The sequence below is a fragment of the Malaya genurostris genome, chromosome 3 (assembly GCF_030247185.1).
Source record: "Malaya genurostris strain Urasoe2022 chromosome 3, Malgen_1.1, whole genome shotgun sequence".
Lineage (NCBI taxonomy): Eukaryota > Metazoa > Arthropoda > Insecta > Diptera > Culicidae > Malaya > Malaya genurostris.
Genome location: NC_080572.1, coordinates 42119573 through 42263751, shown reverse-complemented (window position 1 = coordinate 42263751; position 144179 = coordinate 42119573). Strand labels below are relative to the sequence as shown.

The 144179-nt window shown below is 37.1% G+C and overlaps 2 protein-coding genes across 6 annotated transcripts; both read right to left on the bottom strand.

The window, feature by feature from the left end:
- Positions 1-40396: 40396 nt before the first annotated feature.
- On the bottom strand, positions 40397-98821 carry LOC131436684 (uncharacterized). Of its 4 annotated transcripts, XR_009230657.1 has the most exons (5): positions 63492-63950; positions 45679-45798; positions 41562-43850; positions 41012-41501; positions 40397-40830 (listed from the first exon to the last, which is right to left on the bottom strand). XR_009230657.1 is itself a non-coding variant. In XM_058605545.1 (4 exons), the coding sequence occupies exons 2-4, from the start codon at positions 45775-45777 to the stop codon at positions 41280-41282; spliced, it is 2610 nt and encodes an 869-aa protein (XP_058461528.1). In that variant the 5' UTR covers positions 45778-45798; positions 98720-98821; the 3' UTR covers positions 40397-41279. The 4 variants fall into 4 exon arrangements, 3 of the variants coding, with proteins under 3 accessions (XP_058461528.1, XP_058461529.1, XP_058461527.1); XM_058605545.1 differs by lacking the exon at positions 63492-63950 and adding an exon at positions 98720-98821 and having other exon boundaries at positions 40397-41501; XM_058605546.1 differs by lacking the exon at positions 63492-63950 and adding an exon at positions 97416-97505 and having other exon boundaries at positions 40397-41501.
- Positions 98822-103649: 4828 nt separating this feature from the next.
- LOC131437874 (uncharacterized) lies at positions 103650-127126 on the bottom strand. 2 transcript variants are annotated; one of them, XM_058607513.1, is made up of 5 exons: positions 126361-127126; positions 106680-106837; positions 106405-106619; positions 104285-106338; positions 103650-104218 (listed from the first exon to the last, which is right to left on the bottom strand). In XM_058607513.1, exons 2-5 carry the CDS (start codon positions 106812-106814, stop codon positions 103962-103964), a joined length of 2661 nt encoding a protein of 886 aa, XP_058463496.1. In that variant the 5' UTR covers positions 106815-106837; positions 126361-127126; the 3' UTR covers positions 103650-103961. The 2 variants fall into 2 exon arrangements, with proteins under 2 accessions (XP_058463496.1, XP_058463495.1); XM_058607512.1 differs by having other exon boundaries at positions 103650-106338.
- Between the last annotated feature and the right edge of the window lie 17053 nt (positions 127127-144179).

Sequence of the window (144179 nt, the reverse complement as noted above, 5' to 3'; positions counted from 1 at the left end):
GTTTTCTTGTACCAGAATGTGATATGAGTACAACACTACATTTTATATATGAATCAAATAATTTTTACTGGATTTTTGATTAAAAGCTCCATTTAAACCTACTTGAAAAGTAGGGTCTGACCGCAACATCTTAGAGCTAAGGCAGTGTGTCTTATTAAATATGTTATAAAAAAGTAGGGTGGAAAATATTCACATAACTTTTCACGTAACTATGATGTGATAGTTTTTTTTAAATGAAGAAAAGAAATGTTTTTCTGGGAAAAGATGCCAGTTGTCTGGTCCTAGGCGCGAATGTCAAAACCCCTTGAATCAAATTGTTTATTTTTCGGAAAAACTGTTTTGCAATAAAAAATGCTCGTCAACGTGTAAACATGTTTATGTGTAATTTTGAAGTACAGATGGTCGGGTAATCGATCAGGAAAAAAAATTTACTCGTACCCGACCCGTACCTGAGTGAGCAGTAAAATTTTTTACCCGTACCCGACCCGTACCCGACTGAAAATAAAAATTTGTACCCGTACCCGACCAAAAACCAGTCGGGTACGGGTCGGGTTTCAGGTAAAATACCCGAGACCCGACCATCTTTAGTGTTCATCATCAGAACCCACTTATCGACCTTTTGAATTTATAGGTGGTCATAAATGACTTGCCGAGTGACATTCAACCGTCTTGTTTGCGATTCATTTGGGTCAAATAATGATTGTACGATACAATATTCCTAAACGCAGAAAATCATGGGAAAAGCCCGGGTATGTTACTTCGTACTTGTACCCCTCTGAATTTTTCTAGCCAGTGAGAAGTGTATCGTTTTCTAGACTTCATTAGCCTAGTTGCTCAAGACTAACAAGCAAAATTAGTTACTTTTATAAGAATTTCTCAGAATTAAGTGAATAGTTTGATTTGAGGTACATATACTCATTTATGCGGGTGTAATCTGGCTCGGAGTGCACCAACCTGGAAATCTGAATCTCAAAATAGGTGAGGCGAAAAAGGCCAGTCACATTTTGACGCAGTAAACACACGGGAAGACCGAAATCAGCATTTTGGCGAAAAAATTAGTTGATTTTCTGATTTTAATTAGTTATATTTTGAGACAACTAAAATAATCTTACTTTTGCTAATTTAGATTTTTTATTTCTGATTCCCTTAATAATAATAAAATATTTTTTGAAATGGCGTAACCCGGAAGGTTGGAAGATACAAAAAACATCATTTGACATATACAATTAGAGTGCAACATTCGAAACTCTCTTCACTGTTCCGCGCAAAAACATGATTTCGCACAATCGCTTCAAATGCGCACAAATTCTGAATAAATACACTTTCCACTAAGAGTTTACGTCATTTTTACAAATCGAATCAGAAATTTATATATGGATATATCGTAACACATACGAAAAACATCAAAACAATTTGCAAGCAGTTTCAACAAGACTGTCCTTTTTAGGTTTGGCTTTTTTTCTCATGGGTTTTTGGCTAATTAATCTGTTGATTAAACCAATTTCATTTTTGTGTTCTTTGTGCTGTCCTTCAGTAATGATGGTGATAGATAAATAGAAACAAATTTTCTGATTTTAATAACAAATTAGTTGTCAATGAGAATTTCGTGTTGGATTGAAATATTGCTGGTTTGTGTCCAGGATATTCGCCAACTAAACAAATTCTCTAAAAGTAAGAGTTTCTTCCAGCAAAGTAAATTCTCAATTTTAACTAATTTCATAGTTATTTTGGAAATTTTGTTGTTAAAATCAACTAATTCAAAAACAGTAATACGAATTAGGCACAGAGCTAATTTCGGTCGTTCCGTGGCAATAAGACATATCCAAATATTGTGTGTAAATAAATTTTAATGTTTTTTTCATATCCTATAACTGTTTCGTACATGGAAATTCTTATTTCAACTGAACATTACTGTTATTGTGAGATAAATATGAGAAATAATGAACAAAAAATTGAATAAAATGGAATTGTTTCTGAGTAAAGACCAAAATTAAAAAGAAGAAAAAAACGTTTTACTTATAATTTGAATCGCTGGCTGCCTCAGAAAAATATTTCACGCATGTTAAAATGTAATCGTTTGTGCGCATACAATCTGGGTGAGTTCCTCGGGAGTATTCAATGTAAACTTTGTAGCGTTGATTATTAATTGATTTGTAAACAGTAAACGCAGCATTTTGAATCTTCGTTTATCTTTTGTGCTGCCGATTCCGAAAGTGCTTTGGAAACGTACAGACGTCGTCGGTAATATTGTATTTGTGTATTATTTGCTTCGCGTTTCGCCTTCGGCTCATCAGTGCTTAAAATAGTTCGAATAGAAGTGCCATCTCGAACTGCTATGTGCTTTTTGCACAAACTACTAAACCCCAGAATGTTCATTATATTGGTGATCATCGATAACGCCCGAGATTTGCGAATTTTTGAACTATTATATTGGGACCTACTCAAAAATTGAGTCGAAGCTTCATAAAATCAGCAAGTTTTCTGAAAAATAACGGTCTAGTGGTCATTTTCTCACTAGCAAGAAGTGGTGCGTGGTGCGACCCGAGAGCGACCCCAGGTTGCTAAAACAAACATTTCAAAAGTTGTTTGGTCGACTCTGGGTCAGCTCTCCGGCTGCTCTGATCAATAAACGAAAACGGTATTAGTGTTCGAATTATTGCGAGTGGCCATTTTCGTTCCGCGGTGTTTTCACCCCGGTCTCCTCTATATGCTGATTGCCATATCTATAGATCTACCATGAATATAGAACGAAATACTTCCGATCAAGAGTTATAGTCATGATCTCATGAGAAGATGAAACTATTAGCTAGTTAGAAATCACTACATTTACAATATGGTTATGTAGGTTTCTTGGAAAGAAAAGTTGAAGATCAGCTTCCGTGGAAGGCAGATGAGCGCAAAAGATATGATTTAGATGAACTCAAAATGAACATTACCAAAGTGTCAAGATGTTTTTAGTAGTCGAATCTCTTTTTATACATTTTCTCATTCATCATTTTATCCATCATTTTCCATTACATAATACAAACTTGGCCACATTTTATTGTCCATATTCATACCATTGCAGATCGCGCTTACTCACGGACCGATTAGTATCATGTAACAAATGAGAATATGCATTGAACATGACGAAATTTGTACTAGTCTGACTTTCGTAGGTGTTGACGCTGGAGGGTGATCCAACTAGCTAGGAGCATCATCCAATCTAAGCAGCGCGCTCCGTTCATCTTCGAGTTGCATTGGTGCTTCTGACCATGGGCACAGCCGGAATGTGCCGTTCGGTACCAATGCAGCAGCCAGACGGTCTGGAAAATTGCTTTCCAATAAAATTCATATTAATATTTGCACCTGATGGCTTCGCTTCGACATATTGCTCGTTGGATGGTTTCGATGGGCAAATCGTGATACGGTACGGCACAAGCGCATTTGCTATTAACCTTTTCTGAGGCAAAGTGGTTTCGCCAATAGAAACAGAAGCACCGTTGGAACGGAATGGGCGCTGTGTTTTCAATAAGCGGTCAGGCCCCGGGGGCGTCTGTGGAGGTGCGCTGTGTTGGAACTTCTTCCTGCTTTAAAATGCATATTTTGTGTTTCTTTGGTTGATAGCTTCATTTTATTGCTACTAAAATTCGGGGCCAGCCGCACACCATGAACCAGGGAAACGTGAAAGAGATTAATTAAAACTGATTGAACACGTATATAAAAGTTTGATGGCAGGTACCCAGAAAAAAGGAACCGGATATACGTAGAATATGTCTATGTTGGTATGGAATTTTAAATAATCTAGAACTCGTCACAGCTTAATGAGACATTATAATGTTAATTGATAATTAGCAACTTTATTTTGAAAAAAAAACTTCAAACTACAAATCTTTGCCAACAAACATAAATTATTTCGCGGGTCTTAAAACAGAGATAGGAACCAATGTTGCGCTACAGAAACCAGAACATTTCAACTATCCGTTTTACCATCGTGTGACACCTACTAAAAGCTGAGGACCGTCCCCCTCGACCGTTATTGAAATAACACCGCACTTCTTTTCCTTTAGAATATATGCAATTAAGCCGCGGCGAAACAAATCGAACAATCCGTGCCAAATTTTGCCGCCTTCGTGAAGGAGCGTGTGAAAAGTGATTACTTTTGATGATCTTTTGTGAAAATTAGTACAAGCAAACGGAATGCTGTAAAGAAGTGATCAACGCACGTTCGAAACTGCTGTTTTCCATCGAGTTATAGCCTCCTTCAAACCACCGTGCCGTGGTTGGAACTGCCTGTGAATGTGTGCGAGTGATTGTTTGGGAATGAACACTAACCGGCGGCGTAATTTGGCCATCGCGGTCGCTAATGGTTCCTCTTTAAGGTGACGTGAACGGTTAGTTTTCGAAAAATTTTCGCCTATTTACTCGTACAAATTACGGATGCCACCTGACTAGAGCACGGCCAGTGGGAGGTGACGGCATTCGCGAATCTTTACCGACCGGTGTAATGCACTGCTAATGCCTTCTCTAACTGTACGTAATTGGAGTGCATCAGACTGGGGCGAGATCATGTTTCGAGGCAACATGCTTCGGATGATGCGATCGTGTGGCACCAACTCGTTTCGATGCGATGCCAGTTTAGTGTCCCGTGGCGGATGAGACAGTCTCCATATGGGAGCACTTTTTGAATCGACCGATGACTATTATTAAGCTCACCGATGAACATTTTTCTGAAGCTTCTTTGCACTTATTTCTGTGATGCAATCTTTTGAAATTTAGGTTGGCTGGTGGTTGTGGCTTAACACAATCCACCTCCTGGCTAGATATATAGACTCTAGTATTTGGTATGGAAAATGGCATTTAAACGAGTTTCTGTGCCATAAATTTGTTTCTAAACTATTTTGAGCTTTTCCAGCAATTTTCGCAAGCCTTTCACGCATATTTATTTGCGATTAAGTTGAATTATTTACTAAAAAATTGTTTTTGAAAGCTACATTTCAAATTACAACAACAGCAGCATCCTACTTTACGCTACTGGTATTCAATATTGCAGAAAATATCAATTCGAATGCCACGACTTCAATATTCCGTTATGTAGTTTATCGTGGATAAGAATATCGATTTGTTTCTCTAATATTATTTTAATTAAATGATAAATAGCCCCTTTCTTTGCTCTGCGACCAACGATAGTAAAATTAATATAATTCGGGAAGTCGATACAGTTCTAAAGGGTGTTTTAAGAGGTTTATTTTTTCCATAGGGATTACTCTACAGTCTGAAAGTTGTTTTAACAGTGTAAAGTGACGTCTCTACTCAGTATTGTTTGGCAAACCATCATGAATTATTTAACTCCAGAACAACGTGGCAATTTATTTTCAAAATAGTGAAAATTTATTTGCAAAATCAGTGTTGAATTAGAACAATTTACAGAGCACTGTCCGAAAAATATTCATATTCAAATGTTTAATATCCGAAATCATATTCAAATGTTCAAAATGGCAAGAAATTATCTACCAAATAAACAAAATTTTGCCATTTCTTAATTTGGCATGTGTTTCACTTAAATTTCAAATCAGCAAGCTGTTAAAAAAACACCATTTACCATAATATCAATCGGTGAAGTGTTCTGTTCGAATAGCTATTTGTTCCTCGTAAAATCCTGATTTCCTAGAGTTGTTTCGATTTATCAGTAGTTTGAAACCGTAACTATATTCTTGAATAATTAATAATTAATCAGCCTTTTTAAGGCTATTTGTATATTCATCTTAGCAGGCGCGCGTGTCGGTCACAAATACACTCCAGTAGCGCGTCGAAGTTTTACTAATGTAGCACCAAATATTTTTCATCATAATGAAAGGTTCATTTTATCTCTAAATTGCTGTTCGATAATAACTTGCTATGGAATCATGAAATTCAAATTGTTCAAACTGAATGTACACAATTGTCACAAACGCTGTAACCATCGATGTCGTTTTCGTTGAGCGTTTTATGTAACGTGAACAGATTTGATCTAAATAAATGATTTTTTCTGCATTACCATTTTTGCTTTGCTTTTTGTCGTTTTAGTTTTTCAAATATCGAAGCTTAAACAGTTGACCAAAAGCTTTTAATAATAATGTGATTTTTTTATATATAATGAATACTTATTTACTTGTCATAATGGTATCCGATTGTATGAGCTTTGCCAAACATACATTTCTTAGACAAAGCGTACAAATCAAGGGGAGGACGCTTAGAACAATTACAAATACACTCTCTGGTAGAGAAAATATGCTTCTCAAAAGAAATAAGTTTTGCATCCCACAAATATCAGCGAAAAATTCACAGAATTCCTTCAGCATTTATTATTGATCATATTAAGTCAAAATTTTTAGAATGGAGTATTTTTTCGATATTTTGACTTATTGTTATTGTCCATGAAAATATTCTGGAACTTTCGAACGACATTGTAAAGGGTGATTTTTTAAGAGCTTGAGAACTTTTTTAAACAATAAAACGCATAAAATTTGCAAAATCTCATCGGTTCTTTATTTTAAACGTTAGATTGGTACATGACATTTACTTTTTAAAGATAATTTCATTTAAATGTTGACCGCGGCTGCGTCTTAGGTGGTCCATTCGGAAAGTCCAATTTTGGGCAACTTTTTCGAGCATTTCGGCCGGAATAGCCCGAATTTCTTCGGAAATGTTGTCTTCCAAAGCTGGAATAGTTACTGGCTTATTTCTGTAGACTTTAGACTTGACGTAGCCCCACAAAAAATAGTCTAAAGGCGTCAAATCGCATGATCTTGGTGGCCAACTTACCGGTCCATTTCTTGAGATGAATTGTTCTCCGAAGTTTTCCCTCAAAATGGCCATAGAATCGCGAGCTGTGTGGCATGTAGCGCCATCTTGTTGAAACCACATGTCAACCAAGTTCAGTTCTTCCATTTTTGGCAACAAAAAGTTTGTTAGCATCGAACGATAGCGATCGCCATTCACTGTAACGTTGCGTCCAACAGCATCTTTGAAAAAATACGGTCCAATGATTCCACCAGCGTACAAACCACACCAAACAGTGCATTTTTCGGGATGCATGGGCAGTTATTGAACGGCTTCTGGTTGCTCTTCACTCCAAATGCGGCAATTTTGCTTATTTACGTAGCCATTCAACCAGAAATGAGCCTCATCGCTGAACAAAATTTGTCGATAAAAAAGCGGATTTTCCGAATGGACCACCTAAGACGCAGCCGCGGTCAACATTTAAATGAAATTATCTTCAAAAAGTAAATGTCATGTACCAATCTAACGTTTAAAATAAAGAACCGATGAGATTTTGCAAATTTTATGCGTTTTATTGTTTAAAAAAGTTCTCAAGCTCTTAAAAAATCACCCTTTATTTGTTTTCCTTTTCTTTCGAATCATGTCTGTTTTGAACTACTACGTATAGTGTTACAGATATGAAGTGGTTACTAAACTTTATCATATAGTATGTCACTCTACCAGTTTGCAACCAAAAACAATCAATTCAAACTTGTTGTAAGAACTCGGTTACCGAAAAGTTACGTTGGGGCTTATTGTAACTTAGATGACTTTGACTTAATTGCACAGTGGTCCGGATATACAATTTAGGGGGACAAAAACATTTGTGGCTTAGCCTTATACTTTAGAGCTATGATGTCTTCAGAACAAATGATCAGTTAAAGATAAGCCATATTTTGAAGCATATGGTATTAGGGTGGTTCTTATTATTAGGGTGATTCAAAAATTATTTTCCGTATGTGTTGAGATAGAGGACTGCACCGACGACACGACCTGCCACTCGTCTATCGAAACTGTATCGCAAATTTAACTACCCCTCAGTAACTGGTAATGTCAAAATGAAATCTCTCAAAATACTATTGAAACTGGCAACACAGGTTGGTGAATTATTGATTTTGAATAACAGTTACCAAAACCTTGGTTACTGCATATTGAAGTCTTGAAGAATGTAAACAAAATAAACTACTTCGAGTGGATGATCTTATATCGCGGCAAGTTTGCCGTATGTGACCAAAATCTTTTGTATAGGATACTTTTGTTGCGCTGTCGATATCACATAGCGTTCCATTATCCGTCGATGTTTGTTGAATAATTCATAGTTTCATAATGGTAGCAAACTGCAAAAGTCATTGAACCGTTATAACGTGTTAGTGCGAATCCTTTTATCAATCTGACCATCGAAATTTAGTATCGTAATATGAATGATAAAGCTGAGTCGATCTGGTATATCAGTACTATTATACGAGATGCAAGTATTTCGTTTGCAGCAAATCAAAGATACTTCAATATTTGAGCTTTATTTTTAAATCCATTCAAGAATCGCACTTCATATGCAGGTCCGAATAGACTTATAAACAGAACTAAATTTTTTTTATAATGACTTTTTCTAAAGTATTCGTCAAATTTATGTATATTCGCCACTTCTGATTTTCTTCCAAATCATTCGACCTTAATTGCTAATCAACGTACATGTAAAACAATACGCTTTCATATTTTGGACATTCGAGAAATTCCTTTACTTCGCAAAACGGATGTAAAATTTGATGAACCTGAGACACTTGAGAAGTACGGGTTCTTAGGATATGGGATCTGATCAGGATTATGACCTGTAAAAACAAATTTTCTTTGAATAATTTGACACTCATCATGAATGAGTTTCATGACTACAATACAGGTAGAACTCCTGGGTAGCCCTTGATGATGATATAGCATGACGCCTGTCTATAGCAGCATTACATATAATGTCAAATTTGCATTTTGTGCGTCCCGGGTTGGCGGTTCAATGCATAGGACGCTGGTCTTACAAGCCAGTTATCGAATGTTCGAGCCCCGACCTGGAAGGATTCTTAGTGTCAGTAGGATCCATAGTACTAGCCATGCAATGATTCTGTACACTAAGAATCGGCTGCGAAGTCTGTTGAAACAGAAAGACCAAATTCCACAAAAGGAATGTAATGCCAGGACTTTGCTTTGCTTTGCACCCAGTTCAATTAACTTGATAGTATCTTACAAATTTAAAATTCGTTGTGGTACATGATCAATTATTGAACTCTGGTGCAAAATAATTCTGTAATTCGGGATAGATAAAAAATTTCAGTTAGTCAAATTTTATTCTTCGTACCTAGCGTGTTGTGAAAGCGTCTAACTTCGTCGTATTAATAATTTCATTTTTCAGAGATACCAGTTCCCGGCTCTGCGCTACCTTGTGCAGCTTTTATTCTGATTTTCCTTCGAAGTGCCTGGTCGTGTCATCGACTGCACCCTTCGGCAAAATTGTAGGAAAGCTTATATCAAGCAATTTTGCCGAAAATACTATTGTAGTATCTCTAACGGTTTTAGTGTTACATCTATTTTAATAGAGCAACTATTACAGCTATTTTAATAAGTAACTTAAAGCTATTTTAATAGGGTGTTGCTAAAAAAATCAGATTTTTTGTTCTAGCTTTCTTATTTTTCACATCTCGTTTTTGGTGCCTTTGAATATCTTTTTGAGTTTATTGAAACCAATTTTTCTGACTAGTGCATTCAGGTAGCGTTTTCTGAACCGAAGTTATGAGCAAAACTAATTCAGAAACAGATCATTTTTAAACTGCTATATCTAACATTGGAGCAAATGAAAAAATCTGTTTCTTTCATTTGATTGAAAATACTTTCGAGCATGTTTATAAAAAATTGAAAAATTCAGAGCTTTCCCTGAGCGCTTGCATATGTACCAAACTTGGGAGTGTGTGTCTGTTATGTCGTTTAATACTTTCGTATCGTTCATGTAGATCACAAGCTTCGTTGATACAAATACTTCCCCAAATACTGTGGAAGAAAGCTCTGCAATTTCTGCATTTACTTTGTCCACTTCCTGCTTTGTTAATTCCGTGTTTTCCTTTTGGAAGATGATTATTTTGGGCGCAAAGGGAAACAGGGGAATAACTGTTGTTCCAGATTATCCAGCTCAACAATTAATCGCAAGGGAACCAAACAGATAGCAAACAATGTACAGTAAGGAAGCGCAAAAGAGTCGAAATAAATCAATTCGCAAGTATAGGCAGTTCCATCCGCAGAAATTCAATCGTTTACTGAATCTAGAGGATGTATTCAAACGATTTTTTTCAACGTCTGATCCTGTAATAGCATTATCGAATAGAGTAACAACCAACGTGAGTGTACTCCATCTTCCCGATTATGCAGCTGAATTAGTTTCAACACGCTAGAAGACAGCAATACTTTATTTTAATATATATATATATATATATATATATATATATATATATATATATATATATATATATATATATATATATATATATATATATATATATATATATATATATATATACATATATATATATATATATATATATATATATATATATATATATATATATATATATATATATATATATATATATATATATATATATATATATATATATATATATATATATATATATATATATATATATATAGCTGATAAATGTCTTACATGGAAGAGCATTTTTCAATGAACCCAATGTTTGAACACAATTTAAAAAGTTTAAAAAATATTTCCTCCGCCATTTTTTCATAAACATGCTCGAAAATGTTGTCTATCAAATGAAAGAATCAGATTTTTTGCATTTGCTCCAATGTTAGATATAGCAGTTTTAAAATGATCTGTTTTTGAACTAGTTTTGCTCATAACTTCGGTTCAGAAAACGCTATCTGAATGCGCTAGTCTTCAAAGAATTGGTTTCAATAAACTCTAAAAGATATTCAAAGACACAAAAATCAAGAAGTGAAAAATAAGAAAGCTAGAGCAAAAAATTTGATTTTTTTAGCAACACCCTAAGTTGTTCCATTGGAATAGCTGTAACACTAAACCGGAAAATAATTTTTGGATCACCCTAGTAATAAGAACCACCTTAATACCATATGCTTCAAAATATGGCTTATCATCACTGATCATTTGTTCTGAAGACATCATAGCTCTAAAGTATAAGCCTAAGCCTCAAATGTTTTTGTCGCCCTAAATTGTGGATCCGGACCACTGTGCATTGTCATCATCATAACCCGACTTGTTTCGTCGTGGCCATTATCCGATCATTATGCAGCATATTCTATTTTCAATGATTCAGTTACCCCAAGTAGCTCGCTATTGTGACCAAAACATTTATAAAACCAAATACCAAATAAAAAAATTTGCTGGAACTTGTGTTTTTTTTTAATTCTGCGGACATGCCTTCTGCAGTAGATAATTTGAATCATTATATAACTGAATATAGTAACATCTATCAGTTCCAACAGAACATCTAAATTCAGTTCATATGCTTATTCGTTTGAAGAATATTCGTTGACGGCAATTTTAACTTTCTCGTGATAACTCTGAATTTACAAAAGATTGATTTACTCTTCGACGAGCTGAACATTTCGCCAAAGAAGCTGATCAAATTAAATCATTACTCAAACTTTACTGCAAACTCTGGAGAGCCCTTAAGATATTTTCAGAACAACAATCCATCTTTCAGAGAAGTAAGTCAAATACTTCATTCAATCGTCGAAGAACTCAAAATTTTGCTCAGTAATTTGAAATTGTACATAATTTTAATTTGAATGTTGTACGTAGTACTGAAATCTATACCTAACGGAAATATGAGCATTTGTCAACACAAGTATTGTTACAAGATGTCATTACTGAGATAAATGTTGTCAGTATGTAATTAGGAATCTTGAAAACATGAACGCTTTTGGTAATAAAGGATTTTTTTATATTCATATTAAATAGTTGTTCGGTGTTGCTCTTGGTCAAAATTTTCAATGAGTGCTTCGCATTAGATAATTTTCCGAACAAATGGAAAAACCCTAGAGTAATTTGTACTCTCTAACCCTTCAACAATCCAGTATAAACATACAATTATCCTATTATTTCTTCTATTCGTAAACGTTTCTTGAAAAATATCTTATGTTTTTTGTCGTATTTAGAATTTTTGTTTCATGTATTCAAGCCCTCTAGTCCTTGTTAGAATGACGAACATGACAAAACAAACAAATCTTCTGTTCTATCCACTGTATTTACTTTTCTAGACATAGTAAAAGCATTCCATAGTGTTTGGCACTAACGTTTGGAAAAATGTCCCACTTGCAATTTTCAATACAACCAAAATAGCAATTTTTCATTGTGTTTACCTTAATCAGCTAAAAACGTTGATGGAGATATTCAGTCTTATAAATCTCCCAAACAAAATATCTCGCTTTACACAGGTGCAGATAGCCTGCCAAATAAGATATTTCATTGCGGAACTTGACATACCGTAGCGAAACACCAACGATTTGACAAACGGTCTATCAGGAAGTAAGTTACAGTAGTAATTGTTGCAATATTTTCGTGTTTGCCTTCTAATGAAATTGAAGATTCAAATTTTTCAAACGATGTTAATAATCAAATTTGACAAAATTGGAGCAAGAATTTGGAGTCGAGGAAATTTTTCAAACTCTCAGAAATATTTAACAAATAGTAGCAAACAACGCGTTTTTCAAAATTTTGCTTACCGAAGCTCAATATAAAAAAATGAGTGACATTTTTTTCTTAACTTACTAAATCACGATAATTTCCATTTGTGTCTGAAAATTGTTAGTGATAGACTTCGAAGTTTGGAAACAAAGAAACAACTATTTTCGTTCCAAAATCGATAGTGGAGTTCTGAAGTGTGTCATTTATCACAAAGAATTTTGCTGCTTTCGACAATGTAGCTGATTCGGTCAAATATCGGTTTCCCGAAATAAAACAGAAAGGAAAGATATTTCAACCGTTTCACCACTGTGCCATGCACTGTGTCGTCGGTGTTGAGTAATATAAAAGATCTTTCATCACTTCAATTTACGATAGCAACAATGATAAATCATAATGAACTGAAATATTGTAATTTAATAATTCTGGATAAATTTAATGCTCCCGAGTACTCATGGTAAGTCATTTAAAATTACCTGTACGAGAATCAAACAGTCATTCAAAGTATTCCACTCTTATTCCAAGAGGCACATGAAGCCCCGGTATAGCAAGGTTGAGACTTGACATTGGAATCGTCTTACTTTTCATGAACAACAACAAAAAAATAACAAGATCTTGATTTGCCTCTTTCCATTTTAGAAGCGCTTCTAAAGCGAGACTCGAGCTACGAACGTACCACCGGTTCATATTGACAACCTGCATCAGGATGTTCGCGTGGTAGATCGGCAAACGAAAGGTCACCCACCGAAGTACTCTCCTAGTTTTTGCTCGGATTATCTATTACTGCAATTATTAAGGTGCTGACAGACTAGCTCGATTTTGATAATCTGTGCAAATGTTACAGCCCCGTGTGGCGATTGCGTGGTATTTATTCATTTGCCCCCAAGGGTCAATAGCTTCCCATCTTTGCCACCGTCAGCTTCGACCGAATGGTAGCGATTGCCTCCCGCGATGTTTTGGAGTAGGTATTGCTGTTTTAATTATATTGGTCCCCAGTGATGTTACGGCTGCTAGTCATGAACATCCAACGATGCGTACAGACCTCGATGCAGTCCATTCACTTCTGGAAGCCTGTTTGAGATGAGAGACAAGCGAGAAATAGATCACAAATCAGATTCAAGAGCAAATGCGGGTCGGTTTTAGGCAGAATCGTTTTCACACAAAATTATTCGTTTGGTGAATTCCTAACTGCACTGGTGCTAAGTCGTGACGAATAGTCCATCATAGCCTGCATAAGTGGAGCAATTTATCATATTTGTACTGGTTCGCTTGTTTGCTAGTTAAAGTGTTGAGCTCGTCTTACCATTGAAGCAGATCGCGATCGATCTGCAACAGTGATTTATTGTTCTGCAGACATTGATCGACAGTGAAGGATGTGGTCATAATATATTTTGTTCTTTCAAGGAGCTTCAATCGTCTTGGTTTGGTAGTCGGGCAGCATTTTTACTATCATATCTATCCAATGTTTTTTTTTAAATTGTAATAAGATATTGAATGCGATTAGCTTGGATGATGTGAAATATAAGACACATCGGAATGTAAAGAACTTGTTTACACCCTAAGCGAAGCGTAATTGATTCTTAGCCTTCCCAGATAGAGTTAGGCAGTTTTTCATATTCGAAAAACAAATGATCACAAGGTTAAAACTTCTGTAAATATAATAAAATTGATAATTAGCAATATTGATAAAAAAAAACTATTCTATCCTAGTCGTGTAATGAGAAAAAAATTCGGACATCAACTTAGAAGACCTACACATCGAAGCCGTCTTGTGCATTTTAAATCTCCAATGACTTATTAGTCTTGTTATCAGTATCCAACGAGGAAAACGATTTACTTGGCCTTCACAGCATTCAATTGTAGTCCTATCTATGTGGTCTCTGCGGTAACATTTTCGCGGTTTTTATTACATTACATGCATTCGCACGTCATTTTTCCAATCTGTTTTCCTCGTTAGATACTGATCAAATTTAACAAACCTTGGACAATAGAAGAAAATTTTGGCTAATTCAAAGAGTTTGATTCGTTTTTTCCTTTTTTATGAATTTAAAAAATAGGTATAGAATTCGCTCAAACTTTAGAAAAAAATCCATGGCACGGAAGATCGACTCTCATATAAGAAGTGTATCGAAAATAACCAATCCACAAATTTTTTTTTCAAATTATGATAAAAACGATATTTCATTCAAACTAAAAATTGATATATCACGTCATTACACTCTCACAAAGTCACTATTTTCACAGTCACTATTTTTTCGAAGGTGTATCAAACGTTATAATACAGATACGTATTTCGGAATGCTATTTGCATCCTTCTTCAGTGTATCGGTTTTATAAGTTTATTGAAAGAATGCTGCAATGAAGTTCCTTTTATACAAACTTAAGTAGGTAGAAACGTAAGTAGGTAAACCACAAAATGAAAGGTAAAAACAGGTAACAGAAAACTGGAAGAGTTAAGTGTTTTCTATGTTTGTTTTTATCTTGGATATGGGTAGTAACTGGAAAAGCCAAGAAGATCTATTCCCTTGGTCTCGGTTTAATAAAGAGATGGAGTTATTTTTGAAAATTTCTAAACTTTCTGCTGAATCTAATTTCCATGGATTGGAAATTTGTCTTAAGATTTTTATGTCATTAGTAGAGAGTTCATGATCTTCAAAAAAGGCATGTTCTGCTACTTTTGACTTGAAGTGATGTGGTAGTCCCTTTTCCAATTCTTTGGATGCTTTCGCTATTTCTGAGATATGTTCCTTGAAACGAATGTCCAGTGTTCTCTTTGTTTGTCCGATGTATATTTTATCGCAATGAGGACACGAGATTTTGTATACCCCAGACTTTTTCAAATTCTCTGTAGGATCTTTTGTAGCATCCAAAGAATTGGAAAAGGGACTACCACATCACTTCAAGTCAAAAGTAGCAGAACATGCCTTTTTTGAAGATCATGAACTCTCTACTAATGACATAAAAATCTTAAGACAAATTTCCAATCCATGGAAATTAGATTCAGCAGAAAGTTTAGAAATTTTCAAAAATAACTCCATCTCTTTATTAAACCGAGACCAAGGGAATAGATCTTCTTGGCTTTTCCAGTTACTACCCATATCCAAGATAAAAACAAACATAGAAAACACTTAACTCTTCCAGTTTTCTGTTACCTGTTTTTACCTTTCATTTTGTGGTTTACCTACTTACGTTTCTACCTACTTAAGTTTGTATAAAAGGAACTTCATTGCAGCATTCTTTCAATAAACTTATAAAACCGATACACTGAAGAAGGATGCAAATAGCATTCCGAAATACGTATCTGTATTATAACGTTTGATACACCTTCGAAAAAATAGTGACTGTGAAAATAGTGACTTTGTGAGAGTGTAATGACGTGATATAACATAGTGGAATTCAACGGTACAACAACAGTACTATTAGTGACAACATTCTACTAACAGCTCAAACAGAAATTTAGTAAAAATTGATCCTTTATTGTACGAGGTTAAACTCGGGCATAATGAAAACCGGATGAAATTTAAGTTGTTACTTCACGAATTTTCGAACTTTTGATCGAACGCTCTTCATCATGTTCCGGACAAGTGTTGCATCGAATTTTTCGGTCGCTTGAGCCCAAATATTTTGAACTCCTGCATGTTCCCAGCTGTCTTACCAGTCTTCTTGAAGGCCCTCTTCACGATTACCCAGTAACGTTCGATGGGTCGAAGCAGAGGGCAATTTGGTGGGTTGATATTTTTCTCAGCGAAATTTATACCCCTTTCCGCAAGTCAATTGAGAGTGGTTTTGACATAGTGCGCCGTCGCTAAATCCGGTCAAAACAGGTGTACTATGCTTCTTATATAAAAACCGCAATACCTTCTGTAGACACTCAGATCGATAGATTTCTGGATTTATAGTTCCAGTAGTATAAAAAATGGTTGACTTCAAACCACAGGAACATATTGGTTGCCATACCAGTACCTTTCGACCGAATTTCTCCACTTGAATCAACCTGTCCGCATCACTCACATCCTCTCCAACGACGACAGTAAAGTATTGTGGATCTAGAAGAATTTTTGAGTCCTCCTTTACATAAGTCTCATCGTCCATCAAAACGCATGCATCCGAACATTGCAAACGCGAATACAATTTCCGGGCCCTTGTTGCTGCTCGCTTCTTCTGTTCTACACTTTGTTTGGAGATTTTCTGCTTCTTGTAGGTCTTCAGTTGATTTCGCCCTTGATACGCTGGATCATTCCGACACTCGTTCCTGTTTTTTTTGCCAAATCACGTCTTTACATTGGTTTGTTCTTCATGATTAGAGATACCACTTTCTGGTCCAGTTTCGAGTTTTCTGTCTCTTCCTGGTAGCTCATCCAAAGAATAGTGTTCCCCAAACTTATTAATGATGGCTTTAACTTTGGCATAATGCATTCCAAACCGCTTCGCCAATTTTCGCATAGTAATACCCTGTTCACTTAGCCATGTGTCCAGAACCTTAATTTTCACTTCCTTTTCAATATCATCATTTTTGAGAATTTTTTTCAGAGTTATCGTGCAACAAAATAAATTCAAATTTTTTGCATGATAAAAAGCATCATTCGACCAACATTTTGTAATTTTTTCGTGGAAAAATATTGAGAAATAAGTCGGTGAAGAGGTTCGAGAACGCTTCTTAATAATCAGGATTTGCGGTGTCCACTGTATCTCAGCGCAGACTAATCAGAAATCAACAAATCAAAGCAGCATAGTTAGAGTAGAAGTTTTTATAGAATTTTTGGTGGTTGTTCAAAGTGAAAACTACGATTTTTCACGAAAAAATTAGCCATTTTGTAGCTGTAAAACCTCCCCAAAGTAACAAACAAGGAAGGGGTCTGGTTTTTCACATATAGAAAGTGTGTGCAAAATTCGAAAAAAATTGGTTCCGTAGTTTTTGAATGACGATGGACACGGACTTTCATAACCTGCTTTCGGGAAAAACGCGTTTAAAGTTTTTTGTCTATAAAATCAATGGAAACAATGTATTACTCAAGGGAGCCCGTAGGGTCTAACATTTTCACAAAATCATATTTTTTCTTTTGTATTCTTGTATAATGAAACATTTCAAGAATGATTTGTCAAGTTTTTAAGTCGATCGAAGCAGAAATCTTGGACCTGTGTGCCGAGCTCTTATTTCTTCGCAGTATGAGATAAGCAAAGATAAAGGCCCATAACTCGCCGAGTTTCTCTCCGATAGAAATGTATTACTATGAGAAAATACTAAGAAAATTATAAATGATTTTTCAAAAGTGTTAGTCAAATTCAACAAGCCGTACACAACGGTCATCATTTTGCCAGAATCTGGAATTGTTCTATTATGCGAAACCGGTGGTAGAGTGGTAAGAAGCCAACAATGCTGCTTTTGTATCGAATGAGGTAAAACCGCTAAAAACCTTGCCCTATAGAAAAATTCAGAGCGATTACGATGGGCAAGCCCCAGGAAACAGGGAAGATAAAAAATGACAAAGATTTGAAGAGAGAAGGGATGAAAGTGTGTAAGAAAACTGACGCAGGTGTTGCATATAATTTGAACGGTACACACAAAAAAAATTGAATTTGGTGACTTAATCTCACATATGACGCGATTCGTTAAGACCTAATATGTCAAACGACGGGAAATTTCATTTGTAATGAGTAAATTGGAGTTTGATGAGATTGAGTTTTACTGGTTACGTATGTAATATCCATTCGGCTAGCAAATGCCACTGCACTAGGGTATATGCACATTCATGTAAACTGCGACGCTCCATTTATGCGCATCTTATAAGATGTAAAATTATAATATTTTTAAAAAGTCCCAGTCTCAGACATTTATCCTAGGAGGGGTGATTGAAAAAAGTATAAAGAAACGTATACATTATTTAAATGACCGTTGTAGTTTTGCAATAGTCGGACGAACAACAGCGGCACCTTAAAAATCCAGATCTCTCTCATCTTGTTATCGGCAGTAAGCTGGAAATTGCACAACTACGGTATTCCGTATTTTAAACCAATACAACGAACGTTTAACTGTTGATGTGAAGAACGCTCACAAGTGAGTAGTTCAAGCTTTCAATACAAATCCATATAGTTCTGTAGGAGATGGGACGAAAAAATTGCATTTGAGTAAAACTTTCGTGCAAGGTGCGAAAAACCGCAAAGGACTACACAAGTGCAAAATTCAAAAGGCACCGAATCGCAATGAACGGCAGAGTACGGTGTGAAAATCACGTGCACGGATGTTCTACACCCAGATCTAGACAAAACCGCATTGTCTCATTATGGACAAGACGTACGTGAAGGCAAACTTGAAAGCAGCCTTCCGGCAGCTTGCAGTACTTCATTTTTACTGATCATCATGAGTTAGATGTGCCAGAAAAAAGCAGGAAAAACCATGATTTGGCAAGCAAATTACTCATGTGGAAAGCGGAGCATTCTATTGGTGACAGTCAATACGATCAACGAACAGGTATACATGAAGGAATGCCTCTAATAGTGTCTACCAGTGCTGTAAAACTTCATTCAATTCAATTGAAACTGAATGTGGAAAACATTGACGATCACTCTAATGCAGTAAACTTCACTCTCTGACACACACAATGTTTGCTGACGGCCCGAACGGGCAGCATTCAGTCATCACTCGTTTCTCTTCATTCGTGGCTCAGTTTAACCACCGTCAGTTGATCTCTTGAAGTAACAAAATATCTCTTTCAATAGTGTGAGAGCGGCCTTCAAATGAGGTTCATGTAAACATTCGAATTGGTTCAAGATAATAGATGGAAGACAAACCAGATAGCTGAAATATCAATCACAGAATACACATAAATTAATTGTTTCCGCCTTCAGTTTTCATTTTTAATACTTTACTCCATTTCTAATTCTATTCGTTCGAACTTGCTTACTACCAAAAGCGAAGGCAATGAAGGAGCTACACTACTTGGCACTTGAAACTGAGCAAGCAAAACTTCAAATGACTATCAACGATTAATCAACTGACGATGAATTCCGGGAGCTTCACTTGAAAATGGCAGCAAAAGTCAAATGAATTAGTAGGGATATGCTGACGGTCAGCGGCCATAAATTTCATTTTCATCTTATATTATTCGATTGAAAATGAAATTTTACCGCACTGGTGTCTACTTCCACTTTTAAGGCCAAACAACGATCCTACGCTTTCCTGGTTTGACTTTAATCCTCCGAACGCACCAGAACTGCGGTAAATTGAGAAGTACGGAGCCATCATGAAGCTGGGGCTTCGGAAACATCCAAAGGAAGTAAAATCTGAGGAAGGTATGCAATAAAAACGGATTTATTCGTAAAAAAATGTTAGTAGAAACGTTGTACAAGACCTTATGAGAAGTGTTAAGAGGAAGGTTTGACCACTTGGATATGGTATTGGAATTCAATAAAACGAACATGTAAAAAGTTAAACAATATCATTGATTTGATATCCTGAAAGTTTTGAGATGATTAAGATGATGGTTAAATGGGTGAATTTGGCCGAATATTTGCTAGTGATTCCAATCAACTTTATAGCACCTTGCGTCAGGGAACACTTCTCTGTTGGTAAACCTCATGGTATTATACTGAGTGCTCAATGAATCCCCAAATTCTGACAAAAAATCATTATTACATTATTCCAGCATTCACCTATTGAATGATTTTGGCAATCGAACAACGTAATTGAATCGACTGCAGACTATGAAAGTTCAAAGCCATCTCTCACATTAATCTGCTCCGTACGACCGCTTTCCGCTTGCAAATCGACGTAATGGGCCAAATCAAATCAACCATAAATCAACTACAATCGCACATTTACTTAGGTGGATGATTCAGCCCGAAGAGTATAAGGTTCAGAAGCAGCGAATAAATCATTTCCCGGCCGGGCATCGAAGTTAACCACACATGCATGGCCAAATTGCAGTGACGCGGACGCCAGCTTGTCATCCTCCGGCAACCAACACTCATTCAGCAGAACCGGCTGGCCCTTATCGGAAAACTCAAACGAAGAGATAGGGTTCTAATCTACGAATTTCGTTTGATGATGACGAAGATGTAAACAACGAGAACCCCATTAGATTCCATGTGAAGTGTTTTGTTTCAAACCGATTGAATCAAGTGCAAATTAGTTCCTGAAGTGCGCTACGAAGTAAGCTGTAGAAGAATGTTATTCATTTGCTACGGTAATTATCGTCCAGCAACAAGATCGTACGAATGTGCTTCCTCATCAATAGTTACTAGTCTACCTAAGAAGACTTGACCGGTTCGTGTTACGTACGAACCTGTCATGATGAAACTGGTATTTCCGATATTTGCCTTGAAGTTAGATTATTGGGTGCTCGATAAAAAATGTCAGATACATATAAGTAGTGCAAAGTGTATAAAACAAACTTTTGTATGCTTTTCCAGAACTTTCGGAACTATCAAAAAACACTGTGAATTTTTAACTAACTGGTAACTTGTTTTCCTTGCAAATTAAATCATAACCACTTTCGTTGGTTCGTCGAATTGATGATCATTTGTCAAAAGTTCCAAACAATATGTCAAGCATGCCCAACAGAATGAATTAATCATATTTCTGTTTGAAAATCCTAATCAATGAAATCCGACGTGGACTCGATAACGATTTCCGTGGCCAGCGGCAGCATCCATTAACTGCCTTGTGAGAAGAGCTCATCACGTTAAGCTGATTCCGAAGTACACCAACTTTTTACCCCTGGACTGGCGAATCGGTCGCTGAAGAGCTCGTTGCGCACGTGAGCTATATTAGGGGCCAAGAGCATCCGTGTTCGGTTTCTAGGGTAAAAACTGCAACTTGAGTCGATGGCATAGGATGTAAATTGTGCCGTGTTTTTTTTTCAACTCCTTTTTAAAGCATGCTACAAAGCACGGACTTAGCTCATCCTAGATACACAACACTCAGCTTCTCGAGTCACTTAATTATATCATTGTCGTATTGATCGATTTAACACACTTTTTAATTTTGCGCCTTGGAACGAACCTTCAGAGTACGGACGAAACGGTTGCCTTTGGGCTCAATACGTGTGAAGAAATTAATATAATTTTGCGATTGGCATTTGAACCGACGCTTCGTAGCCTCCATCAATTGAATAGGGTAATTGAGTCACTAATTGTGAAACGAACTTGTCTTGCTTTGGTGATCACGATGCCTTTTCCATCTCTGTCTGTCTTTATTTCTACACACTGCAGCTCCAGTTGGAAATAAAACCGATTCGTCTTCAGCTGGAGGTTGGCTCACGATCTGGATCTGAGTTCATTTTTTTTCAATTAGCTATCCACCAGTAGGACTAAAAAAACAATTGAAAGGGCTACTAACGGACGAATTCAATTGTATCGTCCGAGCAGATCTTGCTTCGAGTTGTGCTCATTGAAGCATCGAATGGTGATATCTTCATCGATGAATGCTAGACCTTCCGCGACTGTAGTGCGAGCAACTTGTCATAGGGTCTTCTGCTTGGTATGAGGAATCAGTTGAACAATGATGAAGATTCTGTATCTTCAGAGCCATATCGCTGGTTTGCATTGGTCAATGTTGTATTCTACCGGCGAAAAAAATAAATCCGCTTTCGAGCTCCAACGCACAATAAGCTGTTCATTTATGCATGATGCTTATCGAGTTTGAAGGCAAATATCAATTAAAATGTTCCGCTCATAAAACAATCTCAGGCTGGCGTTATGTTTGTTCGACGTTTGATTTGTCGATCCAACAGATAACACTTACTTGGACACGAAATGGAAGAAATTGATCACAACGTTTGTATTATTTCTAGAATAAGTTTGATGAGCCTTTGCTCTATTCAGATTTAAAAAAGTTAAAAATCTATTTCGTCGAAAGTGTAACTTTCATATATAAGCAAACAACGTTTGCCATGTGAACAATAAATGTGCTTTGCTTACAAAGAATTGTGCGAAAAATTAATTAAACCGATTCTGATACTGATTCAAAAGTATTGCTCTGTTCGTACAAGAGCAATGTTAATATTTTGAGATAGCAAAGCAAGGCAATTGTTAGTTCCTTTTTTTGTATTTGATAACAAGGATCGATGTTTTGCACGGAAAAAAGTTCGTGAAAAAAATGTTTTTTTTTTCGAAGGCAGGATAGCACAACGATACAATGATGTATGAACAGATGAGGTAGAGTACAGGACCAAATCTTTGTAAACATTTACAAAGAACGACAAACATGGTAAATAAACATGCTTTGATTCAATGGAAACTTTATCGAGTGGTACGACGAATGTAAATACTTGGCTGGCTGAAGTAAAATTTATCTCACAAAACCTAATGTTCTTATGTCGTTTTCGTTTTTAAATTGCAGCGAAAGCTGCACTGAAACCGTTCGCTTTCACCAATTGCACTACACCAGTGCTACACATTTTCTGCACCGATACCACTGGTATAGCACTCGTCAAAAGTTTGGTGTAGCTCTGTGCAATGGAATCGTTTATTGTAGTCAATGGTTACTGTTTATGTTTTCGTCATTTTTGTTCGTTTATTCATGCCTCAGTGTAGCACTGCACCGGTGTAGTGCAAATTAAAAACGAAAACGCCATAAGTTTGCCTCACCTGTTTTACCTTTTGTCGTGTATACGACTACTTTACTTTTACGGCCTTATCAAAATTTAACCCCTGAGAGAGTGATAAGTTTTTGATCGTGAATATCTCTTGTTGTATCTAACGTATCAACATAATTTTGCTACATGGGTCAGAATTAGTAAAATCGCCCAGAAAAAAATTATTATTTTTATTTCTTGTTCTAATACTGATAATTTAGAACTATTTGATCATTAAAATGACTTGACAAAAGAAACACTCAAAAAAGTTTTGTTTGTACAAGTTATTGCAAATTGAAGTTTTTTGTCACTTTTTCAACAAAACTGTGCCATTCTTCAACGAATAAACATATTTGAATGAAACTTTGACATATCACATATAATACAATAAACTCAAACTTATTGTATAAAAATCATGAAAAATATTTTTTTCATATTTTTTTTGTGTAATTTAAAAGAAATTATTTTTTCTCATGTTCTGCGCCTTTGAGATATCGAGAAAAAATCTCATAATATGTAAAAATCTCCAAGGCTGAAAGAATGTCTCGCGGCATGATACTTTCACACGCGCTCGATATTTCGCAGCGCACGTTTTCAATGAGCTTTGATATGGGGATCTTTTTTCTATTCACAGAAGATGAAATAATGGAATCAAAAATTGTTTACATACAGTTAACGATATTTCATCTTTATTGTCAATTGTTAAAATTTATATTATCTACAGTAGTTCATGAACGAAAACGTTGTTCGAGCTTGATATTTCTTTTCATGTGAGTCTACTGGTTCGTGTACATCCAAAAAACACGCAAAACGTTTTCGTTCCGAACCGAACAAGCAAACTACTATCACGAGTATGAATTTGCCTATGGCGTCGTTCAAATGCACAGCGTCGAACAAAGAACCGATGCTTATAAAGGGTGATTTTTTAAGAGCTTGATAACTTTTTTAAACAATAAAACGCATAAAATTTGCAAAATCTCATCGGTTCTTTATTTTAAACGTTAGATTGGTACATGACATTTACTTTTTGAAGATAATTTCATTTAAATGTTGACCGCGGCTGCGTCTTAGGTGGTCCATTCGGAAAATCCGCTTTTTTATCGACAAATTTTGTTCAGCGATGAGACTCATTTCTGGTTGAATGGCTACGTAAATAAGCAAAATTGCCGCATTTGGAGTGAAGAGCAACCAGAAGCCGTTCAAGAACTGCCCATGCATCCCGAAAAATGCACTGTTTGGTGTGGTTTGTACGCTGGTGGAATCATTGGACCGTATTTTTTCAAAGATGCTGTTGGACGCAATGTTACAGTGAATGGCGATCGCTATCGTTCGATGCTAACAAACTTTTTGTTGCCAAAAATGGAAGAACTGAACTTGGTAGACATGTGGTTTCAACAAGATGGCGCTACATGCCACACAGCTCGCGATTCTATGGCCATTTTGAGAAAAAACTTCAGAGAACAATTCATCTCAAGAAATGGACCGGTAAGTTGGCCACCAAGATCATGCGATTTGACGCCTTTAGACTATTTTTTGTGGGGCTACGTCAAGTCTAAAGTCTACAGAAATAAGCCAGTAACTATTCCAGCTTTGGAAGACAACATTTCCGAAGAAATTCGGGCTATTCCGGCCGAAATGCTCGAAAAAGTTGCCCAAAATTGGACTTTCCGAATAGACCACCTAAGACGCAGCCGCGGTCAACATTTAAATGAAATTATCTTCAAAAAGTAAATGTCATGTACCAATCTAACGTTTAAAATAAAGAACCGATGAGATTTTGCAAATTTTATGCGTTTTATTGTTTAAAAAAGTTCTCAAGCTCTTAAAAAATCACCCTTTAGAAAAAGAACCGATGCTCTGTGAATGAGTGTGTTATTGATCATTCGAACCGAGTGAAAGTTGAGCAACTGGCTCGTGCATGTGCAATTCTTGTTCACTCCTGTTCTCCTCTCGAAAATGCCTGCGCCACACGCGTGCTGTAACCCCTTCAATTTGGCGAGACACAATCGTATTTACAACGGTGGAACAGGTGTTTTTCAACTTTGGTCGGAAAATATGTGTGCAATGCATGCCGCATGAAAATTTAAAAGAAGAATATCACTGTTCCCTTACAGAATTTGCAAGAAAAATTAGTTCCAATTTAGAATGTCAATCTGATGAAGAAACATCTAATAGTAGTGAATCGGACGACTCTGATTTGGACGGTAATGGCCTTGATTTAATTTTACTCTCTTTCCGTATATGCAATCATGCAGTTTAATATCATTTTCAGAAATATTTATTTTGAGTGAAAATAAAACAGCGCAACCACAAAAATCATCCGACCTTGAAAGAGATCTTGCAACGGCAAAACAGATAAAAACTGCATTATCTAAACTGCTCACAAGAAAAAACTGTCATTATTAACCACCAATAATGACCACTAATTATGCTAATCGATCGGAATACAAAAAAAAATTCAAAAAATGTTGGGTGTAACAAATTACATGGCTAAAACTGCTCTGAAAATCCGCAAATCGTCAGGGTATGGTGCAATGCCTAGTCGCAAGATTCGTCGCTCTTTATTACCGAGTACTACCGTCGGAAACATAATAAGTTTCTATCAGTCTGATGAATGCAGTCGTGTTATGCCCGGAAAAAGGATTGTTTTTCCATAATGATGAATGGGAAAAAGGAAAGTGTTCAAAAAAGATTTCTTCTGACCGACATCAAAGATCTGCACGTTAAATTTTTAGAGTGATATCGAGACATAAAAATTAGTGTTTCAAAATTCACAATGTTGAGGCCAGCCAATTGTGTACCTGTTGGTTGCAGTGGTAGCTACAATGTTTGCGTCTGCAAAGCTCACCAAAACATGAAACTCAAAATTCATGGGTTAAATTTCTTGTTCCAATCAACTGGCCAAACGTATACTATCGATAACTTGACAAGTAATATTATGTGTCCCGATCCAAAAAAGTGTTGCAGCTTATTAGAATGTGATGAGTGTCCAGATTTCACATCGCTATCGAAAAATATTGGTGATCGCTTCAGAACCCAAGGTGTTATTGAAATTCGTTTCAAAGAATGGACTTCTACTAATAGGTGAATTTTTCATTTAGTTTCGTGTAGTATTTTGAATGCCGAATATCAGATTAATTATAATCATAACATCGGAATTCAACTTTTTTTTTGAAGATGCGATTTAGTTGAAAAAGTTGAAAAATGTGACGAGTTTCTTGAGAATTTAAAACAGAATTTGAAGACGTATATGAAACAAAAAGATGATTGATTACTTGAACTCATTTTTGGAAGCGAGAATGTCAAAAAGATATTCTTCTTTTCCGACGGCTGTGCAGGTCAATACAAAAACAAGCATAATTATACAAATCTTCTGCATTATAAAACAGATTTCGATATTGAAGCCGAGTGGCATTTTTTTGTGACATCACACGGAAAGGGTACGTGTGACGAATTAGGGGAACCGGTAAAAGATTAGCCTCTCGCGCAAGTTTGCAACGTCCTATCGAGAATCAAATATCAACACCTTATCAGTTATTTCAGTGGCCAGAAAATGCTTTTGAGAATATTGTTTTTGAGTTTTGTTCTAAAGACGATCACAAAAATGAACAAGCAGCATTGAAAACTCGTTTTACGAAAGCTAAAACTATTAAAGCTACACGAATGTATCATTCATTTCAACAAGTAGACTCTACGAAAATCGCATGTCAAGAAATATCGAACTCGGACAACGTTTTCGTTCATGAGCTACTGTAGATAATATAAATTTTAACAATTCGCAATAAAGATGAAATATCGTTCATTGTATGTAAACAATTTTCGATTCCATTATTTCATCATCTGTGAATAGAAAAAAGATCCCCATATCAAAGCTCATGGAAAACGTGCGCTGCGAAATATCAAGCGCGTGTGAAAGTATCATGCCGCGAGACATTCTTTTCGTCATAGTTTTTAAAATAATCGCCGCTCCACATTTTTTTCAACTGATTTTGATTCCTTGGATATTATTACATATTATGATATTTTTTCTCGATTTTTCAAAGGCGCAGAACATGAGAAAAAATTTATTTTTTATACAAATTACGCAAAAAAATCATGAAAAAAAATGATTTTTCATGATTTTATACAATAAGTTTGAGTTTACTGTAATATCTGTGATATGTCAAAGTTTCATTCAAATATGTTTATTCGTTGAAAAGTGACAAAAAATTTCAATAACTTGTACAAACAAAACTTTTTTGAGTGTTTCTTTTGGCAAGTCATTTTAATGATCAAATAGATCTAAATTATCAGTATAAGAACAAGAAATAAAAATAATATTTTTTTCTGGGCGATTCTACAAATTCTGACCCACATGCCATCGGAAATATGATCAAGATTTTATGATAAAATTTTCAGTCGTGTGACATAATCTCAAAAAGCCTTAGTATTACATTCCTGTAGTGAAAATTGACCTTCTATTTCAACAGACTTCGCAGCCGATTCGCACCTTCCGGCCACACAACGAAACCGCACTAGAAGCCTGCCAGCTGAAGTCATCAGTCGTCAAAGAAGAGCTGCTCAGTTAGGTTGTGGGAGCAACATCGAAGACTTCACGCTGAAATGCAGCGAGCGGTAGTCAACTCATCACTCTCCAATACGAACGCCTTCATAAAAGGTTCTTTTCAGAGCCACCATTATTTTATTATAAAAAACTGTACTGGTTATTTAATAATGTTTGTGTTTCAAAATGTTTAATGTAACTTATCTAAACTTTAGTTTAGGTTCATCGTTTCAAATTCTAGTATTAAAAAAGGGAAATACATCCAGTTATGTCTCTGACATTACCCACCCGTTTTTTTATAGAAAGGTAATAGAATTACTGGGAAAACCGACCTTCAAACGGAGCCTTGAAGAATCAAAATGTTATGTACCATTCCATTCAGATTGGTGAGATCGGAAATGTCGGTGTGTGTGCTCTTTAAAAAAAATTACCGCTCCATTATTTCGGAGATAGCTAAGCTGATTTCAATAAGTTTTGGCTCTTTTGAAAGCAACTATTGGACCACGAAATTGGTTGTACGAAATTTTTATTAAACGTTTCATGGAGGTCATATATACCATTAATATAAAGATCAAATGATTGCTATTGAATCAAACAAGTATTGCAAATATTCTTCATATGAAAATAGTGAATGCGATGGAGAAGTATAACAACGAGATTACAATATAAATATTCAAATCATATTTCTAGTCAGACAGTAATAAATGAAACATTCCTTATAGCTATTTTATGATATGTAAAGACATATCCTTGCTGGAAGTTGAATGAGCTGATCAGTGAAAAGTATTCAGTAGATCTGCCATCCCCTTCAAAGTAGTCCCTTTGTGCAGCTACACAACGATTCCAGCACGTTTTTCATGCTTCATAACATTTCTGGAACGCTTCCATTTCGATGTCCGCGAATACCACCGTCACGGTTGCCTGGATATCCGTAGTTGATTCAAAATGGGTTTCTTTGATAACCATGGGTTAAAATTTGTTTGACATTTTCACGGTTCATATCCAGTTCTGAGGCCAACATTCGAACACACGCACACGTTGCGAATTCGCGTCAGCTCACACATCGACTGGTATTCCGCGTCATGTCATCGAAAAACCTGGAAACGACTATCATCATACACCTTCAAAATTTTAGTTTCCAAAGCTGTTTCGTCCAATCTAATGCAAAACTTAATCGCGACGCGTTACTTTACATTCAAAAAAATATTTGCATCATAATTACGTGAAAAGTTATGTGGATATTTTTACACCTTACATTTCACGTAGGTTTTAATGGACTGGCAAAATGCATAGAAGATGTTTAATGCATAATCCAGTAAAAGTTATGTGATTCATATATAGAACGTGAAGTCGACGACACGTCTATCAAAACTGTATCGTAAATTTAACTACCCCTCAGTAACTGGAAATGTCAAATCGGAAACGCCAATGATTTTTTTTAAACTGGCAGCACAAGTTGATATATTTATTGATTTTGAATAACAGTCACCATAACCTTGGTTACTGCATATCGAAGGCAAGATGAATGTAAACAAAATAAATTTCAGATCGGTTATTATATTACGGAACATTTTAATGGATTTACCTGACTCGAGCGGAATGTAAAAATTGAGGAGTATGAGTTATGTCTTTTATAAAGCCAAGTTCAAAATTCAGGTCTTGACATGAAACCGTTGTGTGAGAAGGAAGACATGGAAATGACCGACAACGAGCTGAGCGAGGCTAGTGCTCTGCGGTACCTGCATAACGTACGGTAAAATGATTTCTTTGTGGAATTCCGCTAGTAATCCTCGAATAGTGGTCAACAAGGTGAAATACTGTTTCCACTGCTGCGCAATCAACCGACACAAAACAATTATGACACCGGCATATTACATCGAATCCTACTGCCCAGAAAAGCTAGCAGTTGAAGTGTACGGATGAATCGTTGGAAGCAGATCATTGTCCTCGTTCGTTGGTTTCATCCATAGATTCGATTAAATTCCGAAAATCGAGTTCATTTGAATGCATTTCTGCTTGATTTGGACAAAGTTTCACACTAATAGAAATATTCCACCGCTTTCAAAACATGTTTATTTGTTTTGGGGTTCCTTGGTAACTAGTCCATAGCAACTTAAACAGTGTTGCTCGAGAAGATTATTTTTATCATTTACAAGGGGTCGCTAGATTTGTGGTAACTGGCGGTGAATCGTTAGCGAACAGTTTTAATGCTGATTTTTCTTCGGAGTGCCTGGTCGTGTCGTCGGTGAAGTAGTGTTCATATCACATTTAGATACCAGATAATTGTTATTTTAAATATTGATTGTAGTCACATGGAGATTTCCCCAGATTGTTATTTAAATCAATATATTATATTCAGATATTCAGCATGAAAAAATAAACATTTTTTTTCCAGAATAATTGCATAGAAGTTCAATGGCTGGAAAAACCACCAGCAACCGATTACATCGTGGGTGTGGGTTTTGTAAAGCTTACAAAACCGACATAATTGGCATATTAATTTAAATCGAAATCACAATTCTTTTTGGTTTGTAGTAAAACATTGTAGCTAAAAAAAATGTCGCAAATTTTCAAACTGTTTACACTTGAAGGACTCACTGTTTCGAAATCAATTTTTTCAATACGGAAATTCACGTAAATTGCTTGACGTTTGGCCAATTCCCGTAAACCTTATGTGATGATTCTGTTCATTTTAAAGGGTGTACACATAACATTCATTTTTGTCACGTAAAATATTCAATTTGACATTTGAAACCATCTTAAGTGATTTTTCAAGTAAATCAAACGTGAATTTATATTTGAGTGTAGATCTCATTTCTCCATTTTCATGACGAGCACCACCATCACATGTCTACTCATCACGACGCAGCAAGCGAACTAAACATGCTAGAGCTATGGTAAATATGTCAATGGAGAGGATAAGGATTCCGGTTTACCACTAGCGCGGCAATAAAATCAGTCTCATTAATTAATTGTCACACCTCGTAAATATGAATCCCAGAACATATCAAAGTAATTTATTTCGTACATTCTTACTAGAGATCATAAGTTTCCATATGACTTCTATGAATTATACAATGCATGCGATTCATATGCCAAATCTAATGAATATAAACAAGTGTAATAGTATTTCCACAATTGTTTTTATTCGAAATGAAATGCTGTGCGCAGCTGAAATTACTTTCCATGCGCAATTCAAATTTAACACGTTTGAACGTACAAGAGGTTTTGGAATTCGTGACATGTCACTCTAAATTTAAGTCTAACATGACGAAATTATCCTAAAAAGTATTTGAAGTTTATCCTTCACATACGTTCAGAAATTGTAATCAAAATTGTGGGTTTTCTTGGAAAATGTTAAAAAATATCAACTCTTGTCTGTCTCATGTGCAAAGTATCCGCATTGAAACATAGAAATATTAGTAATGTGTTGCCTATATTTTGTGCAATAATATCAAGATTTCGCATTTTTTAGCACAAAAAATCAAAAAATTCGTCAAATTGTCGGTTTTTGACTGATATGCGAGTAAGGTTGAGGATTTCGATACTAGGATCTTTTCGTTTCGGTTTTGTAGCGCAATCTTGTTTGGCTTTTTTTTCGGTTGCTGGCTTCTAAAAAGACACAATCAAATCATTAATAGGTAACTTGTGTGAAATTTTTTTCTCCCTCTTCCTAAAAACATGCGGGACCTTTGAAGGGATCAACGGAAACACACTAGTCGTTGACAAGCAATCATAACGGATTTCTTGCCTTTCAGGTGGCGCTTGAACATTTGTACAAAAGAGCGCACGAGCAGTGAATTTTTCGAAACAAGCCTCTCTACTCGATGGAATCAATTTGACATTCGATATAAATAAATTTATCACTGGCACTTTTGTCGACGATTTCGAAAGATACAGTTTTTCCTCATAGACAATCATACAAGGTGCGGGAAAAGATTGAATGTTTCCTAAGAAGCGAAGATGCATTCCTGCTTGTGACAGTGCTTCTCAGAATTATGAGGCTCTCAAAGCGGAAAATTCAGTGTTGCCAGAGACGATTTCGTTACATATGTTTGACTTGATAGTTATATTCCTCTTGTAGTATTAATATTAATATGCTTAGTTAGGATTATAAATGTTGAATGAACCTAGATCTTGCTAATATTATAATGATCTGTCACTCACACTCAATATACAATCAATTCTCAGAACCTATGGGAACACCAAGTGTTGGAGGAACATAGTTTAGCATCACTGTCGCTGCAGCAGCATTCCGAACCCATTTCAATTAAATGCTAACCTAATCTCAGACATAAATCAATCGAGCACGAAAAAGGCAACCAACGAACCACCTCCGCGGGTTAGCAGAGCAGTTTAATTCTTCGGCGCTGTTGGCTGTGTTTGTTTTCCTCCGTCGAACGTTCGAAGTGATATCTGGGAGGAGTTAGACTGCCAAGCGTTCTTCGCTCCCAATAGTGGTGCGATCCTCACCGATCTTGTTCCATGTCCTGGGGGAATTACAAAGAGTAGAGTTATTGCACAGGAGAGGAAGGAGACAACGCGCGTGATCACAGCCAACATCAACGGGTGTGTGCTGCTCTGCACCGGAGAACCCTATGTTTCTTGATCCTCCGATGCCGAATCTGGTGGAATTTGTTTGAAATTGTTGATATTTTTCAAATGTCGCTCCAATAATGATGCTCGATGATGATGATGATGATTGTAATGACGGCGATGACAGTAGAAATAAACGTTACTGTGAGATATTACCGTAGGCATCATGCCATACCAAATTCGTACCCGAACACGGAACAGCACCTCTCACGCGTAATGACGGCAAATGAAGCTCTGATGCTTCAAAATATGGATGGTAAAAATTCGCTATGATGGCATGCAACCTGTACTTGGTCGTGATCATAGTGACTGGGCAGGTTTTGTAATTGATTGTCTGGTAGCATCTTTATTCCTGTGATAGAATCGACATACCTAATAGTTTTGCTTTGCGGAACTGAATTCCTAAGTCAGCGGGTAGTCTAATTGGGGATGACTTTTGGTGGGTGTTGTGAAGACGAAGGATTGTTTTTATTTCTAAACCGAACGAACCATACCTAAGCCTAAGTTTTGCCATTTGATTTGAATGTTTCGATAAATTTACATTAACTTAAGTGATTAATATATTTTAACGACAGTTCTCATATATTTCATTGATCCTATATGTATTCTATACACTTATTAGTTACTAAACTCTAGTGTTTTATCTACAGCTACAAAACGAATACCAAATCAGAGAATTTAAATCGAACTCATCAGTATAGCCGATACTAGATTTTTCGAGAATGTTTCTAATCTGTAAAATCATATTCTGGTGTTTCATTGTTTGCTTTTTCAGAAACATGATGTTTTGAACATTAAATTTCAAAATTTAGTTTTGCGAAGTAATCATTTTACGTTCCTTATGAACTAAATCCCAAATAACGTAATCTTTTTCAACGTAGCTAATTTCAAAAAAGGTAATTTTTTCACAAACCGACTTCTTAAAGAGAAGTTTTTGCGTTATAAGAAAATATGTGCTGTGACAATATTCGTATCTTATATTTTAAAAATACAAAGTTTGAACTCGGTTATGATAGCGATTTCAGTTCGCTTTCACATCTCATCCAAGTCAGTCGATAAAACAGAACCGCTTACGTTCGGGACGGAAGAAACCAAGTACAGTATTGTGTAGTGAACAGTAGAACGATCTCGGAATGAGTGAACCAAACGAACAAGAGCTACAACCACTACGAAAGAATATAATTATTGTTGACTTCAGGCAGTGCAAAATTCGACCTTCGATACGAGATCTCAAAGGTTTGCTTAAAGAGCAAATGCATCTTGACATTAAACGTGTGCATTTACTTCAACGAATAATGTTGTTTACATCCAGTTTTACAAAGAGTTGGATGCAATTCAATTCACAAAAGACAATAACAATGTGTACTATGTGGAGCACGAAAACATTAAGTACAACTTTCCAGTATATATGGAAGAGAGCACTATAGAAGTGCGAGTGCATGATCTTCTCTCAAGCATCATCGATCCTTATATTCGAAAAACTATGTCCCAAAACGGAGAGATTCTCTCTATCGAAAAAGAAAAGTGGAAGAACTTTTTCCCCGGTATTCTAAATTACGTACGTTTGTTACGCATGCGCTTGAAGAGACCTATACCTTCTTATGTGACTTTCGGTCAGGATACAAGAATCCCGTGCAAATCACTTGTTACCTATGACAATCAGATGCACACATGTCAATATTGTCAAAAAACTGTTTACTACGGTAAGCCATGGGATAAACTGAACAAGGAGACAGTTACACCAAATGACAACGGTGCTTCCTTCATAACAATCCCAAGCAACCTCAGTACACTTGTGACAGCCACCAACAACAGTGAAGTATCCCTCAACGAAACCATCAGTATCTTCTATAGAACAAAGTACACCAGCTGCAGTTTACAACCTACCCAACGCCTGTCAAATAAGTAACGATTGTTTAGCCAATAACAGTGATGCCGAACCAATGGACGGGAGCGTAAATAGCGAACCACTGCTCCTCCTTCATTCGCTAGATAACAGAGAAAGCACCTATCCTCCAAGGAAAAAAATGCTACAAGATTCAGCAAAAAAATAGTTTTTTATTGTAAAACGGCCGCGTTAAGCTTAAGTGCAAAAGAGCCAAATAAAAAAAACTATAAAAAAAGACAGCGATTTACGGCTTATTGATATTCCTTGAAAACCCTCACAATATGGGTATTTTTGTAACGGATTCGATGAGTAGATTTCAGAAAACGAAATTACGAAATCCGCCATGACTTCTAATCTATCGATATTCTTTGAAAACGCTTACAGTATTCATAGGCACGCATGCTTAGACGAGTAAGCAAAGGAAAACAGTGGTTTTAGTTCTACTTGATTAATTAGTTTCAAAAACACCCAGATTTTAATTGTAATCGGTATACCTGATGTGTATACTTTGGATATTGAAAAGATTTCAAATGCCATTTTCATTCTATACAGCGTATTCGTTCTGAAACTACCCTTATTGTAAAGGTTTTCAACATCGCTTCCGGCATTTACTTATGAAATCCGCTACGAAAATATCGATAGTATAGGGGTTTTCAATGAATATCAAAAAAGCTGATGTCGTCATTTTGGATTTTGGAACGATCTTAATTATCATTTTCCTTCTGTTCATATCCGTTCCGAAAACATCTATATGATTAGGTTTTACAATATTCGCCACACCAAACTTTTTTTCACGAGCCAAATTCCAAATAACGTAAACTTCCAAATAATGTAAACTTTTTCTTGAGAACTTAGAATTATTGGTTTAAGATATAATTTCTTCGTTCCAATAACTAAATTTAAATATAAATGGTGTGCTGATACAAACAAACTCGAAATAGTTTATGAAATTATCAACAAAATGTATAAAAAGTTCAGCTTATCTTATAGCAGTTAATCGTTTGGTTCAAATAATGATGTTTAAAAAATAAGAGGAATATGTTTTATTAAATTAAAGTAGTTGAGACTATATTAGGATAAGAATTCAATGTACGGCGAAGATAAGGATAAGGATAAGAATTCAATACTACGGCGAAGAAATGTAAATTGTCTTAAGAAATAAACGTATTTATGGGAAAAAATATTTTTTTCGTTTATAAGAAGACGCTAATTATATTTGCTTTAAAAATTATTTTGTTTACCAAGTTTAAATGAAAATATTGCTAAAAAATAAAACAACTTGAAAGTTTCACATAAAACTTACATTGTAGCAGTAATATTGGCGGAAGGCTCTTTCCTCTTAGAGTCCCTCCAATTGAAGAAACGGCAAACTCCGTTTACAAGAGAAGCTTCTCATAACAATTTCAGGGCTACATTCATATGGAAAAAGTGCATACAAAATACAATCCATCTGTTAAAATATGGTTTACCATATTGCAGACGTGGGAAAGTTTCATATTAATCGGAGTATGATGATTTCATGTAATGTAATACCGTTTTCGTTTTTGAACCTAGACGCGGGCTACTCTGACTCCGAGTAAAACGAACACGTGGTACGCGCCCTAAACAACAACTCATGAAAAAAAAGAAAAAATAAACAAACTCGTCTGGATGCGTGGTGCGACCCAAGAAAATTTTCAGAGCGAAACTACGCGATTGGAGTCCGATCTAGAGCGACCTCAGGTTGCTAAAACAAACATATCAAACGTTGTTTGGGCGACTCTGGGTCAGCTTACGGGCTGCTCAGATCAATAAACGAAAACGGTATAAGTAAGTTAATTTCTAGATGTCAAAGTTGGCGATCACATCTTCGGAGAGTTTGTCACATCATCCAGAATCTCTGTCGCATAATTCGGGAAGCCATCTCGAAGCATTATTATTTTTACTGTACTTCAACGATGTTGACTTTTATCTAGAAGGTGCTCGTCAGCCTTGTTCCTAAGGCAATTGGTAATTTTCACTGAGTGGTGCAAAGCAAACTGCATGATTGCAAATTCAGACAAGTGCTCTACTATTACTCCAATTCGAATCCCTTTTGGAAGGATCCGTTCTGGGTTGATCGACTACCATTAAACATCTCGGTGTTTAACTTGATGAATAACTGGCATTCTATCAGTTACATTATAGCTAAAGCTTTCGCCAGTCAGCTATCTTTTGTACCATTCACAATGTTTGAAAAGTTTATGTGGTAATCTCTTCATAATAAATATCCACTTCTATGTGAACCGTAGTTGCTAGTCCTCCACTTGCTACTCCCAATATCAAGCATTCTTTGACACAGCCTACACGCTAACCTTATCATACTCAAAGTTATTGTGGCTACCATGTAACTCAGAGTAACACAGTTCACATATTTAACCTTCCATTGTTTTCACCTTTCTCATATACGACGGCGGAACAATCACAGTGTTAAGCGATATACACTTTTCTCAGAGATGACTAAACAGATTTTCACAAGTTTAGATTCAAATGACAGATCCTGTAATTCGATAGTCTGCTGTTGAATTTTATATGAATACAAGCTGCGGCTTCATGGTTAGAAGCGTAAAACTTTCAATTTCAATGGCGTGTTTCCATGAGTAAGTTATGAATTGAAGCGAATTCCTTAAAAAATGTAAGTAAGTTAATCTAATTTGCAGGACTTGTTAGATGCTCGTCGAAACCCCATGCTTCGAATATTCCGATTCTCGGTAGTTCCGGAAGTTGTGGTAAAACGAGTTTGGAATGAAACTCACCATGATTGCTCAAAGATGTATGAACCGACTTTCACTAACTTAGATTACAGCTAAACATAGTTTTGCTAAAATAAGTCTAATACAGGGTCCGGCACTCGAAGTGTAACCAATTAAAAAAGCCATAAATTCAGTTTGGAAAATTACTTTTACTTAATTCAAAGAACAAAATGTGTAAAAATAATACAAAATTCAGAATCAATTCACTTTTGCTCGATATGACCACCTTTTGCCTTGACTATGGCCTTGAGACGGTCAAAAAACGAATCGCAAGCTGCCCGAATGTGACTTGCAGGTGTATTTTGGCCCACTCGCGGACAATAACTTTTTTCAGCGCCTCGAGACTGGTGTATCTTTTAGTTCGGACTTTGCTCTCCAAAATGGCCCAAAGAGAATAATCCATTGGATTCGCATCTGGTGAATTCGAGAGCCATTGTGTGGACGTGATAAAGTTCGGAACGTTGTTTTTCAGCCATTCTTGGTTCACTCGAGCTTTGTGAGCCGAGTCCTGCTGAAACGTCCATGGTCTGCCACCGAAATGTTTGTCTGCCCACGGCTTTAAAGCAACCTCCAGAATACTTTCCCGATAATATGTCGCTTTTACCTTGACGCCAGGCTCGAAGGTCTGAAGTTGGTTACACTTCGAGTGCCGGACCCTGTAGAGTTTGTTTTTATCTGAACCCTACAGTCAGCTCCGGAATAACAAGTTGTTGAGTGTTCAAATTAGAAATCGTCAACTGTAGAATAATTAAATCGTCTAAAAGAGTCCTAAAACATTTCCAATTTGCTAACCTTTTCGAGTGATACCCAAACACACTCAACTCTGTTACATCTATTTGAATCTAGTTTGTGAATATCAGCATTTTTCAAGATGCCAAAGTGGATTTTGTATTCCCATTTTCAGCACTTCCGGAACCGGAATCCAAGGACCAGTATAACCAAAAACAGTTCTAAGATATATTTTTACGGTTTTTGGTAACGTTGTTTTATATACGGTTCAAAATTTTCAACATAAAATTCAGAATTCTTGTATGGGTTTTAAATCTTTTTTGGATTTTTATGGTACCTATGCAACTAAAATCCGAAGATCGTGTAGCCGAAGTCGGTTTAAATTTAATTGTTACCTATGAGATCCTTAGACCTTTCATTTTGTTCTAAGTTTATGGAAATCGGTGTAGCCATCTTTGAGAAATAGGAGTGCGTTCCAATTTATGGATTCTGATTGAATGCGTTCCAATTTAAAGATTTATATTAAATCTAACACGTGATATTTTTTTATTTTTGATCATATATAACCTAAATTCAGAAACTTTGTATGGGACAAACTGCTGCTCTGCGATGAATAAAGTGTCTAAGGAGGTCGGTCCAAACTTATCGGAGGGAGTTATATAATTCGCATGCACTAAATTCAGCAGCTTAAAAGTTCTATATGGAAGATCTATAAGAGAACAGAAACTGGAACAAACGTATCCCCAGCAAGCCGTTCCAGTTTTATTTATTCGACCAGTTCTTCTGTCAAATTTAAAACTGGTCTACGATGCCGTTCTATTTTTTTTTTTGTATATTTGAAACACGAGTAAAACACTGCAGAGGCTGTCAGTTTTTCTTGTTATAAAAATCAGATTTAAATTTTGTAACTGACATAAATTATGAATCTAGAACTAGAACACTACTGAATATGCCCTTAGAGCAAATTAAGCAGCTAGAAGTTCTATATGTAAGATCTATAATAGAGCAGAAACTGGAACAAACGTATCTCCAGCAAGCCGTTCTAGTTTTATTTATTCGACCAGATCTTCTGTCAAATTTAAAACTGGTCTACGATGCCGTTCTATTTTTTGTATATTTGAAACACGAGTAAAACACTGCTGGGGCTGCCAGTTTTTCTTGTTATAAAATTCAGATTTAAATTTTGTAACTGACATAAATTATGAATCTAGAACTAGAACACTACTGAATATGCCCTTAGAGCAAATTAAGCAGCTAGAAGTTCTATATGTAAGATCTATAATAGAGCAGAAACTGGAACAAACGTATCTCCAGCAAGCCGTTCTAGTTTTATTTATTCGACCAGATCTTCTGTCAAATTTAAAACTGGTCTACGATGCCGTTCTATTTTTTGTATATTTGAAACACGAGTAAAACACTGCTGGGGCTGCCAGTTTTTCTTGTTATAAAATTCAGATTTAAACTTTTTTCGGTATTTTAACGATATCAAACTAACTAGAGATTATAAGAGGAGAAAGAATATGAAATCATAGAGCCATAGTACTCAAGGAAGAGCAAGGATGTGAAGAATAAAGTGCGGAAAAGTGAGACGTGACAAGGGTCATTTAAGTAAGCAGAAGGCTTCTCGTATCTAAACTTTTACCTTCTACCAGAGGAGTCGAACTTAGGCATCTTAAAGATACGAGTCATCCGAGTCTCTGATATGTCAGAAAGTAAAGGCAAAGGTCGTTTGCCATTTACTGTCCGAACCGGCAAAAGTAAAGTTACGAGAAGTTGTCACATTCTGCCCACGACGGTAAAAAGTAAAAAAATTTGATGGGATTCCATCACACACAGCGATGAATGGAGCGCTGTCCGTGCGCCGCTTGCACCCTGGGACGCATAGCCATACGCTACAACTCCAGGCACTCAAGGAATAGTTTCGGACAAATCTTCCATTCCGGTGTTATAACTAACTGTATAGAGATGAGAAAATATCAACACAATGAAACACATTGTGTGAGAAACCGTCGTGGGCAGAATGTGACAACTTCTCGTAACTTTACTTTTGCCGGTTCGGACAGTAAATGGCAAACGACCTTTGCCTTTACTTTCTGACATATCAGAGACTCGGATGACTCGTATCTTTAAGATGCCTAAGTTCGACTCCTCTGGTAGAAGGTAAAAGTTTAGATACGAGAAGCCTTCTGCTTACTTAAATGACCCTTGTCACGTCTCACTTTTCCGCACTTTATTCTTCACATCCTTGCTCTTCCTTGAGTACTATGGCTCTATGATTTCATATTCTTTCTCCTCTTATAATCTCTAGTTAGTTTGATATCGTTAAAATACCGAAAAAAGTAAAAATTACTGACTGACCAGAAGTCATAAATAAAAAAGTAATTCAGATTTAAATTTTGTAGCTGGTATAAATTATGCATCTAGAACTAGAACACTACTGAATATGCCCTTTTATTCATCCTTTATCCTGTATGAATTGAGCTTGAAAGAAAAAACATGATTTTTTAATAAAACAGTTGAATTGATTTTTTTCCATTATTTTTTGACCAATTTTTGAACAGAACACACGTTATTTGCAATTGCTGTGTGACATAACAATCCAACATGAATCGTTTATTTCCCAAATGCACACACATTAACAGATATCGAATACCGTAAACGAAACTTAATAGCCAACATACCAATGGACTGAAAGTGACAATCAAGCTTCGCCATAATAATATTTACTCGTTTCACAAAAACCAGTTTAGTTTTCTAATATTTTCCAATCAATGAAACATGATTTTTTGATAACATTAATTAATTTCTTTATTCCGCTTTCGTTTGCTAACTACATGAAATATTTAAAAGGTACTGAACTATTTTGGCTTAGGTCGCGTCAATACATATCTAGCGGTTGAAGGTTAGATATATGTACGTGCAGCGTCTGACATTTTTGTCATAATAATACTTTTGATTTTCCTTCGATTGATCACTTCGCCTATCCTTACATGCTACTGAATGATCCGAAATGATGCTATGAGGAATATTTGTTTCGGGGTCTCGAGTCGATATTTTCTATACATTCAACAATAACAAAAATCAACAAGCTTAACGGTGGAATATTAATGATAACAATTGCACAGGTCCCTCAATCACAAAAGAGTACCCTCGGTTCTGGTGGTACGCTGGTGTCACAGAAAATGTCGAGTAGCAGCAGTGTGCTATTAAATAACGATACAATTAAATAACAAATGATGGTGAAACTACATCTAAAAACAGAATGAAACGAAAAAAGATCAACTATTAACAGTAATAAAAACGATAATGCAAATATTAACTGCTCGTAAAATTCGTTCCGAAAGGTGAAATTAGTTTAATTGGTTTTAAACAAGTGTAAATTTTTGTCCGATGAATTTAGAAAAAATAAACGATTCAATTAATACTACCTACTTTCGTCGTATCGTCTTTATCGTTTTAACACTAGAAGCTTATTAAACTGACTTAGCGCGGCTAATGCATGGAAGCTTTTTCTAGTAGAATGAAATCGCTCTGGTGGAGAGTAGCTAAAGCTCTCGCTTGCTCACCAGTAAAAAGCTTTCTTCTCGTGCTTCGCAGTGAATATTCGATTTTATGTACACATTTTCCTCTTGGCTTACGAGGAACAGTAACAAAATACTTGTAATAGCTAGTTCTAACGGGTACAACACTTTCATTGCCGCTATTTCCTAACTTCGTGGGACGAATGTACACTTTCGTAGCTAACTTCTGCGTGGAATCCTTTTTCATCGGCGGTGTAGCGAACGTTCTGAACTCGTCCGTCCGGTAACAGTATGTGATATTCTCCGCGTGTAACACCGTTGTCCCGATTCTGCACATGCCCGAAGTCATTTCCAGTGTGAAAATCACGTACTCGATATCCGAAAGCATATCCTTCCGAGTCCTGAAATGTAAATCGTATGGAAATATTACAGCAGGAGATTCTATCGCATTAAGTACTTACATCTAAATCTTCACTGGATTCATGATGATAGTGATCGGGCTCACTATGCGGATTGTATTCTTCCTGGTTCAGCGGGTGATGGTGTTGAATTTGTTCGTGGTAACGGTGGTCCAGCTGTCTAGTTTGATATTGCACACTGACCGGCTCAGGGGTTGCATGAATCTCATGATATTCCTGATATGGAGACGATTCTTGGCTGTTGGCATGCACTTCGTAACTGCTGGCTTCTGCTTGGGGTGTAGCCGACGTGGATCCTATAATGTATGTCGCATGAGTCGGAGTAGCTACCGTTGGGCCTACCAGATCAGTATCCGATATATCGGATACCACCTCCTTGATGGGGGTGTAATCTTTCGTCATAGGAACCTGAAGCTGTGGGTTCATTTGTACCGTGTGATACAAAGTGTTTGGATTGGGATCTTCATACAAAATTTTTGGACCATTTTCGATCTTAACACTACGGTAGCCGGGTGTTTTCTTTGGTAACGGATTCGGTGTGGTTGGTTCTCCTGGGAACATGACAGGAGCGGTACTATCTTGGGGCCGAATCCGGGTTTTCATTGTCTGCAGAGGTTGTTGATTACCGATCGGGATCGGCATGTGTAGGAGATTATTAAGCCCTCTCAGTTGCGCAGTCGGCCTTTTGCCGATTAGTGCCGATAGGGCTGCTATACTACTTCCAGTTTTATCGTAATTCTCGGAGGAGTGCGATGATGATTCTTGTGATTTTGAGTGCTCCACATTGTTGTGATCGTAGTAAGAAGCATCGGTCTGTTCTTTGGAATCTGGAACGACGATGTTCAAGTTTTGATAAGAGTCAACCTGTTCCTTTTGTTGCTCGTATCGTAGTTCTACAGGTCCGTACGGATTGTTATAGTTAGATTGATCTTCGGAAGAGGTTGCTGGAGCGGTTGGCTCTTTGTCATACAAAATAGAGATCGTTGGTTGAACGGTAATTTTTGTTCTTGGTCTAACCGGTACGGGAATTTCTTTGATTAGGTATTGAATTTTTGGTTTCTCTTGAATTTCCTTTGAAGCTCCGGAATATTGATGGGACTGTTCGTATCTTGGTGAAAGGTCTTTCATTTTGTGACTTTCCATAGTCGGTTTGTATGTTTGGACATACTGTGGACTAACGACTAATGGTGGATATACCGTTTTTTGCTGAAGTCTTTTCGGTCGTTGAACATTCGATCCAGACCACCAGGTTCCGGGAGAAGATTTTTCTGGTTTCAAATTTTCACTAGATTCGCTTGAAATCGGTTTGGTTGGTACAAATCCTGATTCCATTTGAGGATTATTGACCAATTTTGATTCTTGCGAACCTGCCTGATTTGTTTTAGAGCTTGTAGTAGAGCTATAAGGCTTTTTGGTTTTAGGTTTCTTATCACCAAAATAATATTTAGTGCCCCTTGATGGCTCCTCTGTGGTCTTACCGTTCATTCGTTCATTTTCCTTTATCGCAATATCAATCGCTTTCTGAACACCCAGGGGTAAATCTTCATAATTTGCCATTTTTTTCTTATTGGCCCTGGAAACCTTCACCCTCCGAGATTCTTCAATGTTCATATCCGATTCCTCCATCGCATCATCCCGTTTATCTTTCTTACCTTCTCGTTTCCTCAATTCAGGTCGCTCAACAATCTCGTCATGGACGGAACCTTTCGTGAAGGTATCAGATGTAGTGAAAGGCATTCTAAGGTTCGGATTTTCTTCCATCATCTGTTTGTGGAAAAGTTTTGTATCCCGATCGGGCGTCTTGGCGTCCTGCAGTTCAAAAGAAACCATTTTCCGTCCTTCTTTGCTTTCCGCATCCGCCGAACGTCTTTTTCTAGTGCTATGCGATTTATTTTCTGTTTGCAGGTTTGGCTTTTCCGTCATCGCGTCCTTAAACTCGAACCGAAAAATCTCACGGGGAACTGGCTCAATTCGTTTCGCGTTTCGTTCGGTACTCTGTCGTTTTGTCCTAGGTTTTACTTTTTCGATTGCAGATAGATTCTCTGGATCTTGGTGGTCGATCATGACATCGTCCAAAGTAAACCGCAGCATCTCTCTTGGAATTATATCAACCTTTTTCGCGTGACGTGGTGCTGATGGAAGATCCAAACGCTTCCTTCTAGGGGAAGCGATTTGCTTCAGATTTTCCAACCGAATGCGATCGTATTGCGTTTCTTCGAAATTTTGATATCGCTCGCTGGATGTCGTGTAGGGATTGTACTGAGGAGGCACCAGGTTGGTGAAGCTGTCACGCAACTGGCGGTTGCGGCGATTCAGGTATGCTTGCATTCCCTGGAATAGTGAATGGTAAAATTAGTGACAATTGAAATCAAACGATCGCGTCTGATGCATAAAAGCGTGGACACAGTCAAACAGCTGTTAGTCGAGCTCAGTAGCTCCTTGAGAGGTTTTTTTTTTCTAAATGATGCTATTTTGTTTATGTTTGAAAGAGAAAGGCTGCTGTGTAATGCATGAGGAAGTCAAAGAAGTACTTCAACGAGTAGGTCAGTCATTATAAATAGGTTGGTAATCATTTAGGGGTTATCCTATGTTTGAGCTTAGGGCACATAATTGAATTTACTTTTCTTTACGTTTCGTCTTAGACTATCTTTAAATGACTATACCTGAATCGGCCAGTATAAGCTGAAAACGATGTTTTCGTTGGGCACGTTAGTAAGGACGTTTCACGTCGGAGCAAAACATAAATTGTTTTGAAAACAGTATGAACATTACTTCTGCTTAGCGGTTTATATTGAACTGCTGGGTGGCACAAGAGTTTAACATAAACTGCCTTAGTAGAAACTTAAAGATAAGTAGGTTGGTAATGTCGATAATACTCCTAATCGAGCGAGTGAACGCAATGATTCGCGCATTACTCAATTTTGGTTTTTCAAGAAGGTGTTGTAGAATTAAAAGCAAAAGGACACATAAAACGGAATGATTCGTAGGAGAGAAATGGGAAATAAAGTGAAGTATCCGAGTACTTTAGAAAAGTCTACGTTGAGCGAAAACGTTCGAAATTTTAAGAAAACTAAGTCGAAACATTTCAAAACAAACTGCTGCCAAAATATTCTAGGATACAGATTTCAGATTTTTGAATTAGATGTCTTTCAGAGTCGTAAATTATTTCAATCATCGATCTAGTTTCCACTTGCTACAATTATGGCCTCCACACGCTTCCGGAACGTATGACAGCACCGAAGGTGTAGCCTGGATCCATTCTGCTCCCGGTACGAGTCTATGTTTTTCGGAGGCTTACTGTAATCGGGTGGTGTTTAGGACAGGCTCGGGTTTTCATAACGCGGCATACCGGCCATAATCTAGCGGAATAAGACCGATGCTGAATTCACATAACTTTTGCCTAGAACGACAGATGTTCCTGCAACAATTCCTGAGTGCGATTCAAGGTGTGACACGGAGTCCCATCTTGTTGAAATACACCAAACTATTGATAAGTGATACACCAATAGAACCGGTGCAGAAAAGTGCAAAAACAAACGGTTCTAGTGCAACCTTAGCTGCACCGGTGTAGCGCAATTTAAAAACAAAAACGCCAGAAGTAAATCGTTTTCTTTTATACATAGCTTACCATTGTATGAATAACCTTACGTGCATGCAAAGAAAACCAAAGAAAATTGTATGCAAAGGTAAAACAACAATCTTATTTGTAAGATGGTAGGTACAGATTCACAAGAATGGCTTCATCACAGTACTGATCTGAAATGATTTCCGATTTTTCAAACGGTCCTCAAACGTTCCTTACTCATTGATTCATTTATAAAATTGGAAGCGCACAGACTTGGTCGCTTGTCAAGCAACGAACTCTGCATGACCAACTGTAACTAAATTGAATTTTGATGATGCGAAATACGCATGCCAATCGACGCTGAAAAAAACCTACTTCATTTGGAGTAATTTGTTTCATAGAAAACTAGGCGCTTAACTTAATTTATTCTAGGGTTATGACAAGGGCAATTCCAACGAATAGTTTTCAAGTTCAACGACATGTTTTGATTTTGAGTTCGTATTTTTGAAACTAATAACAACTAAAATCAAAGTCCCATTACGCTTCAGATACAGCATTAAGCATTGATGTTGTCTATAGTTGATGAGCACTTACATCCTGGTTTCCTCGAGTAGTGAAGTACGCATTAGTTGGTCGACCCAGCTCGAATACATCTTCAAAAACAGCGGCCGGCGGTCGAGACCCGTACACCATTGGCAGCAGAAGTAGAAGGAACTGAAAAAAAACGGAAAAAAGTTACAAACATTAGCTTACTATAGCAATTAGTTAGATGATTCATTCGTAATTTTTGATGCGGTGCCTCGTTGACGACGAGACTCCGCTTTTTTATTCTGAGTAACAGCAATAAGTCCGCTTCGGCAAAGCGAACTTTGAAATCACTTCCCGCGAACACTTTAGCGAACGAGATCTTGGTGTTCCTTGCCTTCAGTCCGAAAAATTATAAGTGGCACGTGTGAAAAATAAAAAAAAACCGTTTGGCTTCATTCGACTTCAGGTGCCCAAACAACCACAACACAGTAGGAAAATGTTTGCCGTATTGACGTTTGCACCTAATTCCGCTTTGTGCCGGTGTTTATTGTTGCTTCGGTTTCAAGCTGCTGTTGTTCGGAAGTGCAAGCGCAGCACATGACCACCAAACGGAAGAGGGTATCCTCTGGAGGTCGTTTCTTTGTTTTGTTTCGGTTTCAAAGAGAGAAGATGATGTATGAAAATGATACTTGTTTTTCGTTATTTCTATCACGCGAAAAAGAGAATTAAAATGCAATGCCGAATGATAACCATCAACAGTAGCATCGAATCATAATTGAAGCTGGTGCACGTAATAATGCATGGATAACTGGAGCCAATGTCAGTGGGGCACATAACATTGGCTGATCACCGGTTCGTTGTCTGATGAGCAGATATTTTCGGCTTCTTGAGTGACGTAAATGGAACCGGCGAGTGAGTGCATATGCTGCTGGTGGAGATGGTGTAGTTTGTTCGAGTAACGACGTGTTTGCTGAATAATTTCTGGTTGTTGCAAAAGTGTATGGAAAAAGTAAAAAGCTATCGACGGTGATTATATGGTGATGTTTTAGTGCTATGCGATCTTGTAGGGGCTAATAATTGTTAAGAAACATGCTTCAAGGCTGTAGGAATAATTTGCACGTCGGTCATAATACTGTGAAACAAAGAAAGGGATTAGATCGATGAGTTGAAGAGTTTTCGTCGATTGGTGGCAGTGTTGTTCGGCATAACGCGGACTAATCGACAACGACATGATTAGTCTTTGATTGTTAATATTGATAATATACAAATTAGTTTAATATTTCATTCTCAAATGAGTTTATTTTGGTCACATTGATGCGAAATTTTGAATTGGTCGTCAAAATGTGAGAAAATTAATTTTTTACAAGTTCTTATCTCATACCTCCTCGTGTGTCTATGATGACATTTGGTCAATAGAATGGCCTCGACTAGGTACTATCGCCTTCGGCGTTAGTAGCAGAATGAGAGGGTGCGGAGTATTTCGGCTTGACGACCTATTGCTGACATGTATTTATATCCTTCGATGTGGTTTTAAATTGGCTTGAATTTATCGAGACTTTTTGTCAATTTGTTTTCATAGAAAACATCTATAGCACTTCTTGCTTTGCGTCGATTTTCATCTCATCCTTAAATATTTCGACTTAGAAAGCAAAATATGTCTTATGAGTAAATGTAACTGTTTGTAAATAATCTTTCTATTCTTATTATTAGTGTTTTGTGTAGCAGCGTCTATAGGAAAAGTATTCATATTGGATCCGAGGACTGAAAATTTGGATACGATTGAAAAAAAAACAACATTGGATGCAAGCCGGATTATTGCTAAGATCGGAAAGTTTCAACATAAATAAAATACACGTCAATGCTAGCCTTTTGCAAGCAATCGAAAGTCTATTATCCGACAATAAAGCTCAAAAGCAATCGTTAGGAGTTTGTCATGATACTGCCAGTTTTTCTTGTTATAAAATCCAGCTTTAAATTTTGTAACTGACATAAATTATGCATCTAGAACTAGAACACTACTGAATATGCCTTCAGCAAGCCGTTCTAGTTTTATTTATTCGACCAGCTCTTCTGTCAAATTTAAAACTGGTCTACGATGCCGTTCTATTCTTTGTATATTTGAAACACGAGTAAAACACTGCTGGGGCTGCCAGTTTTTCTTGTTATAAAATTCAGATTTAAATTTTGTAACTGGCATAAATTTTGCATCTAGAACTAGAACACTACTGAATATGCCCTAATGGTTTTCGTGTATGAGATGACCACTGGAGCTGTTACACTACAATTGCGAGTTGATTTTTCGTACCAATCTGCCTCTGGTAGAAAAAGAACCGACAATCGAACAACTGTCATGTGTCTTCACTGACGACAGTCCGACAGCGTTGGGCTCAGCAGAGAAGCAGCGATGCTAGATTGTCTAATTGTAATTTCCAGTGATTTTTGTTTGATAAAAAATTAATTAAATGTGTCTAAAGCTGAGTTCTTTCTAAGATATTCTGTTTAAATTCTCCAAGGGCCTTCTTCAAATCACTCATTGTGGTATTCTTTGAAAAATTTCTTTGACTCTTGAAAGAAAACGAAAAAATTTGTTTGTTCATCAGCTAGTATAGCCTACAAAATGAATAAGTTCTCAGATTAGATGGCCATCTATACCAGAAATAAATGCGTTTCACTAGTGCAGGTACTTTCGGAACAGAAATCCGGTAACCGGTATAACCGAGACCGGTTCGTATGGTTATCAACTAACATGACCTACAAAATCGTTTCCTCAAAGAAGGCCAAATCGAATTTCCTGAACAAAAATTCAAATTAAAAGACTTACAAAATTACTAAATTAAATAAATTAAAAAGTTTGGTATGCTTAAAACTAAAACCGTTTGGAGTTCGCATTGGTTCTCAATGTAGTTTATTCAAAATCATTATTTTAGAGTTATTTACAAATCCATGTAAATTACTTGTTTCTAATTAGGTAATATACCGTAATTATTCTACTTTGCAAATATATAGGAAACTCGACTCGACCATCCTTAATATGCAAACTCTCAAACCCGAACCCGACCCGGGTATACCTCTGTATAGATAAAAAATGACGTGTTCACATGCTTAGAGCCTGATTTGAAGCGTAACTCCGAAAAAAATCGAATCCAACAGCGGACAGAAAATCAATCACAGTAAGCAAGGCCGATTTTCATTGTTTTAAAATATTTTCAGTCGAGTAGCAACTATGGCAGAGAAAAACGAAATAACGACGGAAACTGCGAAGATTCCAAAGAAACTGGATCCGGCTAAACAGTCCAGCATAGTGACAACCTCCGGAAAACGGTTTCAAAGGTATCAGCATCGAAAGTGTCCTAGTTCATCACTCCATTCAAGTGGAAAAACAGTGGAAACTCCAGAGAAACGAGAGCGACGATTGAAGCGGCAGAAGGAATACTACCAACGCCTTAAGCTGGAGAAACGGATGATCGAAAATAATCCTGCTATTTTAGAACTGGTTCGGGAACGGAGACTGCAGTATGAGCTACAGCAGCGGTCCAAAAACCGAAAAAGTCAAAAGAAAACACAAAAAGTAAAATAAGATGTTTTGATTGAGTTTAAATAGAACTAATGAAATTCTTTCAATTCTGTTGTTTGTATTTCAAGCACAAATTTTAATCCTTTTTCGCTGTACGGTTTGATGGATGGATGGAATTTCAAATATCCTCAGACAGGGTTGCAAAAGTCTGTACATCCGAAAAAAAATCTGCAGTCAGCAAGTTTGTCTTACTGGCAGCAATATCGCTATAAACTGAAATAGCGAGCAAAAAAGTGCAAAAAAACTCGATTTTCAAAAGTGTGCGAAAGTCTGCAGAACAAAAAATGTCTATATATACTATATACGAAATCTGCAGATTAACAGACAAATCTGCAGATCTGGCATCTCTGGTCTCAAGATTTTCAATGATTTCAACTAAATGGGACATGTTGGTCGGTCGGCGATAAAAGGAGAACTCGGCACAATACTTAAATAAATCATCGTACTGCCAATAACGTGAGACTTTCAACCTAATTGAAAGTACGTTTTGAAATTCTCTAAATAAGTCCCTTAGAACTGCGTGTCAATCGCATTTCAGCGCACATATCAATGCTGTTGAGGTACTAATCAGACAATTATTCCTTATTAAGTACAATTCAGACGATCCATCATCTCCCGTCACCATCTCCGGAATGTCTAGATGTACATCTCCTTCGAATTGGACTTTCCGAGACAAATCATTGTGCTTGGTTATCGCGATATTGATCATGTCGAAGGTTATCGCGATATTGATCATGTCGTTTGGCCATGCGTGGAGTATCGTGATATCAGATCTCAACTACCAAATTCCTTGCTCACTCAAGGTAGACTACCCAATGTCCCAGTTCGCGACATTCTTGCTTGTCGTGACCTTCCTCACATAAAACTTCTTTATCATTTCCTTAAGTCCATTTGAGTTCCAATTTAAATTTTATTTTATGTTAGACTCCTTTCTCTTTCATGAGTTCAGCCAATAGCCAGCTATAAAAGTGATGAACTGATACAAACAAACCTAAATATTTATAAGATCATGTACAAAATAAATGTATTTTATTTGATGTAATTTACAATAGCAAATCGTTTGATAAGAACAGTGTTTAGATTAACTAATGAATATCAACATACTAATATGATATTCGAAATGCATTAGGTTTAAAGTACTATGTATTGTGGATGCCATGGCGAAAAAACTCATGTAGGGTAAGGGCTCCCTATTTCATCTCATTTGTAAGGACGTCGCCTTCAAACCTCGATTTAGCCACTAAAATCACTATAACTATTTCATATTACTGCTTCATTCGCCTTGCTCCACATTGAGATTTGATTCACATTTCTTGGAAATTAAAATAATGTTCATAAAACAGCAAAAAACACTTATGAAATGTTCACTACTCTGCTCCTAATTTCATCTCAATGGATTTTTATCCATCCTATCGTTGATCCTTTATTCATCCTATAAATTAGCAATGGCGACAGCAATCAAAACGAAATATTCCACTATTACACTCTCAGGTTCAAAATGTCAGAATTCTTCTTAAAAACGGCCTAATGCCAACTATGAGACAATATACGATATTTTTAGAACCAGTTTGAAATCATTTCAACGTTTAAAAATTTTTCAGTCGTTTCCGTTACCTTTCGCTTCAAATTTAAAATTTTACTGAAAAGTTAAATAGGTGAACTTTAAATAAAAACAAAATTGTGATTGTTACTATTTATTCATTAGCCCTTCTTAAAACAAAGTGTAGAGCCAGAGATGCCATTTATATAGATTTATATGTATTGTATAGATTTTAGCGTTCGCATACTGGTTTAAATCAAAGTACCGATTTCGTAAAGATTTCCTAAATTTAGTACAGATTTGTACAGGTTCATAGAAAGAAAGAAGTAAAAAATTAGACTTTTCTCTCTGAGTATCTATTAGTATTTGATTGCGGTGATTCTTTAAAAGTTTAATAATCAACGGACAAATCACATGTTAAAGTGGAAATCTTTTATGTAGATAATTGATTATGAACACTGACAAACAAACAAATTTGGAACCAATTTGAACTATTTGAAGCCAGATATTTTCATAGAATATGTATTACGTTGCATAGAAAGTCTATATCTGGTCTATCTGTTTTCATTAATAAAATGATGTTAACAGATTTTATATGTGAAAACAGATTTAACATCATTTTATTAGTGAAAACAGATAGACCAGATATAGAGTTTCTATGCAACGTAATACATATTTTCTATGAAAATATCTGGCATCTCTGTGCACAGCCGATGAAACACACACACTTCACAGCGTTATGTTGACGTATAGCGGAATGAAACCAGTGCTACTAGATTTGCCACAATGGTTATTTCATTAGTATTTAACATGCTCTTCCTGGTAATATTCGAAGCCAAAACAGTTTTATTGAAATATTAATATCAATAATATAATTAAACTAATGTCACGGATACCAAAAAACATACTTTTTGATGAGATTTTGAAGAAGAAAAACAATTTTTGTTTTGTAACATTATGAGATAACTTAACAACTTTGCGAAACCAAATAAGATGAAAACAAAGCGCAATCAAGTGAACTAAGTGAAAAACTTTCATCTCATATTTTTAAAGACTTTTATTGTTTGTCGGGTAGTTTTTGAAGTATCGAATCGTTAATTAAACAAGTAGCAAGTGAACATTACTAATTATGAAATCATCCAGCATTCAATGGTAGTGTAATTGTGCGAAAAAGTGATCATGTTTTGAGACGAATCGATTAGTAGATAATCAGAAACATGACGAACTGTAAATCTTGAGACGAAAATGTGTCCTAAATTGAAAAGTGAGTTTATTTGAAATGAAAAAAAAAGATAACCGAAGAACTTAAAACCATTTCTTTCAATAGGAAAGTGTGACAATAGCTTTTATAATCATTTTAAAACATTTCACAGTTTGGTTCAGGTAGGTTTTAAAATATTATTCATGTTCAAAGTCATGAGGTGAAGGGATGAGATGGAAATAGGAGCACAGATGAAGTAGGGAGCCGTTACCCTATATTGCCTATGAAATAAACGTATTTATGAAAAAAATTACCGGAACGTCAGCATTCCCACGTATTGGACGTTACAACTTTCTGTGCCGGTGACTTTGTGTGAATGTTTCCAAAAGAATTGCATGCAACCGTGGACAGGACCAAATAACTAATCAAATATTCGACTTTGACATTGTTACTGTAAGGTGAAATAAAAGTGTTGTCAGGAACACCGGCAATACATTTTTTTTCATTAGGATTTTTTATTTCGGCTCATATGCGCTTAAGCCGGACGTGGCCGTTTTACATGATTGAAAAAAAAAATGTTTCTTATGGCTGGATCTAGTTGTCATCCTTTTCACTGGAGGAGAGGCGTTTTCTTTGCTATCCAGCAATTTAATGGGAAGCAGAGGTTTATTTGTCCTGGGTTGGCGGCTCAATGCATAGGGCACTTGTCTTATAAACCAGTTGTCGTATGTTCGAGCCCCGACCTGGAAGGATTCGTAGTGTCAGTAGAATCGTAGCACCAGCGATGCAATGCTTTGTTTTCAATGTGAGAGAAGCTTTGTTAGATTACTGTTTTCTATTTTCTGTGAATTAGGTGAATATGAAGTGCAAAGCATTGTTTTGCAGCCATTACCGCACGAGAAATGCAGAACTGTAGTATCTATTTTTCCTTCTGTTCTGGAAACAACGGCCAGGAACAACACGCGGAATACGAACATTTCAACGCTTGACTTGTCCAAAAACACGATTTTCGTATAGTTTGGTCCAGAGATCCAAGAATCGATGTTGGAGATATCAATTTGGACAGAACGCCAGCAGAGCGTTGCCAGAACGCTTGGTCAAAAATCCTACATGTCACTGAAGACCGGTGATGAATTACTTGCTGCTAAATACCGAAAAGGTTAAAATCGGGTATAAATAAACGACATTAATAATAATAAATACCGATGTTAAATCACTGGCCCTTATTACCGTTCTCACTTCCACTTTCACATTCACTTCACTTACACGTCACTTCACTTGATTTTACCTATTACCAGTATCACGCATAGTGAAGTGATCGCTGTGGTGGAAAAAAACTAATTTTTTCAACAAAATTTTGATGGCGTGATGTTCATAATGACATCTAGTTCATCCAAGTAATTACTTTTGTCTCTGAAGCGACTTCCGTAATAAGGACCTAAATTCACTTCTTTTAATTTCCACCGTGAAGTGATACCCATAATAAGGGTCACAGTCACTTCACTTGGTTTTCACCGTGTAGTGACACCGGTAATAAGAGCCACTATTCTTACTTCTTGTCAAATTCAGCCACCGCTAAACTCAATAGGGTAAAGTGTTATTATACGACCCCCTTAAGAAAACATTGAGATATTTATAAATGTGGGTATTTCATTGCAATACACCTGAGGAACATAATTCTAAACCAGTTCGGTTTCACATCTCATCCAAGTCAGTCGATAAACCAAAACCGCTTCCGTTCGGGACAGAAGAAACCAAGTACAGTATTAAGAAAACATTGAAATATTTCTAAATGTGCTGATATATTTTCATCCAGAACGTAGGTATTTCTTTGCAATACGCCTGAGAAACATAATTTTCAATGGTTTCGGTAGAAGTGATGAGAATTGATTGATACAAACTCATTTTCCAAAACGACCACATTCTCAGTTTTTTCGCTTGCTATATGCCTCACAACAAACCAATGGTATGCCTCAGAACAATGATGCAATATGCTCCTTGAAATGTCGATATAGAAAAAAGGCAGATAAAGAAGATATTCTATGCTTCAGAAATTAATTGCATAATAAATTAATTACAATTACAGGGTGATTTTTTAAGAGCTTGAGAACTTTTTTAAACAATAAAACGCATAAAATTTGCAAAATCTCATCGGTTCTTTATTTTAAACGTTAGATTGGTACATGACATTTACTTTTTGAAGATAATTCCATTTAAATGTTGACCGCGGCTGCGTCTTAGGTGGTCCATTCGGAAAATCCGCTTTTTTATCGACAAATTTTGTTCAGCGATGAGGCTCATTTCTGGTTGAATGGCTACGTAAATAAGCAAAATTGCCGCATTTGGAGTGAAGAGCAACCAGAAGCCGTTCAAGAACTGCCCATGCATCCCGAAAAATGCACTGTTTGGTGTGGTTTGTACGCTGGTGGAATCATTGGACCGTATTTTTTCAAAGATGCTGTTGGACGCAACGTTACAGTGAATGGCGATCGCTATCGTTCGATGCTAACAAACTTTTTGTTGCCAAAAATGGAAGAACTGAACTTGGTTGACATGTGGTTTCAACAAGATGGCGCTACATGCCACACAGCTCGCGATTCTATGGCCATTTTGAGGGAAAACTTCGGAGAACAATTCATCTCAAGAAATGGACCGGTAAGTTGGCCACCAAGATCATGCGATTTGACGCCTTTAGACTATTTTTTGTGGGGCTACGTCAAGTCTAAAGTCTACAGAAATAAGCCAGTAACTATTCCAGCTTTGGAAGACAACATTTCCGAAGAAATTCGGGCTATTCCGGCCGAAATGCTCGAAAAAGTTGCCCAAAATTGGACTTTCCGAATGGACCACCTAAGACGCAGCCGCGGTCAACATTTAAATAAAATTATCTTCAAAAAGTAAATGTCATGTACCAATCTAACGTTTAAAATAAAGAACCGATGAGATTTTGCAAATTTTATGCGTTTTATTGTTTAAAAAAGTTCTCAAGCTCTTAAAAAATCACCCTATAGAAATCAACATTTTTGATCCTCCCAATGCTACAATTTGGTTTAATAACCGTTATAAATCTTCAAAATAATAATTTAATTCGAAGCATACTGTTGAATCGAAGGTAGGACATAATGTCCGTTGAGTGACTGTTATGAGAAAATTCGTATTTCAAAGAAATGGCTTTGGTTCTCTAGACTATTATACTGTAAATAAAGACATTAGTACTGCTTAAAGTAAATAACTAAGGAGCAACTGACCATTAAACGTTTTATACGGTTAAAATGCTTGTTAAGTCGAACCAAAGCCTTACATTGATAAGCTGTCTAATGATATTTTCAGTTTTTTTTTTATATTTTCCAGCAAACGACACTGCCAAACTTGCATAGCAGAAAGATCATACGAAAAGATAGAGTAAGTGATGAAACTTATCTTTAGAAAAGTTTCGAATGCTTAAAAAATTAAGGGAGGCGTTTTGGCCAGTAGGGTCGATTCGTAATACTTTCCTAATTTACAAAGGATCTCAGATGACCGATATTACCTTGTTGTACTGTTGTGTGTTATAACAAATTGAAATGATTATCATATTAAATTTTAATTTATTGGCTTCTAAAAACATATTAAACCGATGATGATAGCTGAGAAAAGATAGAAAAAAAAAAACATTAAAAGGTAGCTGACAGTGATCCCCCATTTTCGTGCACTATTATTCCGAAGATGGTGTATAGTGAAAGGAAACCATCACAGTCACAACGAAGAGCCGGTGTTGATATGATGTTTGACACGATGATTGGACGACGTCGATCTAGGTGCCTAGTCGGCGAGAGAAGATAGTTTGTTTATTTATTAGCGAAAAAACAGCCCTAGAGGAACTAATCGGCCAATTACGTACGTTGGTTACGGCATATGGCATATGCTTGGACCTGCGAGGGTTCCTTGAGGCAAAGGAAATCTTCAATATCAACTACGTCAACGGCAACTGGTTGCGATGGTTTAATTGGAATTTGTCATGCTTCCTGATTTGGCCTGGCTGTCGTTCGTGGCTCGTCGGTGAGATGTGCTGCTGACTTAGCAGGGCATTGCCAATGACAGACGAACGGGCGGCCACGGACAGCGATTTCGTAACCAGTCCGGGAAGATCGTTGCCCTGCAGGTGTTGACTGGGGGCTTTCGGAGGTCGGGTATGTGTGTTACGTTATGAAAGTTTCCGCCATATAATTTGCATGCAAATGCCGAGGTAATGGTTTCGTCGGTATCATGTGATAAAGATTTAGCAAAAAATGAAAACAGTTGACATTGCATAGCTCATGTGAATCTCAAAACTCGAAAAGCTCTCATTAGATTAGAAGATCCTTCATGGTACCGACGAACAATAAACTTTATAGGGGAACGGGTATAGCGTGATGAATAAGTCGATGCCTTTCACGCAGCCCACCTGGGTTCGATTCCCAACCCCGCACATAGGATCAGAAAACTTTTCTGGTCCGAAGAGGTGAATGACAACAATGTTAAAACCTCTATAATGGAAACAAAAAAAAACTTTACAATGCACCATATTTGCGAGTAAAATGAATGGTTTTCACTTTCTTTGAACTGGAACTCGTGCTAAACATGTAAACATATGCAAAATAATCGAGACACACAAGTAAATGAGAACCCAATGCAGATATTCTCTCCGGTTGACACGAGTTTGACAAAATTGTCGCCTCATTAGTATCTAACTAAGAGACAGCGGAAAAAAAGGATGAAAATAAAATAATGATAACAGAAATTTTTCGAAATTTCTAGGGGCCCTTAGAAAATCTTGCACGAGGGCCTCCGAGACTATTACTACTGTTCTGGCTGTAATTACTCGTCTTATATGTTTCATTCAATAAACCGTTTTATGAAAATCATGACAAAAATGCTAACGAGGGAGGAATAATTTTGGATCAGAAAACATTAATAAATGAACATATTCTATTATGTTAGCCTCGAAGCCAACTGTTAAAATTTACTTTGAAGAGGATTTTTCGAATAGCCGTCATGTATCCTGAATGTATCATAACGGGAGGGAAATAATTGGAACCACGAGTTATATTCCTTTTAGTTTTGAAATATCGTATTAGGAAATTCGTCATTTATTTTTAAAACTACTTATTAGAATATTGTTTGAACCAAACGATGAACTGCTATAAATTATAAAATAAGCTGTTATTTTTATACATTTTGTTGCATCAGCATCATGCATCATGTATCAGTGCATCATTTCTATTCAAATTTAGCTATTGGTTGAACTAATGAACGCGGTTGGAATTAGAAATAAGTCTTAAAAGGGTCCCTTAATAAAATGAAACTCCGCTTGTCTTTATGAAATGATGAATAAGTTTCATTTAAGGAAGATCACGACAAGCAAGAATGTCTTGAACTGGATAGTTTACTAGGGTATGCGAAGAATTTTTTAGTTGAGATCTGACATTACGATACTCCACGCATGTCCAAACGACTTGATCAATATCGCGGTAACCTTCGCCATAAGCCCAATGTTTATTCTCAGAGAGTCCAATTCGAGGGAGATGTGCGTCTAATGTGTAGTGATTGGACATGAGTCTGGACATCACACGAATGAAATCCCTACTCACATCCAACCCCCCGAACCATGCCTTTGTCGATATTTTTAGACTTCACCGAAAAGGTTAAAATTGAGTGCATCGACCGACCTAGAACATCTCTATCACAAAAAGGTTGCCAGTGTTCTTTGGCGAGATGCGCTTTAAAATTCGTAGAAAACAATCGGTCGCTCATAAATTTTACCCTCAATAGCACCACGTTTGGCTAAAATATCGGCTCTTTCATTGCCTGGAATGGAGCAATGATCTGGAACCTAGACTATAGTGATTTTATAATATGAATATGTCGTTCAGGCACTGTTTTATTGTGCTCTAGAAAAATGGTTTATTTTTGCCAACAGCGTTTAAGCGAATGGTTTCAATTACACTCAGACTATCTGTGAAGAGAAAATAAGGGTTTGGATATAATATGACGATTACAATCAAGCTATAATGAACTGCTGCTATCTCTGTTATATAAACAGATGCAGGTTCTTGAAGCCGTAATGAGATTGAAACGTTATTGTTGAACATACCAAGCCCAGTACCCTTTTCAATTCGTGATCCGTCCGTGTAACATATTTTCTCAGAGTCAATATGCCTGAACTTACTTGAAAATATTTTTGGGATTTCCATCGAGCGTGGGTGATCCGGGATTCCGCTCACATAGCGCTGCATGGATGTGTCGAAAAAAAAAGTTGAGTAAGGGACATTTAGGAGGCTGACACGGATAGGAATATATTTTAAAGGGTTGATTTCCTGTGACATATGGTTAAATTATATTGTCATGAATCTTGTTTGAGATTGAAGCTAAACTAGCCTTTCGAAGCTATTAATGCATGCAGCCTAAGGCAATTCGCAAACAACAGTACTGCATACGCTCTAATTTGATAATATGGGAGTTTGCAACGGAATGAAAGCAAACGCATTCCATCACTGAAAGTACGTTGTCTGATACAATTTTATTAGATCTTATAGAGGGGCACCCCACCAAGATCATGTTATTGTTCGAAGAGTTTACTCTTTGTTGGCATTTCGTGATTAAATACCTAAATATGACATCGCCCCCCCCAACGTGCATTTGGAATCAAACCACACCCCAAAAATATTTAAAAGCCAAATGTGGGTAAATTGCAAAATTTAAAAAAAAGTGCGTCATCCTCAATATTGACACTGTAAAACTAATTCTGAGAACAAAGTATGAATTTACACTCTTATATAATAAGTACTCTATTGATCTTGAAACTTTATTTTTTCAGAAATGTTACCGACTATTTCGGTAGTACCACAAGCTGTGGTACCTGGGCCCACGCTGTTTTTATTGTACATCAATGATTCACCGTGTCAGCTGCTGAATTGTAGTATTCATTTGTTTGCTGATGAGCTGAAATTGACATCGAAACATGCACCAATTTTTTGTACATCTTAATAGATGTAATATTCTGTCATCGGCCAAGAAATTACGGCATGCTGGAATTTGAAAAATGTCAAATGTAAGTAACATTTTTTCAAGAGTGCATATTTTTATTCCTTTCAATTGCTAATTCTCATCACAGTACAGTGTTCCACATCAAAACTTGAGTTAGAATATAAATAACATTGAGATGAAGGGAGCCTCTATGGAAACAATGTTCATCTCAATTTTCACTTGAATTTATAATCTGTGTACAATTTTTCGAATCTATTTATTCCAACACGTAGAGTGCACAAGCCGAGTGCATTGAATACATAAATATCCAAAACTATACTAACTAAACATCAGCTAACCGTCTCTGACCTACCACAAGCTTAACCAAAACAAACATTGTGATTTACCCATTACTGTTGTTACATTTAAATTGAAAATCGCTCGCGTTTCGCACTCTAACTAACCATTTAAACTTAAGCCTTGCGGCTGCCAGTAGCTGAAGCCAAACAAATGTACCGGCTTGTAATATCATATCTGCGATACGTCGTTCATACCATCTCTGTTTCTCTTCAGCGACCCCTTCGCGGGAATTGTTTGGTGCTTTTGCACTCACAACATGTGTACTGAACAAACGCGAATTACTTTTGGCACGTTTGTATGTAGCATGAAGCGGTGGAGAAAGAGAGAAACAGAGCTTGATAATTATCGTGCTCTCGGGTTCATAATCGTTTTGGATCGCTCGGAAGTATCTTCTGTTTGGGAGGTGTTCCTTATATTTTTGATATCATGCACGTTACAACATACATGCTGAACAATGCTTGGTTTTTCTGTCTTGCTTTGCTTAATAATTAGTTGAATTCACCTCTGGAGTAGTTTATTTGTGCTTAAATTGTTCATCTCTATGGTGCATGTGTTCGTTGGCTCGGAGATGTGTTCACCTTAAAGTTTAATTCGATTTTAACTTTTATTGTACCTTTGCTCTCATCTTCCGTGGCAGGGAGTAGCTAGCTGGCGTTCAATAGAGGAAATGTTTAATTTCAATGTCGTTTTTCCGCTTTATGTACCAATGAGGAAATTCTAGCTTATTGAATTGTGATTTTTTTGTGTGTGTTAATTACTCTCTTGGCGTTGTAATTTCGTGCACTTTTCAGAAAATTGGGCATTGGCAGCTGAAAAGAGTGCTATTGCTACCTGTTATTCTGATGACAAACTTGCTATACTAAAGGGTAACGTTGCTTTGTTCCATGAAAAAAAAATTTTTAAACTCAGAAAAATTGTTTTCGGTGCTAATCACAGGTAATATTGAGCCATTAGGCCTGAGGACCGCTATCAGTCTAATATTTACGCAGTCAAGTGGTTATAGTGGTGTCTTAGAAACAACTCATACACAAAAGAGAATTTTTGACTCAAATTACAAAGATTCAAAAGTGTCTCATAGATGAGTAGAAAAAAAACAATTCAGAACTCATCATTCAACCGGATTCAAGGAATTTAATCGTTCGGCTTCGACCAGACTTTGCACTCGATATTTGGCATTTTCGGCTAGAGCTAAAATCCTTCCGACATTAGGAATATTTTTCGGTCGAGGCTCAAACATGCGATGCACTTGCAAAATACTATGCATTAAAAATGAAAACATTGTGCATTAGGAGATATGAACTGGCATTTTGTTTATATTAGTTATAATTTAATTCAAAACACAGAATACTGATAGTGGAATACTGATTTATTATTTGTTAACTGAGATCCAAAACAAAAATTCGTCACTTCTAGGCACTAGTTATTGGAATAGACATAACTATAGTGAAAAGGCTCATCAGTGAGATATATGTTAGTAAAAATAATGTCAGTGATCTGTTTTAACTACACTGATTTGTGCATTTACATAAATTTTTATGCACATATTTATAGCAAGGAATTGAATGGAAAGCTACTTTGCAGTTCTTCATTTTTCAATATATTTTGAAAGCAAAACTATGCTTGTTTTTTAAATATATAGTCTTGTCCATTGAAAAATCCAATTTAATTTTACATTAATCAACCTGTCAAGTTTAAAATCGGATTTTCGATTCAACTGATGTTTATTTACTATTGCTTTACATGTCGTGTAAATTTTTTTTTCTATGTAGTATGAAAAACAATTCATTTTTATCTTAAAATTTGGCATACGATTTTGCTCTCTTACAGTCGAATATTAGGGATCTGAGAATAACGATCGAGTTCTACTGAGAAGTATTATTTTTGACATCAGAAAACGTAACTACTGAACTGATAGATTTCAACTAAAACAAAGATTTCAAAGACACAGAAAAAGATCTGAATTTTACAGGTGACTGTATAGATTAATATGTATTATCACTTATTTAATAAGCAATGATTCTATGGGCCTCTATGATTCAGTCGATTAACTGTCGTGCTTTGTGATCTAATGTTTCTCGACCCAAATCGCTTTCAAATCACACAATTTTACATGTTCTTGAAAATAAATTTGTGTGAAAGACGACATCCTTGAGTTTCTGATTTGCACCCCTATATAGAAAATAAAGATGTGTTTCATATAAAAAATCATCAAATCATAATCACTAGCGCAGATGATCGCTTGTGATCGTTCCCAATAAAGATCACTACTTATCATCATTGATTTACGTCTAGAATCGTTGATCCCGATGAGGGATGAGTAAAAATTTCTGAAGTGCTCCCCCCCATTTTTCACAAGGTAACCGATTTTTTAATAAATGTTACGAACATGTTCAATTTTACTAAACTTTTTACTTAAATTTTCCAAAAAAATCGACATTAAAGTATCTTCTTCATACGATTTTTGTTTCTGTTAAAAGTTAAAATGATGCATATATTATTGGTTTTCATAATCAGCAAGAAATTTTTTGTGCTCAAATAGGGTTTTTGAAATCTTTGATTTTTTGTGTACGCGCGCTGTATGCAAAGTGCACCGCGTGAGCGAATCGGCATGGTGTGGCATGGTTTGGTAGGGTGCGATGTCGTCGGTGCGACTGAAGCGAACTGCGACAGGTTTGGACAAGTAGGCATAGAAAATGATTTTTTGCCTTGCTCATCTCAACTGTTTTAAATTGTGGTATTTCGATGAATTTTTGCTGTAATATTTAAGAGAATAATTTAAGAAATTAAAACAGGGTTTTCTGTTAGTTATGTACGTACATCAGGAAATTTATTGATCACATATTTTTTTACAAGTTTGACTCTAGATTATTCCATCTTTTCTGGTGGTTTGAACAGAACATTTACAACAAATTCCTCGTTGTCGGAAAAAATCTTATATTCTCGTGTAGTTTTCATAGTCATCACGTTTCTGAATCGATGTTGCTATCCTGAATGAAGACATTCGTTTATCATGCAAAAATCAAAGTTTATATTTTTGAATGAATCTTTTGCTCAATTGATTAGATTATGCGCAGTTGGAATTCAATTGGTATAGATTTGCTGCAATATAACTTTATACGCGTGTCTTTTCACGGTCTCCCTCTTTCCAAAGCAAACTTTTTTCCCATTTATGTGCATTATAAGATGTAAAATCACAAGATTTTTTTTGTGTACTTTACTGAACAAAAAAGTTTCCATATCCAAAATTTTTGACAAAATAGCAAACCAGTCAAACCATGGTCTGGGTAGGAATTAAGTTTAGGTTTTATTTCAAAATTTGCAATATTTTGCCAAATAGCAACATAAGGGTGAAAATTCCTTACGAAATGAAACAAAAAACTAATATGGAGTGCAAAAACAGGATACCGTTTTTGCAATTCTTTCGTTTGTAAATAAATTATATTAAATTAAATCTTATTTGGCCCACCTTAAAATTTAGTTCGGTCATCGGGGAGTTTCTTAGTTTGATGTTTTAAGTAACTATGAAATCCTTCACGGTAGCATCAACTAATCAGTACATCAGAGGCTTAAAAATAAGTTCTTTGAACCATACCAAGAATCTATAAATATCCAAGAATCAATTTTTTAATCAATCATTTACTCATTCGCATATTCGTCTACTGAACTATCATCTGCAGTCATTGCAAAGTAATTCTGTAGCATCTTAGGTCAGAGGTCGAGAAACTTTTAACTCAGAAAAGTTAGAAATTATAATTTACCAAATATCAATACTTTTCAATAGCAATCCAAAACTTAACCGAAAAAAGTTTAATACTCTGTTATATATTTGGAAGATGCTGCATGTTAAAAAATAACTTGTTAGGCTTTGCCACTGCTTCAATAAAACTAATACATGTTATCTGACTATTCCTTGGGTTGTGTCATAATAGCAAGAAACCGAATTATCAATCCGTTGAAGAAAACTTCATGCAACCATTCTGTCAGAACACTCACGATCTAAAGATACATATTAATCGCACCCTGACATGAACATCAAATTTTTTAACAACTTAAAGATCATATTGTGCCTTTTTTAATCGCACGTGGATCTTTCTCATAATAATCATTAAAGTAGCTTGATGTTATCTAGGTTGCATCACCCCTCACTAGAGAGATAGATCACTCGGTCTTCTTTGATGCGGTGAATACTACGTGCTCAAAACTAATCTATAGTCACTTACACAGCACTGCCTCATCGCTCTTCTTTGGTGGTGGATTTGGAGCGATTATCTCCAAGTAAGCAATTTTCCAGTGCAGACTGCGATGTTGACACACTACCGCAAGATTGTTGTGCACATAAAAAATTTGGGGAAGCACCCCTCAGCAATTTCCTAGCATAGATTCGTGTCAGAATGTCGGCTCAGTAAAAGGATTCCTATTTGCTGAAATCAATCACTTCCACTTCACATTAAATAATTCACTTAGATATTCGTTCTGTTTTGCTCAGATCTTCACTGTTTTCCTCACAAGGAAAAGAACTTCAATTTCACTTGTTCTACTTTTTAGAAATCAGGAAGATTTGAATGGAATCTTCACGTGACCACAACAGACCGATTTTTTCTAACGCATTCAAAACAAATTGTGACCATTCAAACCGATACTGAGACGCGTCCGTTCACTGCTGCAACCGATTCGATACTGAATTTAAAAGAAAGAAATGTTTACTATAATATCCATCCGCGCTGGCCAGAAGAAGCGTGGCCGGTTGGTTAAACTCGGCTGCCAAACAAAATCGCGCGCTCTTTCTCTCGCGCGAATTCGCGGTAGCTTTTGGTAACTCCACGGGCCGAAGCGTAGGGTTGTGTGTAGGTAGTGTGGTGTGTACAGACTACAAAGCTCTCACTAACTGACATCCTCTGCGGAAGGTGAAGAAATTGCGACACGGAAAAGTGTAAGACTCAAGCCGTTGGTTGGGTTCGTAGCGAGAGTGGCTAATACTGGCTGAGATGCAGTTGTTTTTGCACGCGATGTAGATATTATGTTGCGGACTTTGGGGATGCTCGGTTTTTCATGCATGAAGATGAAGTAAAAATAAATGTGTTTAGTTCTTCATGTCATAAGATTTGTACTGTCAGCAGCACAGGATTTGTACTGTCAGCAGCATATTCTAAGATCCGGCTGACTGTTAAAAATAAAACAGAACGTCAAGTTTTACAACGAAGCATAATGTTTAGCTTTGATACTTTTTGATGATACTTTGTTTGATGTTTGATGACGATAATCTTTGCACAGCTCTATCTCAAAAACCTAACCTGAAACATTTTTTTTGTAAATTAAAAATCATTTTGTGGTTATCAATATCAAATTTCATATAACAAAATATTCATATGGTCAAACGCAATAAAGATCAAAATTGTCATTCTTATTTACATTTCTATTCGCAATCAACTGAACGTTTTTTGCAGGTTTTCTTTTACACAACACATTACAGTTATAAAATAAGATATCGTTAATTTTATAATATTGAGCTTCTTACGTTTATTTTTAAATGTTAATTTTTGTATAGTCTGACTTGACAATCCCCAGTTGTCTTACATAAACATATCAGATGTTTTTTTTCGAGTATGCACGCTAGAATATTTTTTTGTTGTCCGATGTCCCCAATGCACAGTGAAGAAAAATTAATCAAAGCGCGACGTTAAGAAGTTAAGTATTTTTACGTATTCCCCGCGTAAAAAAATAACTTTGGCGTTTGTTGTTGTGGTACATTCATTTATTACTGTTGATAAATGTTTCTTTTTACTGACCTATCGTTAGAACTGTTATCTTCGATAGTTTGACTGTTGAAAACTCGTTGAAATCTATAATAATTACTGAGTAAAACTAATTGTGTGAGGACACAGAATACAGAGTAACATGATTCGTTTCATTTAATCTGTTTGGGATCTACTTCAAGGGTTTTCTACGTAATATTAATCGACTTTGGTCAACAGCTAACAGCTTAACTAATGATATGAATTAAGAAACAAATAGGAGTAAAATGGTATGAGGGGCCGTTCATAAACCACGTAGATCAAAATATGAAGCTTATTTACACCGAAGATGTAATATTTCTATTTAGAAGTGACAGTAGTACAGTTCGAATTCTCAGTCAACCGATTTGAAACCAACCGAGTTCCTAGTAGTGCAACGGAACGCGATATCAATTATTTTATAAGAACAATCTACGAAAATTGAAAACAGATTGGCACCAATTTCTAACGAAATGTTGGCTCATACCTTTTTTCCTTAATCTCGAAGCAGCCGGTTACCGAGAGAAATATGTATATATTAATTGACGACTAATATGTCCTAAGCTGTAGTGCTATTATAATGATATAAGAAATCGATAGCTAGTATAATTAAATTTATATTTGATTATCTATTTATTTTCGAATGAACTGATTCTTACGAACAACTATCGCTCTAGTTTAGTGGCCCTCGGTTTATCTCACAGTGAAATTTTTAGTTCTACAGTTACTCTTATCCCAAAAATTCCAATACAAATTTTGCACTTGTTTTGTTCTAATCTTCTACCTCATACCTGGCTATCACAGTAAAAGCCATTCACAGCCATTCGAAGGATCCGAGTATTTAAGTAGCCTAATTAGTAAGAATTATATATGTGCTAGATCATTAAAACTACGCACATTGTACTAGTGGACAACATGCAGACGGCTAAGAGATTGCATTAGAAAACTAAATTCATAACTGAATTGAAGTTAGTAATAGAGGCGCATGAAATATAGAAAACTGCAAATAATAACTAAGCGGAACACTTCCAATGAAAGCACCGCTCACGAATTAAACCATGAGAAATAAGCGATGAGAAAAGCATCTGAATTGAGCTCACTACTACCAATAGTGTAGGAGAACGAGAAAAAAAGCATGAGAGTAAAAAAAAATTATTTCTAGAGTAGACTATTCTTAAAAGCTCGAAAGAATAGATTAAACGTTAACGTGAAAAATTAGGAGTAATTAAAAACACTTTGTTGAACCAAATGACAGTTAAGTAAAAAAGTATTGTATGTGCTGAAAGTAGGAAGAAAGGTAGTCCTGTAATTCTAGGCTAGTAAGCAGGAACCCAGTGGATCTACTCTTGGTTATTGGCTAATTTATTTTTTGACGCTGGATTTCATATGACCCTTATGTTGGTACTGTCTAGAGAGAAATAATAGGTACTATCTTTCTTTTTTTGGACCCCAGCCCCTACGATTGAAAAATAAATAAAACAATAAATAAAACTGTAAAACTTTAACCACACACTTAAAAAAATCCTGTGATTTTACATCTTATTAGATGCACGTAAATGGAGCGTCGCAGCTCACGCAAACTCCATGACATGAAATTCATTGAAATAAAAAAAATAGAATACTGATTAACAACCTGCGAGTTGAACCAAGAATCATTGGATCGCAAGTACGTCTGTTAATCGACTGAGCCACAGAAGCATGCATCTGCTTGGCTGGTAAAAGGTGCATTTAAATTTATACAGTCGCACCTGCTATCAGAACGCAAGTTACAGTCGAAACCAGTAAAATTCAAGCTCATCTAACATTAGGTCATTACAAATAAAATTTTCCGTCAATTGACAAATTAGGTCTTCATGAATTACATCGTATGACGGATTAAGTCACCTGTAAAATACAAATTTTTTGGAAGTGGTGAGTATTTCGTGAAAGCTTTGAAATTGTGTTACTAATGAATATAACCGGTCAGTTGTGTTAACCTTTCGTGAATATCGTCAAAAATATCGTGACAGTACTGAGCGCAAAAACTAGACAATACGTTGTTTAATCTTTTTTGAGCACTATAGTCAATAGCAGATCGAAAACAATAGCCCGTATCCTGACGACGTTGTTCAAATGAAATGTTTCGCTTGGTATTTTCGCCGTTCATTTTCATAACTGGAGAGACAATCAAAAGTGATTTTTCTACAAGATGAGACAACATACTGTTTGTGCTGAAAGTTAATTTGTTACATTGTTTATTTTGTCACGTTCTATACTTAAAAAATGAGATACTATGATTCTCAAACGTCTTTATCGGATAAACGATGGGGAAGAAAATGCTTTTTCTTCGAAAGGTAATTCAAGTGAAGAATTTTATGAGAAAAAGATGTAAAATTTGTGCTTCCACAATACTAGACATTTATCTTTTTTCGTGTCTGTCGTTAGTTACGTAGTGTTACGTGATGAATTTTTTTTCTGGCTGGGTGGACTGATTGTAGCAGTAAATTGTTTTTCGAATAACAAAAAATTATGAGACAATGTAGACTTTGAACAAAGTGCAAAACTATCTGTAATCAGATTTGTTGAGGTTTATACTATGCATAGAGCAATTAAGGCCAACCCTTATTGAAGAAATTGTTTTGGGGCGAAACAGGATAGAGTAATTTGCGGTTGATTTGAAATCATTCACATATCTGGAATGCTTTTTAATAAGACGCACTCATTTTTTTTTACTTTTTCCAGTTTCAGTTTTGAAATAAAATCATTAAACTGGAGAAGCAAAACGGACATGGTAGTGGAATTTGCGGTTTTTCTAATTTTCTTTGGAAATATTTTCTTGGATTTGTACAACATTATTGAATAAAGGGGCGTTTTAATCCTCCTTTCCTCACTTTCCAATAATTGTTCTAAGTACCCTTGTTAATAAATTATTCACGATCAATGTTATGTAAAATAAGCCTCTTAATATATCTAAATTAATATTAATTAATTTTTTTCCGATAAAAATTACTATTGTTTTTCAGCTAAATAAAACTGCATTTCTCTTCTTCCGTGATTAGGATTTCATGTACGCTTCCTATAAATAAAGGGTGATTTTTTAAGAGCTTGAGAACTTTTTTAAACAATAAAACGCATAAAATTTGCAAAATCTCATCGGTTCTTTATTTTAAACGTTAGATTGGTACATGACATTTACTTTTTGAAGATAATTTCATTTAAATGTTGACCGCGGCTGCGTCTTAGGTGGTCCATTCGGAAAATCCGCTTTTTTATCGACAAATTTTGTTCAGCGATGAGGCTCATTTCTGGTTGAATGGCTACGTAAATAAGCAAAATTGCCGCATTTGGAGTGAAGAGCAACCAGAAGCCGTTCAAGAACTGCCCATGCATCCCGAAAAATGCACTGTTTGGTGTGGTTTGTACGCTGGTGGAATCATTGGACCGTATTTTTTCAAAGATGCTGTTGGACGCAACGTTACAGTGAATGGCGATCGCTATCGTTCGATGCTAACAAACTTTTTGTTGCCAAAAATGGAAGAACTGAACTTGGTTGACATGTGGTTTCAACAAGATGGCGCTACATGCCACACAGCTCGCGATTCTATGGCCATTTTGAGGGAAAACTTCGGAGAACAATTCATCTCAAGAAATGGACCGGTAAGTTGGCCACCAAGATCATGCGATTTGACGCCTTTAGACTATTTTTTGTGGGGCTACGTCAAGTCTAAAGTCTACAGAAATAAGCCAGTAACTATTCCAGCTTTGGAAGACAACATTTCCGAAGAAATTCGGGCTATTCCGGCCGAAATGCTCGAAAAAGTTGCCCAAAATTGGACTTTCCGAATGGACCACCTAAGACGCAGCCGCGGTCAACATTTAAATGAAATTATCTTCAAAAAGTAAATGTCATGTACCAATCTAACGTTTAAAATAAAGAACCGATGAGATTTTGCAAATTTTATGCGTTTTATTGTTTAAAAAAGTTCTCAAGCTCTTAAAAAATCACCCTTTATTATGAGTTCTCAAGTGACGATCCGTATGACAAATCTAATGAACACTGAAGTTATCTCTAAACAAATTTCGTCGACTTTTCGCTTAACTTGTGTATGATATTTTTATCAACCTCAAAATGGCTATAAAGATTAAAAATCTCATTCGACATCATGCAGTTTTTAAGTGCATCTTCATTGAAAGCTATAAGTTTTCAAATGCATTTTATGAAATATCATCTGCGACGCATTCAATATACATAATGGAATGAAATAAGTTCGATCTGGTTTTCATATAAATTGTATGTGATATTCCTTGATGGTGATGATGATGGTTACGGTGACTCAGACTTCGCGCACATTTTTGATTAAGATTATGAGTTTCCATATGAATTCTGTGAATTATACAATCCATACGTTTAATAAATATAAATATAAATATAAATAAGATTTTTATTTCAGTGTAATTGTAGTTAATCTTTTCTAATAAGTCGAAATGCTCTTTCGATTGTAACACCTCCTAATGATTTATTTTGGAAATAAAACATTCACAGAATTATTCATTGAAGTGTTACAGAGTTTTGGAACTAATGTTTTACAAAATAATCGATAACATGTCAAAGTGAAACATCGCAAACCGTATGAATTTTGAAGTGTGAAACGAAGCTCAAAACCGTTGACCGTATTTCACTTTGCATCGGCGGCTAAAGCATCTTTTTGACCAGCGGCGGCGGCGAATTGGTGAGACGCCACTTCCTGAAAATATCGGCGGCGGTGGCGGCGCGATTCGGCGTAATCAATTATAAACATATCATTGATTTTAATATTGATTCACACAAGACAATTTTTCTATTTTATTATTATAATTTTGTTTTTTATAAAAGATATTTTTATTCAGGCCTATTTGCGTACAAGCTATACGTGGCCGATTGAGCTGAGTTTTTAGGTGAATTTTATTTTGTATTGGATTTCGTTATCACCCTTTTTCTAGGGGGAGAGGAGCTTCCATTTCTCTTCTGCGATTGAGGGGCAGTTTGTTCGTGGTTCGTCTCGTCATCCATTGCCGTGGTATTGTTGTTGATTTCGTTGCTAGTTGCTGTAGATGCGCCTTGTTGTACATTGTTTGCAGTTGCTGGTTGGTTGGATGGTAAGCTGTTAACTGCAGCTGGTGTACTTTGTTCTATAGGGGATACGTTGGATGGTTTCGTTGAAAGGGATACTTCACTGTTGTTGGTGACTGTCACAGGTGTACTGGGGTTGCTTGGGGTTGGTGTGAAGGAAACTCCGTTGTCCTTTGGTGTGGTTGTCTCCTTGTCCAGTTTAATCCATGGCTTGGCGTAGTGAACAGGTTTTTGGCAATATTGACATGTGGCCATCTGATTGTCATAGGTAACAAGTGATTTGCACGGGATTCTTGTATCCTGACCGAAAGTTACTTAAGAAGTTGTTTTGGTTTTTCATATACTGGGTTTCAATACATTGGTGAAAGAATGTGTCAAAAATACATTGAAACACGAACATATTAGGACTTTTATAGGCATCCCTACGGACGAATTATTACGTCGCCACATAAGCTCCCCATGGGATGCATCAGTGTTGACCGGCAGTGTACTGAACGATGCACTTCAGAGGACAAGTAACCTTTCTCTCACTGGTACTACTTGACATGCATTCTTCTCCTCGTACGACCAGCTGAGCTTTTTTTTCGCTCACTCACAGCGCAGGGCTGATCATCGCCTTCGTCATTCAGCAATACGGTTTTGATGTCCACACGCTCTTTCTTACCCACTCCGAGGGTGCTATGATTCAATGTTCCATTTCTTTTCGTTTTGCTCTACCGTGCTATCCATCTATTGAAATCGGTTCCTCATTGTCATGTTCGTGATCACAATCGATCGTAGTCCGTTTGATTGTTGATGGGTTGATGCTGTGATGGGTGGCATATTAATGAATCCATTTCATGGTTGGGGGGAATTCAGCAAACGAAAAAAAAAACATAATCGGCAAATTTCTTCGCAAAGTTCGTGGACTAATACAATACATTGTATAGATCGCGATCGGTCTGAGTCGAAGCTATGGACGTTGATTGAGACGGGCAAAAAAATGTAAAATAAAATAAATTGAATAAAAGCTATCAATTGATTCCAGTATTTTTTTTCGTTTAATGAAATGATGATTATATCACCGAACAACTGCAGTGAGGTGTTGATTTTAGATGGAACCTATCTGCCATAGATTATAGCTCTGCCCGGGTCTATATGAGGTCTATTGTTTAGATTCAATTGACCATTTCTTGCGAAAGCGTACAATCGTGGTAAACGGAGCGAAGACGAATAAAAGTGAGATTAATTGTTAGGCAGATTTTGGCCACTTTCCGCTATGAATCGTTCGACCCACAAATAACCTAAATAAATAAACAAACGAATTGTATTCCCAGTGATACAGGGGCAGTGTTTTAATAATTAGATTCAAACATTTTAAAAGACATGACACCATTTTTGAGCATGGAACATTTTATTTTTCAGCAAACGCTTTGATCACTTTAACCTCAATATGAGCGGCTGGATGGAATTGTTTGAAAAGATAGCCTTTCGATAAGTTTTTCTTCAAAGTAAGTGGGAGAATATGAGTAAAGATCAACCCGCACGAGACCGACCAGACCGACCCGACTCTGACTTTTTTCTTCTTTTGCTATGGTTGAGCTTTACATGCAATGCAATATTGATCCGAGTCCGAAAACCACTAGAATAATTCGACTCAGCTCGAAGAGATGTGAAAAAAAAATGTCTGTGTATATGTGTACCTAGTGCCCAATTATCCCGGAAATTACTGAACCAATTTTTCCAAACTTAGGCTCGTCTGAAGCTACTTCATTGGTCAAGTCGAAGATCGAACGGTTCCGGATATATAATGATACAAGTGACGTAACCGACTTATCACTTTGTTTATCCGCTCAGTTGTCTCGGAGATGTCTAATCTGATCTCAATAATTTCATAGTCATTTGAAAGCTACTATTGAGTCGTCGATCAAGCTCCCGAATCAAATGGGTGATACTTCCGATTCCGGAGATATAATGGTATGACTGACCTAATCGAAAAGACCCTTTTTTCTATCGGCTCTAGCCTCTCGGAAATGGTTGTAAGGATTTCGATAAAGTTGGGCTTATTATATTACTGGTTCGGGAGATGCCTGACCTGATTTTTGAAATCCAAGGTGAATAAGAGAATACATGAATATTTCAAAATTTTAATTTAATTACTGGCTAGATTTCTTAGAAATTTATTAAGTGCCGAGATCTCGTGTAATTTAAAAAAATATTTTTTTGATTATAAACGATTTAAGGGGTTACACCACTATAGAATTTCCAAAAATTGGAAATTCTTTTTCATTGCAAAAGGTCATATATGATCTTAAAAATAATATTCCAAAAGATGAAAAGCGGGAAAAATTTCTAGGCGTCTTAATTTCGAGTTTAACCTCAAGACTCCGACTATCATACTCCGAGCGCCTTTTGTGTTCGCGCGCGTCATCCTTCTCTGCAGGTGCGACCGGAGGACACGCAAGCTAGAATCGACTTAAAGGCCCAACAAGAGGAGGATATCGACAACGAAGGCGAATTGTATGGTCCAGGCATTGTCGAAAACTTTCAACGCGTCAAGTAAATCTTGCCCAAACGATTCAAAAATTTAACAGAATATTCTCGATAGTTATCTCCACAGGTAGGGGTTTTTGGAAATAGTGAATATTTTTTTATGAGCAATTTTGTTATGAAAAAATGCGGTTTTATTTTCAACGTGCTGCCATTTTACAGAAAATCAATTAATTAAAAAACCCTACGTACCGCTATGCACACTGTAATATGAAATAAGGAAATGTTTTGTTTTTTGTTCTAGATCGAAAATGGCGGGAGCTGAATTTCCGGCCGTCAAAATGCAGCACTTTCGCGTAAATGCCGCCAAGCCGCTATTTTGTTTTTTAATTTCTTAAACTGATCATTTTTTTGTACTTAAATATACATACTAAAAAGTGCTTTATACAAAATTCGGATTACTCCATGTTTTGTAATCCTAAAATAATTCCCCAAAAAAGTCCTTCTCAATGTTTTTTACGGTGGTGTAACCCCTTAATCCAACATAATCTGCTATTGCAGTGATGAGCCGAAGACTAATCATAGTAGGAATAGGTGATAGGTGATGCGTATCGTTGTCGGTGTTCTCAGATTAAAGCATTTTGGAAATCTCTTATGATCAGAGATGCCAGATCTGCAGATTTGTCTGTAAATCTGCAGATTTCGTACATAGTGCTGCAAACATTTTTTGTTGTGCAGACTTTTGCAGTGACACACTTGCGAACTGCAGATTTTGTTTCGGAAATAGAGACTTTTGCAAACCTGCCTGAAGATTTTTGAAATTTTTACCTGGTATCTCTGTTTGTGATCGTTGTGCCAAGGCAGTCAAACCTGAAGAAAATTTTATCAAATACTCGGATTCCTGCAATCATGTGGTACATATGAAATGTGTTAAAATGAACAAGCCTTTCCTGAAGGTTCTGACTGAAAATCTAAATCTATTTTGCCTGTGTGATGAATGATGCAAACCAAACCACGAGTGCTCAAACTTTGTTAATAGTGATGCATAACGCTCGTTTATTTTTTTTTTTTTACGAGAAACAGTTCATTTTGTGCAAAAATAAAAAAATACAGTAATTTGACTTTGAAAATAAAAAAGAACATTTCGCAATACGCATTTTCTCTAACTATAGAGAATAAAAAACAAAAGCAAATAGTTATCGGATAATTTATTTTTATAATCTCAATAATTTTTTATTGTTTCCTTTTTAAAGGTAATTTTTAGTTCAATATAAACTTTAAAAAAATGCACGAATTAATCATCAAACATTTTTTGCAAAACAAATCAGTTTTTTGAGAATCGGATGTTTTACCTTTTTTGGCGATAATTTTGATTTAGTGTATTGTTGTTACGCGCTCTGATAAAAAAAGAAAGAGGAAAATCCATTTATTGTTAGAATGTACGTTGTACGTTAGCATGACGTTTTGTCTTGCGACAAATCGAAATTCGATGCGTTAAAGATTTAAAATTCTGTATTAATTTTCTGATATGAAAAATACAGTACATTTCAAGAGCATCAATGGGAGTAAAAAGTCTAAAAAAACAAAAAAAAGTCTAATTTCAATGTGTTGTTTGATATGTATAGTTGAAAATTTGGCTGCAGCGGTTATTTTGAGTGATAGTACAGGTGTGCCAAGTGTGTGTTTAGTGGTGAGTGTGCTATTTATTTAATAATATTGATTCTCAAAACTTAAAATGCATAAGCGGCGGAAACTGAGAATTTACTGCCCCAAAGTTCAACGATATTAGGCGATCGAAGTGCCGCCTACGTGTCATTGTCGGTGTTATCAGATTTCTATGGAACGTGTGTGTTTATTTTATTTTTTCAGCAGTCGTGTTTCATCTCGCGTTGTCGACAGCAATGCGAATAGGAGAAAAAGGATACTGGTGAGATCGTTCCTTAGAGATATTTTATATTTTTTACTTATAATGCCTTGTTATATTTCTCCCGAGTATCGAAAATCAGCTAAGAGTGAGTGGGTACTGACAGTGAAAATGATTTGCTTCGCCCAAGCTTCATTTTCTTGGTTCATTGTACATTTTCTTTCATTCGATCAATCACGAAGTACAACTACGGGCGACCTACTTCAGCTCAGCTGCAAAATACAGTACATTTCAATGGGGAAATACAGTACAAATCAAAATACAGTACATTTAAGGTATAAAAACAGTACGCAGTATTTGGGTCAAAAATACAGTGCAATACTGTAAAATACAGTACGGATGCGAGCGTTAGTGATGCGCCATCTCATGTCAAATAGTTAAAGTTTTGTTTACAGCAGATTCTTGAACTTACGTTCGCTCACTGTTTTCTTACACTTAAAACCACGTTGTTGGATAAAATTCTAGTGGAAAACACAGAATACTACTGAGATAGATTCTCCAAAAATATTTCATATCAACAATGCCACTGATCTTTCCTTCCTAAGCTGATCTGCATTCGGACGTGGACGGCGTAGGTATTGATCAGCATGCAGGGTTTAATGTACTTTGTACAGTTTTTTTTATTCAATATTATAGTATAATTTTAAGGCACACTGCTTAAGCTCTAAGATGCCAAGGGTATTTACTAATCTTAATTACGACTAACTTAAAACTAGAAAAGTATCATTATGTAATGTAGCGGTAGCGGATTCTCGAGAAGCTATCGGTAGTGGCCGGTGAATTGAATATCGCATGAGGGTCTTCCATATGCCGTTGGCGAAGATCCATGTTGGCCGCATCCTTCGGTCCGTGTGGGTCCGCGGGAAACACCCCCAGGCTACGAAGGCCCGGCGGGTGGCCCGCATGCTGGTTTTCGACTGGGGCGGCCTTCCGTGGACGATGATGGTGATGTTACGGAAGAGAATGAAAAAAAAAGTAAATATTGTGGAAACGGGGTAAAAAGGGGATGTGGGAACAAAATGTTTGAAAACGATAAAGATCTAATTAGTTGCCATCGAGATGGTGAAGAGACAGGGAAGGGGTAACGAAAAAGTTAGTGACAAAAAAGATCTTGTTAGTTCCAATGAAGATGGTGGACAGGGACGGGGATCGAGAGAATCGGGCGGATGTTAGTGTCGAACCTGTAGGTGGAGTTTATACTTTCTGAGCGAGGGATAACACATTACACTTGTATATCAATGTGTTTAAGGTACTGGTATATGAGAAGCATATATAAACTATCCCGACTCGCCAACACATCCCGAACCGGAACCTCAGGCGGTCTACCTCGGGCCCTAAGGGATTCCAGTAGCTTCGACCTGGCGTCACGATACTCTACGCACGACCACACGACATGCTCGATGTCCTGATAACCGTCGCCACAGGTGCAGAGACCGCTCTCCGCAAGCCCAACACGCCGGAGATGTGCGTTGAAGGTGTAGTGATTTGACATGAGCCGCGACATAACACGAATGAAATCGCGACTCACGTTCATCCCCCTGAACCAAGGTTTCGTCGATACCCTAGGGATAATGGAATGTAGCCATCGTCCCAGTTCGCCATTGCTCCATGAAGTTTGCCAACTTTCGAGAGTTTTCTGACGAGAGATACTGAAAAATTCATTGAAGCAGATTGGTCTTTCATAAATATCACCTTCTAATGCGCCCACCTTAGCCAATGAGTCTGCCTTTTCATTGCCTGGAATGGAACAATGCGAAGGGACCCAGACTAAGGATATTAAATAAGACCGTTCAGATAAAGTTCGCAAGTGTTCCCGTACTTTCCCCAGGAAATATGGGGGATACTTTCCTGGCTTCATTGCCCGGAGAGCTTCTATTGAGCTTAGACTGTCCGTGACAATGAAGTAATGGTCTTTGGGCAAGGTTTCAATGATCTCAAGGGTGTACTGAATAGCAGCTAATTCTGCGACGTAAACTGAAGCCGGATCATTGAGTTTGTGAGAAGCGGTGATGTTTTGATTGAAGATGCCGAAGCCTGTGGACCTGTTGATGTTTGAACCGTCAGTGTAAAACACCTTTTCACAGTTGACTGTTCTAAATTTATTATAAAAAATATTTGGGGCCACTTGAGGGCGCACGTGATCCGGGATTCCACGAATTTCTTCTCTCATGGATGTGTCGAAAAACACAGTAGAATCAGAAGTATCCAAGAAATGAGCACGATTGGAAACAAACGAAGAAGGATTAATATTCTGAGCCATGTAATCAAAATACAAGGACATAAAACGGGTCTGAGAATTGAGCTCGACAAGCCTTTCGAAGTTTTCAATCACCATCGGATTCAAGATGTCGCATCGGATTAGCAATCGATATGAGAGATCCCAGAATCGGTTTTTCAACGGTAAGACGCCCGCGAGCACTTCGAGACTCATCGTATGAGTCGACTGCATGCAACCTAAGGCAATACGCAAACAACGATACTGAATTCTTTCCAGCTTGATGAAATGAGTGTTCGCCGCGGATCGGAAGCAAAAGCATCCGTATTCCATCACGGACAATATCGTTGTTTGGTATAACCTGATCAGGTCTCCTGGGTGGGCACCCCACCATGATCCGGTTATTGTACGAAGAAAATTGATTCTCTGTTGGCATTTTTGTTTCAGATACCTAATGTGACATCCCCAGGTGCCTTTGGAGTCGAACCAGACCCCGAGATATTTAAATGTGAAGACCTGAGCTATGGTTTCACCCCCTAGTTGAAGTTGTAATTGTGCTGGTTCTCGCTTCCTTGAAAATACAACCAGCTCAGTTTTCTCCGTAGAGAACTCGATACCCATTTGAAGAGCCCATGTCGACAAGTTGTCGAGGGTATCTTGCAATGGTCCTTGGAGATCGGCAGCTTTGGGTCCTATAATGGACACAACGCTGTCGTCGGCAAGTTGTCTTAGCGTGCAAGATGTGTTGATACATTCATCAATGTTGTTCACGTAAAAGTTGTATAAAAGGGGGCTTAAGCATGAGCCCTGAGGAAGACCCATGTAACTGAATCGTATTGTCGACAAATCACCATGCGCGAAATACATGTATTTCTCGGACAACAGATTATACAAAAAGTTATTCAAAATTGGTGAAAGACCATGCTGATGCAACTTCTCAGATAGGATGTTTATGAAAACTGAATCAAAAGCCCCCTTGATGTCTAGGAAAACTGACGCCATTTGTTCTTTACGAGCAAATGCCATTTGAATTTCGGTTGAGAGCAACGCAAGACAATCGTTCGTTCCTTTGCCCCTGCGGAAGCCGAATTGTGTATCTGAAAGTAAGCCATTAGTCTCGACCCAATTGTCTAGACGAAACAGAATCATTTTTTCGAACAATTTCCGGATACAGGAAAGCATAGCAATCGGCCGATACGAATTGTGATCGGAGGCTGGTTTCCCTGGTTTTTGAATGGCGATAACTCTTACTTGTCTCCAGTCATGTGGGACAATATTATCCTCAAGAAGCCTATTGAATAAATTCAATAAGCGCCTTTTGGCAGAGTCAGGCAAATTTTTCAACAAGTTGAATTTGATTTTGTCTAACCCCGGAGATTTATTGTTACACGATAAAAGCGCAAGTGAGAACTCGACCATCGAAAAAGGTGTTTCGTTTCTGTTTGATGAAGCGACGCGCATGATTGTCTGTTCCGGAACAGAGTCAGGACATACTTTTTTAGCGAAATCGAATATCCAGCGGTTAGAATATTCCTCGCTTTCGTTTGTGGTGTTTTTGTTGCGCATTCGTCGGGCTGTGTTCCAAAGAGTGCTCATTGATGTTTCTCTCGATAATCCGTCTACGAATCGACGCCAATAACCGCTTTTCTTCGCTTTGATCAAGCTTTTCATTTTAGCGTCTAATGCCGCGTAGTTTCTGAAATTATCAGGTGTTCCGTTTTTCCTAAACTCGACAAATGATGAAGTTCTCTCCGCGTTTAATTCTGAGCACTCTTTGTCCCACCACGGGTTGGGGGGACGGATGTTAGTTTTCGCGCCGGGTACACGTTTCGTCTGAGCTTGAGTCGCGGTGTCGAGAATCAAGTCAGCCAAAAACGTGTACTCTTCCTCCGGAGGAAGTTCTTGTGTTGTTTCTAGATTCTCAGATATCAAATTTGCGTAGCATTTCCAATCAATGTTTCGTGTGAGGTCATACGAAACATTGATTGTTTCCGATGGTCTTAATCCGGTGGCGATTGAAATTACGATAGGCAGATGATCGCTACCGTGGGGATCAGGGATTACCTTCCACGTGCAATCCAACCGTAGCGATGTCGAGCAAAGGGATAAGTCTAGCGCACTTGGTCTTGCTGGTGGTGCAGGAATTCGTGTCATTTCTCCCGTATTCAAGATTGTCATATTGAAGTTGTCGCAGATATCATGGATCATAGTTGATCTGTTATCGTCGTGAAGACAGCCCCATCCCGTACCGTGTGAGTTAAAGTCTCCTAAAACCAACGTCGGTGCGGGAAGAAGCTCTATGATATCATTGAGCCGCCGGTGCCCAACCGAGGCTCTTGGAGGAATGTAGATGGAAGCAATGCAAAGGTCCTTGCCTTTGATTGTAACATGACATGCGACAACTTCAATACCTGGTATCGAGGGGAGGTTAATGCGATAGAAAGAATAGCACTTTTTGATCCCCAAAAGTACTCCTCCATAGGAATCATCTCGATCCAGACGAATAATGTTAAAATCGTGGAAGTTTAAGGGTATTTCAGAAGTTAGCCAAGTTTCGCACAATGCAAATGCGTCACATTTCAGATTATTTACTAGAAATTTGAAAGGATCTATTTTTGGGATGATACTTCTACAATTCCACTGTATAACAGTGATTGTATCCGTGACCTCGGTGGGTGTCTTAGCCATCGAAGGATACGATCGCTGAAAGAAGGGGCCATTTTGCAGTCAACTGCTTCAAAAATGTTTTAACTGTAGGAATAAAAGCCAATATCAGGCTTTTAAGAGGTTCAGAAATATTGAAAGTAGACATGATCCAGTCCACAATATCAGAGAATTTAACAAACCCAGTATTTGGTAAATTTTCTGACTGATCTTTAGGGACTTTCGGGGGTTTTGAAGTCCCAGGAAGTGATGGAAATTCTTGCTCGGAATTTAATTTTCCAAGGCCTGGAGCTTTTTTCTCTGGTTTTTTGCCATCACTACCAGTTGTTGTAATTTTTCGGAACCCATCAGAGGACATCTTCGAACCCTTACTAGGGAGCTTTTGAGAAGATTTATTTCTTCTCTTTCTAATTGATGAGCTATGAGGGACAGCCGAAGATGTACCTTCGAGGGGGTCATCATATTCGCTCTCGTCAGTTGACAAGTAAGCGTAAGGATTTTCGGTAGGTGGCGTAGCACATTTCAACATTTCTGCAAAAGAGCGTTTGGAATGTTGCTTGAGTGAACGCTTCATTTTATCCTTACGCAATTTGTACACGGGACAATCAGAGAGGTCATGCGGCCCCTCCTTACAGTAGAGACACTTTTCATTGTCTCCACTGCAGGAGTTATCCGCATGACTCCCTCCACACTTTATACACCGGGATTTATTGCAACAATGGGATGCTGTATGTCCCAATTGTTTGCAATTGGTGCAGTTCATGACCCGCGGCACAAAAAGACGAACAGGTAAACGGACTCGGTCCAGGAGGACGTAATTAGGCAAAGCCGAGCCAGCGAAAGTCACCCGATACGAGTCTGATGGGATATAGGACTTGGTCCCATCCTCAGCGGTCGATACTGAACGCAATTGCTTGCAGTCCAGTATCTTAACGTTCTTGAGTAGGGGGTTTTTAAAACCGCCTGCCCCATGCTTAAGAACGTCCTCGCAAGTCAGACTCGGATCGGTGATCACGCCGTCTATCTCGACTTCGCGAGCTGGTACGTATACGCGATACTCCCGCGTGAAATGCTCACTTCGAACGATCTCATTAGCCTGTTTTGCACTGGCTAACAAGACCCTAAGCTTGTCCGGGCGTACTTTCTCAATTTTTTGTACAGTATTGTATCGCGAGGACAGGTCATTAGAAAGTCTTAGAAGGTTCAATTTTTTACCGTTGGCTTTGGTCCGGATGTAAACCGCATACGGTCCGGCCGGGAGTGCAAGCCCATCGGGATAGCTTCTAATGCGAGATTTATTGCCATCAGAAGCATCCATTTGATCATCTAGGGGAAGGTCAGGCAATTCTGTGCCTTTTGTCATGGCACGGAAATGTGTCCGTGCGGGTAAATATTAGGGGGCAATAAAAATCTAATGGTACTGAACAACAGGGAAAAAGAAAAAAATACTTAGCTTTAGCTCTCGAAGGGTGATCGGCCGACAAGGCCCGGTCCTAGGCAACCGGTGAATATTCCAGTTCAATAAAGTGCAAAAAACCTCTTTGAGGAAAAAGCACTTTGTTTTTAGTCTCTCACTACACTGTCCAATGAAACCAATCTTTTTATCACTATATATATTTATCACTGTTTCTAATGTACAACGATATATACGCAGCGCCCAGCGCTGGCGCTGGCTAACGGTACCACACGCAGTGCTGCTTTACACAAGCTCACAGTCGGCCTTGAGAACGGATTAATTAGAACTATCACTCGACCGCACTGATGCACACAATAGAATACGGAATGACCTTGATAACGGAATAAAACAATTCACCACGCGATTGGAGAAAGCAGAATTTACGTCCGATCGATCCGATAGTCACGGCACGAATGTACTTTGTACAGTTGTTTTAAGAAAAAAAATACCAGATCAATTGAACCTAATCAATAACGGAGTAGCATCACAGTCTCAAATGAATACCAACATACTTATATGATATTTGAAATCTATTAGGTTTAAAGTACTATGTATTGTGGATGTCACGGCGAAGAAAAACTTATGTATATTGCTTATGAAATAAACGTATTTATGAAAAAAAAAAAAGCATTTGTGCATAGCTTTGATTAATAAGAGATGACCATTAATGGTTCATATTGTGAGCTGTAGCAGTCAAAGACTACATTGTGAGCTGTAGCAGTAAAAGACTGAAAATGCATGTCTATTGTCATTGAAAATGTCCAACTGTTTCGGCACATCATTTTAGTACAACAGAGAATCAGGGATCCAAAATGGTTGCATTGCGGAGTTACTGGTGAAACAAGAATCTACTCGGATTCAGAGTCATTTATTTAATCAACGAAAAATATCAGAGTTAAATCCTAATCTACGCAATGCAGCGTTTGTGCAAACATGTCTAATTTTATCGATCGCAACGGAATGATCAATGTAGATACACGGAAAGAAATCCGTTGCTGATGTCATGATTATAAAATCATGAAACCAATAATTTTTTTTCTCATGATACCATGAGCAGACATCGAAAAGCAAGAACTAAAGAAAATGTTAACATAAAGATAATGAACCGAAAATTTACATTATTAGAGACTAAACACGTTAAATTTTGTATGAATATATCTGAATGTATTCTAGCATATTTGATGTGACTGTTGTTAGAATAATATTCAGAGAGCTAGCGTAAGCCGAAAAATGAATTCGACTATGAAATGGAACCATCTAACGAAAATAAGAAAAAAAAATTTTTTTTCAACCACTTTGAAAAATTTGTTTCATAGATGTAACAACACAAGCTGTATTGATTCACCTAAATATTTTTAATAAAACGATTTTGCAAATGATCATTCGAAGAAAAAAAAGCAAAATGATTTCACGGTATTTGCAAGAATTCGACATAGAGTTTGTTTTTAAGAGGGTTGATTCACTCGTGCTTTTTCATGCAGTTCGTTTAAGTGATTAGATTCTGAAACAAAAAATCAAAACTGAAGCAATGAACGCAAGTGAACACGTTATTTTAGGCGTCGTCGTTTTTCAAAAACATAATATTTTAATTGTTAATGATTCTGATTAGAAGAAATTTGTCGTGCTTTTCACTGTTTGGCTCTTCAAACGTATATCATTTGAGACATTGATTAAAATCGCCCAAAAAATCATCACACCATTCCATTTAATTCATATTAAAAATTTTCATATTTTAAAACATAACGCCTGAATTTATGTTACAAAGATTATCATCGTAGCACAAACACGCCTGAAGTTATACCCATCAACGTCAAATGCGTTACGCTTAAATTTCAGCGAAATCAGTCCAAATGGTTCGAGAACTTTTAATCATGGTGTATTATCATAATATGAAAATATACTCTTTTCCCCAAATCATGACTCGTTTTGCTCATTTCTAGAATCGGATTTTTGCCCGTGTAATGTAACGTTTCGGCATGCACCTATGTAATGTCCCTGCAATGTTCCACTTTATAAGTAGTTGAAGATTTATTGAATAGCCTTGGAATAGCGTGATATTTTGGTTGTATTTATGGTATTCTTTTTGAGAACTAGGTATAAATACAAACTTGTCTGCGAAACTGAAGAAATCTTCAAAATCTCCACAAATCACACATGTTTAGAAAAGTATAAATAATAATTTTGTGTCATAAACCATAGAAATTTGAGTAGAGCATTTACCAAAAAATGCTTAGAAAAGTGACGTTCTATTTTGCATATAAGATTGCACATATTTTGTTGCACTTTATCATAAAACAGTCACATCCAGTGACTCTTCTCTCAAGCGAATCACCTAAATAAACACGTCATAACGTTCGCTTTTCCAGTGGCAACTAATAAAGCCAGCCATGCAATTGCAGTGCAGCATAAAATGCACTAGACAAACCTACTAATGGCCCGTGTAATGGATCGGTCAACCAATAAACATGCTTTTTATTGATATGCTTCTTCTTCTCGATTACCTCACAACTTCACTTCCCACTTAACAGGAGAGCTCTGCTTAGTAAAAACATACCAGCAGAGATGCAAATATACGCTCACACTGCATCCATGCATTGAATTCCACTTCACCTACATTTAATCGTAAAGAAGAGGAACGGCGTACTTGGGAAATTATTTAATCGCTATAAAAGTTGGCTTCTTCACCATCCCGTAGTACACTGGAACAATTAAACGATACATTATGGCATCGCGAGATCGCGTTGGTAAAAAACGATCGAGCCACATTTTTAGTGGCGCTCCCTTACTACCGCAGTCCTTTCACTCTTAACCCACAGCCTGCGGCTTCTGGTCGGAGGGACATTTGCATATTTGGGCGTGAAAATTATACCGCAGATACATATCTGTTTGTGCATAGGATTTTCGACTTACAATTGCAGGAAATGAAAACAGTCATTCTGGTGCGGTAACAATATGCGAAGAAAAATCAATAGTACAAAGGGAACGTCTAGTTTGAATAAGGATCGATAAACTCATCGAAAAGCTGTGCACGAATTTACCGACACGATTTCGCGGTATAATTATATCAGCTTCGAAACGAATTGAAATGCAAGTCCCGCATTTAAACGATGATGTTGACTTTCATTTTTATTATCGATGTCCAAAATGCGATTTTCATCAGTAATGTTTTGCAGTACCGTTTTCTTCCTAGCTCATTCCGATCGTCACCGTGCGTCAGTTAGTTCGATTATGACATGATAGTAAACCGCAATCCTGTTTACTAACAAGCTTAATAAGCCGATCGGCCGGACCAGACCGGTTAATCGACGATGAATACACGTTCACAACGGTTCGGTCATAACGCACCCAGTCAACATGTTGTGGCAAAAATGAGGATGTGAATTTAAAACAGAATTTTTTGCTTGACTGAAATCTCTAGAAAAAAAATCACCATTCCTTGCCTTATTATTGGAAACCCATTGCAGTATTACATTTTTAGTTTAGTAGAACTATCATAAATACACAGTAAAAATTATTGTAAATTAATTAAAACGGAATTTCCAAATCCACTTAAACATTGAAGACGGAAATAGGTATCAGATAGAGTTTTCCATTCAGTGTAATATAAATTTCTGAATATTCCTTTATATATCAATATTAATGTTTTTCAATTTATTTTTCATGTAGCATAAATTTTGCTATAAGGAAAACGGGTAGGAAAATCAAAGCAATTTGAACCGCTAAGCAGATGGCAAAAGCAGCACAAAATTTGGCTAACCAAATTGAGTGGCCAAACCTGCATCGGCCAGAAAAAGTCGAAAACTCGTTTTCGCTCAGCACGTCATTGCATTTTGATGCTAAGAAAAAGTGTAACACATGGGCTGAAAAGTCCCAGGCCGAACAAAGAGTTTTTTTTAATTAAAAATTAGTTTTATTCATCAACGTAATCTCCATCAAGCGCAACGCAATTATTACTACGCCGCTCTAACATTTCAATACCACTTTTGTAGAATCTTTTGACTCAAAATAGACCTCAGTATCAGCGATAACCTCTTCATTCGTGTAAAATTTTTTACCAACGAGCATTTTTTTCTAGTCTGCGAACAACCAGTAGTCGATGGGAGGCAAATCTAATCTAATACGGTGGATGTGGGAGCAATTCGAAGTTCAATTCATGTAGTTTTGTCATAGTTTTGATTGACTTGTCTTGATGAAACAAATTTTTTTTGTTTGCAATATCCGGTCGTTTCTTTGTAATTTCAGCCTTCAAACGCTGTTATTGGAGCGTTATATAACATTCACTGTTAATGGTATTTCCTTTCTAAAGATAGTCGAAAAATATTACATCACGCACATCCCAAAATACCGAGGCCATAATCTTTCCAGCCGATTGTTGTGCTTTCTTGCGCTTTGGACGAGGTTCACCAGTTATTGTCTTCTCAGATGACGATTGTTTTGATTTCAAAGTGAAGTGAAATATCCATGTTTCATCCATTGTCACATATTCACGCAAACAATCCGGGTTATTGCGTTTAAACATAGCCAAACACTGCTCGGAATCATCAACACGTTCTCGTTTTTGATCAACAATGAGCAAACGCAGCACCCTTTTCGTTCATTCAAAACGATTTTGTGGATTTTTTTTATGTTTTCTTGTGTTACCGCCTCATTTGGACGTCCACTGCGTTCTGCATTATCGGTGTCTCTACGACCACGTTTGAAGTCAGCAAACCAACGTTTTATTGTTGTTCCTGATGGAGCGGAGTCTTCATAACACTTTTCAAGCCATTGTTTTGCTTGAACGGCATTCTTTCACATCAAGAAGCAGTGTAAAATTAAAACACGAAATACACAATAACTCACAAATTTATAAATAGAATATCATGAAATTCTAACAGCTGTCTTAACTGGAAAAAGGTGACTGCAATAAAACTAGTACCATCTATGTGTTAAGACCGGGACTTTTCAACCCATGTGTTAGCATAATCTTTACGTCTGCTTGGCGGTTCAAATTGAACTGCCGAGTTTTGCATTAAGCAGTTTAATTTAAACTACTCTTCACTGATGAGTCAAAGACGAAACGTAAACATATAAAAAAAGGTTTTGTGCTCTAGCAAAAAAATTGGCTAACTCCTGAATGAACATTATTTAGTTTGAAATAAGAGTTAAAATATCAAAAATCATCAAAGTCTGCATGAGAATATAACAATCAAATTTAAAATGCTGTCATTGTAATATCAAACCAAAAACAAAATATTTATAGAAATCAAATTTTTCAGTTATTGATATTCTAGCACTCAGAATAGAGTAATATCATAAGCATTCATCTTATCTGGTTCTGATGCAGTTTATTCAATTGTATTATATTGGACTATTGGATCATTTGTACATAATGAAATTGTAATATCTAATCAATAACGAATTATGATATAATGACACATTTTGATGCTAAACAAATATTCTGCAATTGCTGGTTTCCTTCGATGAAATATAAAGAAAATATCAAGTATCGCTCTGACTGTACAGAAACATCAAGACAAGATATGATGACAAATTTATGTTTGAGCTGTTAGTAGAATATTTTCACTAATACACTCTCACAAAGTCTTTATTTTCACAGTCACTATTTATCCGCAAGTGTATCAAACGTTATAATACATATACGTATTTCGGAATATTATTTACATCCTTCTTCAGTGTATCGGTTTTATAAGTTAAACTTAAACTAAGTTAAACTCATAAAACCGATACACTTAAGAAGGATGTAAATAACATTCCTAATAACGTATCTGTATTATAACGTTTGATGCACTTTCGAAAAAATAGTGACTGTGAAAATAGTGACTTTGTGAGAGTGTAATGACGTGACATAGTGGAATTCAACGGTACAACAACAGTACTATTAGTGAAGATATGATGATAAAATTTGTTATTATTTTGGTTAGAGTGCCTATAACCGGAATGCCGACAGCGCTTCGTTTGGAATGACAACTTCCAGTTCCAAACGATCTGTCAATTACAATGTAAAGCTAGCGACACTGCCAACATTTCGGATTAAATGTTTTGAATTGTTGCCAACATTACGGATGAGAAGTCGTCACTCTGGTTATATACACTATAATTTTGGTCTTTGCTTACTATTTATATCTACCCGGTAACATACAAAATTGACGATATGACATTGAACGGAAAATATTGTACTTTTATGAAATTGAAATTGAATGTTCAGTGCAAAAGTCTTGTATGAAAATTTAGAATTGCGTTGATTTCTATTTTAAAAAGAGATTTGATTGTTGTGCTCCAATCATTATCAACTGTTTTTCCGACTTCGAGAGATTAAATTTCACCTATATGCTTAGAAAACAAGTGAGTATAGGAAAAATGAGTGAAGAAAATACCAGTTGGAAAAATGAATAATTCAATTCGAGACTAATTCGTAATTCAAGTCAAGTTTGATAGCGTAACTGTTATCCAACTTTTAGAAGAAAATGTCTTAATGCCGAATTAGTGGTAGTGCAAACAGAATTGGGTAAGAATAAAAACGGGTGGCATACAAATTGTAAAGTGATGACGCTTTGTTCAAACGGATTGCCTCTGAGTTATGGTCATACACTTCCCAGGATACTTAAATTGATAGAACAGTTCTAAGGATAGGGAACGGCTAGCAACTTATTTTATTATCCACTGAAAATTGCTGAGCATGAACTTATTAGTTAATTGTAATCACAGGAGTAGTCTTAATATTTTCCAAGAAAGCCAACAAGGAAAAGAGCTCAATGAAACGCTCGCCGCTACGCTACCACTGATGGATTATCACATATTTATTCATGCGATCATTGTCGATCGGTAGGTTTAGCCTGTTGCATTTTTTTCACACGCACGCATACAAAATGAACTAGACTCATCGAGGATCCTCAATGGGGCACTTGAACGGTTCAGGGGGTGATTGCAAACAGAAAGCAAGCCGTTCGCGGTAAAACACAGATGTTTGCTTCGCTAACCACGTTCGATCATATCGATTTCGATGACTGAAGGAGCTTCTTTTCTTTAGCGACCAGTCGCCATTCGTCGCGGTTCAAAAGCCCGTCGGATTACGTGAACAAGTTGAAAAGTTTTACTGTTGTGGTTCGTACCACGATTTGGTAATCCAAGCCGACCGACGCATGTTTCATTGACCACATTCTGCATCTGAATCCACATGACATGGAGCACCACCCAATTGGATGATTGATGAGTAAAGATGCAAATTTGTAGGTGATTAGGTCGGTCGAACTGTGAATGGTCTCGCGATTGGAGCTTGGTTTGTTTTCATTCGCATTGTGTGTGGAAAATGTCGGTCAAACATTGTAAAGTATCACCTATCGAGAGGTGAATGATAGTGGGTAAATTACATCACTTTTAATCATGAATGTCCTTGAGTAGATTGAATGTTGACAGTGTTGATTCGAAGCAATTGAAATCGGTTGGATCTTGAACCAATCTGTAAAGATGTAGTCCGATAAGTCGCACATGAATTGACACAGTTCAATCAAATTATCTTTAACTCTTAACGTATTCGCTACTTGTCGCATATTTCTGAAATGGGCCTGGAAGGAGATTCTTTTAGTGGAAAATTGTTCACGCACGTTTTCTTTATTTGCCTTACGCGTACACAGATCTAGCATGGAAATGAATGCGGATCTCTTGAACGTAAGCAAACCGGATTTCTCAGGCACACATTTTCCGCCTCGCTGAAACCAGTGACGTTCCGGTTTTACATAATCGTAACTCGAGTTGATAAACCGGCGCAGAAAACTCTAAGGGAACCCAAGGAGGTAAGTCTGGCAAAGCGATACCGCTTAAATGCTGGTTATGCGAACGTACAAATTCGGGCGTGAACTGTTTGATAAGTTGTTTTTCTAAATGATGCACAGTAGTTAGAAACTGGAACCCCTTTCGAAACCGAATTGCATGTTGGAGTAATGAAATCTTTTGCACACATTCCTATGTAGTTCACATTTGCTTGATAAAACAAATAATTAAATATATAAAAAAGAATTGATTTGTGTGGTGAAATAAAATATGACAGCACCGAGAGACATTAATAACATTCGATATGAAAGTGGTGAACATCTCTGATGATTTGTAGACAGCTTAGCTTAATTGACCGTCCGTGAGTTTCCCGTGGTTGATCAGAAACCAGTTGAAATTGCAACATAAACTGACTAAGAACATGGACATGATCAATAACGTAGATGACCACGCCCATGCAGGTCAAAGGGGGACGGGAAAGGATGTTAGTTCAACACTTGTTGCTACTAGTGACCGAGGAGTTCTCTCCACAAGTGTCACAGGAAAAGAGCGGTGTTAGTGGGGAGAGGGAAAGATCAAGATTTATCGTGGTAAATAATGTCATCTACTTATTACTTATAATATTATCATGTATTTATTGCTCTGGGTAGCCGGCTACCGAGATTATGTTGCAATTTTATCCCGTTTTGTATAAATTTGTGCTTCCTACTAAAATACGAAATTCTTCCGAAACTCGTAAAACTCCGGTAAGCCGGCTGTCGGGAGGTTCGCTAACACATCGTACATTTAATTCATTGTTTTCTTTTTGAATAGATAACCGTAATACTGGCAATCACTCGATCATCATCAATCGAACAACAACACCTTACGCGATACGAAGTATTGTACATATCCGCTCTCTAACCAAAATAAAAAAATACCAAATGGATCTTCCTTGTAGTCTAAACTATATTTACATTCGTCGTAGTTAAGCACGGTCGCAAAAAAATATTTGCACGGTTATAAACTTCTCACCCGTATCTAAAACTTACCGTTTAACCCAAACAAAAATAGTTCAAACGTTTCCCGAAAAATCGACGGAGTTTAGTGTAGCCCGATATTTAGTAAGAAGAAATATAACAGGATTGTAAATAAAAAAAATCTCAAAAAAAAGATCTCCTGCTTTTCCTAATCGCATTGCTGTAAACAACGCGAATAAATCTGATAACACCGACAATAATATGCAGATGGCCCTTCGATCGGTTGACTTCGTTTAATTTTGGGCGTTAAATTCGCTTAAATATTTTTTAGTTTCGCGAATTAGTAATATTCAATAAATAGATCTTACAATCTCTGGAATGACCTCCGGTTCCGGATTTACAGATTATTAAGTATAAACATTCAATTTTCAAGAGCATGTTTTTATACATGACATGGAAAAATCGAACCAAATATTTTCAACTAGCCGTATAACTCTTCAATTGGAAGTGCCGGAAAATTGATTGTGAAATCCAAAACGAAAATCACTGCAATTTCGAAAAAAAAAACGGTTATGCTAGTTTCTGGCCAAACGAATCGATTTCTGCTATACCGGTTCCCAGTTTCAGGTTCAGGAAGTATCGGAAATAGTGGTCAAAAACTCAAAAACGGAACTATGTTCATTTTATCAGAGACGACCAAGTCGGTTTTGACAAACGTAGACTCAAATGAAAAGTTTCGTGGTCTGCTTTTAACATTTGCATGGATCCGAATTCCGGTTTCGGTACAACAGGTTGAAATGTGTTTATAATTATAAACCGTTATTAAGAGCGGAAATGCAAAAAACGAAGAATTCCTTTGAACTTGGTTCAAAACCAGGCCCGTACCTAGGATTTCGTTTCGGGAGGGGCCCAAAGATAAAAAAAATAATGCTACTGAAGATTGCTTATGTACCTAATTCTCGGTGTGCTTTTTACGGGTGTTTTTAACAGACACTTTAAACTTTTCCATTGGAACTGTTATTGTATTACATTTCTTTACGTTTATTGTCTTGTTGTTCCTGTAACACATGTCTGAGACCTTCTAAATAATTATATATCTGTTTTTGATTACGGGAGGGACCAGGGCCGCTCGGCCCCCTCCTCTGGGTACGTGACTGCTCAAAACTGTTTATAAATTGAAAAGATTATGCTAGTGTATGTCCAAGTAAACTCTTCTGTACTGGTTTAAGATTCAAAGAAAGGTGTTTTGAAGAATCTTTTAGTAATATTTATCAAAACATGAGCCATATGAGAGACGCTATATAATAGTCACTGTTGATGGTTTTTCCCTTTTCAAGGTAGTCGATGAAAATTATACCATGCGAATCCCATAACCTTACCGGCCGATTGTTGAGTCTTTCCACGCTTTGGGTTCGGTTCATCGCGTGCAGTCCTCTCAGCTGACTGTCGATTGGACTCCGGAGTGAAGTGACGGAGCCATGTTTCGACCATTGTTGTATATCGACGAAAAAATCGGTTTTATTTCGATATAACAGCTTCAAACACTGCTCAGAATCATCAATTCGTTATTGTTTTTGATCGATTGTGAGCTCACGCGGCACCCATTTTGCACAAAGCTTTCTCATATCCAAATATTCGTGAACAATATGTCCAGCACGTTCCTTTGATATCTTTAGGGTGTCAGCTATCTCGATCAACTTCACTTTACGGTCATTGAAAATCATTTTGTGGATTTTTTTCACGTTTTCATCGGTAACAGCCTCTTTTGGACGTCCACTGCGTTCATCGTCTTCGGTGCTCATATGACCAGTACGAAATTTTGCAAACCACTTACGAATTGTTGCTTCGCCCGGTGCAGAGTCTGGATAACACTCATCAAGCCATTTTTTGGTATCGGCGGCACTTTTTTTCATCAAAAAGTAGTGTTTCATCAACACACGAAATTCCTTTTTTTCCATTTTTTCCACAATAACAAAAGTAGCTTCACTCAAAATACAATATCTCACAAACTAATAATCAGACAGCTGTCAAATTTATACACGTATCTTTTTAAGGTTGGTACTAACTGAAAATGGTATGAATTTAATTCTAGTGGCGCCCTCTCATAGAAACGATACGAACTTTTCAGCCGATCTGTTAGTATAATCAATTTAAAAGTTTAATTTTTAAAAAGTTATAAAAAATAGACAGGAATACCCTAACATATTTTAACACAATGAATGGAGCCAAAAATACCCCACGAAATCGTAACACAAATTCAATCATATCACATGCATTCCGCCTATTACTCAATCATCGACGACACACCGTCATCCGAAAACATAAACAGCCGGAATTGGCAGTCATTGGGCAGCAACGATTGTTGCAAAACCGGTCAGAAAATCTGCGCACCAATGATGGCAAGGAAAAACCGAAACTATCTCAGCATATTACGTTACGGGTTGCCATTTCATGATTATTATGCATGCGGATCCCAACACCCCGGCACGCATCAACAACTCCCTCTTGCCGACGAACGCCGATACGCATTCGGCGTGGATTTGTGCTGTAGTAAACAAACCTGAACCGAACTGAACACGGAGGAATGAAAAGCATAACATCCAGCGCGGAAAGTCGTCTGGACAAGGCAACTACCGTGCAAATCCTGATTTGAATTGATTATCAAGAATCGATGCATTTCTGCAACCCGCTATGCAACTTTGACAAGTTTTTTCAGCGAGAAAGTGGTTTGACCGCATCCATGAAGGAGCAAGTGGCTTTTGGCACTCCCTGGATTGTGTGCAGTCGAGGTGAGATTCAGTTCAGACCCTAGACGTAATAAGAAAGTTATGTTATAATATAAATCCATTTCAGTAAAACATTTGCTGCTACAGACTTCAACTACAACAGAAAATACGTGTTCTCGGCAAAAGGTTAATGTCATTGTTGGCACATGGTCTGACAGTAACAAAAAATTGAACTGAAATAAAATGCATACCGTTTGGAACCGGCTTGATCTTGCACTCGACCGAGACCTCCCGTGCATGGTGCGGTCGCAGAATAACGATAAATTATCGAGTGCACTTTTGTAGACCCTGGCACGGCTCCACGCGCGTTCGATCGTTGCCGCAGAATAAATCGCGACTGCCGCAGACCTATCCGAGTTCCGAGCCAAGGTGTGCGATAATCGCTCTTTGTTTGGCCCGTACCAGGTATTTCGGCTGAAAGGAAGAAGAAAGAAACATCAACAATCACTCCGCCGCGCAGTAGATGCCGGAATCGAAGAGCCCCTAATAAGCACGTTTGTTAATCGTATCCAAGAATGTGCCAAGGATGTTTCCGCGGATGTTCGGCAGAGTTTTGAACGATCGTGGCTCGTACTTTCGTTTTGTTTCCTTTGCCTACGGGGTACGGAATCAAGCGATGCCCACGGAAGATGTACTGGAAAGTTTAGCGTTCAGCGTGTTGGAGACAAATATGTAATGCAACAGTACGGACATGGATTTAATTTTCAACTAATTATACAAATCAATTAGAACAACTCGTTATTGAATTTAATTTTTCACTTTTTCACCCGCATAGCGTCATTAGCAAGGTGACCGAAGGCTCAAGACACTGGTGTTTACCATAAATTGCAGAATATGTGTCACCGTGTGTAGTGGAACCGAACGCTAAGGAAATGTTGAGCCTTTAATGTACTTTGTTCCATCCTAGCACAGTTGGTATGACTTCAACCAATTCGACATTCATGTGCTCGCCTTTTGAATGCTTCGTGGTTTTAGCTTAACTGTTGTTGTTAAAGTCGAAGGCGAAACGCGAAGAAATCGAAACAAAATATGTGTTTTTTGCAAAAACTAACAAACCCCTAAATATTAACATTAATTTATTTGTTCGTAACGTTAACATTTGTTCAAACGTAAACATAATTTGAAGGCCTGCCATTTCAAAATGATTCGAAATTATCACAATTTTAATTATGCAACGCATCTTTCGATTGGTAGAATCATCTTTTGCTTAGTTAATTCTAGAAGACTTCTCCATAAAAAAAAATATTTCTTATTAGCAGCTGAACCTGATTCTTCAAAATTAGGCCTACCATTCGACTCAGCTCGCAAAATTTGTATGTGATAAAAAATGAACTTAAGGGAAGGTAGGGTCTAGCGGTTGAATAAAAACGTGCTTGATCGACCTAGCAGTGAGATGATACTTTTTTTATTATCATCCGCATGTGTTTTAGTTTTTATGACATTATTTTAATGACCGTCGTTTCAATCGGTAATTCAAAGTTCTATTCACTCATTACCCCTGTAATGTCGAAACTGCAAATCGGATCGAATTTGAATCTAAACGTGTAATAATCGATTGAACATTCCGTGAGATGTCGAAATAAGCTCCACTTTAGAATTTACGGTTATGTACGGTACTCCCAGAACCGGTATTCACGATAAAAAAAAACGATTCGTATGGCCATAAATTAATATGACGAATAAATTGCAATAGCTTTGAGTCCAACTTTGAAGCATTTTCGGATTGGCATATTCTATATTGGTATGAATTTTAAAAACTCATCACCCTGTAATTCCAGAATCAGATAAAATTCATTAATTTTTAAATTAAATTCGATTTGGCCTTTTTTGAGAATTGATTGATTGAGCTTTGAGAAACGATACGATACTAGAACCAGAATTCTAAAATCGGTGTAGCCAAAGTAAGTTAAATCCACCTCAAGAGCTGTATAGTTCACATTTGATTCAAACTGTTTGAAAATCAGTGTAGACATCTTTGAGAAATCGTAGTGCGAATTAAATGTTTGGGTACCTTCCGAATCGAAAACTGAAATAAGTTTATTTGATTATCGACTATCCAAATCCAAATCTACAAACCCGATAAATCTGATAAATTTATGTGAAATGGACATTTTTATACTAATCACCATGTATCACCTAAACCGGATGTTGGATCTGACTAAAAGCGAGATGTTTTAATGTATGGTTCCTAGATTTCATTTGAATCTTAGATCGGTTTAGCCATCTACGAAAAAATGAGTAACACTATTTTCATTTCGTTTCACATATCATCCTGTAGTTCCGGAACCAGAAGTCGGATGTACACAGTCTTTTTGGTACTTAGAAACAATTGTATAAAAAATCGTGTTCCACGTTGCTCCCAAACATTACTTTGTCATTCAGCGCTCAAAACTCTTACTACTGAAATGAGGCGAAAAGTCGTTTACACAATAATATCGATATCTCCTTTAAAAATGCACGGATTCTGACAATCTATGGCTTGTTGGGTAGCTATTACCGTGGGGAATCTTTTGACCTAAAACTACAAGGATCAGCCCCATGCAGTTGCCATTGATGTGGAACAAGGCAACCAAAATTTCTAATGATCTACAATCAAACAGTTCAATCAATCGTCACACGATCGTAATTGCACCAGAGTTTGCTTAGATCTTGATTAGGAACCAACACCGAACATTGTTTGTTTTATAACCGACGAAATTACACCAATATCCCAAACGTATGCAATTATATCTTTGTGAATACTTGCGATACGATTTTGATATTTAAGCTTCTCTTCGCCAAGCTTGTGGTCAAATTTTGTATGCAAGCAGTTATTTTTATAGCGTTAAGTTTCTCCACCATTCTGCGATCGGTTGAAGCGATAAACTTTCTCTCATTATCAATCAAGTTCATCTTATATAAATTAGAAATAAATCTTAAGCACTCAAAATTTAACATGGAATTTCACCCGAGCTTGCATGACACAAGATCAGAGCATCCCAAGTAAAGCTTCAAATCGTTTTATGGCACTTTTTATCTTGCTGTCTAGCAACAACCTACCCCTAGCATGCTACGCGTAGGACTGAAACGTTAGCTATAATTTTGCTTCTATTTATAGATTCGCGTTCTTCAAACAGCTTCACTTTGCATCGATTGACAATCAGAGCGATGCTCTTCCTTTGATATATCGCTTAGTCCTTCAAAACCGTCGACTATAGCAGGGAAATCCGATATGCCGGAGATGTTTAGCAGACAAAATAGGACACTGCTCGCTACTAATCACAATTTCAATCATTTATAGTTGAAAATACGTGGCTTGATACATTCAAATCGAATCTTAGAAATATTTCCAATCAAATAATGAAATAATATTAATAATTGATACAAAATATACTGAGCTGTAAGTGTTTAAAACCTGACCACATTTCTACGTGTACTTTTTCTTGAGTTTCTGATTTGCACCCCTATATAGAAAATAATGATGTGTTCCACATCAAAACTTCGTATAACTCAAAAAGTAAACATTCCATCTCAAAACCATTCAATAGCGTTCTGGGTCACGGGGAGATCTTTCATTTGCGACTAGTTTGATCAAAATCGGTCTAGCCATCTATGAGATCTCGACCTCTTTGTTGACAACACACATACAGACCCACACACATACACACGGACATTTGTTCAGTTCGTCGAGCTGAATCGATTGGTATATGACATTCGGTCCTCCGGCTCTCGGAAAATTTTTCTAAAGTTTGAGCGAATTCTATATCTATTTTTTATATTTATAAAAATAAGGTGTAACAGCTGTAAACCCTCTCCTAAGATTGCTGACAGATTGAGCGCGGGAAGCGAAGCGTCGAGGCGCGCATGTGAGCTAGTTGCATTTGATCAAAGCAAACCTATCAGAGTGAATTCGATTCGAAAACAGTACATGGCATTGAATCGCTTCGCTTCGGTCTGCATTCCGCGCTCACTCTGACATCAACCTAAGGGTGATGTCAAAGTGAGCGCTTAACGCAGAGCGAAGCGGAGCGGTTCAACGCGATGTTCTGTTATCTCATCGCGTTTACTTCAACAGGTTTGCTTTGATCAAATGCAACTAGCTCGCACGCGCGTCTCGACGCTTCGCGTGACGCTTAGGTTGCTGTCAGAGTAAAGGCGATTTTCAAAGCGAAGCGAAGAGTTTTGATGCGAAGTACTGTTATTGCATCGCGTTCACTGTGACATGTTTGGTTTAATATTTGGCAAAACCTTTTTTTTGCGTTACTGACGTATTTTACGAAAAAAAATTGATATTTGAATTTCAATTCTTTCAGAAACTTTATTTTGCCAAATCCTTCGTTCATGAACTAGCTATAGCAAGGTACAACCTTACCTTAATTTTCGATTTATTGGTTTTAGAGATATCGTGCTCACCGCAAATGACCTCAGAAGAAAAGTCGTTTTGGGGCAGGGGCTTCATAATCTACAATTTTCCACATTTGACGATAAAATCGTTTTTACAAATATCAATCAATTCGAAATAAATGTCGAAAAGTTGACGTCAAACTCGAAAAAACAATATGCTTTTTCGGGTTTACAAATTTCCTGACTTTCCGCCTGGCGGCACCACGTACCCATAATCGATTGAGCTCAAATTTTGCATAGGGACTTACTTGTGGTGCTAAAAAATAGCTTTCTTCCGGAAAGCTCATAAAACACTGTAATCTATCAAGCTGATGTTGACCATGAAGCACACATACTAAAAGAAAAGGTATTTCGATATTATAATGTCATGCTATTTTAACTCAACATCTGTCAACAATCTTTCTAATCAACGACAAATTAAAAGCCTAGTAAGCTGTACTTCGATTACGTAGGTACATCTTGTGACGTTTTGCGTAACGTCTTATAGTATTATGAGATATGTAATAAAATTGCTAATTTAGGTCGGCAGCCGATAATTGTTAATCAGTTACTATTTCATCTTGTTAAACACCTTTCCACATTCCTTAGCCCATCTTTGATAAGTTACTATGTGCCGACCGACAGAAGAAATCCGAAATTGGAAAGACTACAACATTACCCATCATTTAAACTTCCGGACTGCGTTAAACCAACAAATCAGCAATTCATCAACAAGATCACTCTATAAAATCACACGATCCGAGCGTCGGCAATTTACTTCTAACGATCAAATCATTCGTTCAAACCTGATGCTCGTGACTGAACAGACCGTTGTAGATAGAGAGCTCATCTCATTCTCATATTATTCCGGCGAATTACGATCCAAAGACCACGGAGAATCAAAAGAAGCTAAATACCCTAGCTCGGTGCAAGATGAAACGTCCGACTATTTTATGACGCCTAACTCGCAATGTCCCCTCGATAATCCGGACAAAACGGATACAAACCTTCGCCGTCACATACGAAAACGCTGCGATAGTGAGATTACGTAATTGATCATCGGGTTGTTTTGCACATGGGAGCTCTACTCCAGCTTATATTGATCATGTTTTCCTTCCTACAGTTTCACTCACAGGCGAAAGAAACGGGTTTCCTCGATCGTCTGTCGACGGAGCCACAGAGCAGGTGTCCAATGAGGAAAACAGCTCATACACCATTTAACAGTGGCTGTCATTACTTGCAAGCGAGGTGCGAGCGGGTACGGAACAGACAAGGCGTGAAATAGTGCCCCATAAGTGATCAGTTGATGGAAGACGGCACCTTTGCCGAAATAATTTGAAACTCCCCAGGAACGCCACCCTTCACTGCTTTATTGTTTCAATCATAGGCAAAAATTAGGTTTAATGATTGAAACGGACCCTCGGCTACCCAGGAAGGTTTGCTGCGACACGTTCGGTTGACAGATGATTACGCTCAGCAACTGACAGTATTGTTCGACCGACTATGCTTAGAGGGTAATAGTACTAATTGATATGCTTGTTTTGTAACGTCATCGAGATGCTAGGTTGAGTGGGCTTGTAAGTAATTGAACTTTTGGATAGTCCTTGACATTTTCACTTTCATTCAGCTTGTAATTCAATTATCTCTTGACATATATTGCTACATAATCTTTTGGTTTGTCATTTTTGGATACTTGTAAATATAATCATGGTGATGGACATATTCAGGTTCAATTTTCAATCCAATGGCTAGAAAGTTTTTCCGATCCTAGAGACGAATGATTACGAGAATAAGGTCTCTATAATCGGAAAAAACAAAACAATTGTTATCATCTAATTAGTTGGAGCCACCGTGTCTTTAATTTTATACCAAATCTTATCAATTGCGATATTGAAGTTAATTCCGATAGCTGATCTTACTCAAGCCAACGAGCGCTAATGATGATTCAAATATAAATGTTCAGATGAATATGGGTACACTTACCCTAAAAAGTCCAGAGCTTTACTTTTTTAGATCGAAATAAATGAATTCGAAATGAAAATATATATTTCTTCTTTAAGTGTTGATATGGTATCATCTTTGTTGGGATTTTCTACCGATACTATATCAAAAAGATGCAGAGTTTTCGTTAAACCGTAGACCAAACCACTGAAGTTGGCAGTGCCGCTCAGCGGAGACTAGCGCAAGGTTGGATACATTCCCCCCAGAGCTTCTGATCGATCATGCAGAGAACCAAAATGTCAAGCTTTTAGATCGACAGAAAAGCTCGATCCAACTTTAGATTATCAGAGAACGTTCATAAACCACGTATATCAAAATTGGGAACTCTTTAACCCGCTCGTAAACATTTTCAAACCTATCGTGACAGTAATGCGCCCAACAGTCAACGGGTAGATCGCAAAAAGCAGCCATAATCCTGTCCACGATGCTCAAATGAAATGTTTCGACTAGTGTTTTGAAGATCGATATAATTAAATTTAGAGACAATTCCGATCATACGGATATACTTGTAAAACTTTGTTTATCTGCACGCCATACGGTGAACGGAACAATAGACCGTTTGTATTGGTAATTTTGGCAAAACGGGCAACATTAACAGAAAATTTTTCTATTCTTTTGAAAATTCAGTAAAAGTAATTTAATCCATTAACTCAATTCAGATAGTGTTACCATCATTATTCCTCGGTCAAGTGGTATGGTAAAAAAAAGGTTTTTTATCATCGTTAAGAAATTTAAAAACGGTGCACATTATAAAGTTATAAAATGCTGTCGCGATAAACTGTCATTTATTAATTATATGCCGGAAAGGCATACAAAATTTCTGAAATGTGTATATCGGATGATCGATAGGAAACAAAAAATGTTTTTTTCGAAGAATGGTTCAAATGAACAAGCAAATAGTTGAGCAAAAAAAAGATACCATGGCCGCCCCCAAAAACTGTTGCACCCGATGCGAATGCCCGTTTGACCTAACCCTTCCCATCTAGATATGCTTACGCTGTTCCAACGCTTCTCGATGCTGTGCTTGTAGAAGAATTTGTCATCTGCCTCAAAATAGGCTTCACGTTCAGCAATTGCTTCGTAATTTGAGTTGAATTTCTTACTGGCGAACCTTTATTGAGGTCAGCGAATAGCCAGTAGTCACTAGGTGCTACGTAGTATTCGCTATTGTTTTCTCTTTCTCAAAATAGTCGATAAAGATGATACCATGTGTATCACAAAATACTGAAAATACAAAATACTGTTATGCCTTTGGTCGCTTCGGATGTTGTTCACCAACTGCAAACCACTCAGGTGATTGATTCCGAAGTGAATGATGGATCCAGATTTCAGCAATTGGCACATATTGATAAAAAAACATGATTGATTACTTGTAAACATGACCAACCACTGCTCTGAATCATCGAAACGTTGATGTTTTTGATCAACTGTGAGTAAACGCGGCACCAACTTTGAAAAGAGCTTTCTCAAGGTAAAATGTTCATGTATAACTGTAAACATACTATTTTCTGATATCTTTACGGTGCTGCTCTGAGTAAAAGAACGTGTTGGGAGTGGTTTCAACGTTTTAAAAATGGTGATTTCGATGTCGAAGACAAACATGGTGGTGGAAGAGAAAAAACCTTCAAAGATGAACAACTAGAAGCCAAGAAGAAGAAGATTCGTGCCAAACCCAAGAAGAGCTTGCCGAATCGTTGGGAGTGAGTCAGCAAGCCATTTCAAAACGTCTCAAGGCCCTGGGCATGATTCAGAAAGAAGGAAACTGGGTGCCGTACGAGTTGAAACCGAGGGACATCGAGCGCCGTCTATTTGTATCTGATCAACTGCTTCAAAGACAAAATAGTAAGGGGTTTTTACATCGAATCGTAGCCGGTGATGAAAAGTGGGTTCCTAATCGCAGAAAATCGTGGGTAAAGCCCGGGCATGCTACTTCGTCGAGGGTAAACCCAAATACTCACGGTGCCAAGGTTATGATTTGTATTTGGTGGGATCAGCTCGGTGTGATTTACTACGAGCTCTTAAAACCGGGTGAAACCATCACAGGAGATCGCTACCGAACGCAACTGATGCGCCTTAGTCGCGCGCTAAAAAAAAGGCGGCCACATTATCAAGAGCGACATGACAAAGTCATCCTCCAACACGACAATGCTCGGCCTCACGTCGCAAAAGTGGTCAAAAAGTACCTGAAAACGCTGAAATGGGAAGTCTTGCCCCACCCGCCGTATTGCCCAGATGTCGCCCCTTCTGACTTCCACCTATTCCGTTCGATGGCACACGGCCTGGCAGATCAACATTTTCAATCCTTCGAAGAGTTGGAAGAATGGATTGCTTCATGGATAGCGTCAAAAAAGGACTCCTTTTTTCGAGCCGGGATCCGAAAATTGCCGGAAAGATGGAAGAAAGTTGTTTTGAATAATACATCTGTAAGAATTTTTTCGCAATAAAGTTTTTAATTTTGGAAAAAAACGATGGAAGCAAAGTTGTATACCTGATACTTTTTCAATTGATAGAATATATTCGAACTGCGATATGATTTTTCGAATAAGTTAGTCGCTAGCCCTAGGAGAAAGGTAATGCACACACATAGAGCTATGTACAAATATAAGAATTGTATGTATACAACGTTATGAGTTTTGTTCAATTGAAACAAATAATCATAATTTAATTCAAGATGCATTTACTATTTAAGCAAAGTTTCAAGTTCTTCTATCGAATGTTGAACTTTACACTTCCTGAAGTCAACAAATTGTATTCTTTCGAGTTGACCCCGGTACTAGTGCCTACATAAAAAAAATGATGAAATTAACGATATCTTAATTAAAAGTACTACGAAAGAGACATCAGTTGAATCAAAAATCTGATTTAAAACCATGAGCGATGTTAAACTATGTTGGATGCGTGTATTTTTCTATATTTCTTGTAATTTGTTACACGATTCTTATTATTTTGCGCAGCATATCCATAGGATTAGTAGAGCATTATTCTTTATCAATATATTTTGATATGATCTTAGTTTACCATACATTCATTGCGGGTTAAGGTCAGCGAGTGGCTCAAATTCGCGAGCTAAATGATCCAAAAGTAGGACAGAACAATGCGGACGTCCATGGCGATGCTTAAGGCCAGAAAGGGTGCTTTGAGCACCGATAGCCTTCCAGCGTTTTTATGGGTAGTTCCAATTATACAGTTGGTAATCTTGTGAAGAGTCCCACACTCTGTGCGTAAATGCATTTTACCTTGTGGAAAAAAGGCCACGTTCCTCCAAAACAATATGATTTCAATATTTCAAAATTATACTTATGGAAACCAATCATCGGAAAGCAAAACAGTTTCATATTTTGTATAGAATTGGCTAATGTTTTCAATTATCGATATTTGGGGCGTATAGCGTAATGGGTAAGTCGATGCCTTTCACGCAGCCCGCCTGGGTTCGATTCCCAACCCCACACATAAGGTCAGAAAGTTTTTCTGGCCCGAAGAGTTGAATGACCTTAAGGTTAAAACCTCTATAATCGAGACAACAAAATTTTTTTTCAACCCTTTTTTTCATTTTTTATTGTTAATAACTTTTTTGAGAAACTATAAAATTTTTTGGTAGTAGTTCCGACCATAGAGAGACATCTAACGAGTAAAAAGCCGTTTGCTACATGTTGATACGTGCAATAGTTTTGAAATACGAGTTACACCCAGTTGGAGAAAACATGGTTCCGAGAAAAATCCGATCAAAGTTTTTCTTCATGACTAATCATGCCTGGCCACGCACCATTCTACCTTTTCTATACCAACTTTACGATCGCGCGTACCTTTGGGACTAATTTAAATCATTTGTAAGAGTATTTTCTATTCTCGATTGTTTTTAAATTTTCTGGAGGAACCTGGTTTTTATGTAATGAATTTTACTGGTGACTTAATCTCAAACACGGTGCAATTTATATGAATGTCTTGCTAAATAACGGATTCGAATGAATTTTACCAGCTCCGACTGTATTTTCCGTTCGGCCAGCAGGTACAACGGCGTGAATTCATATGCACCATTTACATGCCAAACAGATACGTGCTTCAGTATGTGTTTATGTGAAATTATATTCTCAGATAATCAGGGTCGCCGAGAGGGGAGGGGGAAAAAGGGGAATCCCCCGGGCCCGGACTGTCGAAGATTCAAGATTGTTTTCTGTTCTTTATAACAAAACAAAATATCAAAAATCTAAATAAATTTGGCTTGCGAATTATTTTGTTTAAATAATGTATGACATTTCGACGATTTTGTCATTTTGTATACCCATAATAACTTCTATAAAAACTTTCAACCATGGGTGCAATATTCAGTTTCATCTATCGAGCTAAAATTTTTCATATTTCCAAAGTGTATTCAAATGAAACAAAAAAAGTTAACTGAAATGAGTAAATAAATCTTATCATTTTATCCACACAAGACTACACCACCCTAGTGTCAATTTTCCGGGTGAACGTTTTCGAAAAGCGATCGAAATAAAAAGCCAAACTTATGAATCTAACAACTTCTGGAAAACTGGGATACCAGAACAAAAACTGTTCATAATGATGTAAAATTGTTCTATACTTGCTTTACTTACAGATTTGAGAAAAATAAATCTTAACTTGTTTGTACGTAATCGTTTGCTTTCGTGCTTCTTGATGTAGATAGGGTTTGAAGACATGCAAAGCAACAAAATGCTGCAGGAAGGAGTTGAAATTTTCAAAAAGCACTTGGTATAGCCAACCATTTGCAGCTGTAGCAAATAGAAAGAGTCGGGACTGTCAACAAGTTGAATTCACTGTTTCTGCCATATGACATCAAGTCAAAAATAATAGATAAAATTTATTTTATGATAAATTAAAACATTGCTTGTGCATTATACAGCATAAAATGAAAACACGGGTTTCGGCGTGATTTTTATTTTTATTATCATATTTGAAACTATAATAAAAGTACGTCGTCTACTGAAAATGATCATACAATTACAATAAATTACTTACAAATTAAGTAAATACAGTTCTAACAGAAGCTGTGAATTTTGTGTGTGGCAAATGAATCCTGTGTACAATGAAATTAATCCTAAGTTCGGTCATAGCACTAAGCATAATATCCTAAATCGTTTCATCGCAGGTTTGCTCCTGACGAACTCACAGGAAATCAGCGTGAGTACAGGCGCCAAACGCTAAACCCAACTACCGACGTTGTCCCTCCCACATGACGTTTTTTCCTTCAGGTCGCATTCTGCTCCTTATGCAGCGGGTTCCCATTCTCGTCGATCTCCACCGATGGCACTAGTGGCGGCTTGAAACCACCGTACTCGATCCGTAAGCTCTTGCCGTACACCGTACTTCGGCGGAACTTGCCGTCACTTTTGACGGCCCAATGATCCTCCAACAGCGGGGTAGGTCCGACGTAATCGTCCTTGTAAATCTGCTGCCCAATCGGTTGCTGTTGATGGTACAACGGTGTCTGGTAGGTGTATTTGCCTACAAAGTGATGTGAGTGGTCGTTTAGCGGTTCGTAGCTATTGTGGTGGTATTGGTAGGGATTACCGTTAAAAGCATCACCTAGGAATGTGGTTCCGTAAATGTTTTTCTGCTTTTCCGGGTAATGGTGAGGCAGAACGTTGAACTGAGCGACATCAACGTATGTTGGCGCCTGGATCGATGCTCCGAAATGAAGATCATTCTTTGGATATTGATTGTGATAATGGAGATGTTTCGTTTCGATCAACTGAGGTTTCGGATGATGGGGTGGTTTGATGAAGATATGTTCGATAAAATGCTTTTTTTTACCACCGAAAAATTTGTGTAAGTCAAACAATTTCTCATGGGTGGTGGTTTTGATGATTGAATGGGTTGGTTTCGGTTCGTGGATAGTAACGGGGATTAGTTTCTCGACTGGATACGGAATCGGAACACCGACAGGAACTTCCACCGGGTAATGGACTGGAACTTGAACGGGAACTTCTACAGGGACTTGAACTGGGTAAGGAACGGGACGATCAATGAACTTTTCTACAACTTTCTCCACCGTTACCGGAACAGGAACTTCGACGTGCTTCTCGACCACTGTCTGAACGGGCCGATCGACAATCTTCTCTACAACCTTCTCGACGGGAACCTCGACCGGATATGGTCGATCCACTACATGAGTAACTGGATATGGTACTTGGACTTCTTTTGTAACGACCTTTTCAACTGGATATGGACGATCCACTATTTTTTCAACGACTTGAGTTACGGGGTAGGGTACTTGGACTTCCTTGGTGATAACACGTTCCACTGGGTAAGGTTTTTCGACAATCCTTTCAACTGGAACTGGAACTGGGACAGGTTGTGTCACTGGACGGTCGATGTAGTGATGTACAGGTACTTGTTTCTCAACGGCATATGGAACTTGAACGACAGTTTGCACCGGTTTTTCAACTATCTTTTCGACAGGATACGGGACAGGTACCTTCTTTTCTACAATACGATCCACTGGGTGGGGAACTGGTTTTTCTATATAGACCGGCTGTTGGACAATACGATCAACCGGCTTTTCAATGTAGACATTTTGTTTCACAATTTTTTCAACGGGTTTTTCGACAAAAATTGGTTGCTGGACAATTTTAGTTCGAGTGCCGAGTTCTCGCTGCTTTGCTGGTTTGTCTTGATCGATCAGAAAATTTTTGATGTTAACACTTTTCTGGACCTCGACAAGAGTCTTCTTTTCCACACTGAGATCCTGCTTAGGTGGCTGTAGAATCGCATCGATGCAGTCATCGATGTTTTGCTGCGAATTTGAAAGACGCAATCCGGCTTGGATCGGGGCTAGATATTTGTTGGAGACGGGTTTCGGAGTTACCGTAACGGTTTCCTTCGTTGAATAACGGGCAGTCGAAGACAGCGGTTGTACTGGCGTGGTTCGGAAGCGGGTGCTGAGCCTGGATGCAGTCGTTCCTCGACCTTTGGTTGTCAAACTGATTGGTCGAATTGTGGTAACTTCGTGTTTGATCAGTACGGGTGTGGACTGCAGATCATCATCGCACGGTTCCGAAGTTAATTGATTAACGGGAAAGATGGTTTCCTTCAAATATTGCCCTTTATTGTGGTCATCTGATTCACCAATAATTTCTACATTTATCTGCTTCTGGTAGTTTTCCAATCCATTCCCTGAGCGGTGATTTCTAGCGACACTATCGGACATTTCGCCGACTATAATCGGTTGTGTAAAACTCGATTCTGCCAAGTTGTCCGTCAACCTCTCTTCGTTCTTGCGGCTTTCACTTGGCTCGCTGTCAACTGGTTCGTTTTGTTCTTTCTTCGCTGGTAATTTTTCGAGATCTTTCGAATCATCATCATTTGTTGGATCTTCTTCTGCGTTGTTTATACTTACGACGTCCTCATTACTCACCAGATTCTGTGTTGAAGATACTAACTTTTGAATTCCTTCCTCATTCAAGTTCGTATTTGTCTGATTGCCGGTAACAGAAGGAGGAGATACAACAGCACCGTTCTCCTGTGCGACTGCAGCGTCCAACGTCGGTTGCAACAGTGTCACAAGCTGCACCGGAACAGTGTTCGTGTTGAAGATTATCTGACTAGACTGATCGTTGGAGTATCTGAAGAAGAAAAAAAGATCGATAAGATTTCTGGAACAATTGCAAAATATATATATTTTGTGTTACCCAACGAAAGACTGATAAATGGGTGATGATTGCGATTGCTGCTGTTGTTGCACATAATTCTGCGGTTCTAGGTTTTGAACATGATCCGAATAGTAGACATAGTAGTTACTGTTGGGCCCAAGTGATATGGAATGTTCGTACTGGATACCTTTTCCCGGGGATGGAGGTAAGTTCATAACCGGAGGCGGTGATTGAGGCTGTACGATGGTGAACAGCTATGAATAGGCCGGAAACAGTTTTTTTTATATCCAAAGCAAATCTGGTGCTGAACCTACCTGATCGGGTGGAACGGTGGGCAGCAGCGTCGGCAGAGTTTGGGTTTGCATTGGAAGATCATTTCTAGAAGGAGGAGTTTGTGCGCTTATCTGTAGTGCGGATCCTACCAGTATCAATGTAATCGTTGTCAGCATCCTGTATCATCTAAAAGCACAATCTGTAAAAACAAAAACGAGAAAACGATGAAGAATTTGACTGCAAATTTTGAAATGGTATAGTCGAGTCGTAATTTGCAATAATCGCTCTCCATCTGCAATGCTAGCTTCAGGTCATAAACGATCATAATTTCTTGAACATGGAATAAATATTCAGCTCCTCCAGCTACATCCAGAAATGCATTTTGCGTGAATGCATTTTGCGTTGAATCATTTATCAGTCATTCGGAAAAAATAGGCATGCAATTAATTTGTAAGCACAAGTAATAAAAAATGGCCTTAAATTACAGAGTTTTGTTCCTTTTCTTCGAACAGGTGAAACTAATTGAACCATCATATTTCCCATCGTTTTGAAAAATGACGATCAGTTTTCGGCGCGGAACGCCTCTCGCTTACCGGTATGATAAAAAAAACAAGATGTTCACACGTTGATTTCAATGGTGATTACGAGGTATTTTCCGCTACCGCAGGAATAGCACACCAGCAATACACTCACAACGATGGAAACATTGTGTCCCCGTTCCAGCACGATCCGTCCCATAAAATTATGAAGACAACAAAAACGCAAACAAACATTACGAAGCCAATTTTGGAAGTGGAACTTTCGCTGAGCCACACATATAAATCATATTTCTGGCGCTGTATCATCAAATAAACTGATAAAAACTTAATTATATCGATCGTGCTTCGGATGACGGCACACAAGTGTGGTACAGCTGATTTTATCTGTTCAATTTCAAAAGGGCTATCACAAGAAATAAGCAAGAAAAACAGGGTCAGAATTATTGTATTCTGTACACCTATGTTAACATCAATAGAAAAGACATAAATTCTAATCATTTCTTGAACTGCTCTAATTTATTTGGTTTAAAGGAAAGTAAACAAACTTCAGATGGTTTTGATAACTTGATTCTTATATTTTTCAAAAATTTCACTAATTGAAATGTTGGAAAAACTTTTACTTTTACTTAGACTTCGTGTTTGACCCGAAAAACAATGGTGAAACGATGCCTGGAATTTTTTACACTTAACATTGTAGGGGTTACAGGGGCAAGACCGGTTACTAGGTTAAACCGAACAGCTTAAATATCTTATGAACCAGCAATGATTTTGATCTCGACCCAACCTGGAATTACAGTTTCCTGTGTGTTTTATTTTTCAAGAAGGAAACATCTACATACAAATCTCTCTCATATGTAGATCTTATTGTCAGATGTCAGAATAATTTCACTTTAGTTATTTCCGTTCTCAGTCTCCGGTTCCAGAAACACCGGAAATAGTTGCCGCAAAACTATAACATGAAAGTTCGCTTCGATTTCACAAAGATTCCACAAACTGAAAATCAAGTAAAATATCTTATAGTTTTCAAGATACATAAAGCAAAGTCCTGGCATTACATTCCTTTTGTGGAATTTGGCCTTTCTGTTTCAATAGGCTTCGCAGCCGATTCTTAGTGTACAGAATCGTTGCACGGCTAGTACTTTGGATCCTACTGACACTAAGAATCCTTCCAGGTCGGGGCTCGAACAAACGAAAACTGGCTTGTAAGACCAGCGTCCTATGCATTGAACCGTCAACCCGGGGATTCAAGATACATTGCCAATTTTATTCGCATCTGACTTCCGGTTCCGGAATTATAGGGTTAAGGCTTACGTGCTTACGCTTTCAAACCGTTGCTTATAGAGACGATGCAAAAAGTGTAACAAATATTCTTCATTGAGCTCAAAGATTCTTCAATTCATGAATCAAGTAAGTTAATGGTCATGGTTTCGTGTGCCGGAAATAAAGGCTTGTAATGATCCCATACTCCAAAATGGAACTCACTAATTATGCTCACAGATGGCTGAACCGACTTTTACCAACTTCAAAATTTTTATGATGCCGTATAAATCAGCTGAGCTTCATTCAGATACGACTTCTGGTTCCGAGATTACAGATTGATAGGTTGAGCACCTATCAATCTGTAATCTATTTAAAGCTATTAAATTGGTTGAAGCGACGGAGTCCCTGGATTCCGGTTCCGAATGTGATTCAAATAGTAGAACCCACTTCGTTTTCTCAGAGAATGCACAAAGAACAGACATTGTGGTTTTTAGTTAAGGAATCTGGATCGACTTGCTCCGATTTAGATTAAACTTTGTTCCCGTTCTCAGTATGGCAAACCATTGATTTTTCACGAATAGAATAGCGTGGTCGGTAAGTCGATGATTTTCACGCAGCCCGCCTGGGTTCGGTTCCAAACCCCGCACATAGGGTCAGAAAGGTTAAAACCTCTATGATCGAACAAAAAACACAAGTTTCAAGTTGTAGGTCAAATTAATTGCTGGTCCACGATTCGATCTCGGTTATACCGGTTCCATGCTCCCCCAGATTCAAGCTCCCGGTTCCAGAAGTACCGGATATAGCGGTCCAAAACTCAGAAGACGGAACTCAATTCATTTTCTCATAGACGGTTCAAATAAAAATTCTTCTGGTTCCATAAGCTGCTATTGAATTTTGTCTAAATCGCATATCCGGTTCCGAAACTACAGGCTGAAGTGTGTCTAAAAATTTAAACAATTATTCAAAGCGATGTTGCAGGAAACGGAGAAGTTCATCTAAATTCCCTTAAACTGTTTACAATTTGAAAAACATTTTATCATCATATCATGACTTGTTATTTATAGGCTGTCATTGCAATACTTTATATTGTTTTCAGTGATGGCCCAGCACACAAGCCAGCTCTCATTCAGTCTGTGTGCTGTACCTTTTTAAAAACACGCACACGAAGTCTGAAGCACACGCTTGTGTGCCGTGTTGCTACTAGATCGAGAGTCGTATGCTTCGAAGAACCAGCTCGCGATGCTGGCTCATCTGCTGGCTCATGAGTTGGAATGGGGAGCTAGCTCGTGAGCTGACTCATGTGCTAGTTCACGTGCTGAGTTGAGTTTCCGTTTTTTTTTTAAATTTAATAATATTATATAATTTTTAAGCACACAGTGTCCGCTCTTGTATTGTCTCTTGTCAGTAGTTGGACTACACAAATAGCACACACTTACGAGTTTAATTGGCACACACTGTAGGTATAGAGTAGCTCGTGTGCTGAGCTCGGACATCACTGATTGTCTTGATATTTTATTAAAGGAATTAAAAAAGCATAATAACTGTTTAGCATGAATATTAGTTATTGCATCTAAATTTCGAATTGATGAAATATTTTAATTGTATTGAATACAATTAATCTAATAATTCCATCATCGAATAAAAAGCGATTCAGTAAACTGCCCTAGATAAGAGATATGATTATAATAATATTCTACACTTAGTGTTTATGGGGCATTCCACGCAAAATCAGCCACCCATTTTTTTTCATCTGACTATTTTTTTCAGTAAAGAACTCGAAAATATTCGACACGTATTTTTTTATTTCAATATGGTAAGTGGAATTTTCGAGATATGATTTTTGGAAATTTCGCGTTTACGTTTTTTTCGCTGTAAAATCTAATAAAGATAACACAAAAAATCGTCCAGGACATGAAATGTGAGTATTTTCCTTAGCTTTTAAATAAGCGATTCCTTCAAACAACCTTTATAGTTTATTTAATGAAAAAAGTTAAAAATTAAAAAACAAATAAAAAAATTCTTACTTGAGCCAATTTTTTTTCTTTTTTTAGTTGAAAAATAGAAGCTCTATGGGTTTGACTCAAACTTGGCAAAGTATCAGAGTGGAAAGATTAATACTTTCGGAGCAGTGAATTTTTCAATCCCGACCCGCACGCGCGAGCGTACCGCAGCGCAACTCGCTCGAATACGGGTTTAACTTGTCGACAAAAGTCGCGCCACTGATCGAATCCTAACTTCGACAGTTTATTATTAGCAACGTTACAGTTAAGATCGCGGTGTGATAATGAATCCAAAAATCAAAAATCGTAGCTGCAATCAATTTAACTTTAAGACTCATGGTAGCAAAAATTTAAAAACATTCGTTGCGTTGGGTTTCTTCTTCCCTTCTTGAGAAATTCATTTTTTGCAAACAAATGATGTTTTGTGTGCACCGTGTAAAATTGTTTGACTTTAATTATTATTTCAGGGAAAAATTGTTTTTCTGTAAAATATGATAATAATATTGATTTTTAATTTAAAAACATCAAAAGTTTGATAATAAAAAAAGTTGTTCTCGGAATCGCAATAATAATTTTTTCCCACAAGATTCCCTACTTTCGTAACAAAATATCTTGATGTGTTCATCGTATGCGCTATCTTACAAATACTACAGCTTTTGGCAAACTTTAAAAATTCTCATTCTCTCGGATTTAGTTCCATCTTTTGCATGAAATTTTTGTTTAAATTCGGTATGACAACCGGTAGGCAAATATGGTTCATTCTAAAAAGGCAATCGAAATTTTAAAATTTGAGAAATGCAATTTTACAATGTTAGTAAATGTAAGAAATACTTTTGTAGACTCGCTGGATATAGAATATATGGCTGAATATAGAATCTGTAATCATTATTGCATCAACTCACAACTGAATAGTAAAAAAAAAGTTTCGCAACTTTTCCAAAACTTATCACTATTTTAATACTCACGTAAATTCTTTGCCCCAATTTTACTCGCTTTCTTTTTATCTTAAACACAAAACATAATTTGCTTGCAAAAAATCGAGTTTCTCAAAAAGGGGCGAAAAGAATATTTTTGACTTTTGCTAACATAAGTCTTAAAGTAAAATTGATTTCAGATACGATTTTTTTATTTTTGAATTCATTTTCCCACCGCGATCTCAACTGTAACGTTGCTAACAATAAACTGTCAAAGTTAGGATTCGATCAGTGGTGCGACACATGTCGACAAGTTAAGCCCGTATTCAAGCGAGTTGCCCTGCGGTACATTCCGCGCGTGCGGGTCGTTATTGAAAAATTCACTGCTCCGAAAGTAATAATCTTTTCACTGTGAAACTTTGTCAAGATTGAGTTAAGCCCCTAAGCTTTCTTTTTTCAACTAAAAAAAAAGAAAAAAAATTGATTTTTTTTATTTGTTTATTAATTTATAACTTTTTTCATTAAATAAACTATAAAGGTTGTTTTATGGAATCTCTTATATGAAAGTTAAGGAAAAGACGTCGAATTTTTATATCTTTATTTGATTTTACAGTATAGGCTATTGAAAAAGGCTCTATCTTGTAAACGCGAAATTTTAAAAAATCAAATCTCGAAAATTCCACGTACCGTATTGAAATAAAAAAATACGTGTCGAATATTTTCGAGTTCTTTACCGAAATAATATATTTAGATAAAAAAACGAATATTGGGTGGCTGGTTTTGCGTGGAATGCCCCTTATATAACAAATTTCTGAGAAATTTGTCTTCTATAAATATTTTACTTTTGGTTTCATTGTTCGATGACAGAATTTGCTACTTTTTTGTTATTCTCTCAAACAGGTTCAATTGTTATTGTTGAAACTGTAACTCTAACTTGTTTTAAACAAAATAAGTTTACGTTTTACCATTGAGTTATTCGGTTTTAATAATAAAGTTTACTATTGGATTGTAAATCACTTCTAAGTTACTTCGAAAATTTTGTTTAGAAAAAGTGTTGAAAATTTCAAAAGGATTCACTTTAACCACGTAGATTGTGAGGAAAACGCTTTAAAATGTGATGCAATATTTACTGCTATACTGAATACTGACAAAATATACAGTTTAGGTTTAAGGACTTTTGTATTTGCGTTGAAATTTCTATACACAGAACTGGAGAATAAGTTTAGACATTATACATAGAGTGAAACATCTGCTTTCAGGGATAGGCATTTAAATCCGACAGGTGATCAGGCCCCGAATCGAAAGATTTGGATTGCGCTGGATTCGTAATCCCTCATCTTCCTTGTGTTCATGGGATTGCTTTTCTTACGCTGCCGCTCGGTCGTCTGGGTCTTCTTGAACGGTTTTACCGCACAGGGCAAAGGCGAATTGTCGATTTCGAACTGTTTCGTGACCCGTCCTTGGAACTGGCCTGGATTTTCTACGATTTGTTTTCGAGTATTTCTTTAATTCTGAAATGGTACCAGCTTTTAGTCTGTAACTCAGACAAATATAGAATACTATGTACCTCGTGTAACTTTTGAATAGCTCAAACTAATCGATTTCTAATCCAAAAGGAATAGTATTCTCTGTGAATATAAGCAAACATCCAAATAAAACTAATGAAAAAAAGGTATCATAATAACACATACAAAATTTGATTGGGTTTTAACCGAATGGCAATAAATCGCCCACGGGAGTAATTTCGGTATCCGCTAACGACCACTGCAGTATATTTTTTGTTGGTCATTGTGGTTTTGTTTTGGCCAGTTTGTTAGCTCAGATAAGTTCCTAATCTACTCTCTTCGAAATTCACTCGGTGTGTCCCAGCAATGGACTTCGTGCCGTCGTCCAAGGAACCTCGCAGGGTGACGTACTCAACACGATCGCCGACTGTCATGGGGTTTGTTTGGACCGCCCGCCTGTTTGGGGACTTTCTTCCAAACAGCCACCTTTTTATTTTAACACAACGCAGCTAACGATGGGTTGTATTTTTTTTATAAATTTATCTCTTTATTGTGCCTGGCAATGAAAGCGAAACATTTCTTTGGACTTTTAACCGAGCTTCACGAGTGAGGCGTCGTTTGAGCGGCACAAGAAACGTACAGACGGACAAACACGTGTCGATTGGGTGTAAAACCAAACACACGACTCGAAACGAGTCGCGAAATGAAGTGGTTAAAAGCAGTTGGCACGGCCGGGATTGCTTCCGATTGGAAAGGTTAGAGACATTGTTTGCCATGAGACGCAGCACAATGGCAGGTCAATAAAATTAGACTGTTTATCAACAGCAGTAGATAAATAGAAAGTCTGCGTTGGGGACGAATGGTCATTAGCGTTCAAAAAGTCTTTTAAATAAATCAGATTGTTTCTGAAGATGAACTTGTGGAACGAAAACCAGTATGAAATGTAATGCCAGCCGTGAGAGATCGGTCGGAATGCTATATATTTTGCAATTTTAACATTGATCATTTCCCCCTTTTTGAAGTATTCCAAACTCAAATCAATCGATCGGTTCCATTTATATAGTATTTTGTGAACAAAACACAGTCAACAATTGCAGAGAATGAAAAACATCATAAACAAAACAAATCATTCTACGGTCTGCTGCGAGTAATAATTGTCAGCTACGATCTCCATTGTGTCACACCCGAACAAAGGAATCAATCGTTGCAGTAATTTTCGTGTCGCAACATTATGATTGCAATAAAATCTCAACGATTGAAATAGCATGTTGTACACAAACGGTTCCAACTGGAACCGCAAAAGTGCCTCCATTAAATTGATGTTCCTGCTTTCATTTCAACTTAATCGTAGCTTTAATCGTTTGTTTGATATTTCTTAGTTCAATATCGGTGGCTTGATCAGATTCGTTCGAGTTGTAACTTTGTGACTGCTTGTCAAATGATCGAATGGAAGAGATCGGCTGAATCATGGTAGGACAAATCTGTCAATGTTGTGCATAAATAGAATTTAATTTGCATGTTCAACCGCACTCGACAATCTGTCAATGTTTTACTTAAATAGAAGAAGAAAGTTTTTGCGTGGCGCAAGTCATTTAATCTTAAACTTAGATTGAGTCCGAAAATCGTGTAAGTGTGTAAGAGTACTATTTTGATCGGTCCTTCACTAGTTCAGGGTACTGTAGAGAATAGGATTCTCACTTCCGATGCATCCCTCTCCCGGCACTAATTTTACTCGGAGAAAAAAGATAGGTCAATTGAAGAGAGTTGCGTTTCAAATATTAGATGACATCTGTATTAAATGTTCATTTCGACCTAAGTAACAATGAGAGATTCTCTTTGTTTACTTTCTCTTTCGATTATTACGCTACTCTTAGCAATCCTTCTCTCCAATTATTTACCGTTAATAATAACTACAACTATCATCTTCGTATCCGCACTGCAGAAATCACCGAAATAAGCAGAAATATTTCGCAATAATCGAAAGAGAAAGTAAACAAAGAGAAAGTAAACAAAGAGAATCTCTCATTGTTACTTAGGTCGAAACGAACATTTTATACAGATATGTCGAAAATATCGTAGAATCCTTGTGATGTAATAGATGAAATATCATAAAATAATTGTGATGTAATACCTGAAGCTAAAGACGTATTTGAGTACTGATTATACAACATTATTCGCACTTTGTTTGTGTTCGGCTAGGGAGGTAATAACCGTAAGATCTACGATGCGCATTGTTCTGTTCAAGTGGGCTTGTTCCTTTCTTAGCAACAAGACTTTTAGCTTTCGAATTGTGGGATTTGATTTCTCATTGAATCGAAAGCTTTACATAATTTACTACTTTTTAAAACATTGGCCAAATATTTCAATCCATTCGAGATGAAAAGAACAACCTAAATATGAACCAAATGGGCTGTACTTTGTTTCGACGAAATAACTCAAGCAGTAGAAGGCTTCTAGAAGATTTTTTGCGGTTGTATGAAAGGCACGCAGCTGACATTTCGGGTAGCTATTAGTCAAGTGTTATTAATGTTATAATTTTTTTACAGTTACAGTACCGCTGTAAGGCTGCCATTTATAGATGCCTCTCCTTCCTTGATTTTTGTACTCGACCTAAAAAAACTATGTTATAAATCAGGGGTTCCCAAAGAGGTCAATATAGACCCCTTGTTGAAAAAATTACGCTAAAAAAGTTGTGTTTATTTGACCATCCGCAGAAATTCGTAAGTATTTTACATCAATATAAAAAAGCAGTAAATTGAATTTTCAAAGGAATTTGTTGATGGGGTTTGAGGCCTAAGTTAGTTTTAGTAAAGGGGTGCATGACCCAAAATAGTTCGGGAACCCCTGTTATAAATAAATCTTGCCTCTTGACTTCAACTGTGTGTGAACAACTTTTTGGCAATATTGACTGGTTGTCATAGGTAACAAATGATTTGCACGGAATTCTTGTATCTTGACCGAAAATCACATAAGAAGGTATAGCCTTCTTCAAGTGTATGCGTAATAAACGTAAGCCATTTAGAATACCGGGGAAAAAAATTTTCAATTTTCATTTTCGATAGAGAGAATCTCTCCGTATTGGGCCATCTGGTTGTCATAGGTAACAAATGATTTGCACGGAATTCTTGTATCTTGACCGAAAATCACATAAGAAGGTATAGCCTTCTTCAAGTGTATGCGTAATAAACGTACGCCATTTAGAATACCGGGGAAAAAATTTTTCAATTTTCATTTTCGATAGAGAGAATCTCTCCGTATTGGGACATAGTTTTGCGAATATAAGAATCGGTGACGCTTGAGGGAAGATCATGCACATGCACTTCTATAGCACTATCTTCCATATATACTGGAATGTTGTACTTAATGTTCTCGTGCTCCACATAGTGCACATTGTTATTGTCTTTTGCGAATTGAATTGCATCCAACTCTTTATAAAACTGGATGTAAATAACATTATTTGTCTTATTGCATTGAAGTGAATGCACACGTTTAATGTCAAGATGCATTTGCTCCTTAAGCAAACCTTCAAGTTCTCGTATCGAAGGTCGAATTTTACACTGCCTGAAGTCAACAACAATTGTATTCTTTCCTGTCGGCGGTAGCTTTTGTTCGTTTGGTTCACTCATTTCGAGGTCGTTCTATTGTTCATTACACAATACTGTACTTGGTTTCTTCTGTCCGGAACGTAAGCGGTTTTGTTTCATCGACTGACTTGGATGAGATGTGAAAGCGAACTGAATAAATTAGATGATTTCGACCTCTCAAGTTAGAAGCCTCTCTTAAAACTATTACCATTATTTACACAAGTTTTCGAAAATCATAATCTTGATATAAATTTAATAAAATATTAAAACTATACAGACATAGTATAACACCTCCGTTGCTAGTTTTTAAACATGAGTCGTCAATAAATCTATACCATGAACCATTTTAACGTGAAGCAAGACTTTTGTGTATGAGTTTTGGTCCAAGATAGCATTATTTTAAACTTCAAAAATGAGATTTCGTTGTTGAGCACCATTATTTATCGATCGTTTTTCCTTCTTCATGAGTTAGTATGGTTTAGATTTAATAAAATTTAATATTTAATACAGAATTAGCGTTCTTATAGAAAGAAATGCAGATTTTACTATGTCATATATTTTTATCAAGTGAACGATGGAAATAAAAATACATCTCTTATTTTGTATACCTTGTACACACTAGAATACCAAATCAAATACCTGAAAAATTTACCTTTTAAGAATATTTTGTTCTTGCCTTGATACTACAATGACAGAATTTTTTATTCTGTTGCTATTTTCTTGTGCAGATTTTGTTATGATTTTTGATATTTTAGCTCTTATTTCAAACTAAATAATGTTAATTGTTAGTTTGCAAATCACTTCTACCCAAGACCCCAGAAGGGACAACGGAAGGATGCATACTAGAATCAATAAGTCCGGTGAAGTCTGACTGAATGCGACAAATGAAGTGCGGAGAATGCCATTTGTTCCATGCTTGGAACAATTTAGTTGTGTAGAGAACTTTGATTTGTCCAACATATGGACACACTGCTTATATTTTGTTTGCATCTCTCCCAGTTGTTATTTCAGATCCAAGACCTGACAAGTCGCAGGTTGGTTTTGTTCCAATTTTATGTCAGAATGTTCCAGTTTCTGATTTGCTCATTAATCGATTTAGGAAGGGAAAAATAAGTTCCTGTTCATTGGCCGTGTGACCAATTATTATAAAAATCAGGTCATTGTTGATGGTATAATTCTCCCAACTCGTCAAGAGTTGCTGTTGTTCAGAATATAATAATAATTGATTTTGATGTATCGTTTTTCAAGTATCCACGTATTTATTGGACTCTCTTTTACATCGCCACAGTCAGCTCCTAATATAATGTAAAACCATATTTTAGTTTCTTTCATTGCGAATGTATATGATAGAATCGATTGAGAAGACACGGACTAGAAAATTATTCCGAGTTGTAGTGAATATACCCAATGTTCGATGATCAAATAAATAAACAAATAAACTAATATAATTATATCTACATCAAATTTTTCCCAAGTTAAGCGGTTTTTTCCGTGGCATTTCGACGTTACGCGGTTATTTTTAAGCGGATTCCCGAAGTTTTCTGTGTGTTTTTACGCGATGTTTTATGCGACACGTTTCCCCCGCGTAAAAAAGACTTCAGTGTATTCACACTTATCTGGCATCGTTTTGTATAGGAATAGAGCCGGATGAATGTGAATACACACATTGAATCGTGTGGTATAATATTGCAGTCTGTACACTGAGCTTTGTCGGTACTGAACCAGATCGAAAATCCTTGAATAGACCTTATGAGGCTAGCAATTGTCAGGTCCTGTCTTTAGTTCAGAGATGCCAGATTTGCGGCGTTGTCTGCAAATTTGCAGATTTATTATTTAGTGCTGCAGATAATTTTTTCGTAAGCAGAGTTTTACAGATTTGTGAGAAATTGCTCGGGTTTATATTTTAAAAATTTACATTCGTTTTGATGATTTCGTTAGAAAATTTGTAATTTTCTATGCGATTTGCAATTATGGACGGAAAATTCGAGTAAATTTCTTTTTTCTGTACAGTACAACAAAAGCTTCCCAATTAGATGGCTCAACTGATTGATTCCGGTCAAAAAATACTTCGAGATAGAGCTGCGTCCAAATACACAGTGAACCATTGCGCGAATGATTTTAACTTGTGGTTGAAATTTGACATTTCTATTGTTATTCTTTAGTAGTAGATTTGGTTCCAAATCTATTTACTATATGCTCCTATGAGATGAACTTTTCGTGCGGAACTCTTACGGTTGACAACTCATCGATCTTAATATGGACAAAACCACTCACTAAATGTGTCGAAAAATATGTTCAGAATGAAAATTAGTACGTACTAAATACAAACAAATCCATAAATCGAACATTTACGTAAAATACACAGCTTGGAGTTCTAAACGATAAAGACAGACCTCCAAAATGAGTAATCAGTGACAGTAGATGTTTGATAGCTTTTATAACTGGATATGCTAAATTTATCTGTAAAATGTGATGTGATGTGACAATATTCAATGATTATCCGTAGATAGCTCAAAAAAATTCCTGAAAAATTTCTAGATTTTTAAAGGCTCATCCAAGTAAAGATAGAAATTTTTAGGGCTACGGATAAATCTTCCGTCTCGCCCACATCAAAAACTATGGAAGAAAATATCTGAATTGTTGGAAAATTTAAAGCAATTCAAGAAATGGGTAACAAATAATCAGATAATATTCATTATCAGATTCAGGAGAAACGTCTTCAGTATAGAAAACTATCCATTTTACCTATAACTCCAATTCTCCAATTGTATTTTTGCATGCACTTTCTTCGAATCGCTGTACCTCGAAATCTGACAGCCGTACACCAATATGGTTTCCATGAAGAATTTGTAGAAAATCAATCAGACGCTTTAAACAAATCTACATCGATGAAAAAGTTTACTGCGTTTTCAAGAGTTCGCAAATTTATAAAAAATAAAATAATAAAAACCCCGATCACAGCTTTTGATGAAATTTTATTGTAAACATGTTACTAAAACCACCGACACTTGATGTAAAAGCTATTGAAGCGTTTTCGAAAAAACGAAAAAGTAACAGCTAAGACAGTTTACAGAAATTAACAAACCTTCATGATCTGGAATAGAACTTTAAACACATATCATATCATATGAATTTTTTCATATAAATATAGCCGTTTTTCAGATAGTTGAACATGGAATTTTAAGAACTCTGATTTTTTTTAAATCGATCCTTTTAAAGAATGAAATCCATCCGCGCAAAATAAACGGTTTTCCATACCATATACGAGTACAAAGTTTCATATATATCGGAGCCAATCAATCAGAATTTGTCATCTTTTCTGATGTTAATGTCCAGAAAAGTCCGTATAGTTATATATTGTTATGGTAAAGTTTCAGCTCCAATGATTTTTTTTTTTCGATAATTGATTAGTTTTGAAAATAGCAGGCAACCGTTTGACCCCATCTACCCCTGAAAGCAAATAGCAACAAAACATCAATTTACTCGTGTTTCATTTTCACGGCAGTGGTTTTGCAACCGATTCGCACGACGAAAACTATTCATTAAATGTTATAGAGTTGATTGATTGTGGGTTTAATTAAAATATCGAACAGTAGAGAAGTCCAAAATTTATCAGCACACCACAAATATGCGCTCGGTTGGCGTGTGTAGGAGCAGTTTGTGATAAGCAAAATTGCAACTGCAGCTTCGTTATTATTTTCATCTTACCGCATAACACACCGAACTTCTGTCGAGAGCTGGCTTATATGATATGGGTATTGGTTTTGGATGCAAAAAAAGGTATATGGCAACTGGCAAAATACTTTTTGTTCAATATATGTATATTTGATACGAACACGAGCGACGGCCGGCTGTTTGCGTCACATACCGATTGCCGCAGGACGCTTCACATGACCGTTAACGAGCTGCTAAAACGGTCCGTCACTCGCTCAGAGGTGTCATTGTTTTTTTAATGTCGCTTTCATACGAAGTGTAGTTGTTGGCAGGGATGTTGGTTACTAAACTAGCGTGACGGACTGTAATCAGTTTTACAGGAGGGATCAATTCGCTTGTCATGTCTATTTTAACTAAATTTGTTTATTCACCTAACATTGCTGTTGATTTTTTCGTAAGCAGATAGTTGAGAAAAGTCATCGTTTTTGTGGCTATCGGAGGACAGTAGAAATCACTTTGGTTGAGTCGAAAGCCAATTTTTTAAATCTCAATTGAACGTCGCGTTTTGGTACGTAAATTCAATAAGCCTCAATTGTGCTGCTGTGCTGCTGACTATTTGTTTTCATAAAGTTCAAATCGCTATATTTTAGAACAATTCAGGATTATGTCATTCGACATTCTATTGCTCTTGAAGTGAAAAGACAAAAATATTCTGATTTTTTATTCATGGAACATGATGAACATATTAGCTGAGGACTATATTTGTAGGATATGTATTACAATTTGGTCGTCAGATAATGAGATTTAGTAATCAGTCAAGCTGATGTAATATACTCAATACGTTGTTTCGATGTAATAACATGTGATTTATCTGCAGTATTTCTCGAAAGTAGAAAATTATTGTAAGCCTAATTTTTTTTCACATCGATTGGAAATCATATGGAGGTTGTTACAATTTTTTTTGCTGTGTAGCTACATCTTCGTGAGTATTTTATGATATTTTGTCAATAGAACGTCGTCAACTTAGTGCTCTCATCATCTGCGTTAGTAGCAGAATTCAGAGGGTGTGAGTTGAGCCTATTTGAAACAGAAAAATTTATCAAAACTATTTCAAATAGATCAAATAGTTCAACTTGACGTCCGTTTCAATGTTTCAATTTACCCAGAATATTCGCTAACTCATTAATTTGTTTCCATAAAAACTTATAACATCTAACATTCCTTGTATCATACATACATAGTTCACAAGTTCCAACAAACATATTTTTGTCTATCACTTAAAGAATTGAATGTCTGATACTACAGAATCGTCATAGCTTCTAAAAAGGTTCTTTTTTATGTTCTTTTTATGGCGGTTCAATGCATAGAATGCTCGTTTGTCGTATGTTCGAGTTCCGACCTGGAAGAATTCCTAGTGTCAGTAGGATCGTAGCACAACAAATGTGATACCAAGGCTTTGCTTTGTGTAATGTTTGAATCCATTTGACGCAAACATTGCGTTGAGGCGGAGCTGTTCTATGGATCGACAACTTTAAAACGCGATTTTCGTGGTATATAAAATGGGTAATCGGAATTCGATTGAGTTAACACTTTCCTGAGCCCAGGATGAGAGCTATTTGCATGTTTTAACAAAATGCAAAGAAACTTTTTTTCTGTAAACTTCTTCTAATCATATCTGTAACCCTCCTGTGAATCTCCTCCAATCATAGATAGTGAGTTTGCTATAGATTAGACACACACCAATTGCAATTTTATTTTCGGTTCCAGCTTTGACAACTTTCTAAATTAAGACAATCATTTCCATAGATTTTCTCGAATCGCTTTTAGATTGATCGACCTATTCAAACGAGCCTTAGCTTGTTACGATCGGTTGAGCCGTCTCCGAGAAAATTGTGTTTTGTCGGTGACGTCACTTGTACCATTATATCTGCGGAACCGAAAGCGGCAGTCAATTGATCTTCGAACTAAGCCTAATAAGAGTAGCTTTTAAACGAGCCTAAGTTTGTCCAAATCGGATCAGCCATCTCCGAGAAAACTGAGCGAGGAGAAAAATCTTTGGAAGATGTACTTTCCGACCTCATTGAGCTCACTCGAATGGTATACAATACTAGGGGAGCTCCGATCAGAAGTCGGATTGTCCAGTGATTCTAATACCTTTCTATGGAGAAAGAAAAAAAACAATTATATAGAGGCTGTAGCCGGGTTAGTATGTGAAATCTTTCTCTTAAAAAAATCATATTGTCATACCATATTTAAAAGAGCTTGGACTAGAGAGAATTTTCCCGACAGTTCAACTCTTTAACTGCCATATTAACGGAGCTAAGGTGGTTCAACTGGTTTTCATTTTATTTGATTAAAGAAACCGACCTACCGAAAAATTTATAAAAATATTATTTTATATTATTATCGGAAATGTTTAAAATCTTTTTCAGTGGTTTTGGAGATGAATTTTTTGCATTGAAAAATACTTTCAAATTTTGAAACGTATTTTTCACACTTTCGATTTTGATAAAAATCTGGATTTAAGAGCGTCTAATAAGTAATATTTGAACTCGTTAAAGTGATTCGGTTTCAAAACTGTTAAAATATATTTGATTATTTTAAAAAATAACACTCAACCATGCGTTTCCATTGAATTAGGAACAAACGCATGGTGCTTAGTTCTAAAGGTTATGCATTTTGCGTTTCCTTCTAATAGAACTTCAATTAAGACACATGATTCAGTGTTAATATATTTAAAAAAAACTCAAACATTGTTCAATTTTTATTGCAACAAAATATAGAGTACTAAAATCGGAGGTGAAAAAAAATTGAATTATTTTTAATGCAAGAAATACATCTTCAAAATCATTTAAAAGATTTTAAACATTTCCGATAATACCATAAAATAATTGTTTTTTAAATATTTCGGTGAGCCGATTGCTTTAAAAATCAAATAAAATGAAAACCAATTGAACCACCCTAGCTCCGTTGATATGGCAGTTAAAGAGTTGAACTTTCGGGAAAATTCTCCAAACCATCCTGACAACATTTCCAAAGGACTTGTATTTTCGGCACGCCAGGATAGACCATGCATTTCGGTGCAACTAAGTGATTTTAAAATAGCAAATACTTTACGTCTGCTTAGAGGATTATGTTGATCCGTGAGGTGGCATTAACAGTTCATCATCATTTGCTAATGCACTGATGAGCTGAATGCGAAACGTAGAACAAATAAAAAAAAAATACATCCAAAGGAGCCAAATGCACTGCACCTGAATGAAAAACAAGTTCCATCAAATTCTATACTTCAGTTCACTTTTACACCTCGTCCGAGACAGTCGACACAATAAACACGCTTACCGTCGGCACGACAGAATCAAAGAACTGTATAGTATTGCAAGCAATAAGACGATTTCGAAATGAGCAAATCTAATTAACAATGTCACCGCGAAAGAATAATCTGTAAAATCTGCCCTTCGATATAGGAACTTGCAACTTTGCTTAAGTAGCAAATTCATTTCGATTTAAAGCAATTGCATTTGCTAGAATTTAAAAAATAAATTTATAATGTTTTATACATACAATTCCATAAGGATACAAAGTAATTGAATTTGCTAAACCCAACAAAAACAAGTTACAGGTGGTTGTATATTGTATTAACAATTCCAGCTCCTGTGAAACGACGTTATTTGGTAGTTCATTATAAATCAGAGTTCTTTGAATTTCATGTCAAAATATCTCAAATACGTCTAATTCTAGGAGGAAGATCACTAATTGTAAGTGTATTGTTTTTTATCTGTAGAATAATATTCTATTATTCAAATGATTATTTTCGTTCAGAAACTCAAAGATGATAAAATGATCAAAAAATATTTCAAAGTTTGATTTAAATCTGAGTATGTAAAGTGGGATTACCTATACCTTCTTATGGTATCTAACTATACCTTCTTATGTGCCTTCCGACCAATACGCAAGGCTTCCATGAAAATTAATGTTCTCATACGACACTCACCTGACTACATGTCAATATTGGCATAAAGCTCATCAATACGGTAAGCCCTGCGAGAAACAAACATCAACGCCCAAGGATAATGAACCCTCTACACCAACCTTACACGAACCCCGGAACATGACAGTTTAGGAAAGCATATGAAACTGAATTAAACAATGATAGAACACCCACACCAACGTAACCATCATCTCTAAACATAGTAAAGAAAGATATGCCTGCTCTAACTAATAGCGAATCCTATACTTGAATAAATAGCAGTAATACAACTTCCAAAAAACAGTGACGCCGAATCAATGGACGAGGGCACCAATAGTGAACTATTCGCTGGAAAAAGTTTCTCTCGTCCAAGAAAACAGATGACAATACGATCCAGTATTTAAATAATGTTGATCTTTCTCATGAATAAAACCTGTGTAATCGCAGTGAATCTCAAATTTTCAATTGTCATTTACCATTTGAATCGATTCGTTGAGATCAGCAAATATCTGTGTGGGTAACAAATAATGTCATTTAATTCTCTCGAATTTTAACAAACTTTTAAACTTTTTTTTTACACGAAAGGTTATTATAGCCCCATACAAAGTTTTTGAGTCTCATCTAGATCCGACTTCCGGAATTACGGGATATGTATTGTCCCTCACTTTTCTTGAAGATCACAGAACCGATTTTCACCATTTTATATTTAACTGGATGGTGTTACGATGTCACAAAAAAATTATTCGGGTGCAACTTCAAAAACATTTTTTTCATAAGTGACCATGTAACGTAACGAACTATGTAACGTAACGAAGTCCAATAAATTGGTTACTAAATTCCTCTAGTTTGTCGATCATGACAATCGATTTTCTTGGTTTAAAATCTTACAATCCCAAAGGCGACTGTTAAACTACAATCTAGTTTAATTCCGATTTTAACTCCGGTGGTGAAAAAATACAACAAAAAAACTGTCTTTCACAAACGTAAATTCAAATAAAAGGACGTATGATCCCGTACAGCATCGCTGATTTATTTTACTAAGCCCTACTTCCGGTTTTGGAATAGGAGGATGATGAGTTTTCAAACTCCAAATCGAAAATGGCAATACCTAAAAGCGTAAAATATCTTCTAAACAGGGCACAAAACTGTCCCACCTTATAGGCTGTGTTCGTAAATGGCCATACGAAACCGTTTTTAGGTTATACTGATCCATGGATTCCGGTTGCGAAAGCTTCGAAAATAAAGATCAAAAACATCAAAACGAATCTCACTTGGACATGTTATAGATTGCTTAACTGATTTTCACACACTTAGAAACAAAAGGATGTCTTATGATATAAAGTTCTAGAGTTTTTCTTTTTGATCCGTCTTCCGGTTCTAAAATTTGAACTTACTGTGTAATGAGTCAATAATAAATAAAAAATCGTCTGATTTGGGCTCAAATCCGTTTCAGTTCGTTTCTTGAAATAAAAAAGTACCTATTAAGTAATTAAACTTTATTCAAAGAGTACACGCTCCGATCAATGAAATCATTGATGTATTATTCAAAATTTTCCTCTGATTAATTACGGCAAAACATCCAAATTTAATAATTATCACAGTATGAAACCAGTTCCGTGTTCGGTTCACACATCTGCTAAACACAGATTAAACTTAAACGTCCCCCACGCAGCTTTCCTCGTCCAAGTTATAATGTGAGAAATTAGCACCAATTAACGCACCATTCATTAGAAAATTACCGCTCATTGTTGTGCAGATACACTTTCTTCCCATCGACTCCATAGCTATGGACCGTTGTATGTCGCATGCTGTTTTTGGTCAAATGTAGTCAAATATGATACGCACAGTCCCAAAAATACTACTGTTGCTACCTATTTATCTGTTTATTTTGGTGTAACAACCGAGTCTTCATATAGAGAAGTCCATTAGTCAATTATCACGGTTAGTGGTCCACCGTGCCAGCATCAAAATCAACATTGTGTAATGCTGCACCGATGGTCACTGATCGCCAGCAGCTCGGGGAAATGTTTACATCACATACAAAAGAAACGGTACGGTCTCAATGCCGACGAAAAATGTTTGCCCCAGTAGACAGGCCCAAGAGGGCTTTCGTCATATCCGTTCCGCATACATTTAATCACCGCTAGCTGTTCATGGAAAAGAAAGAAGAAATTTCCTGTTTGTCTCACCGTCTAAAGGTGCGGTTAATTTTGACCACAGCAAATGATTTTGAGCAGAATTGCAGAAAAACTTTTGTCAAATCACACGACAACAATCACAATCGCTGCTGTCTTACCCTTTTCGAGACGTTCATCAAAGTAACTACTTTCTTACGAGTTCTCTTGCTGGGATTAACCGCGAGCCACTTAGCTGAGCATTATCCTAGCACGCCACAAGCTGGAGACCTCAGCACTGAGCTTCGTATGTCAGCAGTAATCGGCACTAGTTCACACTGGGTGCTAAATTACACTTTTTATGACCTTTTTCCTTTCACAATAGCCGGTGCTGAACTTTCCTGCTTGCACTATCCAATACTATCCGCACACACTCCAGAGCACGACACCAGAAAACCGTCAAAATCGAACCCGTCTTCGATCACTTGCGCGGCCTTGTGAAGGCGCGAGAAGTAAAAGTTTTTCGCTTCCGAACCGTTCGCGATCTCGAATCGATATGAGATGGGCTGTTGTCTCTGATGCTGCACGCTGCGTTCCGCCGGGTTTGGTCGAACCTCACGACATACTCTCACTGAGCACTTGTATTTTCGTACTGATATTTTCTTTAATTTTTTGAATCTATCACTCACTTCCACCCAGCTTTGAGGGAGGTAAATACTTTTCACACACGTTCGCGCAAATGGAATCGATGGAATTTTCAAAGATCGTGTCTCATTAGCGCGTGGCTGGCAGCTATCCGATCCGCCACAGGTAATCGTGACGTGATCTCTGTGCTATGCTTCCCTCACAAAAAGCGAACTGTCAAAAGCACCGTCGCGAGGAAAAGCCTTAGTCGGTAATCGGTCCGCAGCAGTTCAAGCTAGCGAATGGCACCAACGACAGTGCGAAAATGGTCTTAGGACCCGGCCGCAGGCTGCTCTATATTAAATCTTTCACCCCTCTTTCGAGTGCAATCACATTCAAAGAGCAGCATCCGACCGTCGCGGCAACTAGTTTCATACTTTTAGTATCGAGTTTTCCTGCCACGGCTGTCCCGCGGCCTTGCTTCGGTTCCTTGTTGTGACGGAGGGTTTTGTCGCATTAGCCGGTCGCGTGGTTTAACATCAGCCGAGATCGTGTCACAACTCCGGCAGGCGTTACCAAACAGCGTGACTCGACTTTTGCAGCCCCGGCCGCCAGGAGAGTGAGCGCAACTCTCCGGCGTTCGACCGGGAGATGAGTGCAGTGTTCCGCGAGTGCCGTTGAATAAATTGCCTTCAATTTATCATACGATGATGTATCACGGGGTTTCATACTCTGGAATACGATCGTTTCGTGGAAGTGGTTTTCTTGCAAGCCGACTCGTATCTGCGCCTAGTATCTATTCGGGAAAAACTGTTCAAGTGTGTAATGATTATTCGGGTTAATGTCTATCGACCTAATGACCTTCAGTGCAATGATCTTGCCTCGATGAAACCAAGTTTTTCCTTAAGAAGATTACACTTGTAGAAGATAACGAATCATGTATATATATTGAAATATGATTTATGAAAAATCTATACAAAAATTTAAATAAAATGTTGTTAGCTCATATTTTTATATTTCTCGATATTGCTGTACGAGCAAGTGACAGTTCCCACAATTTGCTTTCTCTTCTATTGATTACTATAAGCCGTTTCAACGTTTATCTCTGAGCTGTTTGTATGAGACGATCCCCGAATCTTATGACTTACGGTCAGAACAGGAAAATTAAAGAAAATATTCATAATTACTCCACAATCAAGAGATAGTAATCAACGAAAAACTGTAACTTGCTGATAGAGTCATTTGAAAAATTGAATGTTTTGACAAAATAAATCTATGCTCAAAAACGGTAAAAACCAAGCCAAGAAATGGAGTTTGTTTGAAATAATAAACAGTCAGTAGATTTTTGAATATGATTTCTGTTGATTTCAAGCTAGAAAATGTTTCTTTTGGATCAATTTCTCCCGTCAACATCAACGATTATATCTGTTTGGTTTGGGGTAAAATTCTGATCTAACATAGGTTAATAAAAAATGTATTTTTGGCTGATTTTATTGTTGAAATAATTTCACTATTTATTACATGTCAACAAAAGTTGAGTTGATGTTAATGTTATTTGCGATGTATTTGTTGATTCAATCGTTCTTTACACAGTTCGAAAAAATCTTGTGATTTTACATCTCATAAGATACACATAAATGAAGCGTCGGTCACGTCATCTCTGATAAAAATTGGTACACATATTTTGATTTTTTTACACATTTTACCCCATAACTCCGAAGCCGGAAATCAGATTCAAACAAAACTCAGGAATTTTGTATGGGACCATAAGAACTTTCATTTTAATATAAGTTTGTGAAAATCGGTCCAGCCATCTTCGAGAAAAGTTAGTGCAAAAAAACGATACATTCACACATACGCACATACACACACTGGCATTTTGCGTACTCGACGAACTGAGTCAAATGGTATATGACACTCAGTTCCCGCGGTTCAAAAGTCGGTTTTCACACTGATTGAGGTGGTGCATATATAGGAAGGGAAAAACCGTTTGTGTACTTGTAAATACAAGAACAAAAAAGAAAAATTGAGCGCAAAACCCGGACACGGATTTTGCAATGCAAAAATCGTGTAAAAAAAATCCAAGAACCGGCAAACAAAATTTGAATGCAAAAACCAGATAAAAATTGAGCCGAACAAGCTTACGAGGCATTCCACTGCGACAGCCGACAAAAAACTTTAAATGCAAGAACAGGATAACAACATTTGTTCAAGAAGAACCGGTGAAGTTTTTATTCGGTTCCTGCATTCAACACTTTTTTGTTCGGCTCTTGGAAAGTATGTGTTTTCAAATGATTTTTGCAATACAAAATCCGTGTCAGATTTTTGCCATCAGAAATAGTTAAACGGGGTTTTCAAACTGAGGTGCATCTATCCAATTTTTGCATTCAGCCGTGCATATGAGTACTCTACTAGGTGGATTGAAACCAGTTATATTAAGACGTTGTGGTTTATCTGACTGGTTGGCTTGATGGATTTTTTCGTATCTCACAAATCTTAGGGCCTCAGTTCGGGTTCGATCTATTCTTTTTGCTCCTTTCAACATTATATCAGGTGTCAGGTGGAAGCCATCTCGGACTACTACTTTTTGTAGTGTTCGTGAATGACTTGTTCATAGAATTATCGTCGCCAATGCATGAAGACAATCTCAAAGTGTATCGCATCATTACTAGCCTTGTGGATTGCTATGCCTTACAAATGGACTTTGACAAAGTTATTGAGTGGTGTGATTTTCTATAAATAAAAAAAAAATAAAAAAATATAATATAAAAAAATTTATTGCAATTACTTTTCAACAATCGCAATTCCCGATCGTATTTGAATACTCTATGGTGGTTGTTCCAGTTCAACGCGTTTCTGTTGCTAAAGATTTGGGCATCACCCTCGGTCGTAAGCTTCGTCAAAGACTTACGCAGTTTTGGGACTTATCAAACGCAACACCAGGGACGACTTCCATGGCAAAACCTGCGTTCTGATTAATCTACCTACCACTAAAAAACAGATAAATCTTTCTTCAACGAACATTTATTTTCGACTTGCTTTCAAATAACATCGAACGCCCAACGCTTTCAAATTTCAAAAAATCCTGGAAGATCATTGCGGAGAACGACGTCCATCGCACACAGTACGGTCAAAATAATTCTATGGATATTTGTTCTCATCACTTCAATAGTGTTTATCATATATTCGATTTTACAATGAACAAAGACGTCTGTGCGATAATTTCATTTTAATCAAAGACAAATTTAAAATAAATAAATAAAACTAAATATTCGACTGATCAATACGTTAATAGTTGAGTTGCTGGTGCAGTATAACAGTTTTAGTAAAATTATTACAGGATATGGGAACGAATAACAACTATCCGCTGATAATAAAACAAATCACAGATCATTTTAACCGAATTGTTAAATTTACTAAATTATGTTTCAAGCCATTCAAATATAATTCGTGAGCTAGAAAATTAAACAAGAATCCATGTTAATTTATGGATAGAATACCTTGAATTGAATTCCCCAAATGAAAAGTAACTTATTGTAAGGGTCTTTCTGGTGTTAATGAAGCCTTCTGTGTTAGGTAGTTACGAGTAGCTACTATGACTGTCATCTTTTTGCCTTTCTCATATAGAAAGGTTATGCAATCACTTGAAAAACCGACTAGTGAAAATTGGCCCGGAGGGCCAAGTGTCATATACCATTCGACTCAGTTCATCGAGCTGAGCAATGTCTGTGTGTGTGTGTGTGTGTGTGTGTGTGTGTGTGTGTGTGTGTGTGTGTGTGTGTGTGTGTGTGTGTATGTATGTGTGTGTGTGTGTGTATGTGTCAAATAATCTCACTAGGTTTTCTCGGAGATGGCTGAACCGATTTTGACAAACTAGGATTCAAATGAAAGGTCTCCCGGTCCCATACGGAATTCCTGAATTTCATCCTGATCCGACTTCCGGTTCCGGATTTATAGAGAAAAGTGTGTTCAATATTGTACACCGTCACTTAAACCGGCGAAGCAAAAAACGTGAAAATTTTTCTAAACTGGTCTCAAAACTACACAAATCGATAGTCATTATCAGTAGGCAACTAAACAAACCGATTCCGGCTATCCTGGTTCCCGGTATCCGGTTCCGGAAGTACCAGAAATAGTGGCCATATATACCAAAATGGATCTCACTCACTTTTCTCAGCGATGGTTTGACCGATTTCCACAAACTTAGATTCAAATGAAAGGTCTCCCGGTCCCATACGGAATTCCTGAATTTCATCCGGATCCGATTTCCGGTTTCGAAGTTATAGGGTAAAGTGTGTTCAATATTGTACACCGTCACTTAAACCGGCGAAGCAAAAAACGTGAAATTTTTTCTAAACTGGTCTCAAAACTACACAAATCGATAGTCATTATCAGTAGGCAACTAAACAAACCGATTCCGGCTATCCTGGTTCCCGGTATCCGGTTCAGGAAGTACCAGAAATAGTGGTCATATATACAAAAATGGATCTCACTCACTTTTCTCAGCGATGGTTTGACCGATTTCCACAAACTTAGATTCAAATGAAAGGACTTTCGGTCCCATACGGAATTCCTGAATTTCATCCTGATCCGACTTCCGGTTCCGGAATTATAGGGTAAAGTGTGTTCAATATTGTACACCGTCACTTAAACCGGCGAAACAAAAAACGTAAAAAATTTTCTAAACTGGTCTCAAAACTACACAAATCGATAGTCATTATCAGTAGGCAACTAAACAAGCCGATTCCGGCTATCCTGATTCCCGGTATCCGGTTCCGGAAGTACCAGAAATTTTGGTCATATATACCAAAATGGATCTCACTCACTTTTCTCAGCGATGGTTTGACCGATTTCCACAAACTTAGATTCAAATGAAAGGTCTCCCGGTCCCATACGGAATTCCTGAATTTCATCCTGATCCGACTTCCGGTTCCGGAATTATACGGTAAAGTGTGTTCAATATTGTACACCGTCACTTAAACCGGCGAAACAAAACACGTAAAAAATTTTCTAAACTGGTCTCAAAACTACACAAATCGATAGTCATTATCAGTAGGCAACTAAACAAACCGATTCCGGCTATCCTGATTCCCGGTATCCGGTTCCGGAAGTACCAGAAATTTTGGTCATATATACCAAAATGGATCTCACTCACTTTTCTCAGCGATGGTTTGACCGATTTCCACAAACTCAGATTCAAATGAAAGGTCTTTCAGTCCCATACGGAATTCCTGAATTTCATCCGACTAACCGACCTCGATTATACCGGTTCTCGGGTTCCGGTGCCGGAAGTGCATATAATATTGAACCCATTTCGTTCTCTTAAGGATGGCTTACGCAATCAAAGCACTGTTTTATTCTGTATGTTATGCATAAACAATCACTTGGTTTCTTTCAAAAATCGAAGAGAAATTTTTTGAATAGAATACCATAATATTATATGTACATGAGAAAGGAATCATTACACCACTAGGTGGATTAAAACAGGTTTTTAATGTAGATGATTACTCTAATTCGCTTTTCTTCATTTTCTATGCAACCGAAATACCGACGAAAATGGTTATTGAACAATAACTCAGGATTGTAAACAATTGAAGAGGCTTCAAATTCGAACTATGCCCCACGATGAACAATGATCTTAAGACGGCCTTGAACTTCTATGGCACCTTTGGCCAAAGAAGGCGTCTGCCCAAAATAATTTGTTACATCGTTAACATGTTCATTCCATACAACTATGGATGCTTTCAACTTACTCTCAATCCGAAATGGCTACGCACTACAAAAGGCCTTGCCCAAGGTGAAATGGAACACCGTTCCAAAAGTCTCTTCACCGTACGGCTTCGCGAGGAAGCGATCGTCCGTCGATATTGGAAAAGCAACCATTACATAATTATCGATTGTTTTATGGGCTGTGATTGATGACTTCTCGACGAGTGGTCCACATTCGGGATTGAGGCTGCTGCTGTACGACTTGATGTTATTGTGGGTAAATCGAGAAGTGGACGCCTTCTCTGCACGAAAGGCGTTTCTCGTGTCATGATAAGAAGTAAAGAAGTGTAACACGCGATACAGCAGGCGCATAATTTCTCGAATATATGATTTAACCACGCCGTTACTAGCGTCCGCTCGTTCGTATGTCGGCACAGTTATTATAAAAGTTTTATAGCGTTTAACTGCCACCCCGAGGGGTTGTTTTTTTCTGTTGTTGTTTTTGTTATTTCGTTAGTGACGTTTTAGGAAGTGCGTTGTGTAACTCCTCATGCTGTGATCCAGCAAACAGTTGGCCACCGTGCATGCCCGTTGGCTGTTGTAGCCCGACAAAGGCAGATTAGTTCGGCGCAACAAACACGCTAATAATGAACAGGTTCGTCGCTTGATCTGTCGCTACCGCTCGAAGACTTTTGATCGATCGTCTCTAGTTATACCACCACTGGAAATTTTTGTGTGTTAGGGTGCTTGTTGTCGTAATTAGAGTTATCTCTATTAATTTGTTTGTTGCTTTGTGATATTAGTTAAATGTACAATGCTATCAAATTGATCATTTGAAAGTATTAGTGCAACTCGATAGTGATTGAGTAATCTATATCCTCATTTTTCTAAGCTGTCACCACCGTTCACCAGAGAAAGATTTCTATGTTTAGCAGTTAAGTTTCATACTTTAAGTAAATACATTGCTCCGAATTCCATGACCATGACCGGATGTTCCTACTTCCAAAAGGTACTGTGAACTCACACTGATTTCCTAATCTCCATTACTTCCAGTATGCCGAGTTATGGTCTACCGAGTACCACTTCTTCTTTATTTGTGCGAAAATGGCATTGAATGAGGCACCAACTTGGTGTTTGTTTGAGAGCCACTAGACTTGACTTTGCTCCAGAAATGGCTAGAAGGTGAAATGCACACTGAAGTAAATCAAAGCTATGGTGACACCGTGCAATTGTATTTACTTACCAGGGCATCGTTGTACCGCGGTAGTGTCAAGTGTGCAAAAAAACTGTCTCTCGGTAAGTTTGCGGAAAAAATTCCCGCGGAAGTTGATAAACCGTGCGAAACAAATGAAGAAGAAAAATGCCGGCCGTTTCAATTGGAACTAGAAGAATGGTGCGATAAATTTCCTCCTGACGACGTTGCATATTAGCTGTTCACAGTTTGTATACAAAATGCAACGAAGATAGGTAAAAATGAATAGCTGTCAGGTCGCTATAGTAGTACCCTGCCATTCGATTGATGGACTGGATCGGAGCGAAACAAAGACAGAAAAAAACAAACGTGATGGTGTAATAATAGTAAGGTGCGCCAGACCACTTGTTGACCCTACGGTTTGTTTAGGATGCGGAGGTCTCTACATTCGCTCGATTCTTTTTTTGTGCTTCAAGAGCTACGCGGAACTCACTGTCGGTGAACGAGAGTGAAAGTAAAAATTCTCAATATGCTGAGAGCGTGAGTCTGGCACTCACTGTGCGGACTGCAACATTGTGAACGGCATATAGGCTACATGCTTTTCAAATGGCTGAAACACTCTGGCTAATTTAAAGTTAAAATATTCATTTTGTCATAACGAAAACCATTGGTTATGTGTGATGGCTCTGGCTACGTCCAACTGGAGAGCTTGCCACTAGAGCCAAATTGTTTCGATGCATCTTGTTAATCATATCATTATAAAAGCATCAATTCCATGTTGCTCATGTTTCTATGATACGATTTTCAACAAGTAATTGGACTACTATCTGCTACATGCGAGCGATTAAAGCATTATATAACACAAATAGGTTTTCAGTAAATTCGCACAGTTCACTTTTAATTAGGGTTACCTCTTCGGATGCATCTCTCGGTCGACAAAAATTTGCTTTCCGGCTTTTCAAATCATACATAAATTGTGCTGTAATAACTGAACCTAGATTTCAGTGATGGAATATGGATGCGTTTGCTTTCGTTCCGCTGCAAACTCTCATATTATCAAATTAGAGCGAATTCAATATCGTTGTTTGCGAATTGCTTTAGGGTGCATGCATTCGACACATACAATGAGTCTTGAAGTTCTGGCGGGAGTTCTTCCATTGAAAAATCGTTTTTGGGAGCTTTCATCGCGACTGCTAATAAGATGTGAGGTACTGAATCCCCTGGTTATTAATAACTTCGAAAGGCTAGTTGAGCTTCAATCTCAAACAAGATTCATGACAGTATATTTCAACCATATGTCACAGGAAATCAACCCTTCAAGATATATTCCTATCCGTGTGAGCCTCCTAAATGTCCCTGACTCAACTTTATTTTTCGATACATCCATGCAGCGCGAAGTGCGTGGAATCCCGGAACACCTACGCTCGATGGAAATCCCAAAAATATTTACAAGTAAGTTCAGGCATATTGACTCTGTGAAAATATTTTACACGGACGGATCACGAATTGAAGAGGCTACTGGGTTTGGTATATTCAACAATAATGTTTCGGTCTCATTTAAGCTTCAAGAACCTGCATCTGTTTATATAGCAGAGTTAGCAGCAGTTCATTATAGTTTGAGTGTAATCGTCACATTATCTCCGAACCATTATTTTCTTTTCACAGATAGTCTGAGTGCAATTGAAGCTATTCGCTCAAACGCTGCTTGCCAAAATGAACCTTTTTTCTTGGGCAAAATAAAACAGTGCCTGAACGTCATATTGAATAATAATTATCAAATCACAATAGTTTGGGTTCCGGCTCATTGCTCCATTCCAGGCAATGAAAGAGCCGATATTTTAGCCAAACATGGTGCTATTGAGGGTGAGATTTATGAGAGACCGATTGCTTTCAACGAATTCTATAGCGCGTCTCGCCAAAGAACACTTGCCAGCTGGCAAGCTTCTTGGGATAAAGATGATCTGGGTCGGTGGATGCACTCAATTATTCCTAAAATATCGACAAAGGCATGGTTCAGGGGACTGGATGTGAGTAGAGATTTCATTCGTGTGATGTCCAGACTCATGTCCAATCACTACACGTTAGATGCACATCTCCTTCGAATTGGACTTTCCGAGACTAATCATTGTGCTTGCGGCGAAGGTTACCGCGATATTGACCATGTTGTTTGGACATGCGTGGAGTTTCGTGATGTCAGATCTCAACTAATAAATTCCTTGCGTACCCAAGGTAGACTATCCAATGTCCCAGTTCGCGACATTCTTGCTTGTCGTGACCTTCCATACATGAAACATCTTTATCATTTCATTAAATCCATTGGAGTTCCAATTTAAATTTTATTTTATGTTAGACTGTTTTCTCTTCCATGAGTTCAACCAATAGCCAACTATAGGATATTGAATATAAGTGGTGAACTGATACAAACAAACCTGAAATAGTTATAAGATCATGTACAAAATAAATGTATTTTATTTAATGTAATTTAAAATAGTAACTCGCTTGATAAAAACAGTGTTTAGATTTACTAATGAGTACCAACATACTAATATGATATTCGAAATGTATTAGGTTTAAACTACTATGTATTGTGGATGCCACGGCGAAGAAAAACTTATGTATATTGCCTATGAAATAAACGTATTTATGAAAAAAAAAACTGAACCTAGAGACGTACCTCTGTACGTTTATCTAATTTTTCTAACATTGTTTGGAATGTACAACTAACCATGGATCTAATTATCGGAAACTCAACGATGCGTGGTATATGCGAATAGTTTTATCTAAGTAATCTGGTTTTTGGGTTACAAAACAATATTACAGTCAATGAATGCTTATTAGTGAACTTATTGCTCACGAATGGTGGGATCTTATTTTCCAAGTGAACGAAAGCTGATCAAAATTAAATTTTATTTAAGAGGTATCAGGAATCAAGAATCAGAACTAATTGGCTCAAGTGGCACGTTCCCCTAGTTATTTGAAGATATGTGCCTTGCGTAGCTTCACATCAATTTCCTGATAGGAAGGGAAGGATAAAAGGGACATGGAAGGGAATTTTGAAGTGGGTGAGATGGGTAAACAACACAAAACATAACGAAACAAATCGTTCTGCATCCTCGAAAGGATGCTGAACGATCTGCAGGTGCCAAAATGCACAGTTAATAAAACATCCAACCCCCCGAGAGGATTTAGAGATTTCATAAAAACGACACCATTATGCATTCCCGGAAGAATGCAAAACTATTCGCAGTATGTACGAGCAGAAGAAAATTCGGCACTCCATAAGGGATGCCAAATAATCTGCTAAAACCTTTTTAAGGTCAATACAGAAAGGATTCATTCACTCTTGGAAGAACGATGAACCCTTCTGACTATAGCTCCTTACCACATTTGGTGAGAAACGATAGAATATCCTTTAATTTTAGCTCCGCATACACAGACTCAACCATGTATGGAGAATCAAAAACCCGGATACGTAGTTGCGACAGTTACATATCAGATGATATGAAGTACCGTAATCGCATTCACATAAATCACGCGAATTATTCTCAGTATGCTGAATAGTAGCCCTGAGATAGTTGAGTTCGCAATGTCCAACCAGAGCTCTGACTAGAATACAGCAATGATTCTTGGAAAAATATAGTAGACACTTGGAACTTTTAGATACAAATCTGGTAAAAATGATTTTGTCTGAGCGCAAGTTAGCAAACTGCGCCAGTTGCTGGCATCTTTGCAAGTAGCTCAAGAACAGTATCCACCAAGTGAATGAGACTGCTCCAGTATCATTTCATGGCAGTAGACACCAGCACCAACACGACTGAGAACAGATTGTATAACAAACTATGTGTTCATGAAGAGGATATCTCATATTGAATGTCTTGAAAAGAAAAACTTCATGTGAGAATTAGGTCACTAGGAGCAAGGAAACACTCATTCAAAGTGATCAATTGAGAACACAATCAAATGTGGCTAGTAGCATAGTCTATAGGTTCAGTAGTGTTTTTAAGTTAAAGATATCTTAGGGTGTAAACAATCTAAGGGCGGTTTTACGCCTGTTGTAAATAGAGATCGAATGGACTTCAACTCCTGTAGACACTTTGACATTTTCAGATTCAAATTTGGTGAAAATGCTTTTGTCTAAGCGCAAGTTTGCAAGCTGCGCCAGTTGCTGGCATGTTTGGATGCAGCCCAAGAACGAATATTGTGCTTTATCCAACTAGTTGGAAGTGGTAAGGCTGGTTCAGAACCAACGAAATCATTCGTTGCTCCAGCTCTAGCCAACTCATCAGCCCATTCATTCCCAGTAATACCAGAATGGCCGGGTACCCATAAGAAGTAAACAGCATTTGAAATGCTGAGGTCTTTAATTTGAGTTCAACAATGGATAACTGGATTGGACAGTGAATCATTCGAACTGAGTACTTTCAAAGCTGCCTGACTGTCGGAATAAAAATAATTTCGTTTACCGCAGATTCTCTGCTGAAGTGCCGGTTGTATTCCACAAAGAATCGCGTAGGTTTCTGCTTGGGATGCAATATAATATCTACCAAGTGAATGAGACTGCTATAGCCCCATTTCACGACAGTAGACACCAGCACAAGCACGACCATTCAACAGAGAACCGTCCGTATAACAAACTATGCGATCATCAAGTTATCGTTCCAAATAACCAGACAACCATTCCTCTCGAAAAGGATAGCTCACATTGAATGTTTTGAAAGGAAAACTGCATGTGAGTGTTAGGTCACTAGGATCGAGTAAATACTCCTCCCATGTAACCATTTGAGACCACAAGCGAGAGTGGCTAGTAGCATAGTCTATAGGGTTACTGTTCGAAAGCCCTGTAACCTTAAGACGGTATGCACAAAATAATGCTTCTTGTTTTAGGATCACATGTAGTGATTTAATACACAGTAGCGCCTCTAGAGCAGCAGTAGGAGTTGTCGTGAATGCTTCTGTCATCGCCTTTAGGACCATCCTTTGGAGATGATTTAGCTTTGACTGAACTGTCGGGTGGTGTGGGGATAGTACACCACCTTAAGGACACCCGCAGACACTCAGCTTTCTAATCTCTGCTTGCCGAAGCGATGAAAAAAGAAGTCAATTGCTCACCATTGCGTGTATCCAATATGTGATACTTGAAGGTATGCCATGACCACGGACTGTTTCCAGAATTGAATTGAATGACACGTTATCAAAGGCACCTTCAATATCTAGGAAAACTCCCAAGCAAGATAACTTTGGTGAGAAAGCTTTTTCAATGTTGTACACAACATCATGTAACAGGGTTGTAGTGGACTTTGCACGCTGGTAAGCATGTTGCATTCCATGTAGCGGATGCACGCCCAAACTAACATTCCTGATGTAGTGATCGACTATGCGTTCCGCTGTTTTAAGAAGAAACGAGCTAATACTGATAGGCCTGAAACTCTTCGCTTCCTCATAAGTGTCGCGACCGCCTTTGGGAATAAATTTGACAATTAGTTCCTGCCAAGCTCTTGTTTGAAATGTTCATACTCTATCTGCAGTAACACTGGGAAAACTATATCCTTTCCAGGAGACTTGTGCGGAACAAAACTCTCAACTGCCCATTTGACCGATTAAATCGTCACAATTCTATGAGCATGGGCCCAAGAATCGTAACTATCCGAAAAGGTCTCTGAAGCTCTTAAGAAACCGACATTAAAGTCCTTAGATTTCGAAAGTAACTTATTTAATCTGCTAGCCTCGTTGAGACTAGAGACATTTGTGCAAAGGCTTTTCCAACTTCGCTCAGACGATCGAAGAGCATTTTTGTAAGCCCTTCGAGACGACACAATGCCTCCGACCAATCTCTGCGTCGGTGGTTCCAAGCTCTTCTGCATAGTTTCCTTAGTCTAGCAAGTTCAGCATTCCACCAAGGAGTTCCTCTAGTAACTCGCACAATCCGAATTGGACAAGCCTCTTCATATACTGCAACTATGAGTGAGTTTGTCTCGTCGACAACATTTTCTAAATCATTTGCGGATTCAATTGTTGGTTGGTACCCGTAAAATCTAGTCGCCAAACTCTCTTCATAGAGGTCCCAGTTTGTAGATTTGGGATTACGATATTGGACAATTTTGAATCTAACGTTTGAATGATCAAAAAAGATGTACTTATGATCAGATAACGAAAACCTCATCTCTTCCAGATCTCGCAATAGTTGGACGATTTCCTGCATTGACTATGTGCAGATTTGTACTGCTTACAAATTCCATCACATCAGAGCCTCTCAAATTTATATCTGTGCTGCCCCAAATGATATGGTGAGCATTTATGTCACTGCCGATTACAAGTGGTAAATCACTTTTGCAGCAGGATGATACAACCTTTTTGAAGTCATCGCTTGGCGAAGGTTAATTATGCGGCAAATATGCCGAACAATAGACACATTTCCTGTCTATGCCATCAATAGTCATACTAACTGTAACAGCACAAATATCCCGAGTTGTGAGCTCCGATATGAGAGAAACATCGAGAGCACTATTTGCAAGTATGCATGCTCGAGGTATTTCACGTGGATTAGTCACACTGTTCTTGATGAAGGCAACGAAGACTGGGTTTAATAACTTTCCAACGTAGAAGTTTCCCTTTTGGAAATATGGTTCTTGAACCAAAGCAATAGATGCTTTACCTTCTTGCAGAAGTCTGGATAGATTCATAGTTGCTGTACGTTTATGTTGGAGATTGATTTGTGCTACTCTAACCATTATTAAATTAAAGTAATGAATACTACATCTCCAGCATTTTCGTACAACAACTAGAAGAAACTAAATACCTTATGATAAAAAAAGAACCGGAATTTTCATTTTAAAATTCCCGCGCTTGTCCAATCGGTAAACTTTTATTCTCTCAACGTTGGCAACACTTTTATACACATTCTGTCAAATTTTGACATATATCGTACGATTAGTTTTTGTTTGGCGTCTATACAAAGAAGTTGGAAAATTTTCGTGTGGCGATTTTTATAATGGATGAAAATTTAGAACAACGGCTCGCCTTCGAAGCGCCATTCGGTCGATTGTTGTGCGGTTTCGACGTCATATTCATAGATCCACACCTCATCACCAGTTATGATGCATTCGATGATGGGGTCACTATCTGCGTTGGAAATCATCTCTTTGGCCACATCAACACGACGCTGTTTTGAATGAAATTCAGCTTTTTTGGCACCAGCCGAGAAGCGACGCGTTTCAAACCCAAAACATCAGTTAATATGTGTTCGGCTGATCCATAAGAGATGCCCAACAACACAGCAATCTCTCTAATCGGTACAGAACGATTTTGCAACACGATTTGCTTCGCCGATTCAATGTTTTCTTCAGTAACAGATGTTGTTGGGCGGCCAGAGATCTCATCATGATCCAAGCTTGTACGACCACCTTTGAAGCGTTTATACCACTCGTATGCCTGTGTTTTTCCTAGACACGATTCACAAAAGGCCTTTTCTAACATTTTCAACGTTTCGGAACACTTAAATCCATTTGCAACACAAAATTTGATGCACGCACGTTGTTCTAAATTTTCATCCATTATAAAAATCGCCACATGAAAATTTTTCAACTTCTTTGTGTAGACGCCAAACAAAAACTAATCGTACGATATGCGTCAAAATTTGACAGAATGTGTATAAAAGTGTTGCCAACGTTGAGAGAATAAAAGTTTACCGATTGGACAAGCGCGGGAATTTTAAAATGAAAATTCCGGTTCTTTTTTTATCATAAAGTATATTGGCTTATAATCGCCTATAGCGAACCATAGAAGGTTTATTGTAAATGCTTGAATTATTTAAATCCCACGAGTTGCGAAGAATGAAATCGTCCACTGTGCCAAAGCTTCGCTTAACACAGTAAGGGAAAAACCTAAGATATTCCGTTCACGACTGCATTGTTCAACCTCCGGCAGCCATTCAGTCATCGGCACGGAAAGACACCTTGACTTAGGAGTTACTATTTTTGTGACCTTTTACGACATGGAACAGGAAACCAGTGGATCAATTCTTGGTAGAAAACAATTCCGCCGAATGCCACACGGCTTTCCTGTTTGGTTAACTTATACCAACGGTACAAGTTGACCGTAGCATTATTCTTAGCCAGTTGGGAAACCGCTGCCGACACTACACGGCTATCTAGGCTGCTCAGAAAGGGAAGTTGACATTGATGGTCAACTTCCATAGGTGGCCGAGCAGCCGAAAAAATAAGTGCTAGTGCTTATTAGTGAACTTATGGCTCACGAATGGTGGGATAGTATTTTCCAAGTGAACGAAAGCTGATCAAAATTAAATTTTGTTTAAGGGGTAAGATCACCATGGAACTTTCAAAAAATCTATATTTTTTATGAGCCTTAAATTTTTCTAAACCATTCTAGAATGAGAAAAAAAAAGTCTTATGGTCAAAACGAATCTCGAACTGGTTTTTTTCACAACAGTTTTCATCTTGAGACAAATTTAAACGCGTTTTTCTCGAAACACGATCTTCAAAATCGGGCGTACTCATAGCAGCTACAAATATTTATCGATTATTTCCAAATTACTTCTATGTACGAGACTCGATGCGGACTCGCCTGAGGGCGCTATGTTTGCAAAACAGAATGTTGCCAATGATATGTTCGGGAAATGTGCGAGTTAGATATCTTGTTGATATAATGTCTTTGGTCACACCCACCTTTTTTGCCTTTTTCATTTAGAAAGGCTATGCAATCACTGTGAAAACCGACTTTTTAACTAAGGCCCGGTGGGCCGAATGTCATATACCATTCGATTCAGCTCGACGAACCAAGCAAATGTATGTGTGTGTATGTGTCCGTGTGTGTATGTGTGTTTGTATGTAACAAAAATATGCACTAGCTTTTCTCGGAGATGGCTGAACCGATTTTCACAAATTATTCAAATGATAGGTCTTATAGTTTTCTTAAAATTTCTCGAACATTTTATCTGAATCCGACTTCCGGTTCCGGAACTAAATCGTGATAAGTGGAAAATTACCAATTTCATGAGTATTTTTTTACGAACGATAGTCAAAAGCAGGTACAAATCCCATAAAACTTTCTTATAAATTCTTCTAGTTTGAAGAACTTGCTAGATTGTGGGCATAAAAACGTAACTACTGGTTCTCCTTTTTCTTGTTCCGGAAGCATCGAAAGTAGTTTAGAAAAATTCCAAAAATAAAACTCACTTCGATTTCTCAGCGATGCTTGAACCGATTTTCACGAATTTTAATTCGAATTATTGTCTTTAAAACTACTGTGAAGTTTTATCCGGATCCGACTTCCGGTTCCGCAGTTACAGGGCGATGAGTGTCAAAATTTTCAAATCGCCATATAGAAAGACAATGTGTACAACACCGAAGCAAAAAGAAAACACAAAACTAACGATCGTACACGCTATGAAGAAATTGAAACGGATGTCTGCTACTGTGTTATGATAAGTGCGACCGAAAAAATAAAAAAACTTCAATGAATTGAAATTTATTTGAAAAAATGTGCAATTTTCACTGCACAATTATTATTATTATTATTATTATTATTATTATTATTATTATTATTATTATTATTATTATTAATAATAATAATAATATTAATAATAATAATAATAATGATAATAATAATAAAAATAATAATAATAATGTTTTATGTTGCGCATTCATGCTGTTTAGCTTGACTTACACACGCAAAAGTAACAGAAACGCTGGTTCGCTTCGTTTGTTAGATTTTGTTTAATAGAGCATGAGATAGTAAGTCTAAGTTTAACTAGATTTAAAACTGTTCCAAACTTCGGCTATTCCGGTCATCTCAATCCGGTTTCGGACGAATTGGAAATAGTGATCAGGATCTCAATCACTTTTCTTCAAGATGGCCAAACTTATAGGTTCAAAGGAAAAAAATTTACAGTTTCATACGGAATTCCTAAATTTGTTGTGGATACTACTTCCGGTTCCTGAACTACAGGGTAAACAGAATTTATAGTTTGTCAGACTAAGTTCGAACAAACCTTTCTATTCAATGAACAGTTGTTTTTGCGAATTCTACAATAACATTTATGATGTTATGAGTAATATGAGAAAGGCATCATTACATTATTAGGTTTTCTACCTAATTTTGGGCAGCTCATAGAACAGTTTTACAATGAGCGATTACCTCTAAAAAAGGTAAAGTCGATTTCACGTGTAATTCGAACGCGCGTCTTGACGCTTGCACTCTGACAGTATTCTAAGATGGACAAATTTCAATCCAATTTTGCACATTCTACAGGGTCCGGCACTCGAAGTGTAACCAATTAAAAAGGCCATAAATTCAGTTTGGAAAATTACTTTTACTTAATTCAAAGTACAAAATGTGTAAAAATAATACAAAATTCAGAATCAATTCACTTTTGCTCGATATGACCACCTTTTACCTTGACTATGGCCTTGAGACGGTCAAAAAACGAATCGCAAGTTGCCGAATGTGACTTGCAGGTAT

What these genes read in the sequence shown, in the direction of transcription:
- LOC131436684 (XM_058605544.1), bottom strand. An exon ending in CTACTCGAGGAAACCAGGAT is followed by an intron (nt 43,851 to 45,678) that starts GTAAGTGCTCAT and finishes TCACTATTCCAG; the next exon opens with GGAATGCAAGCATACCTGAA. An exon ending in AATCCAGTGAAGATTTAGAT is followed by an intron (nt 41,502 to 41,561) that starts GTAAGTACTTAA and finishes TTTACATTTCAG; the next exon opens with GACTCGGAAGGATATGCTTT.
- LOC131437874 (XM_058607512.1), bottom strand. Translation starts at nt 106,814, where the DNA reads ATGCTGACAACGATTACATTGATACTGGTAGGATCCGCACTACAGATA. An exon ending in CCACCGTTCCACCCGATCAG is followed by an intron (nt 106,620 to 106,679) that starts GTAGGTTCAGCA and finishes GCCTATTCATAG; the next exon opens with CTGTTCACCATCGTACAGCC. An exon ending in ATTTATCAGTCTTTCGTTGG is followed by an intron (nt 106,339 to 106,404) that starts GTAACACAAAAT and finishes TTTCTTCTTCAG; the next exon opens with ATACTCCAACGATCAGTCTA.